The sequence below is a fragment of the Eleginops maclovinus genome, chromosome 1, assembly GCF_036324505.1.
Source record: "Eleginops maclovinus isolate JMC-PN-2008 ecotype Puerto Natales chromosome 1, JC_Emac_rtc_rv5, whole genome shotgun sequence".
Classification (NCBI taxonomy): Eukaryota; Metazoa; Chordata; class Actinopteri; order Perciformes; family Eleginopidae; genus Eleginops; species Eleginops maclovinus.
The window spans coordinates 26513126-26654758 of record NC_086349.1 but is presented as its reverse complement, the minus strand read 5'-3'; the positions used below and the strand labels follow the sequence as shown (position 1 = coordinate 26654758).

The 141633-nt window shown below is 42.8% G+C and overlaps 5 protein-coding genes across 8 annotated transcripts; 2 read left to right on the top strand and 3 right to left on the bottom strand.

Moving 5' to 3' along the window:
* The first annotated feature begins 974 nt into the window (after positions 1–974).
* LOC134868444 (transmembrane and death domain protein 1-like) lies at positions 975–7558 on the top strand. Its single transcript, XM_063889587.1, has 6 exons — positions 975–1072; positions 1819–3229; positions 4503–4694; positions 5588–5707; positions 6438–6590; positions 7206–7558. The coding sequence occupies exons 2-6, from the start codon at positions 3160–3162 to the stop codon at positions 7463–7465; spliced, it is 795 nt and encodes a 264-aa protein (XP_063745657.1). The 5' UTR covers positions 975–1072; positions 1819–3159; the 3' UTR covers positions 7466–7558.
* A 17901-nt stretch (positions 7559–25459) lies between these two features.
* On the bottom strand, positions 25460–33165 carry LOC134869188 (solute carrier family 26 member 9-like). 2 transcript variants are annotated; one of them, XM_063890658.1, is made up of 20 exons: positions 33022–33165; positions 32797–32936; positions 32574–32684; positions 32303–32478; positions 31458–31622; positions 31226–31378; positions 30697–30779; positions 30461–30608; positions 30242–30355; positions 29940–30017; positions 29764–29859; positions 29573–29679; positions 29308–29377; positions 29143–29235; positions 28926–29060; positions 26910–27119; positions 26681–26735; positions 26331–26467; positions 26014–26073; positions 25460–25937 (listed from the first exon to the last, which is right to left on the bottom strand). In XM_063890658.1, the coding sequence occupies exons 1-20, from the start codon at positions 33144–33146 to the stop codon at positions 25920–25922; spliced, it is 2274 nt and encodes a 757-aa protein (XP_063746728.1). In that variant the 5' UTR covers positions 33147–33165; the 3' UTR covers positions 25460–25919. The 2 variants fall into 2 exon arrangements, with proteins under 2 accessions (XP_063746728.1, XP_063746719.1); XM_063890649.1 differs by having other exon boundaries at positions 29573–29859.
* A 2022-nt stretch (positions 33166–35187) lies between these two features.
* Positions 35188–38519, bottom strand: slc48a1a (solute carrier family 48 member 1a). The gene is made up of 3 exons (XM_063890670.1): positions 38099–38519; positions 36970–37137; positions 35188–36724 (listed from the first exon to the last, which is right to left on the bottom strand). Exons 1-3 carry the CDS (start codon positions 38226–38228, stop codon positions 36588–36590), a joined length of 435 nt encoding a protein of 144 aa, XP_063746740.1. The 5' UTR covers positions 38229–38519; the 3' UTR covers positions 35188–36587.
* Positions 38520–40448: 1929 nt separating this feature from the next.
* On the top strand, positions 40449–76344 carry rapgef3 (Rap guanine nucleotide exchange factor (GEF) 3). Of its 3 annotated transcripts, none has more exons than XM_063886889.1 (28): positions 40449–40579; positions 43256–43323; positions 51310–51354; positions 58813–58919; positions 58997–59118; positions 60154–60331; positions 60502–60586; positions 60897–60957; positions 65878–65954; positions 66037–66183; positions 66819–66925; positions 67510–67598; positions 67701–67779; positions 68177–68327; positions 68583–68665; positions 68776–68806; positions 68899–68974; positions 69137–69274; positions 69576–69673; positions 69937–70062; positions 71476–71657; positions 72345–72435; positions 72521–72571; positions 72658–72745; positions 73094–73158; positions 73262–73316; positions 73725–73796; positions 75745–76344. In XM_063886889.1, the coding sequence occupies exons 2-28, from the start codon at positions 43279–43281 to the stop codon at positions 75861–75863; spliced, it is 2568 nt and encodes an 855-aa protein (XP_063742959.1). In that variant the 5' UTR covers positions 40449–40579; positions 43256–43278; the 3' UTR covers positions 75864–76344. The 3 variants fall into 3 exon arrangements, with proteins under 3 accessions (XP_063742959.1, XP_063742967.1, XP_063742950.1); XM_063886897.1 differs by having other exon boundaries at positions 40562–40579; positions 43268–43323; XM_063886880.1 differs by lacking the exons at positions 40449–40579; positions 43256–43323 and adding an exon at positions 45372–45735.
* A 29-nt stretch (positions 76345–76373) lies between these two features.
* Positions 76374–122721, bottom strand: itga5 (integrin, alpha 5 (fibronectin receptor, alpha polypeptide)). Its single transcript, XM_063886869.1, is given in 31 exon segments — positions 76374–80107; positions 80754–80876; positions 81221–81241; positions 81243–81323; positions 82538–82651; positions 85582–85689; positions 86366–86524; positions 87609–87714; positions 87805–87885; positions 87981–88060; positions 89643–89735; positions 89821–89971; positions 92450–92517; positions 95448–95585; positions 95796–95950; positions 96243–96298; positions 98137–98250; positions 98982–99027; positions 99109–99300; positions 99924–100132; positions 100259–100311; positions 101293–101349; positions 101515–101558; positions 101758–101802; positions 102209–102334; positions 102433–102478; positions 102565–102626; positions 103439–103562; positions 104146–104246; positions 109087–109217; positions 122364–122721. Coding segments are annotated over 31 exon segments (3174 nt in total). The 5' UTR covers positions 122570–122721; the 3' UTR covers positions 76374–80023.
* Between the last annotated feature and the right edge of the window lie 18912 nt (positions 122722–141633).

Genomic DNA, 141633 nt, shown 5'->3' with positions numbered 1-141633 from the left:
TATTACTTTTGTTTTATGTCTTACTTTAATGAGTGGGTTAGCTTTTGTGAACTTTCAGATTCATTTGATTTATTATAAATAATATTTGTAATTTAATTTGATGTTATTATTTATTTCATGATAGTTTTATTATGTCTTGACTTTTTCAAGATTTATTATTATTACTTTTGATTTATTAAATTACAGTTCATATATATATATATATAACCTCGTTTTATTTAAATGTGTTATTTTTATTATTATTTCTTTTCTTTTTCTATGTTTTTTTTTATTATTTAGATTTTAATTTAATTTCTACTTCTTTTTTTATTTCATTGGTTATGTTTTCAGTTTGTGTACTTTCTGTCACCCTTCTTGTTTGTAGTGCTATATAAATAGAGTTTCCTTGAGAAAGAACACAGTAATCTGGATAGACTACAGAGAGGACTGAACGATGCTCAGGATTGTGAACAGACGTCTTTATTTTATTTCCTATCTCAGTTGCAGAAGATCATTTAAATATTTTGATGAAAGAGGTTTGAAGGGCTTCAGAGAGTCTGATGAAGAGCGCACTTTACTCTGGAGAGGAAGACAGAAACGAGCAAATTACAGCCGAGCCTCATCAGATAACGAACACCAGACCGGATGAATTTACATGGAACGCCTTTATGTCATTTTATAAGTGCATGCCCCCCCCCCCCCCCCCGCCCCCCCCCCCGCTTGAGTCTCCCATCAAAGCCTTGGAAGATGTTTGTTATGCTCATAAAATATTTTTTAAAAGTGATGATTTTATTAAAACTGTACGCACTTTGAGGAACCTTTACTTTGATTTCTGTGTTTTTATTACTTCCTTTTCTTTATCGCACACGGCAGGGTGTGGCGGGGGGTTTTTACAGCTGAAAAAAAGGGGACGGTTCTCAACTCAGGTGCTCGTATCTGATTGGTCGACCCAGGCCTCTAAAACACTAGCACCTGAATCAGGTAGAGAAAAGAGCCAGAGAGGAGACAGGACACCGAGGCGTCAGTCCTCCTGAAGACGGCTCTCGTTAGATTAGCTTCACAGAATCCTCCAGGAACTAAAGGAGCAGACAAGGTGAGTAATGCATTTAAAGTGTGGTAAGAGGGGGAAGATTTGTCTCTTTACCTGGGGGGTTCATTTATGAAAGATCACCTGGAGAAACTGCATGCTTTTAGGCAGCGTTTGTGGAGGATTCAGGGGATTTTTGGGTGGGGGTTTAGTGAAAAGGTGTATATAAAAGAGGAAGAAGTGTGACTATCTGAGAGCTTCAGGTGTAAGGAGGTGGGGGTGGGGGTTGTGTTCCCCAGGAGCAGGACTCTGAGGCGGGCAGATAGTGGGTGTCTGGTGTCTGGTGGCGATGGTGGTGGTTGGAGAGGGGGGGGGTTGGTGGGATGCATCTCTAAGTAAACTCAGCTCAGGCCTGTGATAACGTGCCAGGATTTCAGCCTGCAGCCATAGAGCAAGGGCAGGGGAGGGGGGGTCGGTACAGGCCTGGTCTCGTTTAGACTTAAAGTGGAGAAAAAGGGAGAGGTCGACTCCTGAAAAACTCCCTCCACCGCACAGAGAACACTTTTGCAAAGACGTGTGCAACAAAACGTGTCTTTCTCTCAGATTTTATTGCTAAATGTAGTCCATTTCTGCAGGTATGGGAGGGTGGGGCTCATCTAATGAGGCTATTTGACTTATTGGTTGATATTAGTTGTGTTTTAGTTACAGTATCCACACTTCTACTCTGTACTTTCTCCAGTTTCCTGTTTGAAAAAGTCAATCAATAGAGCAGAATGATCACTTTATGGTTGTTTGTGTCTTTGTGTTTTCAGGCCCTTTCTGCAAGACTATCCCATGTGTTCTATCCTTCATTCCACCGGAGTCTGTATCTGCATCCAACCAGATTTCAGTGGTGTGAAGTGTAAGAGACATGGGGGACACTGCTGCACAAACAACACTCAGAAGGCATCGAAGGCGAGGCACTAATGACATTTGTTCCACTTTGCATGTTCGAAACTGCACGTGTATTCTCATCAATACTGCAGCCTCTCTGTAATCTGAATAAATATCCCTGACCTCGTGCCCAGTTTTCTTTTTTCTTCACCATCCATTTCTCCGCCCACACCCTCAGCCCCAGAGCTTGGTATTTTTTACATTTTCATTAGCTAACAGTGAGAATTTGAGCCTCCGCCCACACAAACATCCTTTACTGTTTGGCAAATGAAGCTTATTAACAATTTAAAACATGCCCTCGCTGTAGCCCACACAGCGATGGCATCAATCAGGTTTCTCTCTGCATCTCAAGAGGTACATATTGCAATGCACGTCAGAGGGGAACAGCACAACACAGAGGTGCATTTATACCCTTTTACACTTTCTAGCTCCTGAAAAGCTAGCTGCAGTTTATCCAGAAGACCTAAAGTCCAACAATAAAATAAAAACACGTGTGCACAACGAAAATCTGAGGAGACTTTTTAAAACCTATGTAGTCTAAATAAGCAGTTTGTGGACATTTTATAGACTAGAAATACTTCAAACCTTTAACAGAGAGTCAAACCTCCTCATTTTTCTAACGCTTCTCATAATAAAACACACTTTGTTTCCTGATACAGTGGGAAAAGGGTGCTTGACTTGAGTAAAAGTACTAATACTGCATTGTAAAAATATTCCATTTTGAATAAAAGTACTGCATTAAGAATTGTACTTAAGTAAAAGCCTGAGGAGTAAAATGACTTGTTGCCAAAAGTGAAGCAAACAAACGTTACTGGGACATGTCTCCATGCTTTAATGCAGCTCTGCAGCTCCTCTTTTCACCCTCTGTCTGAAACCAGAGCCCAGAGTGCTCTGTTGTGATTGGTCAACCTGTTAGAGACGTCCCGCCCCTTAGCCTATCATGTACAATGTGTCTGAGCGCTAGCCAATGGTGTTACACAATGTTGTCACTATGTTCCGGAAGTAAACAAAGGAGACACATGGAGGGGGAAAGCCAAAAAGCGTGAGAGGGCCCCTTTAATGTGTCCTGCCTGGTGATTGGTTGGTTTAAACAAACACACAGAAGGCTTCTCACCGTCGACAATGCCAAACATTCCATGTGTTTTTTGAGCGTAAACTCCACCAGCGTCATATCCTTCGTTGTTGACGTTCAGCAGCACTGATTTTAAACATCATCTGAAATGAAAGTCTGGGAACTCTGTCTCTTCTTCGTCTTTCTCCAGCTGGGTTCGTCTCGTGGCGAGGACACAGGTGAGAGACTGTTTTTACTAATTACTAGTTACCTGTTCATCTATGCTCACAATGATCAAGTTAAGTAACCTGATTACTTTGTGGTTTCACATGAGCACATCCTACAGTTTAGAAAAGCAGGAGTACAATCTGAGCTGACACAACATGCTCCGTTTTAGTTCAACACACACAGTTAAACTCACACACACTGTTTTCTGAACATATATATCCTACAGAGCCTACAGAGCAGAACAGCTGACAGAGATCCACTCTGATCCCCAGGGTTATGAAAAACAGTCAGAAAAAAATAAGGTGGGATTTTGAAGAAAACTAAATATCGTACATTTAAAAGATAGTTGAGTTTTGGAACTTAAGTCTGAATTAAGAAAAAACTGAGATTTTAAAAACTATTTTGGAACTTTGTAATGACGAAATCTGGGGGAAAAAGTGTGAATTTCGAAAAAGCATTCAGAAATTTAGAAAGTCGAAATTCAGGAAAAGTGATTTCTTTAGGAACAACAGTTTGAATTGGGGATTAATTTTTATTTTGGGATAAAAGTGAGGATTTAGAAACAAATCTTTGAAATATTGAAGAAAAAAAAAAGAGAATTTTGAGGAAAAAGTCAGATATTTTAGGAAAGTGATCATTTAAAAGAAATAACGGAAACTTTTAAAAGTCAACATTTAGAAAAAATCCAGAAATTTGAAAACAAGTCAGATCTTTCAGAAAAGAGGTGATATTTAAAGAAATAGTCGGAAATTAAAATAAAATCGAAATTTATGAAAAAGAGAGAATTTTGAAAGAAATCAAAAGGAAAGAAATGTAAAGTGAGAAAATCCAATTCAGAAGTCGGTGTATAGATTCACACTTCAAGAATTACCCTACAGAGCAGAACAGAGGAGAGTACCATCTGATCCTTTAAGTGTTACTAACGCTGCTATCCTGCTAGTAAGGGAAGAGTTAGCTTACTTTCTGATTACCTGTTGCATGTAATCCATCACTTCCCTGAGTCTGTCCTGCTGAAGGTGAAGTTGCATCAGCAGACAGAAACGCTGATTCTCTGTTTATGATCATTCAGTTTCTGTTCTGAGCAGCTGAGCAGATGACAGCTTCACGCCACACTCTTGCTAATTGAAAGCATGCTGCAGAAGCGCTGTGAAGTGTCAGCTCCGTTAACTGGATTTCACGGTGCACTGATGGTCGTGCCTTCTTGTGACAGTTTACACTATGCTCTGTCCTGTTGGCTCAACTCATCCTAGAGTTTCTACATCACTTGTTGTAATGTGTGATCAGTGGCGGAGGACATCGGTGTCCATCAGCTGCAGCGCTTAGTGGAGATGTTGACGTCTACAGAGTGCGATGATCTCCTGTTCACCCTGTCTCACCCCGAGGAGAACATCTTCCAGCACCTCGAACGCCTCGCACCAGAGAATAATCAACTAGATCTGAAACCTCGAGCCAAGAGAGACGCCTCCTCATCTCAGGGTCAGTACTCCTCCTCATCCACTAAAAAAGCATAATAGGAAGGGATGGAAAGAGCTCTAGAATATCAACAACACTGTGACTGTAGAGACTGACTGGTAGGGATTTACCAGAGGTGGAAGAAGTACCAAAGCTTAGCATCCAAACATACTTTAAGAACCAAAAGTAAAAGTACTTATTATGCAAAATGGCACATTTAAGTACCATACAGTGTATTTTACATCATGATATTGGGATTATTAATGTATTAATGTCTTCATGTCTTTAAAAAGTGACCAAATGTGCAGTTCATCTGATAAGGGGGGAGTTTGTCAAAGTACAGAGCCTGAAAATAGCCAAAATACATTAGAAAAAACACACTTATTTAAAAATAGATGACTTCCTGTTGGGATTACGGTCACGCTCCAATAGACTTACTTCATCATCTTCATGTTATACACATACCCACCAGATTTCAAAGATCTAGGACATTCTTAAATATAGGAGCTGCATCATTGTGCAAACGAAATTTCGGCCAAAAAACTCTGTCTTTTCAGCACATTTCCTGTACGTTATAATAATGAAAAGGTCTTTTACTCCGACTCCATTGCTCGAGCCCTAATGAAGTAAGAAGCCATTTGTCACCAGCTGTCAACAAAGCAAGGTCTAAAGACTTTGTGCTCTCAGTCAGCCATGACATACGACTGCAGCACTTCTACTTTAAGCTGCAACCTGCAGGAGTAACACAGACTCAAACTTCATTAGTAAACTGAGGGAAATGCTCCTGGAGTAGAACCGGAGTCCTGCCTGAGCCCTGTCGGTTCCTCACACATCCTCCTGAGCTGCAGGAGCTTCTTGCAGCAGGCGGTGTGTCAGAAACCTGCCTGTCTGACGGCCATATGCTTTGTGTTTATCAGATCGGGAGGCAGAGTGCCGGGCGGCGCTGACAGACTGGCTGCTGAGGTACGGCGAGCAGACGTACTACGACAGGCTCTCTCGTGCCTTGCAGCACATCGGCAGAACAGACATCGCCATCGGTGAGAGACAAAGACAGAGCCGGGCCTCCTGTAGCTCTGGATAATTTATCTGATACAACAATCCTGTGTGGAGCAGCAAATTAAAATAGTTAGTAGAACAGTGTTGTCTCGGCACGTCCCTCGACGAAACAAAAGTGGAACAAAGCCTCATTTGGGTACGTGTCGGGATACATTTTCAAATTTGGTTTATTTTTGGTCCTCGAGACTCGAACAACAGGCCGTAATTGCTTCATTACTTTGAGATTTGTTTTAATTGGAGCCTCAAAAGTGGCATATTTTTGCACACTGCCAGTCTGTGGCATGTGTTGCAGACCAGCGTGCTCCACGGCTCCACAGCCGAGTGGCGTTTGGAGGGAAGGAGGTGTAAATGATCTGACAGAGGACTCAGTGGAGCTGACACCAGTCGCAGAACAAACCATCTGCTCCTTTCATCAGCAGCTCAAAAAGAAAACAGAAAGAAGGATGAGTTATAAGACATGAGGGTGGCTTTGATGAGAACGGCTGTAGATGCAGCAATTATCATACATTTGATTGCAGTTCTGAAGAGATGTACTCATACGTGGAAACTTGAGTGTTTGATAGTGAACCGGCACGTTGCTCTCCTGCCAGAACTAATTATGTCCAAGGCGACAAAACAACAATTATTTTCAAGGATGAAATGCATACATGTTTAGTATTTGAAGTGACGGAGATGCTCAGCCCTGTGTTTGTGCTTTTTTTTATCCCACAGAAGTTGGGAAGAACATCAACCAGGACAAGGCCTTGAGCCTGAAGCGCTTCGTTGAAGACTATCACAAATATGTCCAGTCTTTAAACCCCCCACAGGAACAATCGGACGCAACGGGACCGAAGAAGAACGGCCAGAGGGTCAGGAAAAGGAAAGGTAATTCATCCTACAACACGGTGATGGAGTCCAAGCAGAAATATCTCCATGTCAAGAGGAGGTTTTTGGGGTTATCACTCTGGAGATAAGGTCTGAATTACAGAGGGTAAAGTGTTCCTCTGAACCCTGAATCTATTACGTGTTTAGATGAGATGCCCGATTAGATTCGCTGGTGGCCTGAGGGCAGGCTTCCAACTCATTACCTCCCAACACTCTCACTGTGCGGAGGAGTATTTCCCAGGACACCTCGGAATTCAAAAATGTAATTATCACCTGTCTGTTTTAATTGTTTGTTCTCCTGGGTGCTTCATTCAAGTTAAGATTCCCACAGTCCTTTGAGATGGTTAGTGTATCCGACCCATAGGGGACGATAGTTTACTAACCTCGAGTTTTTGGGTTTTTTTGGAACAAACCGGTGGAAACTAAACACTGAATGAGCACATTTTTAGGTGACAGACTTTGTGGGCAATACTTGTTTGATGGAAAATGAATTGTTGGTTTAGCTTTTTGATAACATTACATGGGATTCATTCAATATGAGGAAGAAAATTAAGAGAGCAGTAGAGTAATTTTCTCATAGACTTCTATACAATCTTCTTGTTTTGTTTTTGTCAGTGAGGGATCTGACATGGGGTGACCTGGATCTGATTGTGCAACGGGCCCCGGTCTCTGCGTACCAGAAGGGGCCTCTGGATGTGGCTCTGCCCCTCTTGTATGGCATCCTGCTGGGCTTCGGAGGCACCTTCGTCGTGGGTGTCACCGTGCTGCTCATCATCTTACACATCTCACGAAGAAGCCAGAAGAGGCATCACAGCAAGAGCAGTGTTGGAGATTCAAAGCTGAAAGATGCTGGGAGGTCAGACGCTGCAAAATGAGACGCTTCAAAGACTCCAAATGACTCCCAGCATTTGTTCTGTTAAGGTTGGAGACAGTATATAAACAAACAGACTCTCTATTTGTTCTTCTGATGTCTCTTTTATGGAAGATTAGAAAACGCCAAAACCCATTTGTCCACGATGATCAGCCGAGCCAACAACAGAACACTGGATATCGATTCCACCACACCACGACTAATTATGACAAATACAACAAGTATAATGCCATTTCAGATAAAGCCATTATCCACGCTGTGTTCTGTAGGCTGGTAAGCGTTATTGTCTTGCCAGTGGGCCGATGGCTGGTGGTGGTGTGACAGATGCGCTGGAGCCTCACACCAAAGGTTGTTCCGGTGTTACTGTGATAGTGATGCCACTTTCCATTTCCCCTCCAAGTGACGGCAATGTGCCCGTCTGGCATCGAGGAACAACTAATTATCCAGCCTGGCACTCGCTTCCCCCGGAGCCTGCCGGTGCCTCCACAGGCATTCCAAAAGACTAATAACAATGACAATGCGAGCAGACAATGGGGCACTCTTGGTTGTGATGGCAGCTTCTGGCGGCCGACACAAGCCAAATACAAAACACAGAGCTATATTTTTTCCAAAGTGTGAAGCAGCGCGGGGTTGTTAGCAAGCTGAAATATCGTGATATGTGAGATGCCGCAGTTCCAAAAACTGGCATCGCGAACAAAACAGAATGGAGATGTCTGAGTAAGAAGAGTCAAACGAACTTGAGCGAGCTTTAATTAAGGAAGGGTTTGCTCACAGCGAGGCTATTCTGCTGAGCATGTGTCACAGGAGCAGGACGGAAAACACGGTGCTTTCTAGATCTTTCCTCCCCTTCTATCGCTATCCCGACTTTCTTCTTCGTAATTGAACTAATTACTTCATTATACAAGTCTGGCCTAATGTGCTTCAGGAGGCAGACAGCTTGGATTAACGGTGGCACTAAGCAGCAATTACAGACAATTAGTTCATAAATCAACTTTTAAACAAATTACAGTGCCAAGCAGAGGGGCCAGGAGGGCATCACAGATTTCAGCTCTGTCTTTATGGTGACATCAATAATCTGACAGGGTTTTTCTTCTGTATTAATATTATAATATAAGTGCTTCTTATTAAGTGCTTTTAATTCATGCATACTGGATTTTATTTTGCACACATTTAGCAAAAGCCACGACGGCTGCAACAAGCATTACTTCTATAGTTAATCTGCAGCCTGTGCATACAGTTCTTTAAATATTGCAAATAAAGCAACACTTTCCTCAGTACAAGCCTTAAAATAACCACTTAAGTGGACACAACTAAGGAATTACAGATACATTATGAACCATAGACAAAGACAGCAGCAGGTACAACAAGCATTGCTTCTATAGATGGAAACCTGCAGCCGAGGCATACTCTTTATAATTTGCAAACACACCCCCACGTTCCTCAATACACCCTTAAAATAATTAACCACCAAAGAGGAAAACATTTACAGATGATCAACCCTAAACAAAAAGAGCTATGAACACAGGGCCCAGTGCAACGAGCATTACCTCTATAGATTAATATCTGCAGCCTGTGCATACAGCTCTTGAGAAATAAACCATCCTTAAAATAAAATAATGAACCACTTAGGAGGACGAAACTAAGAAATGACAGATACATTATGAACCAAAGACAGAGAGAGCAGCAGGCATCACTGCTATAGATGGAAATCTGCAGCCCGTGCATACTTTATAAATTGCAAATACACCAAAACTTTCCTCAGTGCAAGCCTTAGAATAACCACTTAAGAGGACGAAACTAAGGAATTACAGGTAAACAATGAACCGTAAACAAAGAGCTATGAACACTGCAGCAGGAGCAACAAGCATCACTTCTATGGATGGAAAACAGCAGCCGGTACTTTTTATAAATTGCACACGAAAACAACAAAGGCATTCCCAATTTAATCCTTGAATCATTTAATCAACAAAGAGGATGAAACTCTACACAGAAATGGCCATCAACACACACAGAGCTGTGCACATTGAAGCAGGTGCACCAAGCTCTACTTCTATCGATTAAAACCTGCAGCGTACAAATTTCCTGGAACACACTCTACAGAACAAGCCTCAGAATAATCGAGGAGCTTGGAAATGACAGATAAATGATCAATCCAAAGAGCTATGAGCATTACTTTGAAAGAGTGGCGACATGTTGTGAGTCTTTGTCTTTCTGAGCCCCTCCTCCCAGGTGGCGCAGCAGAACTCTTCCCAACAAAACTTCCTCCGTCCTTCAGCCCCCCCCCCCCCCCTGTTAGCATCCCACTGCTGCTGCCTGTGACAGGTTCACCTGCTGTGGGCTCACCTGTGCTTCTGTAAGCAGTGGAGAGGAAAGCTCTGTATGCCTGAGTGAGTCGCAGGAACAACATGGACCGTGGGGCCCCCGCATCATGCTTTGTGACACTCCTTTAGCATCGCCAGGGTCCCACTGGGAGGCCGCTCTTGAAAACCATAAAACACCTCAAGCCTGCACACTGCATAACTCTAGAAAACACACAACGCTATTTCCCATCCCACAGAGCGATGTGACAGTCTGGCTCTTTGCGATGCTTTTCATTTGCTGGGATCAGAGAGAACGAGCAGCCGTTCATCTGAAGCCATTCTCATGCAAAGGGATGAAGCAATCACAGGCGTCATGGATGAATGGAGAGGGAATCTGACATGAAATTGACATTTAACAGGCGAGGCGAGGCCGTCGTGTGAGGAGACGGTTTCCAGGCATTCTCATGTAAAAAAGTCCTTATATTATTTATTTTGGGTTATCTGGTGGTTTAATCCAGTTTATCAAATCGGACTGTCTGTGGAGGGGCACATCTGCCTCAGCGAAAAGGAGTCAAGTGTATGTCTGGATGGAGCTGTTGATGGACGGGATGTGTGTGTGTCCTTGATGCACCGCGGCCTCCTGGGGGTGCTCAGTGTCACTGAAGGCTTTAACTTCTCCCTGCCTACATCTGCATCTTCATGCTCTGCAGGCCCCACTCAGCCATCACTCTCCCTTTGCTCAATATATATGGATCACCGGGAACAAGATCACGACCGCAGCTCTTGCCTAATCGCCTCGGCTCCGGCACTCACAACTTTGTCTTTCATGGTTTCCCCTGCAGGGAATCTGAGACTTCTTCAAAGTTGTTACAGTTGATCAGAGGAAAGGTGGTTCACACATGAAGCCACAGTGCTATCCTGTGGCCGGGACGGGGCATTACAGGCAGGGAAGACTACAGGCAGACATGGAAGACATTACAGAGTTTTGGTTCAGAAGGGTACTTAAAAAAAAAGTACTTCAAACTACATGCAGTTAGAAATGTACGTGCAATACGACAACAGAGCACAAAGGCATGCAACAATGTCCACTTCTCTCTCCACCGAACAAAAAAACATCTGAAAAAACCAAACAACAAGTACTCAGATCTTGTACTTGAGTAAAGTAGAAGTACTCAGATCTTGTACTTGAGTAAAGTAGAAGTACTCAGATCTTGTACTTGAGTAAAGTAGAAGTACTCAGATCTTGTACTTGAGTAAAGTAGAAGTACTCAGGTCTTGTACTTGAGTAAAGTAGAAGTACTCAGGTCTTGTACTTGAGTAAAGTAGAAGTACTCAGGTCTTGTACTTGAGTAAAGTAGAAGTACTCAGGTATTGTACTTGAGTAAAGTAGAAGTACTCAGGTCTTGTACTTCAGTAAAAGTAGAAGTACTCAGATCTTGTACTTGAGTAAAGTAGAAGTACTCAGATCTTGTACTTGAGTAAAAGTAGAACTACTCAGGTCTTGTACTTGAGTAAAGTAGAAGTACACAGATCTTGTACTTCAGTAAAAGTAGAAGTACTCAGGTCTTGTACTTGAGTAAAGTAGAAGTACTCAGGTCTTGTACTTGAGTAAAGTAGAAGTACTCAGGTCTTGTACTTGAGTAAAGTAGAAGTACTCAGGTCTTGTACTTGAGTAAAGTAGAAGTACTCAGGTATTGTACTTGAGTAAAGTAGAAGTACTCAGGTCTTGTACTTCAGTAAAGTAGAAGTACTCAGATCTTGTACTTGAGTAAAGTAGAAGTACTCAGATCTTGTACTTGAGTAAAAGTAGAAGTACTCAGGTCTTGTACTTGAGTAAAGTAGAAGTACTCAGATCTTGTACTTCAGTAAAAGTAGAAGTACTCAGGTCTTGTACTTGAGTAAAGTAGAAGTACTCAGATCTTGTACTTGAGTAAAGTAGAAGTACTCAGGTCTTGTACTTGAGTAAAGTAGAAGTACTCAGGTCTTGTACTTGAGTAAAGTAGAAGTACTCAGATCTTGTACTTGAGTAAAGTAGAAGTACTCAGGTCTTGTACTTGAGTAAAGTAGAAGTACTCAGATCTTGTACTTCAGTAAAAGTAGAAGTACTCAGGTCTTGTACTTGAGTAAAGTAGAAGTACTCAGGTCTTGTACTTGAGTAAAGTAGAAGTACTCAGATCTTGTACTTGAGTAAAGTAGAAGTACTCAGGTATTGTACTTGAGTAAAGTAGAAGTACTCAGATCTTGTACTTGAGTAAAGTAGAAGTACTCAGGTCTTGTACTTGAGTAAAGTAGAAGTACTCAGATCTTGTACTTGAGTAAAGTAGAAGTACTCAGGTCTTGTACTTGAGTAAAGTAGAAGTACTCAGGTCTTGTACTTGAGTAAAGTAGAAGTACTCAGGTCTTGTACTTGAGTAAAGTAGAAGTACTCAGATCTTGTACTTGAGTAAAGTAGAAGTACTCAGATCTTGTACTTGAGTAAAGTAGAAGTACCAGAGTGTAGGAATACTCTGTCACAGTGAAAGTATTCTAAATGTTCCTCCAGTGAAAGTAGAAAGTACTCTCCTCTAAATGTACTTAAAGTAGTGACAGTAAAAGTAGTCATTGTCTGATTGGTCCATTTCAGAATAATATCTCTGATATGTTTTATAATGATTGATCATTAAAGTGTTCTCAGAGCTGGTAAAGGTGCAGCTAGTTTGAATGGCTTTGTATACTGCAGGGTAGCTGCTGGATTTACTGCAGGTGAACTACAGTCTGATTTAAGGGAGATTATATTTACCATCATTCATCCTAATCTGCCTAGCAACTAAAGGGATTAGTGGAGTAAAAGTACAATGTATCATCAAATGGAAATACTCCAGTAAATTGTAAGTACAGTTCTTGAGTAAATGTACTGATCTGACCATTAAAGTATTACAGTATCGTATCGTAATGTCCTGGGTGCATTTCTGAATGTAGATATGCACCAAAAAGACATTTAAATGGCAAGAGTGAAACAAATACTGCAGGAAACCTGATGACTGCTATCATGACACACTGCAAAAAGGCTGTGTGTGTATCTTCATGCAGCTGAGGAATTCAATCATGCTCTAGTTTAAAAGAGATCATAGATTAATGAATCCCTGGTGAAAGGTGAGTGTAGGTAAACAGAAGTGTGTGTGTTTGAGATTACAGCACAGGTGTGTTTCTCCACTCAAAAGGTGGAAAAAACCAAACCACATTTTTAGTAATAAAGTAAAAACATTGCATTTCAACCCCAGCTATGTTCCCATCTCGCTCCGCCTCTCAGTTTTGTGTTCTGAAACTAATGAGTGTCATTTGCCGAGCCGTACGGAGCCCGCTGGAAAAGCTCATTTGCAAACGTTTGTGTTAATGATTCTGAAATATTTCACCCGTTGGACTCATTTCCTTAATGCTCGTGTGGTTAATGTTCTCCGAGGGCTGCTCTCTGAAATCTGATGGAGTGTCAGCTGTGCAGCTCCTCAAGCCTGCCTTTAAGAGCGTGTCGATGAGTGAAGGGAAGCTGAGGCTGGTTGGAGATTCTCTGAGCAGTTTTTCCTCATGTGCACGAGTCTCATTGTCTCTAAACCTGGACATATTCGGGTGTTCCCCTCCCTGTAGTGTGTTTTTGCGCATGTAAATGCTCTGCAAAGGCTAAAGGAACATAGTGACATCACTGTTTAACACTCACGCTTCAATTGGCTAGCGCTCCAACACATTGTACCTGATCTCTAAGCAGGTGAACAGAGCCGGCCCGCTAACCAATCAGAGCACACTGAGCTCTGGTTTCAGACAGAGGCTGAAAAGAGGGGCTGCAGCACAGGCAGTATGAGAAACATAAAGAGACTCTACATACTGATATACACCTGAACATCAGCAGGAGAGGACTCTTTAAAGTAGAGACACTACATACTGATATACACCTGAACATCAGCAGGAGAGGACTCTTTAAAGTAGAGACTCTACATACTGATATACACCTGAACATCAGCAGGAGAGGACTCTTTAAAGTAGAGACACTACATACTGATATACACCTGAACATCAGCAGGAGAGGACTCTTTAAAGTAGAGACTCTACATACTGATATACACCTGAACATCAGCAGGAGAGGACTCTTTAAAGTAGAGACTCTACATACTGATATACACCTGAACATCAGCAGGAGAGGACTCTTTAAAGTAGAGACTCTACATACTGATATACACCTGAACATCAGCAAGAGAGGACTCTTTAAAGTAGAGACACTACATACTGATATACACCTGAACATCAGCAGGAGAGGACTCTTTAAAGTAGAGACGCTACATACTGATATACACCTGAACATCAGCAGGAGAGGACTCTTTAAAGTAGAGACTCTACATACTGATATACACCTGAACATCAGCAGGAGAGGACTCTTTAAAGTAGAGACACTACATACTGATATACACCTGAACATCAGCAGGAGAGGACTCTTTAAAGTAGAGACTCTACATACTGATATACACCTGAACATCAGCAGGAGAGGACTCTTTAAAGTAGAGACTCTACATACTGATATACACCTGAACATCAGCAGGAGAGGACTCTTTAAAGTAGAGACTCTACATACTGATATACACCTGAACATCAGCAAGAGAGGACTCTTTAAAGTAGAGACACTACATACTGATATACACCTGAACATCAGCAGGAGAGGACTCTTTAAAGTAGAGACACTACATACTGATATACACCTGAACATCAGCCGGAGAGGACTCTTTAAAGTAGAGACTCTACATACTGATATCTCTAATACTGCATCAACGATCTCTCTGTTACGTCCTTCTTGCTCAGTATTAATGAAGTAACTGTGCACCAGATATTAGATTAGCTTTGTGTAACAGCACTCACAACAGCAGAGGCTCGCGCTGCAGAGCTTAATGAGTTCCCTCAGCGTGCAGCACTCTGCGTGTTTTGCATTGTCTTGTCTAATTTCCCCGCTGATGCTGAACGGCTCAGCGAGGAGCAGTTTCTGCAGAATCACACTGAGCGATTTATCTAATAAGAAGACAGGAGGGCAAACACTACCTGCCGCTCGCTCTAATGAGTCGATGGCGTGATAAAAACACATCCCGCTCATATCTGTCCGACACAGATCTGTGGCGTGTTCAGAAGGAAGGTCAAATGTGTTTATCTTGGTGACGCTTTATCTTACTCTGACAGCTTTGCTTTATGATACCGTTAGGACGTTTAAATTAATTCCACAAAACAAATGTTTGAAAAAAGTAGAAATATATTCCTGGCAGGTTTTTCTGTTTGTAGTGGCATAAAGGTCAACACCTTCCAGAAATAATTAACATGTGATTGATTTTTTAATGCAGTAATATCACCGGGAAATGAAAGAAGTCACGTTACAAAAAGAGAACTCACTAAATGGAGAACGGGTCGGTCTTTTATGGAGGCAGACAGGGCCTAAACATTTCCATCAGGACAAACACGCTGCAGCTTCAGAAAGGATGCAGATATAGAAACGCAAATGTTTCAAAACTCATGAAGAAACATTCAGCAGCTTCAGGAAACATGAGCAGCGTTTACTAAAACCAAACACAACGGAGACCAGGGGACACTAAAGAGAGACGCACACAGCTGGAGACCAGGGGACACTAAAGAGAGACGCACATAGCTGGAGACCAGGGGACACTAAAGAGAGACGCACACAGCTGGAGACCAGGGGACACTAAAGAGAGACACACACAGCTGGAGACCAGGGGACACTAAAGAGAGACGCACACAGCTGGAGACCAGGGGACACTAAAGAGGGACGCACGCAGCTGGAGACCAGGGGACACTAAAGAGAGACACACACAGCTGGAGACCAGGGGACACTAAAGAAAGACGCACACAGCTGGAGACCAGGGGACACTAAAGAGAGACACACACAGCACACACGCAAAAAAAGTTGACAAAAAAATAGTTGTCCAGCTTTATGATCCTAAACGTCACCCAGCGCTCCGGTCCCAGCTGTGTGCGTCTCTCTTTAGTAGTCCCCTGGTCTCCGTTGGGTGCGTCTCTGTTTAGTGTCCCCTCGTCTCTGTTGTGTGCGTCCCTCTTTAGTGTCCCCTGGTCTCCAGCTGTGTGCGTCTCTCTTTAGTGTCCCCTGGTCTCCAGCTGTGTGTGTCTCTCTTTAGTGTCCCCTGGTCTCCAGCTGTGTGCGTCACTCTTTAGTGTCCCCTGGTCTCCAGCTGTGTGCGTCTCTCTTTAGTGTCCCCTGGTCTCCAGCTGTGTGCGTCTCTCTTTAGTGTCCCCTGGTCTCCAGCTGTGTGCGTCTCTCTTTAGGGTCCCCTGGTCTCCAGCTGTGTGCGTCTCTCTTTAGTGTCCCCTGGTCTCCAGCTGTGTGCGTCTCTCTTTAGTGTCCCCTGGTCTCCAGCTGTGTGCGTCTCTCTTTAGTGTCCCCTGGTCTCCAGCTGTGTGTGTCTCTCTTTAGGGTCCCCTGGTCTCCAGCTGTGTGCGTCTCTCTTTAGTGTCCCCTGGTCTCCGTAGTGTTTGGAGCTTCTTGCAGCGTTTGCTTTCTGCAAGAGGTTTCTTCCTTTGCTTGTGTTTTTCGCACATTTGTGTTTTTATATCTGCATCCTAATTTTCACTATAAATAATTAAGCATCCTCCAGTCAAACTCAATCATATTTGCCTTAATTAATCACCAGAGAACGGGCCACTGTTGGTGCATTTAATTGCTGCTGAAGTGCTGGAATGAGACAATGTGGGGCATTAATTAACGGCGGGTATCGGCGGTCAGATCTGCCCTCAGTAAACAAACGCTGTCCGAAAACAATATGCTGACACGGCACAATGAAGATTTATGATCCACTGCTGCACACTGCATCGCTAATTAAGCAAAATAGATCCTCCAAACATTAAGAAAACGCATATGCAAAGCACCGTCTGCCATCGCTTGATCAACGTCAGGAAGCTGTTATTTTAAATGCTCTGCAGAAACAGTCTTTTAATACCATTTTATGAAAACGCTCCACATTCAAATATTCTGAAAAGGTCAAATATTTTTCTCTCGTAATAAAAAGCAGCGAGTGCTAAATGACAACCCCCCCTCCTCCTCCCCCCTCCGCCCCGACACCGTGCAATTAGCCTCCATAGTGTGAAACCACCGGGCGTGTAAACAAATTTAATGCGTAAATCTCTCCGTCTTTAATATCGTTAAAGGGACCTTGTTAATTAAAGCATCATGGTCAATGCATGTGCAGGGGGGTGTAAAATTAATTTTATGAGAACTTGCAATTACCCGGGATTGAGAGGCTGGTCGTCTCGTCTGAGGCTGGAAGCAGTTCAGCGTAATCTCAGTTTGACCTCCAGGAAGAATGGAGGAGGAGGATGGCGTGTGGGGGGGGGGGTCTAACTACAGCTACACTGATAATAATAATAAGGGGCAATTATTCTGCACAACAAAGAAGGTCAAATTAAATTAGTAACATAAATGAAAACGGATAGAAAGGTGCAGCTTTGAATGTAATGAGGGCAGATAACAGGTGGTGGCACCACAGAAGAAGAAGACTGTGATGTCATTGGTTTCTGGGCGACAGTTTAGTGATTCATATGTTTCTGTTAGCTCATAATCTGAATTCTCATAAGGGGAATTTCTTTGAACTCCTGTTAACTTCCGGAACATAGTGACATCACTACATAACACTCGCGCTCCTATTGGCTAGTGCTCATTGAACGTGAGAAGGCTAAGGGGCGGGACATCTAGGTGGTTGACCAATCACAACAGAGACTAGCAAGGTAGTGTCAAAAAGTACTTCAAGTAAAAGTATTCATGATACATCATTATTATTGTTATTATTATTGTTATTGTTCTGGACCCTATTCTTTTTTAAGCTGTGGCTTTTATTTTATCGAGTCGCATTTATTTGTTAGTACTTCCGGTCAAACCGGAAGTGGCTATTCAGGAAGTGATTCCAATGCCTACTTAGCTACCTTAACACTAAAAATCATATCTTCCACCATCCTCGTCTTGCTAGCTGTATAATCGCAATGTTTGTAAGTACTGCAGCTTGTTAGGTCCTTAGCTACGCATCAACAGCATTGTTTTGGTTATTGGATGGTCGATTTGTACCACTTTATATGGCACTAGCTATGTTTTCCCTATCTGTTTATTGTCTGTGGAGTGATACAGCAAAGCTCCAACCTTTGTGCACTTAGTTATTGCAATATGTTATATTGTGTATTTGTATTTTTAGTGCATCCAGTTTCGTAACTGATATATATATTTACATTTGTGTTTCAGTTTCACTCTTTGAATTTGAGTAAACATTCATAATCGGCACCCTGCTTCATGGAGTTATTCATTAACAATTAGTTTAGCTGAACTGGATAGTGGGATTGCTGCTCAGATCCACCCAGACCAGTACAGTGAAAAAACAGCATAACATCAAGCTGTAAGAAAGGAACGGCTGGAAAAAAGACCGAAGGACTGTCATACAGGCCCCGAGCAAGCCTCCACGACACCCTCCCCTGACGTCTTAACCTCAGTGAACACACACATCTCGCCTCATCATGGCAGAAGGGGGCTATGCATACACCACAGTGCCTGAAGAACGTTTCCAAGAAGAGGACCACAAGTCAATACGGTCTCGTTCCTCAAAAGCATCACGCAGTTCTTCATCAACCCAGACCGCCATCAAAGCCCGAGCCAAGGCAGAAGCAGGACGCTCCAAGTTTGCCTACGCTCAGAGGGAAATAGAACTCAAAGTAGAGAAGGCCCGCCTCGAACTAGAGAAGGTCCGCCTGGACGCCACCCTAGAGGCTCTACAAACAGAAAAGGAAATGGATGCTGCACTGGTAGAAGCAGAAATACTGGAGTCAGGTTTGATAGACTCAGACCATCAGTCACACCGCAGTAGAGGTTCTAACTCTCTCTCACCCCAGACACGACTCCAGCGTACAGAACACTATGTACAGGACCAACTCAGCCTGAAGTCTAACTCACACAATCCACATGCCTCATCTTATCAGGGGTTACCACTAGTTACGAGCGACATAAAGCAGCCTATTACACCCATGCTTTACTCACCCCTGCCTATGAAAACAGAGGCGCTCTGGCAGAACGATCGAGGGATGGATGGAAGAGGTCGACAGCGACCCCTTGACGATCGCCATGGCAACCAGGGCAGAACGGTCAACCAAAGCAACCCTGACACCTCCATCACCAACGACCTTGCCAGGTATCTCGCACGGAGCCAGTTGGTGACCTCAGGGCTAACCAATTTCGATGACAAACCAGAGAATTTCTGGGGATGGAAGTCCACCTTTTACGGCGCCACCACAGGTCTGGGCCTGTCTGCAGGAGAAGAGCTTGATCTCCTCATCAAATGGCTTGGCAAGGAGTCCTCAGAACAGGCAAGAAGGCTCAAAGCAGTCAACATCAGGCACCCCCAGGTCGGATTGATGATGGCTTGGCAGAGGCTGGAAGAGTACTATGGCTCACCAGAGGCAATTGAAAGGGCTCTGTTTGATAAACTGGAAGACTTTCCGAAGGTGACGTACAAAGACCCTCACAAGCTCCGCGACCTGGGCGATCTGCTCCTAGAACTCGAAGCTGCGAAGATGGACGGCTACTTACCTGGCCTGTCTTACCTAGACACCTCCAGAGGAGTGGCTCCCATCGTCGACAAGCTTCCATTCAATCTCCAGGATAAATGGGCTTCATTTGGGTCCAAATACAAGGAAAAGAACAATGTGGCTTTCCCCCCCTTTACTGTGTTTGCTGACTTCATCCGCAGGGAAGCCAGAGTTAAAACAGATCCCAGCTTCAACCTCCCACCTTCCCGCACAGCAACCGAAAAGAAAGAGAGGTTAGACAGACATACGAAGACAGCCATATCAGTACACAAGACGCAAGTGTCCCCCACAGAGAAACCTGTAAACATCGACCCTGGGAACCACTGCCCCATCCATGACAAAGCCCACCCACTGAGGAAATGTAGAGGCTTCAGGGAGAAGACCCTAGAAGAGCGCAAGCAGTTCCTAAAAGACAATCACATATGTTTCCAGTGCTGCTCCTCCACAGCCCACCTAGCTAGGGACTGCGTCACAGAGGTAGACTGCAAGGAATGCGGCAGCAACCGCCACACCTCAGCACTCCACCCAGGACTAGCTCCCTGGAAGTCCAAGTCGTCTCCCCCCGCTTCAGAGAACGGGGAGGAGGGAGAACAAGCGGACAACCAGGAAGTCACCACCAAGTGCACGGAAGTATGCGGAGATGGAATGAGTCTCAGGGCATGTTCCAAGATCTGCCTCGTCAATGTCTTCCCCGAAGGACGAAGGGAGGAGTCTAGAAGGATGTACGCTATCTTGGACGAGCAAAGCAACCGTTCCTTGGCGACGTCGGAGTTCTTCAGCATCTTCAACGTGGCGTGTAGTCCATCGCCATACACACTCAGGACATGTTCAGGACTCAAGGAGACAGCTGGGAGAAAGGCCCGTGGTTATGTTGTGGAGTCAGCCAACGAGAAGGTCAGTTTCCCTCTCCCCACACTCCTCGAATGCAACCAAATCCCAAACAACCGTTCGGAGATCCCAACCCCCAATGCTGCTCGACACCACGGACACCTGAGACGGATCGCAGATGAGATCCCACCTCTGGTTCCAGATGCACACATACTCCTGTTGCTCGGTAGAGACATTCTGAGAGTACACAAAGTAAGAAGCCAAATAAACGGTCCACATGACGCCCCATTCGCCCAAAAGCTGGACCTTGGATGGGTCGTTGTCGGCGACGTGTGCCTCAGGGGAGCGCACAAGCCGCCCCATGTCGGAACATTCAAAACCTCCATTCTGGAAAGTGGACGGCCCAGTTTCCTCAGCCGATGCAACAGCAAAATCCAGGTGAAAGAGACGTTCGCCCACAACTACCCAGCGTTGGACACCACAGACAGCACACAGACACTCGATGGAGAAAACCTGGGTCAGTCAGTCTTCCTTCACACAGCCAATGACAACAAGCGCGCTCCTTCAATGGATGACCTGAGGTTCCTGCAGATCATGGACGACGAGTATCGACAAGACAAGTCCAAAAGTTGGGTTGCACCTCTTCCTTTCCAGTCCCCACGAAAACGACTGCCCAACAACAGGGAGTACGCCAAAAGCCGTCTCAACTCTCTCCGCCGCACTCTAAGCAAGCAGCCACAGATGAAAGCCCACTACCTAGAGTTTGTCGGGAAGATGCTTACCAACAAGCATGCAGAGATCGCTCCACCTTTACAGGAAGGCCAAGAGTGTTGGTATCTCCCATCATTTGGAGTATATCACCCAAAGAAGCCAGGACAGATCCGTGTGGTGTTTGACTCCAGCGCACCTTACAAAGGAGTCTCTCTCAACGACGTACTCCTCACAGGCCCTGATCTCAACAATACCCTCTTAGGGGTGCTCATGAGATTCCGGAAGGAACCCGTTGCCATCACTGCCGACATTCAGCACATGTTTCACTGCTTCATAGTGCGTGAAGACCACAGGGACTTCCTCCGCTTCCTGTGGTTCCACAACAACGAACCGGACAGTGACATTGTGGATTACAGAATGTGCGTCCATGTCTTCGGCAACAGCCCATCCCCCGCCGTCGCCATTTACGGCCTGAGGAGAGCAGCCAAGGAAGAAGAAAAGAACTTCGGCAGCGACGCAAGAAGGTTCATCGAACGAGAGTTCTACGTAGACGACGCACTAAAGTCCTTCCCTACCGAAGCAGAGGCCATCAGTGTCCTCAGACGTGCTCGAATGATGCTTGCAGAGTCCAACCTCAGGCTGCATAAAATAGCCTCCAATAGACCTGCTGTGCTAGAAGCATTCCCTCCAGAAGATCGTGCCAAGGATATCAAGGATCTCAACCTCCTCACCGATGACCTCCCTCTACAACGCAGCCTCGGAGTGTCCTGGAACATTGCTTCGGACACTTTCACATTCCAGGCCATGGACGACAACAAACCATTCACCCGTAGAGGAGTGTTGTCTACGGTAAACAGCCTGTATGACCCCCTCGGCTTCTTAGCCCCTGTCACAATACAAGGCAGGCTGCTCCTCAGAGACCTCACCAAGCAAGCCGAGGACTGGGACTCACCCCTCCCCGGAAACAGGGAAGCTGAGTGGACCAGGTGGAGAGACTCATTAAAAGACCTACAGGTGCTCCAGATACCCCGCACCTACACATCTTTCTCTCCCTCTAGTACTCTCCTCAAGGAGCTTTGTGTCTTCGCGGACGCCTCTACTACGGCCATCGCAGCAGTTGCTTATCTGAGAGCCACCACTAAAGAGGGACAGACTGAGGTCGGTTTCGTCTTTGGAAAAGCCAAGCTGGCGCCTCAACCAGACCTCTCTATCCCTAGACTGGAATTGTGCGCAGCAGTGCTTGCAGTCGAGATTGCAGAGTTGATCGTGGAAGAGATGGACCTGGAGGTCGACCGTATCACATACTACTCAGACAGCAAGGTAGTCCTTGGGTACATTCACAATCAAGAAAGGCGGTTCTTCGTCTACGTGAACAACAGAGTTCAACGGATACGACAGACCACATCCCCAGACCAATGGAGGCATGTGCCTACCGACCACAACCCAGCTGACCACGGGTCTAGGTCTATCCCAGCGGCCTTATTAAGCAGCACAACATGGCTCTCCGGACCAGCCTTTCTTCGGAATCCATCTCCCCATCCTCTCCAACCCCGAGAGGCATTCAACCTCGTTAACCCCGCTTCCGACTCTGACCTACGCCCCGAGATTGCTGTGAACCTCACCGTAGTCTCTCAACACCTAACAGACCCCACACGCTTTGAGCGTTTCTCAAAGTGGACCTCTCTTACCACCACAGTTGCACGCTTGATCCATATTGCCCATTCCTTCACCCTGCCTGCACAGAAGGGCAGCTGCAGAGGATGGCACATCTGTCCAAGGGGCCCCTCAGAGGAGGAGATGGACAGAGCCAGGATCTTCGTGATGAAGAGTGTCCAGCATGAGCTTTATGCAGAAGAGCTAAAGAGCATAGCCTCCGAACAAAGTCTCCCCCCTCGTAGCAGTCTGTTGAAGCTACACCCTATCATCGACAGCAATGGGCTTCTCAGAGTCGGAGGCCGCATAACTCAGTCTAAGCTAGCAACAGAAGAAACAAATCCCATCATCATCCCGGGCCGCCATCACCTCGCAAACCTGCTTGTGCGTCATCACCATGAGGCTGTGAAGCATCAAGGGAGACACTTTACAGAGGGTGCTGTCAGAGCAGCCGGACTCTGGGTGGTTGGAGCTAAAAGATGCATCAGCAGCATTCTCTTCAAGTGCGTCACCTGCAAGAAGCTTCGTGGGAAGACAGAACACCAGCAAATGGCAGATCTGCCGGCCGAGCGTCTACAAGTAGCCCCTCCATTCACCTATGTCGGTGTGGATGTCTTCGGACCATGGGAGGTTACTTCACGTCGAACCAGAGGAGGACACGCCAACAGCAAAAGATGGGCTGTCATGTTCTCATGTATGTGCACAAGGGCCGTGCACATCGAAGTAATAGAAGCTATGAGTGCCAGCAGTTGCATTAATGCCCTGAGAAGATTCTTCGCCATCAGAGGCCCAGCAAAGCAAATACGCTCAGACCGAGGCACCAACTTCATCGGTGCCTGCCGAGAACTCGAGATGGATAAACCAAGCTCCAGCTCAGAGACCATGGAGAAATATCTTCAGGAGCACAACTGCTCCTGGGTATTCAACCCACCCCACTCATCTCACATGGGGGGCGCATGGGAGCGCATGATTGGCATCGCCCGTCGCATCCTCGACTGCATGCTTCTTCAATGTGGGTCATCGCGTCTCACACACGAAGTCCTGACTACCCTTATGGCTGAGATAACTGCGGTGATGAATGCAAGACCCCTCGTCCCAGTGTCTTCAGACCCGGAGTCTCCTCTCATCCTTACTCCAGCTATGCTCTTGACCCAGAAGACCTGCACTGCCCCTCCTCCCCCAGGTCACTTTGGGGAAGGAGACCTCTTCAAGGAAGAATGGAAACAGGTTCAGAGTCTAGCGGACACCTTTTGGAACAGGTGGCGACGAGAGTATCTCCACACGCTTCAAAGCCGTCGCAAGTGGCAGGAAAAGAAGCCCAACCTCCAAGTAGGAGACATCGTCCTGATGAAGGACAATCAAGCCAAGAGAAACCAGTGGCCTATGGCTATTGTCATGGAGACTCTTCCAAGCCAGGACGGGGTCGTGAGGAAAGTGGACATCAGAGTCGTCAAGGAAGGCACCCAGAGAGTCTTCTCCCGTCCCGTGACCGAAGTGGTCCTCCTCCTTTCTCCACAAGACTAGTACTTTTGGTTTTATCTGGGCTCGTTAGAGACCCCAGGGGGGGGAGTGTTCTGGACCCTATTCTTTTTTAAGCTGTGGCTTTTATTTTATCGAGTCGCATTTATTTGTTAGTACTTCCGGTCAAACCGGAAGTGGCTATTCAGGAAGTGATTCCAATGCCTACTTAGCTACCTTAACACTAAAAATCATATCTTCCACCATCCTCGTCTTGCTAGCTGTATAATCGCAATGTTTGTAAGTACTGCAGCTTGTTAGGTCCTTAGCTACGCATCAACAGCATTGTTTTGGTTATTGGATGGTCGATTTGTACCACTTTATATGGCACTAGCTATGTTTTCCCTATCTGTTTATTGTCTGTGGAGTGATACAGCAAAGCTCCAACCTTTGTGCACTTAGTTATTGCAATATGTTATATTGTGTATTTGTATTTTTAGTGCATCCAGTTTCGTAACTGATATATATATTTACATTTGTGTTTCAGTTTCACTCTTTGAATTTGAGTAAACATTCATAATCGGCACCCTGCTTCATGGAGTTATTCATTAACAATTAGTTTAGCTGAACTGGATAGTGGGATTGCTGCTCAGATCCACCCAGACCAGTACAGTTATTATTGTTATTGTTATTATTATTCTTGTTATTATTATTGTTATTGTTATTATTGTTGTTGTTATTATTATTCATGCATTATCGTGCAAACATCACTGATGTATCTGGGTCACAGTTCTTACTGCTCTGTATCCGGGGAGAGGAGGAAGTGCTAAACATCTCCTGAAGCATGAACATGAAGCTGAAGACTACAACTCCCATGATGCCACGCTGCACAACCGCAATAAAAGCTTTACAGCTGTAGTTTCGCCCCCCCTCCCTCTCCCATGGTGGCTGAAAACTACACATTGTGCTTCTGTCAGAGTTTTCAAAGTGCTGACTCCGTGTTTCCAGTTTGTATTCTGGGGGTTGTCCTCCGCGCGGATGCAGCTGGCTCGCAGCTGGCTCTCTGTTAATTGCAGCAGGTTGGGTTTGACTGCAGTCAGCAGCTTCTCTACACGGATGTTGTGAGGAGTGGGCTCCCCTCATTATCTGCCCTCTTGTGTTCGGGGTTTGTTGTGCTGGTGTGTAGCCCCCCCTCTCAGTGGAGTCCGGTACTGATCACTGTGCTACAGTGGAGGTTTACCAGCTGATCAAAATAACCGGTGATTTAAGGACTTCAGATCATTTATGGACTTTTATCTCAGATTTCTTTATTATCAACACTTTTTTTCTCAAGTTTTGACCTTTAATCAGAATTCAGTTTTCTGACTTTTTGTCATATTTCTACTTATTTCTCACAATTAGATCTATTTTCAGATTTTGACTTTCTCAGGTCATACATTTGTTTGCTGGGGATTAACATGTCCTCTTCTGTTACTGTGAACCATTTCTCAAAGAAAAACACACCATCCTTTCCTGCTCTGAGGTAACATTGCACGACTGCCACACACACACACACACACACTTATTGTGCCACTTCTCACAACAGAAACCAGAATCCGACGGATCAGTTGAACGGATTCAGTTCTCGTCTGCCTACAGCAGGGAAATTGAACCGGGTTCAGGAGTCAGTAGAGGTAAGACCTTGCTGATCCAGGTGGATTCGAGCCTGGCGGTAAACTTGCATATAACGTCTGATGGTTCAATTAGTAGGTCTGATTAATAACAAGAAATCCAATTAGGCTCACTGACGCCACAGTTTACTGTTTTAATTAGAGGATTGATATTCTATACAGAGTATTTCGGCAACAATACACTTTGTCTTCATCACAGTGACATTAAAGACATCTGTTGGCGAGTGTCTTCCGCTCCTCTTCAGTGCTCAAACATCTCCTGTAAAGGTAAATACTATTAGATATAGAGGAAAGCTTTCATGGTGAATTCTTTCAGCTTGTATTTTAGTGCCTACCTGCTCCAGATCCTTCTCCTCATTAAAGTTGGAGGAGAGTTCCTGTTTGGTTTTCTCTGCCTGCAGCAAACACAGAGCATCTTCATATTTAAAGTCAGACAGAAGACGATGCATTTCCTGTACTTCCTTCAGGCACACAGCTCTAATATGCAGCGTGACCTTGGAGTCATTCTGTTTGCTGTGGCTCTTAATGTGTCACAAAGTCCTGTGTGATGTCTCTGTTAACCCTTCGTTGAATCAGAGAATGAACGCTGTGCTAAAACAGGAATTTGGTGCTTCTGAGTCTCTGTTTCACTGACATTAGAACATGTTTTTACCTCCGGGGAGACCCTCCTCTCTGCCGCGCTCTGCTGAGCAAACACAACGGCGTCGTGGACGGAGAGGAAGAGATTACTGTGGGAGATATTCCCGTCATCGAACGCCCCTGCGTTCTCCAGCTCCTCGTACACCTGAGCTGCAAGACAACAGATTCAAACAAAGGATTTCATCTCAGGTGGTATTTAAAAAAACTGAGTATCACCACCGAGTATCTCTCTAGGAAGCCAGCACGTTGTATGATAAGAGTTCATTTAATCTCAGTGTCCTTCAGACATTAACACTTGACTGATTAAAGCTCGGTTTCCTTGCAAACAACTGTGAAATGCTCCTGAGTAAATGTAGGATTTACCTTGGACGTTAGCCAGGTACAGCTTAATGCCCAGCGTCGAGTAGCTGGAGTTCATCTGTGAGGGGAACAAAGAATATCCAGGGTTTCCGTACACTAACACCCAAATATTATATCATAAAAAAGTGCAATACAGGTTGAATATGGATAATAATAATGAACGAAACCTAACATTTAACTCATTATAGCATAGATAATAATAATAATTACAAAATAGCAATCCATTTCTAACCTTTATGAGGGTTTTGATGCCCGTCAGGTCCATGAAGCACACTCCTGCCAGGTCCAGGATCAGGGTGTGGAAGGGGGTGGGCTGCAGCTCCAGGGTGGGGCGGGGTGGCTCTGGCTCCCCGACGCTACCGACTCCAGAGTGGAAGTTCACGTAGCTAGTGGGGGGCTCGCTCGCATCAAAGTCATTCTGCAGCTCCATCTGAGAGATGGTCTGCGTTCAGAGGAGAGAGGTCAGAGGAGAGAGGTCAGAGAGAGGGAGGTAAGAGGAGAGAGGTCAGAGGAGAGAGGAAGGTCAGAGGAGAGAGGTCAGAGGAGAGAAGTCAGAGAGAGGGAGGTAAAAGGAGAAAGGTCAGAGGAGAGAGGAAGGTCAGAGGAGAGAGGAAGGTCAGAGGAGAGAGGTCAGAGAGAGGAGGTCAGAGGAGAGAGGTCAGAGAGAGGGAGGGAGTCAGAGGAGAGGAGGTCAAGAGAGGAGAGGTCAGAAGGAGAGGAGGTCAGAGGAGAGAGGTCAGAGGAGAGAGTCAAGGAGAGAGGGAGGTCAGAGGAGAGAGGTCAGAGGAGAGAGGTCAGAGAGAGGAGGTCAGAGGAGAGAGGGTCAGAGAGAGAGGTCAGAGAGAGAGGTCAGAGGAGAGTGGGAGGTCAGAGGAGAGCGGTCAGAGGAGAGGGAGGTCAGAGGAGAGAGTCAGAGATGAGGTCAGAGAGAGGGAGTCAGAGGAGAGAGGTCAGAGAGAGGGGAGGTCAGAGGAGAGAGGTCAGAGAGAGAGAGGGGTCAAGAGAGAGGGAGGTCAGGAGGAGGAGGTCAGGAGAGGAGGTCAGAGGAAGGGAGGTCAGAGAGAGAGGTCAGAGAGAGGAGGGTCAGAGGAGAGAGGTCAGAGGGGAAGGGTCAAGGAGAGAGGGAGTCAGAGGAGAGAGGTCAGAGAGAGAGGTCAGAGAGAGGGAGGTCAGAGAGAGAGAGGTCAGAGAGAGGGAGGTCAGAGGAGAGAGGTCAGAGGAGAGAGGGAGGTCAGAGAGAGGTCAGAAAGAGGGAGGTCAGAGGAGGGAGGTCAGAGGAGAGAGGTCAGAGAGAGGGAGGTCAGAGGAGAGAGGTCAGAGAGAGGGAGGTCAGAGGAGAGAGGTCAGAAAGAGGGAGGTCAGAGGAGGGAGGTCAGAGGAGAGAGGTCAGAGGAGAGAGGGAGGTCAGAGGAGAGAGGTCAGAGAGAGGGAGGTCAGAGGAGAGAGGGAGGTCAGAGGAGAGAGGGAGGTTCAAAATGTAATTGTAGGTTTTATCCACTCTTTGTTTATTTGATTTTATTTTATTTTATTTGTAAATTATTATTTAAATTGTGTTTATATTTAAATGATATCTCATTTTTTCATTCATTATTTTTATATTATTATTTATTGTGTTGTATTTATTTATGTTTTAATTTGATTTATTTCTTTCATTATTTTGTATTCATTCATATTTATCTCAGAATTCAGATTTCAGATTTTTTGTGACATATTTGGACTATTTCCAAGAATCCTGATTTAACTTTATTTCTCAGAATTCGATTTTTTGATCAGATTTTGAATTTCTTCGTCTGAGGAAGAAATCTGAATCAGTTTTTGGGGGATTCTGACTTTCTCAGGAGTTTCTCTCAGAATTATAAATATTATAAATATATCTTTTTTAATTAGCAATATTATTGGCATTTGTTTATTTGATTTTCATTTTGAATTGTGTTTTCTAGATTTTGTTTAATTACCCTAACCCTTCTTTTTTGATTCCTTATTTTAATATTATATTTATATTCTTTTATTGATGCATGTTATCATTTGATATATTTCTTTCATTTTCTTGTATTTATTAATTGTGTCTGAATTATTATTGTATTTATTTCTTTGCCTTTTTTACCTTCTTCATAATAATCATGTGCAGATAATGCATGAATGTTTTAACCTCTGGACTATGTGTTCAGTTTGTCTGCTGTCTATGAAAAGTGCATTACAAATAAAAACACTTAGTATTATTTGACTTATTATATAACCTTGACCCCACCTGAGACTTCATGGTAACCAGGGAGCTGGGCTTCCTCTTCCTCGCCTCCTTCCTCTCCTCATTCACTTTCCCTTTCTCCTCTTTCTCCAGGAACTTCCTCCTGGCCAGGATCAGTTTTCCAGGATCCAGTCCTGTCTTGAAAGACAAAATAAACATCAACAAAACACCACATAATTCTGACGGACTGAAAGGTGGAGGTCAGGTTTTTTCGCCGTACCTTTTTGACGACTCTCTGACGGAACATTTCAGCGTTTGCAAAGTAGAGCGGGGAGCAATAATTCAATATTTTCACGCCTGTTACTGAAATGACCTGTGGGGTTAATGCAAACATATTAGAAGCATTTCCTCAAACATGATATGCAGCAACATCACATATTCATACCTTGCTGTACACCTTAGGGTTTTTGTAGATGTCTGTATCCATAATCTGGGCCACTGCAGAACCATTACGACTGGGAGGAACAGTGTAGAATAAGGAAAGCATTAATACACACTTCTGCATTTCATTTTAAAAATATGGTGATCAGGTGCAAATGTGCTGAAACGGAGAGATGCACTGCTGCTTCAGAAACGACGCAGATATAGAAACACAAATGTGACAAAACACCTGCAGATGGAGAAACATCTTCAGGATAGAGTTTACTCACAACTGTGTCTTGAAAATGACCACCAGGATGGAGAAGCCCACCCCGACAGCCACTCCGTACGGCAGGCTGAGGAAGAAGGTGGCCAGGAACGACACGACCCACACACACTGCAGGACAAAGAATAGTAAACTTAGCAGAAAACTTGGGAAAGCTGATTGTGCTGCAAGGTTACCTCTGAGGCGCTCACTCACACAGTCCAGTTTGCTCTTCTTCCACAGGTAGTACGGATCAGAGAGCTGCAGCAGCGTGTTCTTCAGGTTCACTGCAATCAAAGCCCCGAGCACCGACTGGGAAACCAAGATGACACCCGTCAGAATGCATGCATTAATCTTTATCTTTCAGTCCTTTTGCTCCTCTGTGCGCGTACCTTTGGAAGAGGCTTCAGGAAGGCTCCCAGGGCGAGCATGGTCACCATTACCACCAGCATCACACACAGACTGGCAAACTGGGAGAGGAGAGACACAGGAGCAGAGGTTAGCAGTCAGTTACAGTCAGTTCAACTACAATCATAAGAAACCCTAGTTTCGCAGTCACCAGGCTTCAACAGTCATTTTTAACGCTTGAAATATGCATTGTTCTGCACGACAAACACTAAGTTGGAATAAGGTCACAGAGTCTGTCACTAAGCACATAAACTTTACACATATTTATAGTTATTATAATTAATACCTGCGATGTCCCCCCTGCACCGTCCACAGCCAGCGTCACAGACAGAGCGCAGCAGATCACATGGATCTTAAAGAAGGAGCCCAGGAAGTTACTGCAGCCCAGAGCCAGCATCTCCTGCTCAACCACACGCACGATGTTTTAAGAAAGGGTCTAAAGACAGGTGCTGCATCCATGACGTTTGATTTCATTTCATTAGTAATGGATGTGCAGTCTTCCCACCTGGTTGGGGTCCACGTCGTATCCGTGCTTTGCAGCCAGAGTGCGTCCCATGGCGAGGTTGATGACGTACCCGACCACAGCGAGGGAGAACGCCGTGCCCAGCATCTCCTCCCACTGACCCACTGTGGGCAGGATGGGCGCCGGGAACCTGCAGAGTGAAGGAAAACAGGAGTTGTGTAAGTCATTAAATAAAAGATGCATCCAGTGATTCTTTAATGTGATGATGGATGCTTCACCCCAGAGGAATTTCTCCCACTATGTCCATGTGGTATTTCTCAGGAAGATGCAGAGGGCCCGAGATGGCCGTGGCCACCACCACCTACAGCGGGACCATGGATCAGAAATCAGAAATCAACAGAGGACGCAGATAAATCAGTAGACTAACGGATTAAATACAGAGGCAAGAGCATGCTGATAACATCGAATACACATCCCTGTTACTCAGACTTTGATCTACTTTTGTCTAGCTTCACAATACAGAAGTGCCAATTTCTGTCTTTTAGAAAAACATTTTATTGAAAATTAAAACTCTGAGAAGAAAAATGTCAAAAATCAGAATTCTGAGAAAAAATGACAAATCAAAAATAAATTCTGATAAATGATTCTAAGTCTGAGGGAAAAAGTCATAATCTGAGTAAAAACTCTAAAACAGAGAAAAATAAAGCAAAATTCTGAGAAAAAAATGAAATCTGAAAAAAAAATCTAAATCTAAGAAGAAAGTCAGGAATTTGAAATCTGAGAAAGAGTCAAATCCAAATGACTCACAATAATGATCTCCATGGGGATGGGGAAGGGCAGCTTGTGGCGGTAGCGAGCGCTCAGCTCCTTCACCGCCATCAGCACGACGCTGCTGACCAACGCAAACACCAGCGAGGCCACGTTGGTGTCAGGAAGACCCCGGAAAATATCCACCAGAGTCTGCAGGGAAGAAGTCCCATAAACGTTCTACCAGAGTGATTCGATGTTGTTTCAGCACAAGATGCTATGAGTCACTCACATAAACGACGGCCAGCGGGCCGCTGTACGGCGGCACTTTGATGCCGAAGATGTACTTGAGCACTGAGATGAGGATCTGCAGGCCTGCAGCCGTCATGAAGCCTCGGATGAAGGACTCGGACAGATAGATGGCGACAAACCCAAACTGCACGAAGCCCAGGCCGATCTGCACAGAGAAGCATTTCATCAAAGGGAATGCAATTTTATTTACCTCATTTTTTAGAATTCAGATTTCTGACTGTTTTCTCACATTTCTTTTTTTTCTAGGAATTGTTTTTAATATATTTGGACTTTTTTCATTTTTCTCAGGATTATTATTACTTTTTTTAATTCCCTTTTTTTCTCAGATTTAGACTTCTTTCAGATTTAGACTTCTTTCTGAGTTTGACTTCTTTCTGAGTTTGACTTCTTTCTGAGTTTGACTTCTTTCTGAGTTTGACTTCTTCCTGAGTTTGACTTTGTTCATTTTTTCTTCGTCATCTGAGAGAAAAAATGCCCCAAAAGCACTTCTGTGTTATGAAGACAGAAAAAACCTCCAGATTTTTTCTAACTAAGAGAGTGAAGCAGATGTTAAAATCTTCCTTTAGTAGAGCACAGGGGGCAGCAGTAGCTCAGTCTGTAGGGGCTTGGGGACTGAAGGGTCGCCGGTAAGAGTGTGTACCGGTAGCTGGAGCCTCTTCATGTGTGTGTGTTTAGTTCCTAACCATGTGTGCTGTGTGTATACAATAACAGAGTGGAAATCTGGAATCCCCCCTGGTGATTAACAAAGGCTCATCCTCTTATCTTGTCCCTTTTTTTATTTCCCATTTAAAGAACCTTCGGTGCAGTGAAGCCTAGTCTCAGTACCTGTATGATGGCAGTCAGGCAGGCCAGGGTTCCAGATATCCCCAGACGGACTTCATTCATCTGCTCCGTGTCCACCACTGTCGCGTTCAGAGTCTCATTGAAGTGACTGAAGTCTGACTCTGGAGCTAGATGCAGACACACCATGCCCACCATGATGCTGAGCACCGCAAACGTACCTGCACAGGAAGTCAAGGCGTCACGGCTGACCTGCAGCTTCATCACTGTCAGGGGTTTAAAACAAGTCTGCAGATAATACATCTCTGTGATTTACCGGGGACCATCTGGTGAGCCGTGCCCATGAAAAAGTACGGGATGAGGGGGAAGAAAGAGGAGTAGAGGCCGTTGACGGGAGGGAGGTTAGCCAGGAGGGCGAACGCCATGCCTGCAGGGAACAGAAACCTTTAGATAACCGTCATAAAAGTCAGGATATTATCAAACGATATAGAGTGGAGACACAGTGCTGAATAAAGGTGTTACTGAGAGGATTTCCTGACCCTGCGGGACCTGGATGGTGCCGGCGCTGACCCCGCTGACCACATCACAGAGCAGGCTCTCCCGCACTTTGTATCTGGGGAGCCAGCTGAGCACAGGCAGGAGTCTGAGCAGCAGAGCCTGCAGCCTGAGCACCGAGCATCTGCAGGAACACACACCTGGAGTTCACTCTGAGTCCCAGCAGCAACACGAGGCCGAGCACAGAGACTGTGATCGTGTTTCTGTACCTGAACAGCTTCTTCACCTTCTCTCCGATGGGGAACTGTCGGCCCTTCTTGTCAAACTCTCGGTCAAAGTCTGGGAGGTTAAAGGCCGGCCTGTCAATCACATAACGAGGGCGGTCCCCGTGCATGGCTGCAGCGAATCAAAATACAGGACTCTTTAAAGTAGATATGCTACATACTGATATACACCTGAACATCAGCAGGAGAGGACTCTTTAAAATAGAGACACTACATACTGATATACACCTGAACATCAGCAGGAGAGGACTCTTTAAAGTAGAGACTCTACATACTGATATACACCTGAACATCAGCAGGAGAGGACTCTTTAAAGTAGAGACTCTACATACTGATATACACCTGAACATCAGCAGGAAAGGACTCTTTAAAGTAGAGACACTACATACTGATATACACCTGAACATCAGCAGGAGAGGACTCTTTAAAGTAGAGACTCTACATACTGATATACACCTGAACATCAGCAGGAGAGGACTCTTTAAAGTAGAGACTCTACATACTGATATACACCTGAACATCAGCAGGAGAGGACTCTTTAAAGTAGAGACTCTACATACTGATATACACCTGAACATCAGCAGGAGAGGACTCTTTAAAGTAGAGACGCTACATACCGATATACACCTGAACATCAGCAGGAGAGGACTCTTTAAAGTAGAGACTCTACATACTGATATACACCTGAACATCAGCAGGAGAGGACTCTTTAAAGTAGAGACACTACATACTGATATACACCTGAACATCAGCAGGAGAGGACTCTTTAAAGTAGAGACTCTACATACTGATATACACCTGAACATCAGCAGGAGAGGACTCTTTAAAGTAGAGACGCTACATACCGATATACACCTGAACATCAGCAGGAGAGGACTCTTTAAAGTAGAGACTCTACATACTGATATACACCTGAACATCAGCAGGAGAGGACTCTTTAAAGTAGAGACTCTACATACTGATATACACCTGAACATCAGCAGGAGAGGACTCTTTAAAGTAGAGACTCTACATACTGATATACACCTGAACATCAGCAGGAGAGGACTCTTTAAAGTAGAGACGCTACATACCGATATACACCTGAACATCAGCAGGAGAGGACTCTTTAAAGTAGAGACTCTACATACTGATATACACCTGAACATCAGCAGGAGAGGACTCTTTAAAGTAGAGACACTACATACTGATATACACCTGAACATCAGCAGGAGAGGACTCTTTAAAGTAGAGACTCTACATACTGATATACACCTGAACATCAGCAGGAGAGGACTCTTTAAAGTAGAGACGCTACATACCGATATACACCTGAACATCAGCAGGAGAGGACTCTTTAAAGTAGAGACTCTACATACTGATATACACCTGAACATCAGCAGGAGAGGACTCTTTAAAGATCTCTAGGACTGAACTCCATTAAGGCACTTCAAGAGCGTTCCCTTTAATCTGACCTTGGAGGATCAACAGGAAAAGGGCACTGCTTTAATATTTGCTCAACAAGCACACAACATCTGAGTCAGAAACTATCTATGAAATATAAATATAAAAACACTTTTAATGGAAAAAGTGAAAGAACTGTTTACCCTTGAATAAAAACAATGATTCATTTGAAAGTAAAAAGTTGTTATCCTAAAATAAATCCCAAATATATGAATATTTTTGTTGGTTATTTTTGGACCACAGCCTCATTAATACCCTCTGGACAAACAAATCGAACCAGAACATAACTTAACATCCTCAATGAGGGCAAGAGTTTACGCAAAAAAGCTTCAAAATATAAAGACAGAGCAGAATAAAAAGACTCCTGTTGAGAATCCAGTAAAGATACTTTCAGCTTTAATTACTGATATTCCTGACGTGCATTTGGTCGAGTATCTTCTTTAACTGCACAAAAGCCAGATGTGTCCTCTAATGACGAGGTCACTGATACATGCAAATGATTTGACCCCCAGATGTGACAAGGTTTCATTTGAATGCACGTTGTTATCAGAAAGTAGAGCACTGTACCTTAATGTGGAAGTCTGCAGGCATTAGGCTCAGGTGTGTGAAATCAACACTTGTTTTATTACTTATCAAGATCTACCTGACACACATACACCTGCAGGGCGGAGCTTAAAAAAGAGACTCGTTTCAGCTCATGCAGCGTAGTTAATTAACAATAAATGCAGCTTTAATGGGTTTACATTTACACGAAGCAACCCGGCATCAACAGAAATACATGTACACGTTTTAAACGCAACAGCTGGAGCTAAAACACATACGAGCAGCTTTACCTTAACAATCAGAACTAAACATTACAAAAAAGAAGGAGGGGACAGGGGTGACCATGTGATTTCTTTTTGTGCAAAACAACGGCATCAATATCAGGACTAAAGTGCAATCATTCATCAGATTCATTTGCAAGAGGAATGTCATGATTTTCCAGAAGAAACACACCCCAAAAAAAAGCCAGTCTCCCCCTGGTGGACAGAGGGTGAAGTACACCACTCCCACAGCAACGCATCCGAGGAAAACATAAAGCTTTGAATACGAGTGCAACTATTCATATTGGTAATTGAAGCTTTAAAAAAATGCTTTCTTTAGTTGCGTCACTGATGAAGGTAAAAGTGTGTGTTCAAAAAGCTAATTTAGGAACATTCGACAGAGCGATCAGCTGAGAGGCTTCAGGTTTTAGTTTAGAGCATTTACTTTCATTTCAACCATTGGATTAAAAGTCTAACAGTGGGGGGATTTAATATTAATTAAGAGAATAAATCAATTAAGGTTTAGTTTAAACCAGGTAACAGGGTCTCTGCACCCTCAAACCAAAATGCAGATTTCCTCTGTAAAATGTTACAGTGATGCCAGGAAACAATCTCTCTGTGGGTCAGAAAGGGTTTACTGAGTCCAGAGATATGGAGATGGGGTCAGATGTCTGGTCAGACGGCAGAGACAGCTTACGGAGAATAAATAGGGGATGGATGTCCGGGGGGTCTGCGGGGGACGAGTGGCAGGCAGCAGGCTGACACTGAGACTGAGTTTTCTGATCCTTTCTTTTACTCTCCTTTTTTCTGGAGAGGAAGTAAAGGAACCAGAGCTCTGGATCTATTTGTTGTTTGAGGTGCGATATATGACTCAGCAGCTTTAAGACAGTATTACTTTCAGCTTCGCTCTGATGCAGGATTTTCACCTGAATGTGGGCGGGGCTTCATTTAGACCGGCGGTTCTTCTAGAAAAAAACCCTGCACTTAATATTCAGATAAATCTGCCTCCATATATTAAAGAGTGAAACAGATCCAGAGAAAACATCTGTCTCTGAAAACTCGTCGGTCCACGTTCATGCCTCAGAAGCGGCTCCAGAGGTTAATCTACATACAGGAATATAACATGTGGGTTATAAAGTAGGAGAACAGGAAACGACACAAACATATTCAGCTCGTTAAGCAAGTGCAACTACTCCGTAAAGTCAGGTGACTTCAATCCGTCCTCTTTGTTCCAGAAGCTCTTCGACCTGTTAATATAAACCTCTCTGAGTCCATGGCAGTCTTTTTTCATATAAATCCTCCGGACTAGAAGTCGCTGAGGATGCTGATGTCTGCAAACTCCTGCCGGTATCTGTAGGAGTACAGGGCGAGGAGGAAGGACCACTTCAGGGTGAGGAAGCTCCAGACGCAGGACAGGTAGAGGCTGCGGGGGTCACTGAGGGCTGGGGGGACACAAAGAAGCACTTGCTTATAATCATGAAGCTGAGTGGGACAGTTTAAGTTCATAAAGAGGCTTCAGTATGCTTTTTACAGGGGTTCCTCTCCCACACATACAGGCTAAGGGGCGGGACATCAATAAGCAGTTGACCAATCACAACAGAGCCAGCCGGCTAACCAATCAGAGCAGAGTACATTGTCAAACCCTCTGCACTGACCATATGTTTTTATAAAGTAGAGAGAGGATTACTTTGCTTCTGAGTGATGGCGAGCGTGAGGAATGTGATGAAGCCGGCGACCGCCAGCATGGAGAAGATCACCCCCACAGCGATGAAGAACTTCAGGCCTTTGAGCCACGTGCGCCAGAAGTCCTGCAGGTACATGACGTGTGTGACGAGACACCAGAACGCCAGAACACCTGTCGACACACACACACACACACACACACACACACAGTTTCAAATCTGGATACGTGTCCAAGTGCGACTTAAAACCTAGCATTTTGACAGGAATCAGAACAAAACTGGCACAATACGGTTAAATATCGCTGTGAAATAAACCGTTTTAATGTATTAATTGTCTTGTTACTTTAATACTTTAATGATTTGGATATATTAGATTAGATTAGATTCAACTTATATATATATATTGAGGCTTCTTCACCCGGGATGTGATTTTTATTCCACTAACCAGAGAAGAGTAAAACATTTTCTTTACATATTTGTACTTCACTCGAGTATTTCTACTTGAAGCTACTCTAATACGTTTCAGAGGCAGATATTGTACTTTCTACTCCACTAGATTTATAAAACACTAGTTATTTTGTACAGAAAACACACGATATGCTGACGATGCAGGACCAATCTAAATTGGCTCCACTTTGACTACACTGAAACGCTCTTAGATGTATAAATACAGGACAAAATACTGTGTACTTTCACTTTTGATTCTTGAAGTACATGATGTAACTGATAACGCCTCTGTACTTTATATTACTGAGATGTTTCATTGTGCATGAGTACTTTTACTTTGTGTACTTAAAGTATATTTTGATAGTAATACATACTTAATACTTGGTATTTAATACTTGTACTCAAGGATCTGAGTACTTCTTTCCACACTGTACCTAACTATTGACTTTAAAGCTCTAATACATCAGGTTAAGACCCCATAAACCACAGTGACTTATATTAATGTATATAATCCAAGAGTATTCAATGTGTTCTTTATATTGTGTATTACAAAGTGATGTCCTTTCTATTGAGAATGTGTATTTCCTTGCTGCTGTGACAAAATAAGTCTTAATTTGGGATGAATACAGTATCTGTGGAAACATTTAAATGGCACTAAAAGGAGAATTGAAATACACGCGAACAGACCTGACAGGCCTCCCATGGCTGCGGTCCACGGCTGTTTGTAGGCGATGTTCCAGACCAGGAAAGCCGACAGTCCAACCAGGGTCCCGAATGTAGCATAAGCTAAGCTAATGTAGATCCTGCTCACTCCCATTGTGAAACACGACTAATGCCAATAAAATGACTAAAAACAGGCGTGAAAAGTTAAAAACCACAGGCTGTTTTTAAGCATCAACAGCTTACCGCCATGTTATGTAACGTTAATATCATAACAACAACATTAGTGTCTCCTAGGTTAGCTAAACGACGCTTAGCAATGTTAGCACGATGGTTTAGTAGGAAAGATAGTTAGTTTGTGTGTAAAGTGCGACACAAACTGCGACTGTTGATATTTGAAGCTAACAGCAGCTAAAGCTAACCAACAGTGTTTATCTGACGTTCAGCCAAAGAGGACTCGCTTTGATCAAGATGATTCCCCCCACGGCGGATAGTCTTGTCTTTTTGCCGCAATATAATCAAGAGGATTACAGATATGGTTTTACTTGTTGGTACATATACTCCATTGTTATATGATACCAGATATATAAAATCGGTTGTCGTTGAGGTGTTAATATATAGCATTTGCTTGTTTTTTTAAATTTATTTAGAAGTTTTCTTCAACCATCAAATAATCCTAAAAAGAGTTGCTATAATTCACTGATGCACTGACCATCTATTTATTTTAGTTTAGACAAACATATTACAGCTAGACTTAGAAACATATTGGCCGATATTAAACGGATCAATCTGTGTAATTGCCGGCCGATAAGTAACAATAAAACAGTTCAGAAATGTTTCTAGGTTTGTGGTTATTTACAGTTTCAAAACATATATAAAAAGGCGTTACATTTCTTGGATTATAATAGTAAGTAAGTACATATACTCCATTTTTATACGATAACGGACATAAACAAGTTTGGCGTTGAGGGAAAATAGGATTTGCTCGGGTTTGTTTTTAACGATTTGACACCAAGTCAGATGTCTCTCTTGTGCAGTCAAAAACATCTTTGACTGAGGGAATCCCCGAGTTGCCAACACAGCGCCTCCAAGCGGAGCAAAGAGGAACTGCAGGAAGAGGACAGTCCCCCCCTCACAGTGAAGCCATTGGATATTTCATACATATATTAACACATCTGTTGCTTGAACTAGTACGGTGCAGATGTTTTTCAAAGTGGTTGGAAAACCATCATTTACTGTCTTTACAGTACACACTAAAACCAATTTACATACACACATTACAGACATGCTGCATTAAAAAAGAAGCACCAAGTACTCAATCATGTGCATATGAAATACTGCATAGAAAGCTTGCCTCAAAATGTGGCTGTAACAAACCATTTTCTGACAACAGAGACAAACAATTTCTCCATAGATGGCTGTGAACGTCTGTTTTGCCACAATGAGAGAACATTGGAGTTTTGCAACCTCAGTATCAGAATACCTTTAGTCGTTCCACAGAGGGGACATTTTCGTTATTACAGCAGAAAGAGCCAAAGACAGCTTAATATTACACCCAACACACCTTTAAATGTAATACCTATTTGAACTATATAACCAATCAGAGCAGACTGGGCTCTGGTTTCAGACAGAGGGTGAAAAGAGGAGCTGCAGCACAGGCAGTATGAGAAACATAAAGAGCTTTCTGAACATTACAGCATGGAGACATGTCCCAGGAGAGACTCTACATACTGATAGGAACCTGAACATCAGGAGAATATGTCCTCTTGTAGGAAATGTAATAACCGTATGCAGCATGAAGCGCCTACAACTGTCTGCACGTAGATATGCAACGCTGTAAATTAATATATAGCCTCGAATTAATGACGCATTCAGGAGCGAAAAGTACATTTCTGTGGTCTATTTGTATAAAACATGTGATGACCTTATTATTATTATTATTATCATGTCTTAGATGTTCATTGTGTTTCTCATGCACAACATGTTGTCTACAAAGGAGCCAAAGCTGTCAGGGAAATGGAGAGCAGTTTCATCTCAATAGAAGCGCAGTTGTGTAAAGAAGCATACATTGGAAATAATGGATCTTCATGAGGAGAGTAAATGTACTGTTTGAGATATATCACAGTTTCCTGAACACACTGCTGTTCCTGTAGCACAACAATTCCCCAATTTGGGATCAATAGAGTATCTATGTATCTAGTTTGAAAGGAAATCGAGCAAACACACATTATGTTTAGACTTTAAATGAGTGTGTCTGTTTTTTTGCAGCAGCGGTGTGAAAAGGATGTCACAGAGGAAACCCACAGCAGCAAAATGAAAGCAAATTAAATCACTGTGCAACACACACACACACACACACACACTGCCCCGGGCCCTGTCTTCACGGCCAATCAGAGAGATACAGGAAGTTGAACCAAGCAGCACTCCCTATAACTCACATCAACAGAATCAAAAGAGCCAAACACTCAGAAAGCGTGGACTCACACGGACTGAAAAACACAACCAGAGGTGAGTTTATTTTGATGCAAAAAACTGACAAATTGTTTGACTTATAATATTTTTTCTAATTAATTTAGTTTCTTAAAACTTCCAGACAAATAGGATAACGTTTGAGTCCCTTTGACAAAACTTTGTGAGCAGTTATTTGAAAAACCAACGCATTTATTTCCTAATTATTTGTAAGATTTTGTTGCCTGTCAGATGTCAGTGAGCGTGTGACGTGCAGCAGCGGAGTTCGCAGACTCTAGTTTTTTTATAAGGTTTAGAAATATGTTTAAAATAATAATACTTATAATTATTTATAACAGCAGATTTCAGATTTTAATTCATTTCTTTATTTGTTTTATTCATGCATTTAATTTTATTATTGATCTTTTTATTGTTCAATGTTTTAATTTATTTAAATAGTTTAAGTAAATTTAAACTATTTATTTACATGTTTGTTTTCTGTATTTTTTTTGTATATTTCAAATATTTATTTATGTTTTTTTTTGTTATTCACAAGTTTAAAAAAAGGTAGGTTTTAGAAGACATGATGGAGACATCCATAAAACATGTCTTTCACTGTCACTGCTAACTGGACAGGGGAGAGGAAGGAAACGGAGTGTGTGTGTGTGTGTGTGTGTGTGTGTGTGTGTGTGTGTGTGTGTGTGTGTGTGTGTGTGTGTGTGTGTGTGTGTGTGTGTGTGTGTGTGTGTGTGTGTGTGTGTGTGTGTGTGTGTGTGTGTGTGTGTGTCTGTACCTCCAGCCTGGCACAACAGATATGTTTGGGCGTGGATTTGTTGCAGGAAATCCCACTCCCATTCCCGGAGGATCTAAATAGAAACACACGAACACACAGATTAAAAAAAGAAAGAAAGAAGGGAGATGAATACTCTCAGAAATGTTGAATAAAACACAGGAAACTAAATAAAAATGATTTAATTCACGTGTTTTTTACTCGATTATTCTGTGGTTTCCATTTAAAAACAGAATCAGTGGAAAAAGATTCTTATTATTTATTGTTAGATGCGTCTCATTTGACCTGAGGTCGCATGAATTTCTCCGTCTCCATCCAGATCCCTGTGGTAAACACCTGGATCTGGATGGAGCGTGCATTTCTTTCAGAAGAAAGAAGAGGCAGTCTGTGTAAGACGTACTACAACAAACTCAACCTGTAATATAAGACGGTGAAACAAAGTCCACTCTGTGCCTTTAATAGTTTAATTATTGGAGCTGCAGACTTTACAAATACACTCGGAGCAGTAGCTGATATTCTGCTGATGGTGTTTCTGTTATTGCAGGTCATATGAAGCCATCGGTTCTGCATTGACACTTTCACACACACTTTAAACTCCCTGCAGAAATCTACTACATATACATATTTTATCCTTTAACTTCTTTAGTTTATACAATAACTTTATTTTAATTTATTATTGGACATTTTAACTTTGTATGTTTCTATAAATATTTGTATTTTAATTCACATTTTTTATCTGTTAATGTAAAATAAACTAAAATAAAAGCAGCGGAGAAAAAAGTACAGAAAAAGTTATGTAGTGAAAGTATAAAGACGCAGAAAATACTAAATAAAATAAAAGTACTTTAAAAATCGTCTTGATTCACAATACTTGAGTGCGTACTAAAAGTTCTTCACACCACTGTGACATGTTGAGTTCAGGGGGTCAGCGTTAATCTCTCCATCTTTTTCATATCTGGAAACCAGACCATCAACAATCCAGTGAGCCGTCACACGAAACATTTACGTTAGTTAAATAAATCCTGAGATAGACGCCAGTGTAGATTCAGGAGGCTGTGTGTGTGTGTGTGTGTGTGTGTGTGTGTGTGTGTGTGTGTGTGTGTGTGTGTGTGTGTGTGTGTGTGTAGCATTTCGCTACTAAAGAAATTAACAGAGAGACAACAGCTCATCTTTATCAGAGGAACCATCGAGGTAACGTTCCCTCAGGAGGTCAGAGGAGGGAAAACTGGATTCCTTTGTTGAGGCATTCGGAGGAGACAGGGAGGACAGACAGACAGGGAGGAGAGACAGACAGACAGAGAGGAGAGACAGAGAGACAGACAGACAGACAGGCAGACAGACAGACAGACAGAGAGGAGAGACAGACAGACAGACAGACAGACAGAGAGGAGAGACGGACAGACAGACAGACAGACAGACAGGAGAGACAGACAGACAGACAGACAGACAGACAGACAGACAGACAGACAGACAGACAGACAGACAGACAGACAGACAGACAGAGAGGAGAGACAGACAGACAGGAGAGACAGACAGACAGACAGACAGACAGACAGACAGACAGACAGACAGGAGAGACAGACAGACAGACAGACAGACAGACAGACAGACAGACAGACAGACAGACAGACAGACAGACAGACAGACAGACAGACAGACAGACAGACAGACAGACCCTCACAGTTAAATAAAATAAATCTGATTATTGTTTCACGTCTGAATCAGGAATGCAAAGTCAGTCAGAGCGGAGCACTCCGTGTTTGTTGTGAAGGGTCAGGCGTTCTCTCTCCTCTGAAGGCTGTTCTGTTCTGTAGTGTGAATCTATACGCCCTGAATTTTGCTTTTATTTGAGAATTTTTTTCTAAATGTCGACTTTTAAAAATGTTCGATTATTTTTTCAGAATTTTCACTTTCTCTTAAAAGATCTGACGTTTACATTTTTACAGATCCTGTTAGAGACATCTCCCTGATGGAGTCCATCTGCTCGCCACTGAGGCGCTGCACACCTGGAGGGGTACACACACACACACACACACACACACACACACACACACACACCCCCCTATTGGCTATCGCTCCAACACATTGTACGTGATAGGCTAAGGGGCGGGACATCTCTAAGCGGTTGACCAATCACAAAAGAGCCCGGCCTGCTAACAAATCCGAGCAGACTGGGCTCTGGTTTCAGACAGAGGGTGAAAGGAGGTGCTGCAGCACAGGCAGTATGAGAAACATAAAGAGCTTTCTGAACATTAAAGCATGGAGACATGTCCCAGGAGAGACTCTACATACGCATTCAGGTAAACGTAAACACCTGTTGGGTTATGAGTCGTGTTATGAGCCTTTATGAATCCAGAACACCTGTCCTCACACAGAGCGTAACACACTCCTGATGAGACGCTGGCGCTGTTCTCTGCCCTTCAACAAGTTCATCTGAGAGTCCTTGTTCCCACAGAGCGCCGCGCTACGGCTGCACAGCCTGATAAGTGTGTGTGTGCAGAGTGTGTGTGTGTGTGTGTGTGCGTGTGTGCGTGTGTGTGTGTGTGTGTGTGTGTGTGTGTGTGTGTGTGTGTGTGTGTGTGTGTGTGTGTGTGTGTGTGTGTGTGTGTGTGTGTGTGTGTGCGTGTGTGTGTGTGTGTGTGCAGACTGCAGGAACATTAGGACTCCTTGAATAACCTTGGGTTAGTGTTGTGACGGTACAGGTGAAATATTGGAGGTGTGCTATGAGGTACACAGGTGTGTGTTCCGGTGAAATACGTACAGCTGTACTGAGGTTGCTCTTTCTTGTACTTCAGTAAAGTAGAAGTACTCAGATCTTGTACTTGAGTAAAGTAGAAGTACTCAGGTCTTGTACTTGAGTAAAGTAGAAGTACTCAGGTCTTGTACTTGAGTAAAAGTAGAAGTACTCAGATCTTGTACTTGAGTAAAGTAGAAGTACTCAGATCTTGTACTTGAGTAAAGTAGAAGTACTCAGGTCTTGTACTTGAGTAAAGTAGAAGTACTCAGGTCTTGTACTTGAGTAAAAGTAGAAGTACTCAGATCTTGTACTTGAGTAAAGTAGAAGTACTCAGATCTTGTACTTGAGTAAAGTAGAAGTACTCAGGTCTTGTACTTGAGTAAAGTAGAAGTACTCAGGTCTTGTACTTGAGTAAAGTAGAAGTACTCAGATCTTGTACTTGAGTAAAGTAGAAGTACTCAGATCTTGTACTTGAGTAAAGTAGAAGTACTCAGGTCTTGTACTTGAGTAAAGTAGAAGTACTCAGGTCTTGTACTTGAGTAAAGTAGAAGTACTCAGATCTTGTACTTGAGTAAAGTAGAAGTACTCAGATCTTGTACTTGAGTAAAGTAGAAGTACTCAGATCTTGTACTTGAGTAAAGTAGAAGTACTCAGATCTTGTACTTGAGTAAAGTAGAAGTACTCAGGTCTTGTACTTGAGTAAAGTAGAAGTACTCAGATATTGTACTTGAGTAAAGTAGAAGTACTCAGATCCTGTACTTGAGTAAAGTAGAAGTACTCAGATCTTGTACTTGAGTAAAGTAGAAGTACTCAGGTCTTGTACTTGAGTAAAGTAGAAGTACTCAGGTCTTGTACTTGAGTAAAGTAGAAGTACTCAGATCTTGTACTTGAGTAAAGTAGAAGTACCAGAGTGTAGGAATACTCTGTCACAGTGAAAGTATTCTAAATGTTCCTCCAGTGAAAGTAGAAAGTACTCTCCTCTAAATGTACTTAAAGTAGTGACAGTAAAAGTAGTCATTGTCTGATTGGTCCATTTCAGAATAATATCTCTGATATGTTTTATAATGATTGATCATTAAAGTGTTCTCAGAGCTGGTAAAGGTGCAGCTAGTTTGAATGCTTTGTATACTGCAGGGTAGCTGCTGGATTTACTGCAGGTGAACTAAATCAGTGAATCTTATACAAACGTCACAGAGTCTGCACCTGTGTCTGCACTCATCATGCATCGATGTCAAGGTAATTAAATCGAACACACACATTAATTAGTGGCTGAGATGCCAGAGGAGTCATGCTAGAGCGCGCACAAGCATCTCGGCAGCGCGCCTGTGTGTGTGTGTATGTGTGTGTGACGGATGGCTGCAGACTGCGCTCCTCCTCACCACAGTGTGTGTGTTTGTGTGAGTGTTTGTGTGTGTGAGGAGGAGGCAGGTCCGGGTCTGAGCTGCAGAGTCCTGCGGGCTTCAGAGGGACATCATGCGGACTCCTGAGCACACTCAGCCCTGAGAGGAACTACTTTTTTCCCTGATGATAATAATAATAATGTCTGGAGCTGCGGAGGATTCTGACGGGGGAAGTAGTTCGTCGCTAGTGTGGCTCTGAGACAAGATGCATCTGTTTCGGACTCACAACTACCGAGTGTTCCCGGACCGATCCGCAGGGGAGAGCCCGACGATCAGAGGCATCAGCTGGGTATGCGGCTCTACTTTACCGCGGAGGGATAACTGAGGCTCTGACAGGGGGTTTGCTGCAGGTGGTGCAGGAAGACGATCAGGGGATTCTTTTCATAACCATTGATTATGTTCATGATCGATTAGTAGGTGGCAGAGGTGGAAGAAGTACTCAGGACATTAACTGAAAAAGTAGTACTACTACAGTGTAAAAAAATAGTAGTAAAATGAAAAGTACTCGTTATGCAGAACGCCACATTAAAGCACCACATATTTTATCATAATTATTGATGCATTAATGTGTTCATCACTTCGTAAAAGTAGGTTATATTTCAACGACAAAACAATACTACTAACCTACAATAATAAGTAATCACTAAAACCCCGATTTGACTTACGTACAGTATTTAATGAATGTACTACCACTGATAGTTGGATGTATAAAATGTCAGAAAAGAGTGAACAATGTTTATTTAAGTTCCTCAGAGTCCAAGATGATGTCTTTAAATGTTTTATCTTGGTCAAAGTCAAAGTATTTTCACTTGAATATGATTTGAAACTGAGAAAAGTTAGAAATCTTCATAACCGAGAGGCTGAAAACCTGGCTCTGTTGTGATTGGTCAACCTGTTAGAGCTATCCCGCCCCTTAGCCTATCACGTACAATGTGTTGGAGCGCTAGCCAATAGGAGCGCAAGTGTTCCAAAGTGATGTCACTATGTTCATGAAGTAAACAAAGGAGTCCCATAGAGGCGTTTTAAGGGGGAGGACATAGGGATTTTAGCCTTTGTAGACCATTTACATGCACTAAAACATATAGAACGAACTACAGGAAAGGGAAAACCCCCTAATAGCTGAATAAGGCCTCTTCAATATGATATAAAACAGAGAAGAGCAGCAAATCGATATCCTTGAGATGCTTTTAAAGACATTTCTGCGAGAAAGTTTGCTTTGAAGATCGATCGATTATCAAAAAAGGTGCAGCTCTACAGTAATAAGACAGTTAATGATCATAGAGACACCTTCTCACTGACTAACACTCCGAAATGTCACTTTCTTTTTGTAAAAGTCTTGAATTAGAAGCTACTGAAAGCTTCTCAAGAGATAACAATCTAAAAGTGTTGGAAAAATGGGCGTTAACTGACTGTCTGCCGGTTTCAAACCCCCTGAAAGAGTTGTTTATATAAAGGGACGATCTCCCTCAGCATAGGAGGAAACTGCATTGGATACATGTTGTGCTGAAACTGTGTAGGAGAGACGTGTGTGTGTGTGTGTGTGTGTGTGTGTGTGTGTGTGTGTGTGTGTGTGTGTGTGTGTGTGTGTGTGTGTGTGTGTGTGTGTGTGTGTGTGTGTGTGTGTGTGTGTGTGTGTGTGTGTGTGTGTCAGAGCAGGTGAAATGTGATTATGTGCACGGGTGTTTAGCTAACCTCACATCCTGTAAACTCCTGCTCAAGTCTCCAAAACAGAAACTTTATTTATATTCCAGGAAAAAACTTTCTCGGACCGGAGCAGATCGCCTATTGTTTCAGCAGACTGGGCGTGGATGTCTATTTCTCAATACACTCAGGTTATAAATAGTGTATTGTGTATTGTTCACTTTTGTAAAGAATGCACACAGTGTCCACAGGTCACAGGAAGTCTCTAAATTTACTTTCAGCAGGGCACACTGCAGCCTGGATGTCATGCTGTCACAGGACAATATCGCCGCAGCTGAAGAGGCGTGGCTCCAATTATAACCTATTATAGTTCAGTAATAACACAACAACCATGTACCGCCAGTTTGACAACTTCTTAATCCCTCGATGAGGCTAACGCGGAGCACATAGTGTTGTACGTCACGTGAGCTGTTTGACTTGTTGCTGCGGCCCCAGGTGTGTGTGCTCAGGTTATCTTACATATGATGAATTACACAAGACATGTCATCGGGCCAATAACAAGATTTATGCAAAGAGTAAAGTTCACAGCATCCTAGGAAACGCCATAAAATGACAAATGCATCGGCTATGTGTGAACCTCTCTCCTCTGGGAACATTGTGTGTACTATAGTGGTAGAAATACAGGATCTCTACTTTAAAGAGTCCTCTCCTGCTGATGTTCAGGTGTATATCAGATCCTGCTGATGTTCAGGTGTATATCAGTATGTAGTGTCTCTACTTTAAAGAGTCCTCTCCTGCTGATGTTCAGGTGTATATCAGTATGTAGAGTCTCTACTTTAAAGAGTCCTCTCCTGCTGATGTTCAGGTGTATATCAGTATGTAGAGTCTCTACTTTAAAGAGTCCTCTCCTGCTGATGTTCAGGTGTATATCAGTATGTAGTGTCTCTACTTTAAAGAGTCCTCTCCTGCTGATGTTCAGGTGTATATCAGTATGTAGCGTCTCTACTTTAAAGAGTCCTCTCCTGCTGATGTTCAGGTGTATATCAGTATGTAGAGTCTCTACTTTAAAGAGTCCTCTCCTGCTGATGTTCAGGTGTATATCAGTATGTATGTTTCTCATACTGCCTGTGCTGCAGCTCCTATTTTCACCCTCTGTCTGAAACCAAAGCCCAGTCTGCTCTGATTGGTTAGCTGGCCGGCTCTGTTGTGATTGGTCAACCACTTAGAGATGTCCCGCCCCCTTAGCCTATCACGTACAATGTGTTGGAGAGCTAGCTAATAGGAGTGCGAGTGTTATGTAGTGATGTCACTATGTTCCTGAAGTAAACAATGGAGTCCAATGGAGGTGTTTCAGGCAGGGGGGAAGAGTGTGAGGGAGAGATTTCAGGGATTTTAGCCTCTGCAGACCATTGACATGCACTACAACACACTACAAGAGAGGGAAATCCACAAAAAGCAAGATGGGACCTTTTTATTTTAGCCATAAAATCAACAACTACAGTATACTGGTATTCAGGCATTTGCTAAATCTCTGACTGATACAGGAAAAACTGAGCTCTATTTTGTGTCACCTTCAGGAGGTGTTGGGCATCATCGTCCTATCCTTGTTGCTCTTTCAGTGCTGAGATATGAGGATTTGGTAGAATGAAACACCTTGCATTCATGAAATATTCCTTATAACATCTGCGTCTGGTACTCAGAGGTTAGACATGTTGTTTTGGTTGCTAGCGCACTTGAGTTATACTCAGTCATGCATATAGAGCAGCACGTCGTTGTGAAACTTTTATCGTGTTTTTCAATCTTTTTCAACTCCATAACAGTCTCTAATGAGTTGTGTTTTCATGAGTCAGTTAAAGCAGTTGGCGCCGTGCCATTCATGTGACCTGTGTGTCTGCAAGCAGCAGATAAAGAGGGTGTCTGCAGAGAGCTGGAGACACTTATCACACAGAGCATCAGAGGGAGGCTTCCTGATCAATACACCCAGCCACTGTATGTGTGGATGGGAGCTATGCACCGTGCATACTTTACATTGTGCACATGTACAGGTTCCCATCCCTTTGAGTACATATTCCTTCATGAAATATGTGGCTGTAAATCAGTTTGACTTCTTTCTGTGAGGGTCAAGACCCAGACTATTACTTTAAAGAGCCATGTGGTCCTATTTTATGTTATTAATCGCTTTAAAATAGGGGATCGTTTGCGTATGAGCCAATGAGTGACACTCATTGGCTTTGGAACGAGATAGAAAGGGATCATAACAAGATAAACAAAGAGGAAATACAAATAAAACCTGGGAATGTTAAGTATTCTGCAGAACCTAGCATAGCGGTACTACTTTGCACAGATTCAAAACGCAGACAAAAGTTACACAATGCTCTGTTTCACATTTCCAACAGGTGATAAAGCGTGAGTGCACATACCTGTTCTCCTCAGATTTCTGCGATACCTCCAGCGCTCCCTCCGTGTGTAGTCCTCTCAGAAAGATCAATAGATCCTCGTTTATGGGCCGGTGCTATCCAAAATACATCCATGGTGCAAGCCGAATGATATATAAAAGGATGCATGACAATGGTCTTTTTTGAAAAGCTTGCAGAAAGCAGCGTTTTTCCTGCAGAGCCGCTCCAAGTTAAATCTACTGTTTTGTAGCAGAGGTTTGGTTTGATGGGTTTGATTGGTTGGCAGCCTTGCCTCGCGGCTGGTGGACAGCGACATGCTTTGGATGCATATTTAGTATCTCCTCAGAAACATGCTTGAGTTTGTATAATTCTGTACTTGACAACACACTGGTAGCCTAAAAAGTGTCTTGTCTGATATTTAGTTAGCAGTTAGCCTCGTTTCCACTTTAGAGAAGCTCGCCGTGAAACCTGGGGTTTGGTTGTGTGCACAGAGATGTTTTATCCCACTTTTCCTTGAAAGTATCGTCTTTTTACTGGTTGTTTTGGAGGATAATCCACACCACAGTTACTGTCTTTCTTTAACCTCTGCCAACCACGAACTGAATGAGCAGCAGCAGGTGCACAGACAGCCAATCAGAGCTCAGAGTGGCAGCAGGAAATCCGACACACCTGGTCTCCAATCAGTGCCTTCAGAAACTTCATCAAAGCGTCTGCCAATCACTGCATGCAGACATTTAAACTGCTCTCTCTGTGATACATATTCAGCATCTGTTTCAGTATTTATTTATTGACCTTACACCAAGAAAGTATAGCAAGTCCTTTGCAGATGTATCATTCAAAGACTTTACGTTATTTAAGGAAAGGCTGGTGTTGTAGTTTTTAAAAAGCCCATAAAAGAAGGAACATTTTCTAATTTGTATATCAGAGTTTATAATTATGTCGGTCAGCAAATATTAATATGTATTAAAATATATAATGTTGTTTTCCTTTGACTTTCCCTTTAACCCTTGATCTGTATGATGTCATTTTAATTAATAACATAAAATAGCATGCCTATTCCTGCTCTTCACACTCACAGCACTTGGCATATTTGTATAAACACTTACCTTACATCCTACAGTAGATAATAATATTGTATAAGTGCAATATTTGCAGGATTTTGCAATATGTGCAATACTATCATGCGGTATAATTGTTCAATCAATCCCTCCACTATCAGGAATCCCAATTCAAATGGTCGCAATTACTTATTTTGTCCTAATCCTGCAGCCGTACATTACACAAATGGTAAATAATGTCATAGCAGTATGTTTAATTAACTTCTAAAGGACTCAATACCTTTTAAACCACACTCTTTATGTAATATTTGCGCATGTGAGGGCTGATGTTGTGCACAGCGTAAGAGAGTGTACTTTCTGTATGTGTAGCAGCCGCTGCATGCATGTAACATTTAAATGGCTCTGTTTACGTGAAAAGGCTAGTCTGTAGTTTAAAGCAACATTATCACCCAAACAAGGCTCCTCTGCTTCCACCCACTTCATCACACACACTCTTAACTCCCACACACACCTAGCTGGAGACAATGGCAACACATCGCAGGCCGAGATAATGTATTTGTGTTGACCTCCATCCAAATGGAAAGAAAATGATTATGCTTTCTATCTGCACGGTGCAACTGGGTACTGACTGATTATTCGGTGCCAGATTATCCTCGGCGAGCGGCGAGTTCCTGCGGAGCGAGAGAAAGAGACCTGCTTTATTTCAGAGGCTTTGGATCTGCAGAAATGTCTCAGTGTTGATAACGTCTCTCTTCCTGTTTCTCCTAGACTCCACTGCCAGAGGCCCTCAATTCAAAGGACACAATGAAGCAGGTGAGCTGCACTTGAACGCATCACATGGGGACGAAGGATTCTGTGGCTGTTTTAAAACTCCTGCAGACACACACTGATTTCTGCAAGTTTAACCCCTGAAACGCACAACGTTTAATTGAAAACAGCATGACAATCTGTTCATTTAGAGTGGTGGAGCAGCGTGGCACCATGGGAGTTGTTTAATGCCAGATCCCAGATGGCAGAGTTTAAGTGGCCTCGCCTCTGAAACAAATGCCTCGATTATTTCTGCAAGTTTTAGCACTTAAACACACAACATTTAAATCAAAACAGCAGTCAAATATTTTAGTTTGGGCTTGTTGTGCAGCGTGGCATCATGGGAGTTGTAGTCTTCAGCTTCTTTTCCTTCGGAGTTGATTGTTCAGGGTGTTTTTTAGGGTCGTCCCCTCTTCTCTGATATAAAAACAGGGAATAAAGTTTCAGTTGGAGGTTAAAAAGAGACGGTACAGAGTGTCTCCCTCTCCGCTGTTCGGCTGCTGCAAACGTTAGCCTAGCTTGTTTCTCTGATAACTTGTTAAGATTTGATTGGAGGCTGAGCTAACCTCAGAAGTTTCCTCCTCTCCAAAACAAACAGAAGCTCTGATGAAAACATTTACATACACCGGGTAAAGCGGTTTCACATTGATAGTCAGTGTTACCGCTACAAGGGGGCTACAAGCTAAAGGCTCACTTTGTTCTCTGCTAACTCTATCTCTGAGTTTAAAAAAAACAAAAAGTGTTAAAATATGGCTTAAAAATGGCAATCAATCATCTTCAGACAAAACTGACTCAAAGAAGATAGAGTTGATTGTTCATTTGTGACTTTAATCTCGGATCATTTCGTTTTGGAAAATAATCCTAATTATCGTTTTCACTTCCCTACAACAGCCCTTATATGCCATCTTATGAAATGCAATAATACCTTGATTTAAATTACATATTTATCTGAAACCTAACCAGATCTTTAGACAACATACTCCAATATTATTGCGAAGCGTCATTTTTATTCAACCTGACCGTTGAAAGCTGGATTTTCTCAGATCTCTGGTCATCAGCGTTGATTATGACGAAGCATCTTATAGTAAGTGAAGTGATTCCTCTGTCATGTTTTATTCAAACCCTCCTTAATCAGATTTGTGAGCCCATCTGTAGCGTTTTAAACTTCCTTTTCTTGACTTCTCTCTGGCTGGCACTGACCTTTAATGGTGCTCTTTAAACATGTTCCCTCTCCTCTCGTGCCTCTCATCGGGACTTGCAGCGCTTGCTTCCTCTCAAAGTGCTGAACTTGTCCTTTTGTTGTTATAATATCCTGCATTACTACTCAAGCAAGCCTTAAAAACACATTCCTCACAGGGCAGGCAGTCACAAGGAGTCTAAAGGGCGCTCAGGGCCCACAGTGGTTAATTGAACCACCCCCCCCCCCCCCCCCCCACACACACACACACACACACACACACACACACACACACACACACACACACACACACACACACACACACACATGCCTTATCTCACTTTCTTCCAGGAGAGGACTTTTAAAAGAGTGACTGACATTGAAAGTAAATCCTGTTAGGGAAGATACAGTTATTTGACTCTTTTACGAGTCATAAAATCATCTTAAAGTCCACATGCAAACAGTTTTCCATATTCAGATTACTTTATTGTCCATTATATTAAAACATAAAATGGAAATCTGTCTTCGGCACTAGCAAGAAAAACAACACACAGCATACAGTTCACACAGAACACATAAAATAACTGCATCTTAAAGTGACAACAGTGAGTGTCTGTCGTTGTTTCTGGACTTAAGTACAACCAAAAAGTCCTGAAATCCAAAACAAACAATGCAAGAAGTTGTCTTTTGCCACGAGAGGTTACAAAAGGAGAAAGAGAGCGGTTGGTTTTTCATTTTTATCCACATCTATTCATATTTATAGACAGTTAAAATAACGTGCAAAAGACTCCAAATGTTGCATACATCTATTTATTATCAACAAAACGACCATTTTGGGGGTTTTCCCTCTCCTGTAGTGTGTGATGTGGGTTTGAATGCATGTAAATGGTCTGCAAAGGCTAAAATCCCCTAATATGAACCTGAAAATCAACATAATATGTCCTCTTCAACCCAACATGAAACAATGCCTGTGCACTGGGGAAAGGAGCTGGAGAGGACAGAGGGTGCCTGCAGGTTCTTTGTTTGGTTGCTCAGCGAGTGTTGTCTCCAGAAACTAAAGGTCTTGTAATGAGCATCATGCGTTCTCATAGCACCGTGCACGATGGATGGTTTTTAATAACCTGTGTTTAGTTTGAATGCAAGACACGCATTTTGTCCTCTTCAGACAGGAGAAGGGAATTCATCTCTTCACAAGCTGCTGGTCTTTGTTCACATTTTGAAATATACGTTTCATTCGTGCAACAAAAGTCGGGCGTTAAAACTGATCTCTGCAGGGAAGAAATGTGTGTTATTAGTCTTTATTTAATGAGAAACATGCATAAAAAGTGGGGAAAAGAAGCGATTATTCAAGAGAGATTGAGCTATGAAGTCATTCTGCTATCAGCAGTCTGTAGGCAGGTAACAATCATGACTCAAAACATTCATTTACATGCAACGCCTTTCCAAAATCTGCACAACACAAGCACACTGCAACACCAGCACATTTATCCAAGCAACCATAAATACATAAATAAATGAAGTTGTATTTTTGCACCAGGTCTGCGCCGGTTTGAAGCTCAAAGCAAATAAATCGTTAATGATATATAGGATGTGCACGGTTAGATCATGTGTTTGTGTTCTTTATGGGACTTTTCCCACACACTCTAGGGCAGGTCAGAGGTGTAAGCTCATATGAACTGCAGCTACAACATCTGAGAAAAATTATGCACAACGACCCCAGATCTGTCACGTGAAAGGAGTGAAAGGGTTTTCTCTGCAGATCACAGCGTTGCATAAATATCCTATTCAACTCAAACACAATTTTCATCTGTAGCTGCTGCTCCTCTCACAACACAGCCCACAAAGGTCACACACGGTGAGAAACACAGAAACGTCTCGCCCACAGAGGACACACACACACACACACACACACACACACACACACACACACACACACACACACACACACACACACACACAGATGAATACCAAAGCACACACTTCTAAAGACTTCAAAAGATTACGACTAACACTTTCATCCAGCACTGAATATCATAGATCATGCGACGCTGTTGTGATGAATACTACGTTCTTGTAACAACAACTGCTGCTAAAGAGAGAAGGGTGTGTGTTTGTGTGTGTGTGTGTGTGTGTGTGACTGGAAAACAAAGCTGGAGGTTAATGAGGACGTTTTCCGCTCATGTTCAGGTGTATATCAGTATGTAGTGTCTCTCCTGGGACATGTCTCCATGCTGTAATGTTCTAAAAGCTCTTTATTTTTCTCATACTGCCTGTGCTGCAGCTCCTCTTTTCACTCTCTGTCTGAAACCAGAGCTCAGTCTGCTCTGATTGGCTAGCTGGCCAGCTCTGCAGAGCAGCTGCACATCATACTGAGTGTTTAATGTAACTTTCCCATCATGAGCTCTTGACTGTAAAATGACCTCAACAGCACAATGCATCGGGTCATAAAATGTGCATTAACTTCCTGTCCACACCTTACAGAGTGCCATACATCACACACACACACACACACACACACACACACACACACACACACACACACACACACACACACACACACACACACACACACACACACACACACACACACACACACAGACTGCTAAGTGTGTGCTTTATTTGGGAAAGGTGTTTGCTCAGTAACCCGACTCGTTTGGAACAATTACCTGCAGGTTAGAGCTGTGAGATGCATGATAAGGTGACCTACAGTCACACAGTCAACAATCAGAACCAGAATAAGGTTTATGGACAAGAGGTCTTTCACTAGCGAGACATTTCATTCATCGTTTGTGCTTTTAATAATCACAATAAGTGGAAATAAAAATAGAGATAATGTACTGCAAGTGCCCTAGATCAAAAACAGAATACTTTATCCCGTTTGCTTCCTTGAAATGAATAATAATAAATATTAAGATAATTTCTATAAACTTAAGGAGTTAAAGTTAGAAATGCAATAAAAAGATCAAATAAAATACAAATATTTTTATTACAAATCATTTTTGCAATAAAAAAATGTAATAATATCTAGTTAGGTTTATTTGAACTTAACAATTTAAATGTCAAATGTGCAGTGACGAATAGAACCAAAAACTAATATTTAAATGAACATATAAGAATGTGCAATAAAAAGATCAAAGAAAACTTTATGATATAAACACAAGAAGAGCGATCAAAATGATCTATATAAACTGTGAAAATGCCCTCTCTCACATTGGTAACAGAAGAATGTGTGTGTCATTAAATTAGTTCTGTTTTTGTTGTTTCTTATTCTTTATTAAATTAAATTCAGTAGAGTAGTTTACCGAAAATCCTGCAAACACATCTGCAGGTTGATAAATCCTTACAGTATTTAATAGATATTCAGTTGTGTCTTATTATGCCTTATATATTTTTCTTATTTTATGAAACTCTCATGCACCATTATGCTTTTCTTAGTGCACTCCTTTTTACGTTTAGTATTTTTTGAAGTTGCAGGAGCCTGAGACCTGAGAGTGCAAACTACCCTGTAGTGATTTTGCATACGAAAAATAAAGCTTTGAAATCTTTAAAGGAGACAAACTGAGCAGAAAACATATGCTCTGTGTATTTTGGATAGGGAAAGCTGAACAATGGTGTGCATACTGTGCAAAAACTATTGATGAATACGAGAGGGGATTAAAGTCTAGACAGAGCGAGTGACGGAGTATCCCTGCCTTTGACTCTCTCTGCCCTCAGTGAAATATGGCTTTTGATATTGTTTTTATTGGCCTGGGTTAGGTAATGGAAAATGGCCTCATCAAGGAAATCAGTTTTGGAGTTGACATGCCTGAGAATGTGGTCCCGGGGGGAAACGGGCCCCTGGGAACCCTGGTGACCTCGAGACAGCAAAACACAGCCGACGCCTCCGGGACATTACTCTGCTCAGGGCTGGGAACAGGAGGCAGATAAATATGCATAGTAAGGATTTTTATTTATCAACCGTTACTAATAGTCACCTGCTTCTCAGGGGGGGGGGGGGGGGGTTCATAACCTGCAGTTTTTAAATGTCCAAATGAGGCGTGATCTTATTAAATATGCGGTAACATTGCATGCATTTCCAGAACAGAAATGGGAACGTTGGATAAATTCTTGTTTCCTTTTGTTGACATATTAGAGTCAAATGGTTTTGCAGAGGGAATGTATTTGTATTACTCCATTACTAAGAAAATACTGCCATAAAAAGTCATTTTTCTGCATATTTTTAGATATAAAGTGTCTGTAAATCCGTGTGTGAATGGTGTATGTGTGTGTGCTAGATCTGCTGAGAGAGGAGGAGAGAAAACGGCCTCAAAAAAAATCGTTGTCTCAAAATGAATAGGGTAAAAGAATTAACTAACAGATATCTCCATGAAACTTCATTACTGAGATTATCACAATTCATTTCTATATTACGCGTTCTCTGAAGTGTTATGTGTTGAATTAAGGATAAATCTGCACACAAACAGACAAAGTTAGTCAAATAAACTCCTGAATGTGGATTCTAGTTTCTATTAGTCTGAAATAAAGACATGTTATAGAAGCAAAACAGCTCAAAGTGCATGGAAATGTTTTAGTCTCACCCCAAAGATGTAAATATTCAATGTTCAATGCATGCATCTAAAGGAAAAGCACTTTGGGCAAAAAGTAGAGCCTGGAGGGAAATCGAAAGAACCAACAGACGACCATCTGAGTCACTCATGGAGTCACAAGACTCTGCAGGAGATGTGAGGAGAGGGAGGAGCACCGTAATAAAAATGTCTGTCCGCTTTTGTCAATCATTCAGACAGAAGACATGATGAGAGGTGGTGTGATCGGAAGCAAACAGAAGCAGAGCGAACTGAAAATAAATGGGACAGCCGCATTTCAGCCAAAAACAAAGCTGGTTACATAATCCTCCTCCCTTCTGCATCAGTGGCTCGTAGGTTTCTGCAGATTTTGGTTTGAGATGTGTGTCAGGAGGGGGGAGAAGAGGAGGATGGGTTGGGGGGGGGGGGTTGAGGGTTGAAACCATTCAGCGAGGGCGGTGAGAAACTGAAAGTTTGTTGCTGTGAGTTGTAGAGGCTGTGAACAGCGAGGTGTGGGAGAGACGTTTAAAACAAATTCTCACCTCCTGCCACACACACACACACACACACACACACACACACACACACACACACACACACACACACACACACACACACACACACACTCTCTCGATCAAACATGGTCTTCTCACAGAGGGGAATTTGCTAAGAAACCACTCACCCACTAGGGTTTTTTTTTTCTGTCTGCTGCCACACAGCCCGTCTGTTCCAGAAAACAAGACCTCCTGTGTGATGTATATTTACCCTGCTTCTTTACGTAAACACACACACACACACACACACACACACACACACACACACACACACACACACACACACACACACACACACACACACACACACACACACACACACACACACACACACACACACACAGTTTCCTTACTACATAAAAGGGGATATTACTTGTATTGAAGCTGAAAATATGTAAAATATTGGCATTGATATGTCTAAGAGTAGCCGTCTGGTCTCCTGTAATAGCGCCATATCCCTTTTGAACATGCGTCAGCTGCCAGATGCTGTCATTAATTGACTTTTATCCACTTTCAAGCCACATTTATTTTAAAAAATTGTGCTTTTTAACTCACAGGATGGAAGATTTTAGTAATGAAATGTCTGGATCTGAAAGTATCAGAGAAACAGGCTGAGCTAACGTTAGCCTTTAGCTTGCAGTATTTTCCTGGGAAACACTGATTTTTAACATAAAATTGCCTCATTCGGTGTTTTACTAGTTAAATACATCAAGTCATTTGATTTAGAGAAGAGCAAAGTGTTTTTGTCTCCTAAAACTCTCTGAATTTAAGGTTAAATGAGAAACAAGATGATAAAATGTTAGCCGTTAGCTCATTGCTCCTCTGTTCACTGGAGAAACACTCATTTTTAACATGAAACTGCTTTACTCAGATCTTTTCCAGGATCTTTTCATAGGTATGTTTGTTTTAAAGAGGAGGCAACTTCTGAGGTTAATTTGGGCCCTAATAAAATCTTCCTACATGCCAGGGTGTAAAATGATAAGAGAAACAGGCTATGCTAACGTTAGCGGTAGCCCTACAGGAGAAAGCAGGGAGAAACTCAGGTTTTTTAACTGCTTATGCACTGTTTTTATTCCTTTATAGACCCCACTAGTGGCAAAAAATGACAGATTGTGCATTTTATGTCAACATAAGACTGTAATAGTTAAATCAATTCTCCTTGTTTGTTTAGTTTCTCTCAGATCGAGTCGTAAAAGCAGCCAGGTCAGTGTACAGCGTTCTGATGGAGAGGAGCTCAAATCTGATCCGAGACAGAAAGCATCACCTCAAAACCTACAGGTACACACACTGCTGGGGTCAGATTAAACAAAGACACAAAGTCACATGCATATTGAAGTTTTAATCTTCTTCCACAGACATTGTTGTTCTGGTAAGGAGCTCGTAGATTGGCTGATGAAACAAAATGAATGTCTGGCGTCCAGGAGTCAGGCAGTGGGGATGTGGCAGGTGCTGCTGGACGAAGGGGTCCTCATTCATGGTGAGACATTAAAAAGCTGAAGTGTTGTATTAATACTAAAGGGTTCCTGATGAGAGAGAGATGTCCACAAACGATGCAAGATGACTATAAAGCAAATACAAATAATAGAATAACAGAAATGCACACTCAAAGAGACTTTATGTTAATACAGAAAGATGCAAGATGAACAAAAATAGATAAAAAACAATCACAAAAAACGTGCTAAACATCTTAAATCGACATAACACCTTGACCAAAAATACAAAGCAATGCAAAATGACCACAAGGAGGCACAAAACGACAAAAAACAAAAACAGAAAAGGACTTAAAACAGCTAAGCTACCAAAAATGACTACAAAAAAATGCAAAAGGAACACAAAGACACATAAAATAGATACATAAACATGTACAAGGAGGTGCAAACGATTAAGAATAGACGTCCAAAGACCAAATAAAGATAATAAACAACTTCAGACGACCAAAACTTTCTGGAAGGAGATGTTAAATGAACACAGAGAGCGTTAGCGTTTCCACAGAGAAGCAAAATGACCACAACATTACTACAAAGAGTTGTAAAAATTGGTTAAAAAAAGCTGCAAAACATCTTTAAAGAGAGGCCAAATCAGTCATGAGTCGCTCTTCTTTAATATATTCAGATATTAATCTCTCAGGCTGAACTTGAGAAATCTTGAAACCTGCTTTTGCAACGACTAGTCGCTCAATCAAGTGTTCGCTGACCGCTTCACGAGACTCTGTTTCCTGCAGGAGAGCGCTTCAATCAGGACGTAAAAACTCCATCATCAAGGGGAGGGATCGCTCCGAATAAATGCATATGAGAGTGTCATTGTCAAACTAAGTCTCCTCAAGGTCAAACTTTTTCTGAACTAATCTGTGTCGGATTATAAATCACATTTCTGTAACCGCTGTTCCTCCAAAGGTCTGACTCACAACTGAATCTAAAGCGACTTAGAGAGACTGAAATTGGTGCAAAAAGGACATAAAACTCCCCCTCCATGTGATGATTTGTGTCTCCTCTGCTCGGTTTCTCGCCTCCAGTGAAACACGAGTTGAACTTCCTGGATAAGGACACGCAGTTCTACCGTTTCCAGGAGTCCGAGTTCAGTCTGCATCACGTCTCGGATGAGAGGGAGGGCGAGGAGGAGCTGCAGGAGGCGCTGTCTCTGCTCGCCCAGCTCGGCCCCGACGCTCTGCTCACCATGATCCTCCGCAAAGGGTCAGACTCTTCAGATATACGGCGATAAAATGCATGAAAACTGATCTTTATGGAGGATTATCTGAGTCCTTTTCAAAGAAGCAGAATCTAATTTACGGCCAAGAAGGTTTGGGATCATATATGACACTTTTAAGATTAAACCTTATGTCTGTATGTCTCTCTGCTTTCAGCCCGAGTCAGAGGAGTGCGGAGGATCTGGAGGTGATCTACGAGGAGCTGCTGCACGTCAAGGCTGCAGCTCACCTCTCCACCTCGGTCAGTCCCATCCTATGATTAAACTATTATATTCTTTTTAGTCCAATAATTGCAAAGCAGTTTCCGGAGCTGATGGTAGTTCTACATTTAATTTGATACAAAAGCTCCATTTTGGATTTGTTTTAGGGGTTCATTTTCTTCATTCATTTGTAAAAAGTGTGGGATTTTAGCCCTTTGCAGACCGTTTACATGCACACAAACCTATAGAACACACTACAGGAAAGGGAGTACTCCTTAAACCATAATAGGACCTCTTTAAAGGAGGAATAAATGCAGTTCAGTCTAATTTCTCCTCTTGTTGTGTCTGTAGGTCCGTAAGGAGCTGGCAGCAGTGCTCGTCTTTGAGTCGCACGCCAAGGCGGGAACAGTGTGTGAGTGTGACTGAGAGATTACACACAGACAAACACACACGTTCATTGTGTTGCACGACAGTCAATAACAATCATCATGTGTTTGGTGTCTAATTCTGATTGTAAAAGTCATGCATACACAGGCCCGTCGCGTTCAGGTAGGCATGGTAGGCAATTGCCTAGGGCCCCCGAGTAGGAGGAGGCCCCCCAAAGACGACAGGTTAAGATTTCTTTTTTTTTTTTTTTTTTTTTTTCAAAATTCAAAGAAAAGTCTGATACAAATGCAACATGAATCAAACAACATGCATACCAATAAGACAGGTCATGTATTCAACAGCAATGACGATTTTAAATAGCTTCATAATAATAAGCAGTCATCTGTATATGAAGGGCTCTGCTGCGACTGCGAGGGCAGCAACAGCGCCTCCCTAGAGCATGCGATGTCCGAAAAGCGCAACGACACATTGTAGTCGAAATACCCCAGCTCGAGGGGGCCCCCCCCTTTCCCATGCATTAGCGCGACAGCGTCAAGTGCAAGTGAAAAGTGAAAAATTAAAATGAAGCGAAATTATCTCTCCGGCAATCAAAAAAAGAAGAAGAAAAGGGAAGAGGAGCAGAAAAGAAAACAAGACACCGGTAAGTAGAATATACACAATCAACATGAAAATTGTGCCAGGCAGGGTATACCATATTTTGCTAGAGTAGCGAGGTTGTAACGACGACTAGCTAGGAACCAGTGGTTTGGCATGCTAGCATGCTAACCAAACTTAAACTGCTACCTTTGACTTCACTATAAGTTCATAACGTTATCAGCTGGCCAAATTGATCAACGATTAATTCCTCTTAATATCCTAAATAAACTTCACATATGTTTTCAGTCGTTAGAGCCTTGAGACAACCAGTGAAATAGTTATTCCTGTAGTAGCTAGCTATTTAATAGGAGATTAACATGGGAGTTTACAATAATTTTGCTAGAATACCATTGGGTTGATTTACTTACTTTATTTACATTTTAACGGTTAACATCCCGGCGCAGATCAGCCACATGAAGAAAACAGCCACTTTAGTGTCAATTAATCCTTTCTAAACCTATTCTGCTGTTTGTTGTTGTTGGTCTCCATGATAGCTGTAAATACCACTGGACCACCGTTAAAAACTGTACCGATAGCTTTGAGCTTTTTCTATGGGACACAGACAGTACACAGACACACACAGACACACCACGGGTGCGGGGGATGGCGCTGTTGCCACTCACAGAATTGATTTCAGGAAAACAGCTCGTCTTAGTGACTGTATTTCTGTTTTCAAACCAGTGAAAACGGGATTATTGTAAGATTTTATTATTATTTTTTTTTTACTTTTTTTTGGTGAAGCAGTGCTTCACCTGTAGTCGTATAGAAACCGCCACTAAACCGCCTAGTAGGAACTGTGTGTAATGCTTTTAATATCTATTTCACCACAATTATCAGACTGTAAAATGATAGGATTTCAAAAGCATTTGAAAAATAACCAAGCTAATCATACAGTACTTATTCTTTCTCCAAGGGGCATTGCTGAAATTTCTTCATCCCGCTCTACCAAGTGTTGTCTCTGGTGCTACTGAAGGTAACGTTCTTTTCTACCTATTATTAGTGCCTTCTATCAACACACTTGATGTTATCAAAATGACTTTACATTTTTCTAATTCAAGTCATAGTTGTGTGTATTCATTCCACTTGCCCACAGAGTCTTCTGGACATTTCAAATATGTGGGACATTCACTAATGTTAATGAATAACTGAGTTGTTGAGATCAATGCATGCAAAATGTGCAATATAAATAAAAAGAATATTATTTATGTATTTATTTATTTTTGCACCAGGGCCATCAACATCGTCTTCGTCACATGTTTATGAGGAGGAGCAAGTGGAAGACAACATTGCGGCGTCCACACCACTTCCCAGCAGTGGTTCAACAGAAGGTGCATTAAGCCGCACAATTTCAACTTATCACCTATCATAGTGACCCAAAGTTATAGCAGCATGTGCTGTGAAAGTGTATTAAAATGACCATTTGCTATAAAGCGTTACACAAGTAGATCACCATACCTTAAGCATTTAGTTGTCGTACTTCACACATGAAACTGTGCCATGAATTAATTTGTAATTACATATTTTTCAGCAGTGCCATCAACTCCATCACGACTTGAGGAGGAGCAAGTGGAAGCATCCACACCACTTCCCAGCAGTGGTTCAACAGAAGGTGCATTAAGCCGCACAATTTCAACTTATCACCTAACACCCATGTGCTATGAAAGTGTATTAAATGACCCTTTCTTTTTAAAGCATTATACAAGTAGATCACCATTCCCTAGTTGCTGTACTTACCACATGGCAATTGTGCTATAAATTAATTTGCAACTATATGTTTTCAACAGTGCCATCAACTCCATCTCCACTTCATGAGGAGGACAAAGAGGAAGATGACATTGACATGGCAGAGACCACCCCACCATCCAGAACTGGGGTACCTGTAGGTATTGCAAGCACCACATTAAGTGATGACCCAGGATGTTGGCCCAGTGTCCTAACAAGCAGTATGCGCTGTGAAATAGTCAAAAAAGGACCTGTGCAAATCATGGACATTGAATTCCCGCAAAACTTAGACAATCCTCCTCGAAGATTCACCAAGGACAGTTACAAAAGAACCATGAAAAATGGTGAGAATATACATCGATCGTGGCTGGTGTATTCCATCCACACAGATGGAGTGTTCTGTTTCCCTTGTACTGTTTTCGGGAAGCGTGAGCGTGACAATGCCTTAACGACCTGTGGCTACGGTGGATGGAAGAACCTTTCCTATCGCCTAAAAAAACACGAGTGCACAAAGGTGCACTGTGACAATGTGAAAAAGTGGCACGACCTTCAGAGGAGACTGCAAACCAGTACACTGATTGATCAAAGACAGATGGAGTTGATGCAACTTGAAGTTGAACACTGGAAAGGCGTGATTCGGAGAGTGATTGCCATAGTTTCCCATCTGGCAGAACGCAACCAGGCTTTGAGAGGAACTACCAGTACCGTGTATGATCGCCACAATGGGAATTTTCTGGCTCAAGTGGAACTCCTAGCACAGTTTGATCCGGTAATGAATGAACACATCAGACGAATACAATGCAAAGAGACAAAGGTGCATTACCTGAGTGGAGTCATTCAGAACGAAATCATTCAGCTGGTCGGAGACAAAATCCTACAGGAGATTGCAAGAAGAGTGCACAAAGCAAAATACTTCTCCGTGATCATGGATTGCACTCCTGACATCAGCCACAAGGAACAACTTTCTGTTGTTCTCAGGATTGTCAACTGTGAAACACCTGTTTCTATTGCTGAGCATTTTTTGGGATTTGTACATGTTGAAGACACAACTGGTAAAGGGCTCAGTGAAATCCTGCTTGACCAGTTGGAGAAGCACAACCTCAGCATTTCAGATTGCCGTGGGCAGTCATACGACAATGGCAGCAATATGATGGGCCACAAACAGGGTGTGCAGGCAAGAATTTTAGAGCTGAACAACAAGGCGCTATGCATCCCATGCAGCAGTCACACACTAAATCTGGTTGTGTCAGATGCTGCCAAGTCTTCAGTGTTGTCCATGTCTTTTTTTGGTATGCTGCAACGACTGTACAACCTTTTCAGTTCCTCTGTGCACCGCTGGGCAATTTTGAAGCAGCATGTGAAGCAGCTCACCCTTAAGCCACTTTCAGGGACGAGATGGGAGGCCCGAATTGACAGTGTGAAGGTAGTGCGGTACCATCTACCTGAAATACTAGACGGACTGTCAGCACTGGAGACATATGCTACAGAGAAGGGGGACTCAGAGACCATGTCCTCAGCAAAAAGCTTACATGGTGAGCTTAAAACATGGTCCTTTCTTCTGTGCACAATAACCTGGTACAACGTTTTGTATCAGGTTAACCATATGAGCAAGCTCCTCCAGAGCCCGGATGTTTCAATGCAAACACTGAAAAAAGAAACCGAGGGAGTGACAGAGTACCTAGAAGATTTCAGGGAAAATGGACTCGCATCAAGCCAAACGGATGCAATGGAGATTGCAGAAGATCTGGAAATTGAGAGGAAATTGCCTGAGAAAAGGCAACGTAAAAAGAAAAGGCAGTTCCTTTACGAGAGTACAGATGAAACCCAATCGACCCCAGAAGAGGCCTTCAGAAGGGACTTCTTCCTGCCTTTGGTTGACACTGCCATCACCAGCCTAAAAGACAGATTTTCCAGACTGGAGGGGGTGTATGCCCTGTACGACTTCCTGTTCAGCATTGATATCATGAGGGCCACAATCAAGACTGGGAAATTGCATGAGAGATGCAGGAAAGTGGAACAAACCCTCCATGATATTGATGCAGACGACTTGGCATTGGAGATCAACTCTGCTGTCCACACCTTTCCAGATGAAGTATCCAGGTGCCCATTTAAAATGCTGGACTACATATACAGTGAGAAGCTGTTGGACCTGTACAGCAATTTAAGCATTGCACTGCGCCTACTTCTGACCCTTCCTGTCTCGGTTGCCTCCGGAGAGAGGAGCTTTTCATCTCTGAAGCGCATAAAGAATTACATGAGGTCAACTATGAGCCAAGAGAGGCTCTCTGGACTGGCACTCATGTCAATTGAGAGTGACGTCCGCAGGTCTTTGGACTTGGAGGGGATTGTGTCTGCATTTGCTGAGGCCAAGGGCCGCAAGCAGCAGTTTCAGTAGGAAATAAAAAAAATAATAAAGGCTACTTTTCAGTGTATGTTTGACCTCTTTTGTGATTAAAACGCACAGAATTGCGGAAATTTTTTTTTTAAAGGCCCCCAACAACTTCTTTGCCTAGGGCCCCCAAAATCCTAGAAACGGGCCTGTGCATACATAATAAAACCCACTGTAAATGTGATTTTGTTGTTGCAGTGTTCAGTCAGGGGGACAAAGGCACGTCTTGGTACATCATCTGGAAGGGCTCAGTGAATGTGATCACACACGGGAAGGTAAATCCATTCCCTGCTGCTAGAATAACCTTTATGATAATAATAATGTACGTCAGTTTAATGTAATGCTGTGTGGTTGCAGGGTCTGGTGACCACTCTCCATGAGGGGGAGGACTTCGGGCAGCTGGCGTTGCTGAACGACGCCCCGCGAGCCGCCACCATCATCCTGAGAGAAGACAACTGCCACTTCCTGCGGGTCGACAAACACGACTTCATTCGCATCCTCAAGGTGAGATCAGTTGATCAGGTCTCGACTGAAGCTGTAGACGTCTCTTTTTATCTATATAATGCACCCGTTGAGGTTCGCCAATAAAGCTTTGAATGTCACTGGTCCTCTGAACAACATTTCCAATATGTTGTTTTTTATAAATTTAAATGAATGAAGTTTTTTTTTTTAAACATAATGAATACAAAACAATTCTTTAAAGAATATAATTTTAAGAAATAAAAAATAAAAATGAACTTCAATAATTTAATAGGTTGGACTTTACAATGCTATAAATGAATCTCAATTTTGGAAATGATAAATAAATGTTGTTTGTTCGAAATATTTACATATTTATGTTTATTTAAATATATTTTTAATTTGGAAAATACATATTTATTTATTTTTGTCAATTTGATAAATTATTATGTCTTTTTTTCCAGATAAATATTTTATTATTTGGGAAATTATTTAAATAATAGTAATTTTCTCTTTTCAATAAATGTGACTTATTCAGTTTTAATGCTTTGCAGTAATTGTAAATGTTTGAATCACACAAATCTGAAACAATCCTACATAATACTCATAATATTGAATAATAATATATGTATCTGCAGCTCTAAGATGCCTCACCATGCATGTGTGTGTTTGTTCTGCAGGATGTGGAGGCGAACACGGTGCGGCTGGAGGAGCACGGGAAGTCGGTCCTGGTGCTGGAGAGGAGCAGCGACTGGGCCGAGACCGGTGGAGCAGCAAACAACAGCAAGTGAGAAACACACACACACACACACACACACACACACACACACACACACACACACACACATTTTCACTCATTCACACACTTGGAGTGGGCATGGGCAGCTCTGTGTGCCAGATAGTTTAAGAGTTATTAATCAGCTGTTATCTAACAGCACTAAGACATGGACTCTAACCCCGCCGTGCTGAATGACTTCTTATCAGTGTTTTAGCAAACATTAAAGTGAATTAAGGTCCACCTGCCGAACATGAACACCTTCTACACAGACATCCTCTCTTGTTTCCACCAAACAACCAGCAGTTATTATCTGAGGATTCTATTATCAACCTATCATTGGACCTGATGCCATTGGTACGGTACAAAAGCGCTACAACAGCCAAAACATTTCCTTCAGGAGATACGCTCTGCAGCTTCAGAAACGATGCAAATATAAAAACACAAATGTACCAAAACACATGCAGATGATGAACGCTGCAATAAAACTTCCAGTTATAAACACACAAACAATGCTCGATGCATACATGCATGCAGATCAATACAAAGGACATACTAATGTTGGGAACTTTAACCTGTGGTTTCTCTCCCTGCAGGTACACAGTGATGTCAGGAACTCCAGAGAAGATCCTGGAGCATCTGCTGGACACGGTGAAGCTGGACTCTAATGGAAATGATGCCATAGGTGAGCCTTCAGGCACCTTAACGGAGGGATTCATTGTGATCCGATAACTTCAGCTAATAGTTAACTGTGTGTTGTTGTTTGTGTGTGTGTGTCTCCCTGCAGACCCCTGTGTCAGCGACTTCCTGCTCACACACAAACTCTTCATGCCATCAAGCCAGCTGTGCCGAGCTCTGCAGCACCAATATCCTCCAAAACAGATTAAAATATATATATTTTAGCCCAACATTAGCCTCCTTTAGCTTAGCGGTGGTGACGTGAAGTGATGTGACCGTGCTTTAGTTCCTTTATAGCCCATCATTAGCCTCCTTTAGCTTAGCGGTGGAGACGTGAAGTCATGTGACCGTGCTGTAGTTCCTTTATAGCCCAACATTAGCCACCTTTAGCTTAGTGGTGGTGACGTGAAGTCATGTGACCGTGCTTTAGTTCCTTTATAGCCCAACATTAGCCTCCTTTAGCTTAGCGGTGGTGACGTGAAGTCATGTGACCGTGCTTTAGTTCCTTTATAGCCCAACATTAGCCAATTTCTTGTAGTAGTCATTGTTTCTGATTGTGTGTTTGCACCTTAACCATCCCTGCACCTATAATGCCAAGCTCTCTGAGGGTTCGGATCAGGAGAGGGCGAACTACGTCCTCACCACCAAGCAGAAGGTGGTGAAACTGATCGGCCAGTGGGTGGCGCTGTATGGACTCCTGTTGAAGGAAGACTCCATCGCTATGGAATCTCTGGAGGTGAGATGTATTCACTGTTACACCATCTATTGCTTTTTGACTCAATGTTCAATCTGGAATTTGGTTAAAGTTGTAAGATAAATACTATCTGATACTACTATACTATCTACTCAGTAAGCACATCTTCTCAAGAACTTCCTACACAATCTGTTTTTATTGCTCTCTGCTGGACATTAGAGAGAATACAGTGGCTTGTTCCTTTAATGAGACATTAATAATGCTGCTTTTCTAATTTATATAAACTTTTGTAAACAGAGGTTGAAGAAGGAGGTGGCCGGAGACTATCGTCTGTCCAGCATGCTGAAAGATCAATTTAGAGACAGGAGGAGAACCAAAGTGTAAATCATCTCTATTGTCTTTATAACATCTTGTATTTAAATTACATTTATAGAGTCATGCATCTTGCAGCCTGCTCTCTAAAAGTGTTTCTCCTCTGACATCTTCACAGATTGGAGAATGGATACCAGTCTCTGAGCAGGGTGAGCTATATCAGAGTTTATATGAATCAGATATACGCATGAATGTCATTTCTCACTTAAATGTCACTGATTTTCCGAGTCACTCTTCACAGATTCAGCAGTTTGATTGGTTCTCAAACTGTGAGGAGCCGGTGGGGAGGTTACAGCCAATTAGAGCACAGGATAAAGGTGAGTAAAAGCTTTTGACCTCCACACGGGGTTTGGAATCATTCCTGCACCACTCACTTTCAAAATGACCATCGGCTCGTGTATTTTTGTTTTAGTTTATTGTAAATCATCATGTATCAGATCATTGCATCCTGACCTGTTTCTCCTGTCCTCTCTCTGCAGTTCTGTACGAGATCTACAGACCGGACTACAGACCGCTCACTCTGATGCTTCCTGTCAATGCGTCGGTACAGGAAGTGATGTCAGCCACCGTCAAACCTGGAGGAGATCACGTCCTCGTCAAAATGAACTCATCGGGAGGTAGGAATAGGCTCCCTGGAAGCATGTGTGCTCATTGTTGATATTTTTATTCTTCTTGTTACTTTATGTTTTTATTCATTCATATTAGATATTAGACATTATAGATTTTCGTGTCCATTTATCTCCATTTGTTTACTGAGTTTTGTCCATTTCTGCTTCAAATCGTTTATTTTCTTCCAATAGGCAAAGATGTTTTGTATTCCTAATGCCCGTTTGTGTATAATTTTTAAGTAAAGCATTCAGAGCTTCACATCATTGCCAATTTCTGCCCTGAAATGAGTTGTCTATATTTCATCCACAGAGAGAGCTCAGTTAAAGCTGGAAGCCTCTGCAGTCTTCACGGCGCTGGGACTCAACGAGCGGCTGTTCATCTGCAGCAGCAGCCAGGTGGATCAGCTGGTGAGGAGAGATGAGCAAGATTTCTGCAGATACATCAGCTTTCAATAAGCCAAATATGTTAACGTGCTGCGAAAAAAGAACAAAAAAAGGGATTTCAGTTGGCAGTGGAAACAGGTGCTTTTTTTTGCCTGTGACGGAAGAATTGCAGACTTAAAACTAAATGACATGTACTGTATTTCTCTACTCCCTTACTGGTGGTTTGAGTCAGTTTCCTGCCTTTGAAGCCATCAAAGGCCCGCTCACATCCCTTTTATTTCTCCCAGACGCCCCTGAAGGAGCAGCAGGGGCCTGAGCGAGGCACCCTGGACGTCCTGGAGCAGATGGGCTCTAAAGATATCGCCTCTGAACTCACCAACTACGACTGGGAGCTGTTCACCGCCATGCACGAGGTAACAGCAGCAGATATGATGTATAAACTCTGACAAACAGGAAACTGCTTATATCAATTCCCATGAACATCAAGGCTCAGCGGACAGGCAGATATTTCCACTTCTGGTGCATCACTTCCTGCATGCTTCACAGGTTTTATAATCATGAAGACACCTTTAGTGTTGTAAAGGGATGACGTATTCTTGTTGGTTAGTTATTTTGGGTTATTGCATAAAATAATACAAAACGTTTATGATACTAAATATGATATGATAGCTAAAGTAAATACTACTGTAGGCCACAAAGGAACTACAGCACAGTCACATGACTTCACGTCTCCACTGCTAAGCTAAAGGCGGCTAATGTTAGGCTATAAAGGAACTACAGCACGGTCACATGACTTCACGTCTCCACCACTAAGCTAAAGGAGGCTAATGTTGGGCTATAAAGGAACTAAAGCACGGTCACATGACTTCACGTCTCCACCGCTAAGCTAAAGGAGGCTAATGTTGGGCTATAAAGGAACTACAGCACGGTCACATGACTTCACGTCTCCACCGCTAAGCTAAAGGAGGCTAATGTTGGGCTATAAAGGAACTACAGCACGGTCACATGACTTCACGTCACCGCCGCTAAGCTAAAGGAGGCTAATGTTGGGCTATGAAGGAACTGCAGCACGGTCACATGACTTCACGTCTCCACCGCTAAGCTAAAGGAGGCTAATGTTGGGCTATAAAGGAACTACAGCACGGTCACATGACTTCACGTCACCACCTCTAAGCTAAAGGAGGCTAATGTTGGGCTATAAAGGAACTACAGCACAGTCACATGACTTCACGTCTCCACCGCTAAGCTAAAGGCGGCTAATGTTAGGCTATAAAGGAACTACAGCACGGTCACATGACTTCACGTCTCCACCGCTAAGCTAAAGGCGGCTAATGTTGGGCTATAAAGGAACTACAGCACGGTCACATGACTTCACGTCACCACCGCTAAGCTAAAGGAGGCTAATGTTGGGCTATAAAGGAACTACAGCACGGTCACATGACTTCACGTCACCACCGCTAAGCTAAAGGAGGCTAATGTTAGGCTATAAAGGAACTACAGCACGGTCACATGACTTCACGTCTCCACCGCTAAGCTAAAGGAGACTAATGTTGGGCTATAAAGGAACTACAGCACGGTCACATGACTTCACGTCACCACCGCTAAGCTAAAGGAGGCTAATGTTGGGCTATAAAGGAACTACAGCACGGTCACATGACTTCACGTCACCACCGCTAAGCTAAAGGAGGCTAATGTAGGGCTATAAAGGAACTACAGCACGGTCACATGACTTCACGTCACCACCGCTAAGCTAAAGGAGGCTAATGTTGGGCTATAAAGGAACTACAGCACGGTCACATGACTTGTTTTTTTTTCTGTCCCTGCAGGTGGAGCTCGTCTACTACATATTCGGACGGCATAAATTCCACGGCTCCATCACGGCCAACCTGGAGCGTTTTGTGCGGCGCTTCAATGAGGTGCAGTACTGGGTGGTGACGGAGCTGTGCCTCTGCGAGGACCTGATGAAGAGAGCCCTGCTGCTCAAGAAGTTCATCAAGATCGCTGCAGTGTAAGCTAGACGCAGCTACATAAAATCCTAAGGGGTTTGATGATGCAAACTGAGGACAACGGAAAGATGTAAAGGAAGGATGTCCGTTCAATTATTTCTGGTAGCTGATGGTAGATAGTAGCTTCCCTAGCACAACACTGCGACAGACCTGTCAATCACAGGGTAGCCTTAAACCCTAAAACATGCACAGCTTTATCATCTATTTTACTCTTAATGAATCTTGCTCTGTTGAAGAGGATTTGAAACTACAGATTGAGACCATAAACTCATCAGGGAAATGATTACTGAGGGAAGAAATCAAGAGAGAAGTAGGCACATTTTCTCATAGACTTCTATACAATCTGAATTATTATACCGCCCTCTGCTGGACATTACAGAGATTGCAGGTTTAGGGTACTTCTGCATTGGCTTCACTTTTTAGAAGTTCAAAAACAGGCACAATTGTTGACATTACCATTAGCATGCCAACGTTAGCATTTAGCTCACAGATCCCCTAGCGTAGAGTCAACTCGTTTACCTGTTTGCATATAACCTTTAATCTTCAAAACCGGCAGAGAACCTCCCTTTGTCGCCTGAAGTATCAATGTGTGTGTGTGTGTGTGTGTGTGTGTGTGTGTGTGTGTGTGTGTGTGTGTGTGTGTGTGTGTGTGTGTGTGTGTGTGTGTGTCTGTGTGTGTGTGTCTCTAGATTAAAGGAGCAGAAGAATCTGAATTCATTCTTCGCTGTGATGTTCGGTTTGAGCAACAGCGCTGTGCACCGGCTTTACAAAACCTGGGAGGTGAGAAACCACTGACTGTAGAGAGATTATGATGATTATATATAATGTGTATGAACTAAAACACATCTCTGTATGTCTAATCCAGAGAATACCCAGCAAGATAAAAAGGATTTACTGCTCCTATGAAAGGTTGATGGTAAGTTACACATCAGTAAACTTTATAAATGTACATTATTTTAATGCTCTAATACGATATAATATCTGTGTTTGTTCTCCTGTCAGGATCCCTCTCGTAACCACCGAGCGTACCGACTGGCTGTGGCTAAACTCAGCCCTCCCTACATCCCCTTCATGCCGCTGCTGCTCAAAGGTGACAGCAAAAGCATGCTTCAAACCTGCTCAATAAAACAAACTAAAACCACTTTTCAAATACAGAAACAAAAGTCTGGAATACTATCCCTGCAAATATAGGAGAGTACTTTATATTTGCAGGGATAGGCATGTTTGTATTAAGAGCCTGCAGTCTGAGGTTCATTTTCAGACGCATAAACCACTTTATAATATATAAAGTGGGGGGATTATCTGCAAAAATCAAATATCATGCATCCCTTTTGTATGAGCACATGACCAGGGACATCTGCTGCAATAACTGTATCAGCTGTCACAGTTTCATAAACAGTAATTAAATGCTTCAGTAAATGTTTATGTCTCTGCACAGACATGACGTTCATCAACGAGGGAAACCCAAACTATGTGGACAAACTGGTCAACTTTGAGAAAGTGGTAAGACTGGAACATGTTGTGTCACGGGGTTCGGTTTCATTATACCTCTCTCAAATGTTGCCATGGTATTATTAACCTCATCCTTTTCCTCCCATCGTCACAGCGCATGATCGCCAAGACGGTGAAGATTGTGCGAGGATGCAGAAGCCAGCCGTACGGTGAGTTAGAGACCGTTTCAGAAACGTTTCAGAAACAAAATCTCTTTAAAAATAACTGGGATTGAGGGGCAAACATTTCCTTCTGGAACTCAAAAATATAGATATACATTTACCAGCTAAGGCCTTTTTATCTGCTCTTGTTAACACACAAGGTGCTGATTATGCATGTGGGCTCATTTTAGACTCATGCATTTAAAACTATTTATGAAGTGTCCAAAAAAAATGTGTTCCCAGAGTTTTTTGTTACTTATTTCACATTTCCTGCACGGCCAGTGGAGCACAACAACCATGCTAACAGTAGAAATAATGTACTACAATTGCACGTGCATGTTAAAGTAAAGAGGTATTTTTCTATGAAGGATGCATGCAGGATATCTCAGAAATCTTAACTTGATGTCTCCTCTGCAGTACCGTCGTCTCCACAGAGGGGCCTCGCAGACCGGATGTTTCTGGAAGGGCCGTCCAATCGCATATCTACATGTGAGCTACAGTATTATTCAGAGCCTCTACATACTGATATACACCTGAACATCAGCAGGAGAGGACTCTTTAAAGTAGAGACACTACATACTGATATACACCTGAGCATCAGCAGGAGAGGACTCTTTAAAGTAGAGACACTACATACTGATATACACCTGAACATCAGCAGGAGAGGACTCTTTAAAGTAGAGACTATACATACTGATATACACCTGAACATCAGCAGGAGAGGACTCTTTAAAGTAGAGACACTACATACTGATATACACCTGAACATCAGCAGGAGAGGACTCTTTAAAGTAGAGACTCTACATACTGATATACACCTGAACATCAGCAGGAGAGGACTCTTTAAAGTAGAGACACTACATACTGATATACACCTGAGCATCAGCAGGAGAGGACTCTTTAAAGTAGAGACTCTACATACTGATATACACCTGAACATCAGCAGGAGAGGACTCTTTAAAGTAGAGACTCTACATACTGATATACACCTGAACATCAGCAGGAGAGGACTCTTTAAAGTAGAGACTCTACATACTGATATACACCTGAACATCAGCAGGAGAGGACTCTTTAAAGTAGAGACTCTACATACTGATATACACCTGAACATCAGCAGGAGAGGACTCTTTAAAGTAGAGACGCTACATACTGATATACACCTGAACATCAGCAGGAGAGGACTCTTTAAAGTAGAGACTCTACATACTGATATACACCTGAACATCAGCAGGAGAGGACTCTTTAAAGTAGAGACACTACATACTGATATACACCTGAACATCAGCAGGAGAGGACTCTTTAAAGTAGAGACACTACATGCTGATATACTCCTGAACATCAGCAGGAGAGGACTCTTTAAAGTAGAGACACTACATACTGATATACACCTGAACATCAGCAGGAGAGGACTCTTTAAAGTAGAGACTCTACATACTGATATACACCTGAACATCAGCAGGAGAGGACTCTTTAAAGTAGAGACTCTACATACTGATATACACCTGAACATCAGCAGGAGAGGACTCTTTAAAGTAGAGACACTACATACTGATATACACCTGAGCATCAGCAGGAGAGGACTCTTTAAAGTAGAGACACTACATACTGATATACACCTGAACATCAGCAGGAGAGGACTCTTTAAAGTAGAGACTCTACATACTGATATACACCTGAACATCAGCAGGAGAGGACTCTTTAAAGTAGAGACACTACATACTGATATACACCTGAACATCAGCAGGAGAGGACTCTTTAAAGTAGAGACTCTACATACTGATATACACCTGAACATCAGCAGGAGAGGACTCTTTAAAGTAGAGACACTACATACTGATATACACCTGAACATCAGCAGGGGAGGACTCTTTAAAGTAGAGACACTACATACTGATATACACCTGAACATCAGCAGGAGAGGACTCTTTAAAGTAGAGACACTACATACTGATATACACCTGAACATCAGCAGGAGAGGACTCTTTAAAGTAGAGACTCTACATACTGATATACACCTGAACATCAGCAGGAGAGGACTCTTTAAAGTAGAGACTCTACATACTGATATACACCTGAACATCAGCAGGAGAGGACTCTTTAAAGTAGAGACACTACATACTGATATACACCTGAACATCAGCAGGAGAGGACTCTTTAAAGTAGAGACACTACATACTGATATACACCTGAACATCAGCAGGAGAGGACTCTTTAAAGTAGAGACTCTACAGACTGATATACACCTGAACATCAGCAGGAGAGGACTCTTTAAAGTAGAGACACTACATACTGATATACACCTGAACATCAGCAGGAGAGGACTCTTTAAAGTAGAGACTCTACATACTGATATACACCTGAACATCAGCAGGAGAGGACTCTTTAAAGCTCTTTAAAGTCTAAAATGATTTCCCCCCTCCTCTTCCTCCTCCTGCAGGCTCAGAATACTCCCTCCCTCTGCGGAGCCCCAGCAACATCCGGCACTACATCCAGAACCTGAAGGTAATCGACAACCAGCGCAGGCTAACGCAGCTCTCCAGAACCATCGAGTGCTAGAGCGCCTGCCTGCAGAAGACTGAAGCAGAAATCTGAACAAAAACTCGAGACTGAAAGACTTCCTGTGGATTGACTTTAATTGAAGGACGTGTGGGGAAGAGCTCTGTGTGCACGGCATCAGGAGGGAACACATTAATAACCTCTCACGATGAACCACAGAGGAGACCATGACGCCAGAGGAACTTGTTTTGATCCAAGAAGCCTCACAGCCGTGCATTGGAAACAAAGCAATACAGGGAGGCACTGTAAAACATCACGACTCTAATGTTCTGTATCCTGCTGTCTGTGGAAGATCCTCGCTGCTGGTTCCACGCGAACAAACCCTGCAGATCTTTGCCATATTCTTCTCACTTTAGGTCAGTTTTTTGTGCACAAAAGCTTCCACAGTAATATATTGAATCGTATCATTTCCTGCAAACACATGACTGACATGCATCTGATTTCATACCATGTTTTTCTAAATAAATTATTTTCTCAGTTACATGTGTGTCAATGAAAGCCTCACAAAGATTTTGTAAAAAGGGAAATATTTTATTAAAAGTACAGGTAAAAAATGGACCAAAAAATGTCCCCTCCCCCCAATATGGGGTGAGAGAAATTCACAACAAATCAGATTCAATTTAAAAACACTCTCCTCGTCAGAAATATGTACAACTTCTTTTTGGGAAGTCCTGGAGAGTGGAAATTGGTTTACAGAAAAATAAGAATTAAAACCCAGTGCCGTTCCTGATGTCACCCCGGAGGAAGCATTGAAAAGATCCCGTCATCTTAAAGTGTTCAATCAGATATGGATGCAAACTGCGGATAATAAAAGGGTGTGATGAGGCAAACATGTGACATATGGTTATTATAATATTGCTGATCTGTGTCCCCGAGTTCAACTCAGAGAAAAAATATCCAGCGATGAAGTGAGAACAAAAACCGAGTGAGAAAGCGAGCGAATACAATAATACGTCACAGAGGATTTAGCGCGCGTGCTCATCACATACTGTGAATTAAAACACGTGAAAAGTCCTGGTTTTATGACGACAAATGAAACAGAAGAAAGCTCTGTAATATTAAAACAAAAGAGTGAATATAAATATTGCACTTTCACACGTTGACTTCCCAGAGCTCAGCTGCTCCTCCGGAGGTAAACCCTTCGCGTTCCTCTGGACCGTAATTCCCCGGATGTTGCACCGCCTCTGTCTTGGTACTTCCGGTTAAAGCATGCTTGCTATTACCTCGCATAGCGTCGCCAGATTTATCCAACTTTACTTTCCAGATAAACAGCTTTGAAAACTTTTGAATGAACTGGTATTACGGTTTTTTTAGGGGAAAAAACGAACCATTTTTATTCCCAATGTGTGATTGGTTCATCCAAAAAGCGTTAATTACAGAATGCACAGCGATGTCTGGAGCTGGGAGGAGCTGCAGCTGCATGGGAGCAATGGTTTTACGATGTCCCTCACTGCTTTTACGTACACTCACCACAGGGGGTTCAATTATAATTCAAATGTAATTATTAGAGCCTCTAATTGGACCATAGATAGATATATCCAAACCACTCACAGAGGATAGAAGCTGTGAAACCATTAGCTGTAAATTACCCCAAATAATGACTTAAACCAGAAGAACCAAGACATTGTTTGAACCAGACGTGGGCAGCATAAGGTGAATTCTCACAGACGTTTCTTTGGATTTACAACGAGGACTGTAAATGTGTTATCTGTGATGCAGTGAAACGAACATCCACTGCCTCATCAGACACAGAGGTGAAGGGATGAGCAGGACTGAGCAGTGGGAAGAGTTTAACAACACGTTATGGAACAAAACGCACACAATTAAACACATTTTACTTCATTCTGTAAAAATCTGATGCATTTTTAAAGAATCTGGTGGAGGAAGAGCCTTTACTGAAGTAGACGTACTATGTTCTTAAAATACTAGAAGTTAGAAGTACAACTGAGCAAAATGAACTTCAGCTTCAATAGTAAAAGTACTCGGCTCTTTTCCCTACATTATACTATTACAGGATATTAAATGAACCTGTTTTACATGCAGGAGTATTGTGCATGAAGTGTGAAGAAAGGCGCCAATTGACTAAGCTCTTACTCTGAAAATACCGAGTATGTTTGCAGCACAGTACTGCATCTTATCTTGAATATATAATAATAATTACTCATAAATGAAGCAAAAACTTGAATATTTTGCCTCCAAAATGTACTAGAGTAGAAGTTTATGCAGCACAAAATGGAAATACTCAAGTACAAGTGTGACTAAACAGGACTTCAGTACAGGACTTGAGTAACATTAACAACCTTCAGCAGTCTTTGCAAAATGTGATGTTTAAATGAAAATGTAATAATGCATGCATTGTGTAAAAACCAACCAAAGTAGAGGTTTTCATTCATAAAGTTATCACACAAATGTTCATTTTTATGCTTTGAAGCATCAATCATACTGACGCAAAATTCATTTGAAGAGAAATTTAGATTTTCTTTTATAGTTTTCGTTCCTAAAAATCAATTTTGGTTGGATATTACATAACGCATGTATTCTTACATATAAATAAAACTACATAACTCCTGCAATGTTTAACATCTACCTAAAAATGCAGCAGATTAATGCTAGTGAAGTCAAACTGTGATCCACGTTGTTGTGTTGTTGCACAATGTGTTGTTGCAAGGGTGCAAACCAATCCATACAAATAACACACATTCATAAATATCCCATTCACACAAATGCATGAAGACACACACACACACACACACACACACACACACACACACACACGTAACCATCAGTATTTACATTTAAGGCACGTCAAAAAATCATGATGCATTTTACTGCTGAGTCCCTGCAGCCTCTGGGGGGGAGCGCTCCTCTTTCTGAGGAATACAGTGTCTCACAGTCACACTGCACGGTGTTGGAAAACCCTCCTTGTGCAACCCTGAAGATCCCGACTTCGCTCTAAGGGCCTGAGTCCACGTAGCACCTTTTTCTGAGCGTTTACATTTTATTTCAATTGATTTCAATGACAACATGACCTTTTTCTGAGCGCTGGGCCTTGTTATGTGCAGCCGCTCTGAGCATTTTGAGTTTGTTTCAGCTTTCAAGATGAAGCGTAGATGATGCCACCGCAGAAATTGGATAAAAAGCTTGATTTTAAACTGTGTTTTCAGATGGAAACTATCATGGGCATATCGACCAGCCGGACATTGAATATGGCTGTCGGTTTTTTGTACTTTTAAATCTGTAGGTGGATCGTACTCCTCGCACTGCAGCTGTCAGACTGAGAGCGGAAGTTCGTTCAGACGAAGTGTGAAAGCAAGCATGTTTTGGATGATGCATTGTCAAGATATCAGTGTCGTTGAAGCAATAAAAAAAGGATCTAGAAGCATTTCTTGATGAGACGCTGGGGGCGGAAAAAGGCGCTATGTGGACACAGACCTTAAAATCTGTCTGCAGGAGCTACAACATCGCTGATTGTCTTCAGTCTGAGACATCGCCTCCGTGCTTCACCTCAGCGTAATTTCCTGCGCATATCCTCTCTTCTTCCTGCTGTGCGCTGCACAACCAGGCTGGTGCAGGCATGGGAGACTGTGAACATGAGCGAGGACTCAAACAAAGTGATCAGTAGGAGCAAAACTCTCAAAGGAAGTTCAGCCAGTCCGTTTTAGGTTTCTCTGGATAAATCAGTAGGTTTCCTTTGAGTGCAAACACATCTCAACGCAGCGCCGCCCTCCAGCCGTCTTCCCCGGCTGCTCATCAATAATCATCATCATAATGTCGACTCTTTCCCCTGAAAACAATCTGATCTTCCATCTGTAAAAACCATGTGTTCAGGAGATACCAGAAGGATACTTCAGGGTCTTGTAATTCACAGCTCCTGCTGCATGTAACCTGTGAGATCATTAGCACCAGAGTAAAAGCATCTCTCTGCAGACTCCTTTCCTGTTGATCAGTCTCAGTGAGAATCAGTTCTTCCGACATAAGTTAAAAAAAGAAGTAAAAACATTCATTTGGCTTTGGAGATCTTTGGGTTTTTCCTGTAGTGCAGCACAGTGGAGTTTCCAGTGGTGTCTCTTTATCTCTTTCTCCGTTTCTTCTGATCCACTCCTCATCGCACGTCTCGTTGCAATCATACGGCCGGATCCTGTGGTTCCTGTGGTTCTGCGTTACGCCTCGGACGCCGCCTGAGGCTTCAGCTGAGCCTTCTCCATCGCCGTGCCGTACGGGAGAGAGCGCTTGAAGAAGCCGAACTGCAGGGAATCAATCATTAAGAAAGCAGACATTAGAAATGACTACAAACACAGTCACTTAAGTAAGAGACAACATATTTTAAGGGGAGACTGTGCAGATAAATACGGTGAAAATGATGTGATCATGAGCTAATTTGCATCCATTTTCAGAACAGAAATGCAAACACTGGATAAAGCCAGATTTAAGATTCTTGTTTCATGTTGTTGACAAAGGTTTTTCCAGAAGAAATCACTCCAGAAATCTGAAAATACTGCCATAAAAACATCATTTCCTGCATGTTGCTTCATGTGAAATGGGATATAAATAATATGCATGCTTTAACATTGTTGTGGTTTGGTCAACTGAGACATAAACAACATTATTGGTTCATAAAATGTCAAAAGAAAGTGAAGAAATTGCAAATCTTTACATCTTTAATGTGTTTAAACTGTCCAACCCACAGTCTGAATCTTAAGTATATTTATTTCCCTTTAAAAAATGAAAACCTGCAAGAGAAGCATCATGTAACGCTAACTTTTGGTGAATCTAGGAGAAATCTACAGACACAAACAGACAAGGACAGTCAGATAAACTCCAGAACGTGGAGGTTTCTTTCCTTTAGTCTGAAAGTTATGCATGCTTTGTCTCGTCTGGTTCGGCACTGACCTTGTATAGGACGTAGATGAGCAGAGCCAGCAGCAGTAAACCTGCTAATATAGCCAGGATGATGATCCACAGAGGAACCGAGTTCTCTATGTCCGGCTTATTCCACACCAGAGGGGTCACCACCTGAGGACACATCGCAGGTTATCAGTTTAACTCAACGAGAGCTGCAGCAACTGAGGATTAATGTCCGACAAAATGTGAGAAAATAGTGGAAAACGACCCTCCTAGTTTCTCAAAGTCCAAGGTGATGTCAGTCCAAAGATCACAAATATTCACTTTTCTATGACATTAATTAAGATGAAACACTCTTATTATGTTTCTGTCAGAGCAGCACGCAAACAATGCTTTGCACGTGAATAGAAAATGAAATAAAATAAACAGTAAAGATGTCAACAGTAGGAATGTATGTATATCCACATCTGTGAATACATCTGACTGTAATCTGCAATTAAAGATGTTTTAAATACCTTTTTGTGTCCGCTGGGGGAGTGCTTTGGGGGCGATGGCGTACGGCATCTTCTCCACGCTGTATTGGGCCAGACACTCCAGCACGTAGTGTTTGTACGCTCTCTGAAAAGAGGAGAGATGATGTGAAAAAATGCAATCCAGCCGTTAGACACTGGGAGGCGACAGAGACTAGATCTCCATCAGCTCTTCTATGGGAAGCTGTGGTAGCTGATAACTGATTATGTTCCTGCTCACGCCATGTTCCTCAGCATGCAGGGGTCAGGAGTTTGTTCAGAGGCATGCAGAGAGGAGAAATGTAAACATGTAGAAAGTGCAGTCTGCAGATTCTTAGATAGCAGCTGTTCCCGTTCGTCAGCACAACATATGTGAGACTGTGCAGACCTCTGAGCTACAGTTAACTCTCCATGCTTCATTTTTATGAGCAAAGGTTAGAAAATACCACATTTTACTGATCTATTTTCTACGTCTGATCCAAACTGTCCACTTTTCACGACTTAAGAACAGCAACATCTTTATAAAATCCTTAATCTATGAATAAGTAGAACCGGGTACATTTTTATAAATTCAAAGTCTGTGAAAATGAGAAAACTTTAAACAGATTTAAAACACTTTTATTGTTTTCTAAAGCTCTTAATGGTCTTTTGCATAGCTATTTATCAGACTGCTTAGAACCTACTAACCCTTTAGGACCCTCAGGACTTGTAGTACCATCCTTTTAATTATAATGTATTCATATTTCTATTATACCTAAAGTGAAAACCAACTGAGGCGTCTTTTAGTTATTATTTCATTGTTTTAAATATACATATATTTTTTATAATACTTATTTTATTTTATTAGTATTTTGATTTTAATTCATTACTTTTTTATTGTTGTTTTATCATTTTTTGTTTTACTTCATTATTTTTTAGTTTTTAGTTATTTACCTTTTTCACTACCTTTTTTGTTGGTGGGTGTGTGTTGGTGTGTAGGTGTGTAGGTGTGTTGCTGGGTGTGTGTGTTGGTGTGTTGGTGGGTGTGTGTGTAGGCGTGTAGGCGTGTTGGTGTGTGTGTGTGTAGGTGTGTTGGTGGGTGTGTGTAGGTGTGTAGGTGTGTTGGTGTGGGTGTGTGTAGGTGTGTTGGTGTGTTGGTGGGTGGGTGTGTGTTGGTGTGTAGGTGTGTAGGTGTGTTGGTGGGTGTGTGTGTTGGTATGTTGGTGGGTGTGTGTAGGTGTGCTGGTGTGTTGGTGTGTGTGTGTGTAGGTGTGTTGGTGAGTGTGTGTAGGTGTGTAGGTGTGCAGTAAATGAGAGTGAGAGGCGAGGGTCTCGGTGACTGACCTCGGTGAACGTCTCGGCCCAGACTCGGGAGCGCACTTTGAGGATGGCGGTGGTTCCTTTCTCCAGAAGACCCACAGTGCATTGCAGCGCCCAGCACTCCGTGTTCGAGCAGGACTACAGAAACACAGAGGGGGGGGGGGGCATTTTATCACAAACCACAAACATAAACAAAAATAAACACAATAATAAAATGAGATTAAAATAAGAAAGAATAAAACCAGAATGGAAATACCAAATAAAAAACAATTCAAAAAGAATAAACTGTTAAAAAAATGGAATAAATAAGAATAGGAAAAATAAATAAAAATAAGAACACAATTATTTAATACAATCAGGAAGAAAAATAAGAATAAACTAATGTTAAAGTAGGACAATAAAAGCCAAACTTAAAGGTGGCTCTTAAAGTATGATCGTCTTTGCTGTCCTCACAATAACACAGGATGTATGTGAAATTGGACACCCTGAGGTTAAGAATAGAGACACAACTGAGAATGCATTTCACTAACACAAATAACCTCAAACTTATCGAACCCAAAACATTGGTTTAAAATCTAAGCTATAGAGTGTCTGAGCACCAACGGATTAATTAAAAGCCCAATTAGTTCAGTTTGGATCCTTTTTTGTCCACAAAAGCTGAACGGACAGAAGTGAAATCTGGCAGGACAGATCTGGTGAGGAGGAATCAGAGCCATGTTAACGCTGCCGGTCCAATAAAGAAAACAAAGAGCCCAATGTTATGACACTACTCCACGCCTGCTTTGAATTAGACCAGAGGAATGTCATGTGACTGTAAAAATGCAGCGTGCACCGCTCTGCACATTACCACCAAAACACTCCCAGTTTTCCTCGTACACACTTTTAATTAGCGCCTCATAATGCAGCGTTAGCAGCATGCACTCTGGGTTTGAGAGGATATAGAACTGAGCTTTGCCATCGCAGTATGAGAGGGTTGTAGCAGGAGTGCATGGCTCTCCTTATTTGCAGAGTTTCCTAAGACTCCGTCAGACAGACTTAAGCTGGGGATTCAGACGGACAGCGAGTGTATCCTTCCACTTCCCTCCCGCAGGACCTCCGTGGCCCCCGGCTCTGTGAAAAATGACATGAGCGTGGAGCGGAGCCAAAGATGCCTCAGACCCCGGGGCCCACGTTTCCTCTCTGGAGGGATTAAGTGGTCAAGATCTGGAGCTGTTCCCACAGCTTCGTGCAACAACTGGCCTCAGCTGCTGCACACTGTACATGCTGTATCTGCTCATACTGCAGTTTTCAGTGGGATGCACATTTCATAATGAAGTCTGCAGATGCATGATACTAAGTTGTTGATAAATGCATTTTGGTGCAGTTTCTGTGCAAGAGTTTGCAGAAGCAGCCAATCAGAGGAGCTTAAATACAATTAGATTTTATCTAAATCTAAATAAAACTATTAGTACAAACTATGATGACTATATGATGAGATGCAACCCAGTATTTTAACATTAAAGAGGCCCTTTTATGCTTGAATAAAATAAGCATAAAATAATACAAATTAAATACTAATAATTAAAAATAATAATAACAAAAATATTAATTAAAATAAGAATAGAAATAAGAATAGAACAAAAGGAGGAATAAAAATAAGAACTAAAATATTGAATAAATAGAAAATTATATCAGACTAAACTAAGATTAAAGGGCTGGGGTTTGCCCCCTCCTGTTTTAGTGCATGTAAATGGTCTGCAAATGGTAGAATCCCTGAGTTTCCTCCAGAGGGAGTTTCTCTCCCAGTATTTTAGGCAAAAGTATTTCTAGTTTTACTGAAACAAAGGACAGAGAAGCCACCTGCAGCTTGAAAGGGGGTCTAAAGGATTACTCACAACACCAATAGCCTAAAATTACAGAGCAGTCAGCGAAGACAGAAAGCCCCCCCCCCCCTCAAGCTCAACTACTACTAAAGGCTCTTTAATGTTAATCACCCCAGCCTGACCTCCAACCCCCGCCTCCTTTTAACGACATCATAACCTAATTATCCAATCCCAGGAGCCTCATGAAGGAGCAGCGTCCCCGAAATAGATCCAGACCCGACCTGCACACTTCATATATTGTTGAACCTTCAGCTGCGTTACCGACACACACACACACACACACACACACACACACACGTTATTTAAACCACATAACAACGTTAGGCTTCAGCTGTAAACTCACGCTGCTCATTTTCTCACTTTCAACTCACAGATTATATTAAACCTCACCTTTTGGACTCATGATAAAGTTCATCCATGTGTGAAATACTGAAGAAAGGGACAACTCCCTTAAATTAAATGTACAAATGAGGTGGTTTTTTGCAAATATGCATCCATTGGCGTTTCATGTTGTTGATTCTTTAGAGGCAAAGGTTTTTGCAGAGGGAGTCTCTTCCATAAATCTGAAAATACTACCATAAAAAGTCATTTTCTGCATGTTTGTAGTCATAAAATGTGTAGAACTGAGTGTGTGAATGGTGTAAAAAGCTGCAGAATATAAGGAAAGCGGTGTGTGTAAGTGCTATTTAAGTTAATGCTGAGGGAGGAGGAGAATACGTTTGAAGTGGAAGATTTTAGAGGAGAAAAGTTGTATTCATCTGACAGGAAGTCGTATTTTTTTAGGCCAAAAAAAAGGTTCAAATATCATAAAAACAGGTTATTAATCAAATAGTAAGTGTTATTAATATTTAGAGGAGAAAAACTGAGATTTTAGAGAGTGAAAGCTCTTCTGGAGGCCTGTAAAGATGTGGTAGACACTAGAGTTGAACAGGGTAACATATTTAGATATCACTCTCAAACTTCCCCACTTCATTACCGACATTAACACAATTACTGTTTGCATTACAAGTTTTCTGAAGTGTTATGTTTCAATATGCAAATGAGGCGTTATGTGATGCTAATATGGTGAATTTAGGAGAAATCTGCAGACGCGAACTGACAAAAGTAATGAAATAAACTCCTGAATGTGGATTGTTGATATTTATTTTCCACTAGTCTGAAAGAAGACAGAATGATAAACTGATTCATGCATTTAAACTTTCTTACCAGGTTGGTTAAATGAGCGAGTTGGTTCCTGTTGGCGTCCCTCCTCTCGACGTGGTGCTCCGGTGCCTTCAGGGCCAGGATAGGAGGTTCTGTGGAAGTGCGCTGGAGCTGAGGGACAACAAACACACACACACACACACACACACACACACACACACACATGTTAGCACAACACACACTGTGACCTCAGCAGGCAGAAGAACACACCCCCCTCTCTGTCAATACAAAGTTAGCATGACCCCCGAGGCTTCTGGTCATTAATCAGAAGCATGTGAGCTGCATGGAAAAAAAGCAGCGCACTTAGAAAATTCACCAGGGAGGAAAAAGAAAAGCAAGACAGATGATCTTTCAAAACATACGTCAAGCTTCAGGATGTAAACACAAACAAAATGCCCCCGGCTAATGGAAAGGGGCGTGGCCTTTTCTGAGTGATTTCTGGGTGAGGTGGTGCATCAAACGTCTCTGAGGAAGAAAAGGGGTTAGAGCTGCGACTTCAAAGTGGGGGTGGGGTGAGTGGAGAAGGGTGTGGACCAACCAGTAAGGAATCATGCAGACCGGTGGTGATTGACCTCTTGTGACCCCTGAGAGGTGGGCATCAGTGTTTAAACCCGGGGGAAACCCATGCAAACTATAACCCAGAAGTATATTAAGAAGAACGTGAATCAAAAACTGCAGGGATGTTTCTGTGTCCCTAAAGGCAGCATCTCCCTGGCACAAAAAGTCAATGGCATCTACGAGGATTCAACATGCTCCTCATATCTCATCGTGCACGAGACACACTCACCTTGAGGCGTTGGTGGTTCATGTTCCGGTCGGCGGTGCAGTTGATGGGGCCCTCGGTGGAGAAGCTGAGCGGGTACAGCAGCGTCTGGCCCTGCAGCCGGAGCGGGCAGCGCAGCTCCAGCAGGGTGTGGCTGATCCGGCTCGGCCCGTTGTTCACCAGCTGCAGGAAGGGAGGAAATTACCGGGAACGTTCAGTATGTGGAACTTCAAAAGAGAGTTTCATAATCTAGATGGAGCTGAGAGGCTGCAACAGATGTTTTCCCATGATGACATTTACATATTTCACAAACGTTCTTAATGTTTAAAAGTTTTTAGCGCTATTAAACGAACATTATTTAATTTTGAAGGCAGTTAGGATTCCTCCAGTGTTCATGGTTCTCATCTGATATAAAGCAGTAAAAACACTTCATAAAGTTTCAGTTTGAGGTTGAAAAAAAGGCAGTTGCTAACGTTAGCTCAGCTTTGATAACTTCATCCCATCACTGACATCCTTTCTCTGGTGTTTGGTAAAATTGAGGCTTAAAACCAGATATAAAGTGAGTTTGTGACTTTTTCTTGCAGCTATAACTATAGGGAGGCTCAAAGGATAAAAGAGGCCATGACAGGAGACCAAAGGAAACCACAGTGGGACATATTACGGAGACAAAATGAGGGAATATGTTCTCTGAAATGAAAGTGGTAAATATGTCAGAGAGGAATAAGGGTTTGTGTATAAAAAACCCATAGATTTGTCCAGTTAAAAGCACCAGCATGTAAAAGGTGTATTGTAAAAATGTGGATTTATAAGGCCATGACAGGAGACCAGAGGAAGACATTTAAGAGGGGGGGGGGTTAAAGGAACACTCTGATAATCTCTGATTTGACTTGTGAATAAACAATAGGGGCCTTGGCTATAAAAGCAGCTTCTTTCAGAGTCTTTTCTCCTTCATTTTTGACTTCAGTCTCACAGAATTTCAGAGTTCTCTCATAAATTTGATTTTTGGGGGGGAATTGTGCCTCCTTAAATCTCGTATGTATGAGTTTTTCGTTCGAATGACCTCCCTCCCAAGACATATGTTGACCCTGAAACACATCATTACCTTGATTTAAGTTACACAGTTATCTGAAACATCTGGGATGAATAAAGTACACATTTTTCCATATTCTTACGAGTAAAAGTTAACTATAACTCCTTTAAATCTCGCAAAAGTCATAGAACATAAGCATTAATCAAAGTTAATTTTAAAGAAATAAACACATTGTACCTCGTAGATGTGCTCCACTGGCGGCCCCACGTCCTGCTCCACCTCGTAGTTCTTGGTCAGCTTCCAGTTGACCGGCGGGAAGAAGATCTTATCTGGCCGAGACACGCTAAAAAAGAGAAAGTGTGGATGTGAGAAAAAGCGTGGGAAGACACTCAATGAAGAGCTGAGAGTTGAAATGAGGTAACGCTGGACTCACCCCTGCAGAATGACGTCGGCCTGAACCACCACCTCCAGTTTATACGGAACAACCTCACTGTGGGAGTTATTCTCATTTTTACTGTGGAAAGAAGAGAGACATAATGTTTTTATTCTAATACCGCTGCACCAGAATACACACATGATACACAGATATTTAAAGTGTGTGTGTTGTACCTGCGGATCTGCATCTCAAACTGAACCGTTTTGTGTGTGTCCTTCAGCCGTGGCACCGTGAAGCGCAGACCTGCCCACAGCTGCAGAGAGGGAAAACAGATATATTAATAATAGTTTAAACAAACATTAGCCTCCTTTAGCTTAGCGGTGGTGACGTGAAGTCATGTGACCATTCTGTAGTTCCTTTATAGCCCAACATTAGCCGCCTTTAGCTTAGCGGTGGTGACGTGAAGTCATGTGACCGTGCTGTAGTTCCTTTATAGCCCAACATTAGCCTCCTTTAGCTTAGCGGTGGGGACGTGAAGTCATGTGACCGTGCTGTAGTTCCTTTATAGCCCAACATTAGCCTCCTTTAGCTTAGCGGTGGTGACGTGAAGTCATGTGACCGTGCTGTAGTTCCTTTATAGCCCAACATTAGCCTCCTTTAGCTTAGCGGTGGGGACTCGAAGTCATGTGACCGTGCTGTAGGTGCTTTATAGCCCAACATTAGCCGCCTTTAGCTTAGCGGTGGGGACGTGAAGTCATGTGACCGTGCTGTAGTTCCTTTATAGCCCAACATTAGCCTCCTTTAGCTTAGCGGTGGGAACGTGAAGTCATGTGACCGTGCTGTAGTTCCTTTATAGCCCAACATTAGCCACCTTTAGCTTAGCGGTGGTGACGTGAAGTCATGTGACCGTGCTGTAGGTGCTTTATAGCCCAACATTAGCCTCCTTTAGCTTAGCGGTGGTGACGTGAAGTCATGTGACCGTGCTGTAGTTCCTTTATAGCCCAACATTAGCTTTTTACTTTTTTAAAATATATTTCTTTGCCGCTTTTAGCACCATAATCATAATGGAGAGAAGGCAGAAACTCGACAACTCAAACCAAAACTATCTAGATGAATAAACAGCAGTAGCCTACAGCTCTGAGATATTCTAGATTTTCTGGGTGGTAAACTATTCCCTTTAAGGCTCCTCTCAGCCATTCCTCCCCTCTCTTCTGCACTCATCATCTGATTCATGTGTGATTTTCTTGGGTGTGTCAGTGAACTCCTCATGTACCCAGCAGACAGATGCAGGACACGTGGGCAGCTTTAAAATGTGGCTTGCCCTTTCTAAAAACTATAATTTCAGATCCATTTGTTCTCCTCACAGTCTTGCACATTAAGTCTCTGCATCTGCCTTTATACGAGCTAACATCTCAGAGTGATTTGAGGCTGTTTCTACACCACAAATTGTTTTGAAATGTGTGTCTCTCTCCCAGTTAGCAGGTGTTTGACGGTCTTCCCCAGCAGAACTATTAAATGCATGCCAGCTCGTGTGATCCATCATAAACGGGTCTGAGTCTGTACTTCCTGTCACAACATTTCCTGTGTTCTTCACACCCAACCTGCGGACGACAGGCAGCTTTTTTCCTACGAAGAGCAGGAAACCATTATGTTGTGTCAACACAGTGTCCGACACTAGGGGGGGTCATAGGTCACACATGACCCACGCCCAAGCCCAATGAGGGGGGGGGGGGCATGCAAAGGTGATAGTGCTACACTATGTGTGTGTGCAGAAGAAGAGCTTGTTAGCGTCAGCTGTTAGCGGCTAGCAACAGGGCTAACAAGTAGCTAACAGAGGTAGCAATAGGCTACATCAGGCCTTGTTTGGAAGTGTGACTGGTAAAAAATAAACTTACACTGGTGCCAGACTTCATGGGGTTTCCCAGATCACAGCTCAGGTACCGGGTCTGGTTCTCCGTCTCATAGCTGCAGGTCAGCTGGGTCAGGCTCTGAGGAATGTGACAGATGTGTCAAACCACAGCTCCAGATAATCAATAAGTTACATTCCTATGACCATAATCATCTTGCAGTCACCTCATTATTCCTGGCGATGCCGCTGTAGTCGGCCTCGGGGGGCAGCACCACGTACAACTCCGCCTCGTACGCACCCCCCTCGCCCTCGTTCCTGGCGTTGAACGTCAAGGTCAGCGAGTTGTCATCCCCCAGGTACACCTCCTTCCTGTTCCTGAGGACACGACGCAGAGAAACAAAGGTTAACACTAATAAGGTCAACGGTCAGGTGACATGGTGTCAGAGCAGCTCAGGAAAATAAACATGGAGGGGGGGAATGCTTTGTTTGTGTTTGCTGGCAGTAGAGCGGGCACATGACTGCTTTCAATTAAGCTAATCGATCTTGAGGTTTTTGTGCTGAAAGGGCAATAAATGGCTGTTTCTTTAATTAAAAATAATGCGTTTTCCAGCTTGACGATTAGAATTAATGCCTCGTGATGAATGGAAAACATTCCCAGCATGCAGTGGTGGGAAAGTACTGCGATGATTAACAGTATAATGGGCCTACTGAACATACTGAGTTTCAAGTAAAAGTACTTATCATGGCCCATTTCAGAATCATATATAATGGAAATGTTGAATTATAATCACTGTGGAACAAGTGCGCTTCTATTGGCTAGCGCTGCAACTCATTGTACGTGATAGGCTAAGGGGCGGGACATCTCTAAGCTAACCGATCAGAGGAGACTCAGCTCTGGTTTCAGACAGATGGTGAAAAGAGGTAGGCAGTATGAGAAAAATAAAGAGCTTTTTGAACATTAAAGTACGGAGACATGACACAAACTACAAAAAAAGGAACCTGAAAAGGATCATATTAGGGCCCCTGGCACTTTGCACCCTCGCCAACACGGTAATAAAGTCATGCATGCTTAATAACACTGTAAGACTGTAAAACACCTCCACTCTGCCTTTGCTATTTTCACTCCCTGCACAGCTTTGAAACAATGAGAACATTTCACCAACACACAGATGCTTTTAATTACAGCCGCTGTGAAGCAGGGGAAGATTTCTGCAGCTGATCCAGTGACGACTCAACACCCCCCACCCCCCCGTCGGATTCTTACTGGCATTGCACTTTTCAAACCAAACAAAGGCTCAAAATTAGAAAACACCACAAAACCTTAAAGCTTCCCTGGGAGACCCGCAGTGGAACAGTTTATGAGTTCTTTGGCAGAACAAGAGAACATTTCAGCCGTATTCTGTCTGAAATTCCTCTAAATCAACCCTGCTAATTCACAACAGAGCGGACAAAAACTATTATTCCAAATTGCACCAATCACACTTTCTGCAGTGGATGGAGCTCGCAGCAGGTTGTTCCATATGTGATGCATTTAAAAAATGGAGGCAGATGGTAGATAAATATAGGAATTTGAAATCAAAATGACAGAGCGGAGAAGGGAGTATCAGGGAGGCTGTTTCTTTGTGAGGAAAATGCTAACAGATTTGTTGTAAGTAAAGTGAATAAGGCAGCTGGCGAGGCGGGACACTCCCTTCATCTCTCCTGTATTTCCTCCCAATGTTTTTGTCAAAGCACCTGTAGAGCTACTTCCTGTTCTCAGAGGGCGATGGAGCCGCTGCAGCACTGAAGCTATTAGCAGCCTCGCTCTGGTATGCTAACGTAAACAAAGCAGGGGAACAACACAAACAGCTGTATTTACACTTTAGACCTCGATCCAAGGTGAGGAGTTCACTGACCCTGCTCACAGTGTTATCCCTCTAATATATTTCCAGGAATGCATTCACTACGGGATTTCTCAGGATTATATAACTAAAGCATGGCTGGATAAATAATAGGGGCCCCCAGGGGGAACAGGGGCGCAGGTTGAGGGCCCCCCGGTCTTCAATTGAAGTTTCACTCAAAGACACACCAGCAGAGACTCCTTCCCAATATCCATTCATCCTTTCCTTCTTGCTTCCCTTAATTACTTCATCACTACATCTCTCCCTCCCTCAATCCCTTCATCGCTTCCTTCCTCCGTCCCTTTGTCCCTTCATCCCTCCCTCCCTCAATCCCTTCATCGCTTCCTCCCTACATCCCTTTGACCCTTCACTCTTCCCTTCCTTTATCCCAACATCCTTTTATCCAAACATCCCTTCTTTGCTGCAGCCATTCCTCCATACATCTCTATATCAATGTCCCTCCCTTCCTACATACCTTCGACCATTTACCCTTTCCTCCCTTCATCCCTTCCTCTCTCCCTACATCCCTTTGACCCTTCATCCCTCCATTCCTTCATCCCTACGATCCTTCATCCCTTCCTCCCTACATCACATCATCTCTATTTCCATTTATCCTTTCCTCCCTTCATTTCTTCCTTCCTCCCTGCACCCTTTCGTTGCTTCCTCCCTTCTTTCCTACATCCCTTTAACCCTTCATGCCTTCCTGTCTTAATGCATTGATCCCTTCCTACCTACATCACATCATCTCTATATCCTTTTATCCTTTCCTTCCTTCATCTGTCCCTCTGTCCCTACATCCCTTTGACCCTTCATCCCTTCATCCACGACTACAAAAAGACACAAAACAACAACAGAAAGACGCTAAACAACTATATCTCTTGCCCCTTTGTAAGATAAATGTTGGGCCCTTTGCATGTCTGTACCCAGGGGAACATTGTCTCATAACGGCCTTGAAGGAAATGAAAAGACTCACCCCTGAACAGCCAGCTTCAGGTCAGGAACGCAGATGTTGTCCTCGCCACAGTCCAGCAGGATCTGAGCCTGCACGATGCACAATGGGGAGGATAGGGGAAAAAAGCAAGTTTAACGGGGTGATGATCACACTTTTACACGTGAAGAGAATTAGGCACACAGGATAAATCACGGATGTGTTTATGGGAGACAACAGGAAGAGAGAGGCAAGATGCAACATGTGGTATGACTAATGCATTCCCCCCCACACACACACACACACACACCTGCACAGCACAACACGTCATCAGACATCATTGTTGTGTGTGAGTGTGAGGTCACTGTGCACATGTGCTTTCTGTTTCAGCGTCTAAGGTAACGCTGAGCGGAGGATCAGGGGGCTGCAGCCAGAGGTAGAAGAAGTACTCGGAAATAAGTAAAAGTAGCAATACATTAATGTCAAATACAGTTTTTCATTCTTAATTAAAAGTGCAGAAGTATTATGAAGAGAAAATATACTTAAAGTATGAAAAGTAAAAGTAGTAAATCTGCAGAAAAATGTCCTCCATATCTGATATTTTACTATATATGTTTCACATTATTAGATGTTAGAATTGTTGCATGAAGCAGTATTTTACTGTTGTACACATGCAATGCTTTTAATATATTATACAAGTCGTACTTTTTGTACCTGATGCATTGTGTCAAAGGTCTATCACAGTATTTACTAAATGTAGTGGAGTAAAAGTATTAAGCACCATTATCCACTGTCTGTATACTATTTATTACAATTGTATTTAAGTTACATATGCCTAAACCCTTTACCTTTTATGTGCATGCTCTAAATCTGCACCTTCTGCAAAGACATGTATTGATATTTATACATTACATACTCTACTACTCTTTGCACTCTCTGGTTGGATGCAACTTGCACTTGAGTGAATGTACTTTATTGCTCTCCCCCCCTGGCTGCAGCTCTCCGCCCCACATCACAGCACCCTGAGGTGAACCATGACTTCACCACATACTGCGCCACCCTGCGACCACATCATCACATGGAGAGGGCGGGGCTTCCCTGAGACATGAGATATCTCTGAGGACCTCGAGCAGATTACAGCAACCGCCGAACGTGTGGCATCGGCGGGGAGAGTGGTGTGATGATGCTCCCTGACGAGGAGGATAATAAATAGAAATGGAGGAGGAGATTAGAGGGAGTGGAAATCCACCCCCCCCTTGTCATTACACCATACAGGGGCTCTAATTATGGACACCGTAGTAACCGCCACATGTGCACGCTGGATCTGTTTATCTGTCGGGCGGGAGAGTGACGACCGAACGCCCCTCGCTGAGACTCAACAACTGTGACCTCAGCGAGTGACAGAATGAGGACAAGCAGAGGAAATCACATCCTGGCACACTGAGTCCATCAGAGGCTCAGGATGGATTTAACTGAGGATTTCACATTTTGGGATTTAAAAAGAAGTTTCTACCCTGTAGTTTATGCACACCTGAGGATAGGATGAAGTAAACACAGATGATGCTATAATATCTAACTGACAGCGCTATCGTTTACAACAAAGACTCCTCTGAGTCTTCTTCGTCTTCTTCCGAGACTCTTCTTTGAGACTCTTCAACGTATTCTTCCGAGACATTTCTACCGAGGCTCTTTTTCCGAGACTCTTCTTCATCTACTTTAGAGGCTCTTCTTCTAAGACTCTTCTTCTTTCAAGAATCTTCCCAGACTATTCATCGTCTTCTTCTGAAAAATTTCCACATCAGCAGTACCGTATCTTGCTCTCTGAGTGTGTAGACGCTGTGCTAGTTAAGGAAAGACATTTGGCTTTGTATTATTGAATAACTTATCGTGCATCCCTTTTAAATTTCCACCCAGATGTTATTATTAAGAACAAAGAGGCCATTGATTCTGAATTTCAGTCGTGTCCAAGTTTCTTAAGAGGTGACAACAGCTCTGATCCTTTCCTGTTCTCTCTGCGTTTGAGATCTGAGAGTGATAGTAATTAATAGATTCATCATAACGCCTGAGCTGCCCTCCTGAAACATGTGGGAGATGTTAAGATGACAGAGGGGTCGTAACACATCAACCGTCTCTCATTCTCACTCTCACAGCTCGAAGAGAGTAGGGGAACTTGGCAGTAAAGCGTCGCCACGACTGCAGAGCACATGTGGAAATCAAACGGGCATGGTGTGTTGTGATCAAGGCCCCGGATCATAGTCGCCCTTCGTGTGTTTACACGCTGTTACATTAACACAGTGCAGGAGAGATTAATGAAATATGTTGGCAGGCTGATACGTCTCGAAAGCTAGAACACATAAACACAGATACGGGTTGGCAGATTCAGGCTGATTTTGAGCTCGTCTCAAGGTCAGCGTTCAACCACATCTGTTGGAGCAGATTTTGAAAGGTATCAATGACAGAGCGCAGTCCTGATCCAACAAGATAGATGATAGAGAAAGAGAGAAGGGGGGGGTAAAGACTAACGCTGATTGCCGTTTCCCAAAAGCTGAACATATGGTGCACGCTTGCCCACAGCCTGAGCCAGCTCCGCTCACTGCCAGAGGAAAAACCTGCTGCCAGATTTCAACCAGATGGGCATAATGCCTGCCGGTGCCCCACCCTGAAATATCTGCACACCCTCCGTCTGCAGCCCTGGGACAAACGTAGGTACTGTTAGACCGAGCAGGGACGGGGAAACACTCCACTGTTCTGATGCATCATATTTTCAGCTTTCCAAACTCTAGAGTTGTTTCCATTTCTGCTCTTTTATCAGGACATGGTTTGCAGATTTAGCTCAGAGAGAAAGCATCAAAGCTTTCTCAGGAACATCTCTTCATTTTTACAGAAAAGTTGTCAAGTATTCCCAATACTCGAAAGGCTCAAGAGGAAGTCAGTTTCTGAGCCAAATCTGAAGTCTTGTAACTCATGGCTCAAGTCCTCCTCTCTAGTGTTGGTTATCCGTGTTGGAAAGAGGATTAAAGACGTGTACAGAACACGGAAGTACCTTCTGCACGATGACGTTGGTGGTCTGATAGTTGAGGATGGGCCGCAGACCGTGGGAGTCCGCCGCCGCTTTCGGATCCAAGCTGAAGTTCAAGGCCACGTAAATGGAGGAGAGTTTATCCCGGAAGTCTTTCTCGTCCTGGAATAAAACAACACATACCAGGGTTTTACTCGCATGCAATTTGAGCAAAAAGTCAGGATCTGTTGTTTAAAACCTTTGCAGCGCGATCGGAAATAACTACCACAGAAAAAACCTGCTTTCATTCACATTTATCCCCAGTATTTATAACGTTTGCACACGATATAATCATTCATGATGGTTTTTTTACGAGTAATAATGAATGCATACTCTTAGGTAGATCTTGGTGTTGTGGCACTCTCGCTCGCCATGCCGCACCCTCACACTCTTGTGGAGAAAAGGCTGGGAGTCCAGGAACAGAGCCCGCCTCACGGCCCCTTTCTGCTTGTGCTTATTGCTGTCCAGCTGCACTTCCACCTGGAAATCTGCAACACAAATGAGCATTCATGGCGTGATGAATGTGTTTGAGCCACGTAATGACAGGTTTTAACTCTGCAGAACACAATGTAGTCTATGTAGGTTTAATATAATGGCGCTTGTATATAAAGGAGGGAGTAATTACAGATAATAACGAGGAGAACAGAGGAGGTTTGAACACTGAAGCTATATGATATTTTGCAGGCTGCACCTCTACAGAAGGTTGGGGATCTAAAACATCTCTATTATTTGACAGTTTCCTTGTTTGTAATGAAGTGCAGATGTGGAGGATTGGCTCACCTAGATGGTCTGGTAGGTGCTTCCCCTCTGCAGATATGCAGAAACTCAGGTTGACGCTGCGTTGGACAGAAGGAAAATGATGAGAGAGGCACATCCACTCGTGGCAGAGAGTCAGAACACTTACTGAACACACACAGGAAACCTCACTTGCCCTCACTTGTTCTCCCACTGCCTCTCACGGCCCCCACATTACAAGGCACGGGACGTGATGGGAAAACATCGTTTCCCATCACGATATGAAGATAAAATTCCAAATAACGGAGACACACTTTCACCAGCCGGGGCTGATGAATTGGAGCGTCTCCGTTTCTACGCTCAAGGAATAGCGAGAGTTAAGAAGGGTGAAATTGGGGGGGGGCTCAGGTTTCAATGCTGACCAGTGGACGGCTGTCTGAGTAAGTCTGCAGATCGCTCTCCCATGACATCAGCTGCACAACATGCCGCTGCAAACACAAAACCCCCAACCCTCCAGAGATAGAGGAAGCACTCAGACCCTTTACTTAAGGAGAAGTAGAGTTAAATACTCTGTTACAAGAAAAACTCCTGAAGTAAAAATGCAAGTATCAGCATCAAAACATTAGCCGCCTTTAGCTTAGCAGAGGTGACGAGAAGTCATGTGACCGTGCTGTAGTTCCTTTATGTTTATAGCCCAACATTAGCCTCCTTTAGCTTAACGGTGGTGACGTGAAGTCATGTGACCGTGCTGTAGTTCCTTTATAGCCCAACATTATCCTCCTTTAGCTTAGCGGTGGTGACGTGAGGTCATGTGACCGTGCTGTAGTTCCTTTATAGCCCAACATTATCCTCCTTTAGCTTAGCGGTGGTGACGTGAAGTCATGTGACCGTGCTGTAGTTCATTTATAGCCCAACATTAGCCGCCTTTAGCTTAACGGTGGTGACGTGAAGTCATGTGACCGTGCTGTAGTTTCTTTATAGCCCAACATTAGCCGCCTTTAGCTTAGCGGTGGTGAAGTGAAGTCATGTGACCGTGCTGTAGTTCCTTTATAGCCCAACATTAGCCTCCTTTAGCTTATAAATAAATGTAGTGGAGTGAAAAGTACAATATTTGCTCCCAAATGTGTGTTTAGTAGAAGTATAAAGTAGGATAACACTCCAATAAAGTAGCCTACCTAAAAGTTGTAGCTCAACACACAGTACTTGAGTTAAGGTACTTAATGCACTTACTACTAAACCCACACATGAGTCGCAGAGCGAAAACAGGACGAAGTGAGAAGAAAAACCCCGGAAAGGTGAAAAATGAGACCGAAAGAGTGAGCACAAGGCCTTCCCTGCAGGAGTAATGAGTTCATGTGTAAGCTCCTGTTTCTGAGTCTACGTGTCCTGATGTTTCCCAGCTGTGTTCCCCCCACCAAACAATATCTCATTGAAAGCAACAGCAGAGAGAAACCCCTCCCCGTCCATTATCCCCCTGTGCTCTCCTTTCACCCCCACAAAAAACCCTCCTCATCACCAGGCAACGTAGTGTAATCAAGACACATGTGTATACAAGAGTTTCCTTTATGGATTCAGGATCTGGAAAATGAAGGGGGGGGGAGGGTCTCCGTGTCAAGCAGCGAGCAACCCTCGTCTGTTTCCTTCTTTGCGCATAAATAGAAAAAAGTGCCAACAATGCTGCTATTCAGCATGTTATTCCTGCTGCTGCACACACTGGAGGCATTTTGTAAGTAGGTCAGATAAGAGCAGCCCCCCCCCCCCCCCCAGGTATAAAAATGAATACCCTGACTGCTGATGAGAAGGTTATTTCTTATCAGGACTTCCTGTCACTCTTTATGCATGTAAAGGAAGAGGGGGAAGCCCGTCGTTTGGGTGAAACAAACAGCAGCAGCAGCAGAACTGATGCTGAGTCACAGGAAGCTGAGTGCTGGACTCTCACCAGGAAGCGAGAACGCTGCTGTTTCCGGTCGTGACGAAGCAGTTCTTCTCCTCCGGGTTTATCATGGTGGGGGAAACGGTCAGAGAGGCGCTGGTGTTCACGATGGGGCGGGATCTAAAACAGACAGACCTGGATTAAGGACCCTATCATTGCATTACACATTGGCAGGAAAAACGTGACATTTAGGTGACTGTGTTTAAACGCCTGTCAAGAGATAAGGAGTCTGTGAAACTGACAGTTAGCTTAGCTTAGCACAATGAATGAAAACAGGGGGAAACTGCTAGCATTCCTACTGTAGCTTAGTGTAGTCGTGTATTGATTCTCTCGCCAGATTAAGACCTTTAATAAGTGTTAAATGTCTGTCATGATATCAGATGTTCATTTTATCAAAAGTGTCTTAAGACTTTTTAAAGGAAAAGCCTGACATTTAGATGATGCTTAAACGCCTGCTAAGAGGTAAGGTGTCTGTAAATAGGAAAGTTAGCTTAGCTTAGCATAATGAATGGAAACAAAGGGAAACCGGTAGCATGGCTCAGTCAAAACATAGAAAAGAGCTGCCTATGAGCAACTTTTAAACCTTTACCTTACACATATATGGTGGTTTTATGTACGCTATTACCACAGCGAAAATAAGCAGGATCTTAATGTAATATCTGTACAAGAGACACAAATGTGTCATAAATGATGTGCAGATTAAAGACCCTATCATCAATAATAACTACGACTTTGTTTTAAAGAAAAAGCCTGGAGGTGAAGGTGGACAAACAAAATATGTAAAAATATAGCAATGGTTATTATCAATACCAGCATAAATACCACACTGTTTATATTTCAAAAGAACATACCTGTAGAGAACGGCCTTATTGACACCAAAGGCACCGACGATGAGATCTGAGGAGATAAAGGACCAGAGTTAGGAAACAGAAAACCAGTGTAATGATGGTCCTGCTTACTGGTAGAAGTCTTCCCCACCTGGGTATCCGTTCATGTCCATGTCTTTATCTCCTCGGAGGGAGAACCCGAAGCTGGCAGGAACCGATCCTGCAGCCCACTGACCCGAGATCACCTGAGAGGGTTTCTCCCGCAGACCCTCCGAGAACCCGTTAAAGATGTAGACCACTCCCTGCTGGTCCTCCCCGCCGAACGGGCAGCTGATAGCCACGTCTGCAAGAGGACAACGAGAGGAACAATATTAGAAATATATCTTGATGGGGCTTTAGCTGCTTGTATTAAATCTCTTTTGTGGCTTTAAAATCAGAACAGGTAGATTTTTTATATTTAATGGATCTTTTCTGTGTTTTTTTAAAAGCCAAGCCCCCACCTTTTGTTTTTAGACAAATATATTCATTGAATTTGAGTATTTCCAGCAACAGACAAATACGAAAAGGTATATTACCCCTCAAGAAAGAACAATATATAACCAACACAAAAATCAATATATTTTATCTTTAATTTTGTGTAAATATAAATATGTTTGACTTGTTTTATTTTATACTTATTTGAACGTCAACATTTTTTATTTTAATTGTACTTTTTCAATACATTTTTAAATCTATTTATTATTTATATATATATACATATTTTATTATATTTAATTGTGTTTTTATTGCACATTTTTATGTTAATTTTCTATGTATATACAAATGTTATTATTATTATTGTATACATGTTGTTATAAAATGGAGCAACTCTGACAAAACCCAAAAGATAAATAAGTTTTACCAGATTTATTTCTTCATTTCCAAAAACTAAACCATGATGCGAAATCATTTCACCTAAGTTCTTACCATTAAAGCCGTCCTGGTTCAGATCTCCCAAAGGTGCGATAGTGCTGCCGAACCTCCCCATCACCTGGGAGCCGGTCAGGTGAGGCAGCATGAGCTCCAGCTGCAGGGCTTCTGTCTGCAGGTAAACATAGACCCGGCCCATTTCCTCCAGACGGCCATCGGAGCCGCGCAGCATGAACATGGGAGCACCGACCAGCAGGTCAATCAAACTGAGGACAGAGAGAAATCACACAAACTCATTCAGACACTCAGACGCCCGTAATGAGAGGTTGGTGCCGTCCAATCGAGACACCGCCAGATAATCATCTGAGGATCGAGAGGAACAGAGGACTCACCCGTCACTGTTGAGGTCTGTTGTTGCCACTGTGTACCCAAAATATGATCCGATCTGTGAAGAAAAGGGAATCCACGACTTTAATCATCGAACCTCTAACCATCAAAGACATTAAAGAGGCCCTTTTCTGCTGTTAGGGGTGTTCCCTTTTCTGTACTCTGTTATATTGGATTTAGTGCATGCAAACGGTCTGCAGGGGCTAAAATCTCTGTTGTACGTGATAGGCTAAGAGGCGGGACATCTCTAAGCGGTTGACCAATCACAACAGCTAACCAATGAGAGCAGACTGGGCTCTGGTTTCAGACAGAGGGTGAAAAGAGGTGCTGCAGCACAGGCAGTATGAGAAACATAAAGAGCTGTCTGAACATTAAAGCATGGAGACAGTAGAGGCACAAAATACACATATGAACCTTGAAATGAATATGACCCATTTAACTGCAGGAATATCTGGCTAGATAATCCTGAGAACCATTACAAAAATCAGAGCTATGCTGACGATATTCAGAAGGGTATTTCTCCTGATTCTCCTGGCATTAGATAATACAAAACAATCATGCTACTACAATCTTGCTTTCTGCATTACTACAAAAAGAAAACGCTCGAGGAAACAAAACATGCAGGCCTGATGGATTTCACAGCTTGCAGGCTTTTCTGTTCCAGGTCAGTTTAACTTTCTGACTCGCTCTGTCATGAACCTTGAGTTTAAAAAGGCCCACTGATTGTAAGGGCAAGTCTGAATTGCAAATTCACTCGTGATTATATTTATTCAGCTGAGTCAATCATCACTGTTTAAACGAGCTCCGAGTCTGTTGTATTCCCAGAACCATTTGCACAAATTGCCACTGCACTTTCCCCCCCTGAATAACTGAGATTTACTGCAAACCACGGAACAGACCCAGATCGAGTAAAGGAAATTTGACTCGACAAATGAAGAGCTCTGATGAGGAGTCGAGTCTTGAAAACACAACACTCAAAATATACGGCCACGTAGGTGAGTCTATGAAGTAGTCTTTCTGTCTGGTAGGAGCGACTCACCTGCTCGCCTGTGAAGTTCATGATGGTCTTCAGATCGGTACCGTTCAGAATTGACACCTGCAACACAGAAGCCACACATGGTCTTTTTTAACAGGCTATTATATAAACACCGTCTCTGGTCAGGAATTCACTCCAATAATAAGTCTAACTGAACACTGGAGGCTGTTTTCCTGCCTCTTTATTGATCCATCTGAAATGAGAGCAATGATTAATCTTTCTCACCGATCCGTAAAGCTTGAGTCCTTTTGGAACGCCGGCCACAAAATCTGAGAGAGATGAAGCAAAGATTTAGCAGATAAAACACCACATGGAGCTCAGAAACCGTGTAAAATATTCTACTTTATGTTCACGTCAGCGGGAATATTTACTCTGCTGTGTGCCAGCAGTTTTTGCATTTTGATTCCAGCACGCTTCATATAACTTTGGCCATGTGCGTGCATTCCCAATTTAATTTGATTGGCTTACCTTCCACCTGATCACCGCTGAATTCCCCAACAGCGATAGAGTAGCCTGAGGACCAGAAAACAATGTCAGACAACATTTCTGACTTTTTTCCTACATTTCTGACTTTTGCTTAACATTTTAAATGTTTATCAAATTTCCAACATTCTCAAAATTCTGACCTTTTTTTCAAAATCAGACTTTTTTCAACATTTTGACTTTTCTAAAAATTCTGACTTTTTTCTCAGAATTTTCCCCAAAATTCTGACTAATCTCTAAACTTTTGGTCAGATTTAATAGAAAAATCAAAAACACATAACCCGGCACCGCAGCATTAATTGCCATAGAGATGAAGCGACGATAACCACCTAGTTATTACCGAAAACTCTGGCGTCGTCAACATACATCCATAACCTTCTAATCTGGCTTTGCAGAACCCCCTCAGGTATCATAGGGTTAAAGGAGCCTCTCTTACCTTGGTAGCTGTCATCGTGCTCGGCCTTCACCTGTCTGGTCTGCATCTGGCCCTCCACAGACTGCATGAAGTACCCGGGGTAGTACGCTTTGATAATGTCCTCCTTAGCAGCAGAGATCACCTGACCTAGAAATATCACAAATACAGAGAAATAAAATGTAACTTGGCAGGACATTTTGAGGCTTTACAGATTTCCACGTGGTTTATTGGTATTTCCTACGTACCCTGCCAGAAGTAGCTGCCGGGCCCTCCTAATACCACTTTGCCATCCTGAAAGACAAAACCGTACAATTACTAAACTGGAAGAGGAAAATGATTATCCCAGGAACTTCAGTAACAGGAATAGGAGTTGTTACCGTGGTGAAGTCTGCACTGAAGCCCCCCTGACAGTAACCCTGTCCCACCGCGTCACTGATCTCTGCAACAGAACAATATATAACATTTACTACATCCATATTTATCTTTTGCAAGACAACCCGAGTTCTACATTTTCACTTTGTCTAATGCTTTCCATTTCCAGTCAGCTGGGTCTACACGGTCCATGCAAGGAAAGAAAACATGAAAAAAGGAGAGAAATATTAATAAATAAAATGATTTAAAAATGGGAAAAAAACAGACACTAAATAAATAAAAATAAGAATAAACAATAATAATAACAGAAAAATAATAATAATAAACAATAATAATAATAAAATAAAAATAATAATACAACTAAATGCATGTAATAAATAACAGTGTAAAACATGCACGCTTATGAAATGATACACTTAAAAGCAAAAAGACAGAAACTACTCAGTGTTTCTCTCCAAGCAAATTGAATCACATGTTGCAGATCGGGGAGTTATTTTAGACTCTGATCTAAATGTAATCAGCCACTTTAACTGGGTCACAGAAACCTTCTTTTATGTTTCATCTGGAAAACATGTGCAATATTAGACGTGCAACTCCTTTCTTAACTTGAACTCTTAACTCTTATTGACTAGACATTTAATTTCTTCCTTTTATCACTTCCAGAATACAGTGACTATTTAACACTCGCGCTTCTATTGGCTAGCGCTCCAAACTCACTGTACATGATAGGCTAAGGGGCGGGACAGCTGAGAAAACAGGACAACATCAGAAAGACAAAGACATGTCTTAGTGTCCCAGGAAATAAATACTAATATCAACCTGAACATGAGCAGAATGTGTCCTCTTTAAGATGTATCAGTGAGGAAAAGGGACAGTTACCTGTGCGGCAGGGAGCAAATTCCACAAATTTGGTGAAGTTATGCACCGAGAGGTAGCAGGTTCCTGTGGCGTCAGACCGGGGGTAATCTTTCTCAGTCCTCCAGGAGTAGAGAGGGGCACAGCTCTGGGGGGGAGGAGGGGGGAGGGAGGAGATGTGGTGATGAATTGGGTGAACTTTAATGTGGGAGATGTTTTTCCAGTTGCAACATCACACTGCTGAACTCGGGAGGAGACCCCGGCTGAGGTCAGCGGTACATCTGGATCACGGTAACACCGTAACTTAACCCCGGTCACCTCAGAGCAAACCAGAGGCGGCTCCACTTTGAAGTATCAGGGGGGGCACTAAACATCTCTTTACGGTGGGTGAGGTGAGAACTGCACCGCAATGACAACAACCTAATGGAGGCTAATCTGTGGGACAAATTCCGAATAAAGAAGTGATAAATCATGCTTTGGAAAACACTTCAGTCTTTTTCCCATGGTGCAAATTCCCATGTTTGTTGATGAACACAAACACAACATCCATCAGCGAAACAGATTACCTGACCTCTTCCTTTCGTCTGATTATTCTTTCTTTATAATATTTATAGGAGACAGGTTTCCCACTGAGAGCCCCAATTACAACAGCAGGTAGTTTTTCTGCAGAGCCGAAACGTAACTCCTTCCCCTCCCATCCCCCACAATCCTCTCTGAAAGGGTCTCCTTACCAGGATGGTGTCGCCGTGAGAACGCACAGTGGCACCGAACCACTGGTGGGACTTGAAATCCACCTGATGCTCCGTGTTGTTCAGCAACACGGTGCGATCACCTGGGGAAAAAACACAAGAAAGAGACACTTAGTGATATGATGATGATGTTTTCTGCACAGCGCTTGAGTAAATGTACTTCCGACACTGGACTTTGTGTGGTATGCCTTCAGGAGATCCTCGCTTTCCTTTAGCTTAACCTCTCTGACCCCTCGCTCTGTTCGACCACCTGGCCGCTAACGCTGATCTCCCACTGCAGCACTCGGACGGCAGCAGGTGACATGACAGATGGTGCCAGGAGTCAGATTTTAAAAACTACTTTATTGGAAGACAGACGGTACATCTGTGCCGCGACCGACGGAGAGTGAAATGCAAACAAATCGATTAGGCAGGGAAGTCACGTCAGCATCACGCAGCTCACACACACCGAGGGCTTCAGAGTACGCAGTGACATCTGTGAGCGGAGTGCAAATGTGAGGTCAAGAGCATCTGAGACTCTTCTACTTAACCCTCACCATTCCTCAAACTGAAACGCAACCTCCACTAAAAACCTGCATTCTCTCTAAAACACAGCCAGGTCAGATTGGTATAAGTCCAGGAAGAAGTGAGCCTGCTTCTCACTTGATTTATTACCTCAGATTGTATAGAAGTCTACGAGAAAATGTTCCTACTAGTCCACAAACCAATGGGGGACGTCACGGTGCCCATGAAAAGGGAGCTAGGAAATGTCCTCAAAATGTCATCCAAGTTCTTCCCTTTGATTCATTTCCCAGACTTACGTCCCCTTTCAACGGTCAAGCGACATGCATATCAGAAAGAGCATAGACTGAGGGCTGGTGCTGCCAGAGATCATGACCTGAGTGCATGTGAGGAGGTCCGGCTGTGCCTCAGGCCTCCCCTTTTATCCCCGTCCTCCCTCGCCTCTCCTCCCGGCAGCCTGGCGCTCGATGCTCCATGTGGAAACAGAGAAGAGATCCAAGCAAAACACACTCTCTCCAGCCCGGCTTCCTCTCAGCAACCCCTCACTCATCTCTGTTTACACACACACACACTTTTCTGCCTCTTTCTCTGTTTTCATATCCAACATTATCTCCATCTTACTATCATTTTTCTCCCACTATCTCGCCCTGGTTGCCATTAATACAAAGCGCTATCGCTCCTTTGCTTTCAGTGAAGTGCAGCTCCCCCCTCACTAGTGATGTTTAGCAGCAGTTTATTAATAACAAAACTGCGTCTCTGCTTATTCTCCAACACTGTGGTTTCCTGCTAACGGCATTCATCATCAGCCGGATACAGTGTGGTCAGAAGTGTGAAAGTAGGTGCTTTTTCTAAATGGTTGCATGCCCTCAAACTGCTCCTTATTAGCATGTTGCTTTACCTAATCCACCTTAGCCGCATGGTCTCTCTCTTACAGCGTACTCTTTCCTTATATTTTCATAACTCAGGGGTCCTTGTTTGGATAAGGTTAATGTAAAGCCACCAGGGGAAGGTAGGAGCTGCAGCCCTGAACCTATTCTAGACTTTACCCAGAGGAACTGTGTGAAACAGTCATTGTGAAAGGACATTTAATGGACGGACAGACCCAAGAACTACCGTGATATCGTAATGAAACAAGCATCCGGTAAGAGGTTAGGGTTCCTCTGAGGATGTCAACAATAATATTGTTTCCTGAAAAAAACTCTGAAACTTTAGAGAAGATGTTGTTTGTAACCTATTAAACTGGCTGCTTCTCCACCTTTAATCTTGTCAATATTTGCACAGAACTTGCATCACATGAAGACCTATAAATAAGTCTCTCGGGACCATTGTCTAAACCCAAGAGCAAGTCTGCCATAGCGTGATTCGTTTTCCATGTAATCTGTAAGTTAACGCACTTCTTCTTCTGGCATCGCTGCAGATTTGGGACACCTGCCATTACATTTGCTGTAACTGCAGTGCTTCTTTAGCTGTAATTCTTATTCCTCTGCCACTACCTAAACATAACTGACCGGAACATCTGAACCTCCTGTAGTGTAGAGCAGATTCTCAGGACTTTATATCCAAGGTTCATATGAGAAAACAGCTCGAGTCCACCACAAGAAGCTGCGGTAAGTCCTTGTGTAACTCATACTACACAACTTTGATCTGGCCATGAGAACGAGAGGAAGCACACCAGAGGTTCGGCCTTCAGAAGCTCTCACATGGCAGCATTCGTTCTAGCATTAGTTCTGTGTCACCATAACAGGCGATGAGACGCTCTGATTGTGTCTCCACTGAGCCCTCCAGAGGGCAGATGGAGGGACGGGACACAGCAACATGTCATGTGCCCAGCGGACCCCTGGGAGGCGGGTTAGAGCGGCTGCTGATGGGACATGGTGCCTGGGCTCTCCGGGGAGCAGCAGTGCATTGTGGGGGTCTTACTCTCGCCTTTGAACTGTGTGTGCGATGACAGCCATTAGTGGGCTTGTGTGTGTGTGTGTGTGTGTGTGTGTGTGTGTGTGTGTGTGTGTGTGTGTGTGTGTGTGTGGGGTGGAAGACAAATGGCCAAATTCACTCATCACATCAGCTGCTCCTGGGGGACAGCAGGAGGGGGACACGGCTCTGGTTTCCTCCCTGCCTCCCTCCCATCCTGTATGTGCCCTCCTCACACCCACCCTCTTATCTCAATGCGAGAGGAAGTGGATGGGGGGGTTTCGAGCCACTTTGACCCAATTAGTGAGTCTAATTAAGAGGGTTTGTGGGTCAGAGCTCAAACTCACCGACAGACCTCTGACCGCACTTTATGGTCAAAACAAACGATGTACCGATACTGGAGGAGACAGCAATCCTTTAAGGGGTGGGGGTTCATAAAGCAGATTTCACCGGCAGAAAAGAAGAGTCATTGTCTTTGTTGTATTGCAATATCTTGACAAGACCAAAGCTAGGTTACCACCAAAAATGCAGGGAATGAGTCCTCAAACAGGTGGAGATTATCCTGCTGAACAAAACGAGTCAAGCATCATAACAACGATCCAAAATGACCTGGAAAAAACCATCGGACCAGCGAGATGCTGCCTTCAGGGGTCAACGTTAGTCATCCCTACCCCTCTCTATGGGGAACCCAACAATAATATTGTTTTCCAATAAAAATAAAAAATTCAGAACTTCAGACAAGTTAGAATTGAATTATGGACAGAATTTTGCCAAAAATTGATTCAGGAAATTCTATCTATAGCTTGTGAAGCACCTTGAGATGACGCTGTGTTTAAAGAGTGCTATAGAAATTAAATGCATTATCATTATCTATCAGGGCAGAGGCAAAGTGATCAGACAAATTCAAGGAAACCAAGAGTCTCGGTTGTTTTTAACCAAATAATCTGGTTAAAAAACAACTAACTCTCGTGGCTTAAGACGTGACATATTTACAGCTTTCAGCCTGATTCAAAGTCTCATAAAAGAGGTCTTAGGGCTTGTCAATTATTTTTAAATGCTGGTTGACGTTTTAATGTGACTTGCATGAACCCCAACTTAAGTTAGATCCAACTTTCTGCAGTTAAAAAGCCAAACAGTCCCCAGTTTCTACAGTCGAACCAGAGCTATTGTGTGGCTGGCTACGCTCTCTTCTCTTGGGAACAATTGATAAAAGATGTCGCTGGCTATAATAGACACTCAGCGTTAATCATTCCAGAAACCGTCCGACTCTCTCTTTAGTATCAGAGCTGGCACAGAAACCCGTCACAGCTACAGTAAACGAACTGCAGCCGGGAAAGTCTCCACGTTAACAGCTGTTTGGCCACATTTGCATGCAGATGTCCTTGTACCGAGTGAATGCACAGAGTCCGTCCCGGTCCAGATGTTGGACCCGGCTCCGATGAGATCCTTCAAAAAAATGGCCTTGAAGGACGCTCTCTGATGGCCCCTCACTGCGAGGCCTTGCACATGACATCACTCTGCGTGGCACCGAGCCAGCGCCGTTCATGTTGCAAAGAAAACAGTGCAGCAAAGAAAAGGTACCGGAGCAGCGGGGTCCAATAAAAGGAGCGTTGTTAAAAGCAGGCTTGTGAAACACTCAGTGGAACATTTCTCCCTATTGTGCATTTCAGGACAGCTTTGATTTCTCAGGAAAGAAGCCAAGAGTATCGCTGCCTCTATACGTGTGATTCATGCGGTTAAACCTGAAAGCTTGCAGTCTTTTTGTACCTGAAATGATTCTTTTCTTCTTGGTGCATTGTGTGAAACAGGCTCTGACAACACACTGAAACCCGAGTCTATTCATTACACATCCTCCTCGTGTTGTCCCAAACCACTTCACTTAACTTCGACTCAACTGGAGTCTTGTTATCCGGTGTCTGCTTCACCTTTTAATACAAACAGGACCTTTCTTTGTTTTGTTTATTGGTGTTTATCCCTTTCTCTCCACGGCCTGCAGGACGGAAAGGGATCCTTCTAGGAACCTCGTCAACACCCCCCGTTATCCTGTTCATCCCCCAAAGACAGGGACACAAACAGGAAAATGGATCGCCCTGCAGCCACCAACAGGTCAGTGGAGGATGGAGGGGGTGTGGGGGGGTTGCTGACGCCTGATCCTGACCTGCTGCTGACTGCATGAGTGGAGAGGAAACGCTTCGATGGGTCCACAAGTGCAGCAAAGCTCAGCTATTTTTGGAGAGTTCAAACACTGTCTCCAGTTTCTCAACCGCTACACAAACCAGGACGTCGCATGCAACCGTTGCACAATTAAAATGATGGTACTGCATTTATCTTCCAAGCACAAGAGGTTTTTAGTAAACGCTGCATGTGTTTTTGTCTAATTATTGAAGAGGTTTCCTCCCTTGCATGTGTTTTGGCACATTTGTGTTTTTATATTTGCATCGTTTCGGAAGCTGCAGAGCGATTCTCCTGATGGAAATGTTTTGGGGTCTATGAAGCACGTTAGCAACTCACCTTCCGTATCAAAGTCGATGGAGTGGCAGTCCGATTGGCTGAGGCTCCAGGGACAGTAGAAGACTGACCCTCCCTCGGTGACGTTGAACTGCGTCGTGTTGGCCTTCGGCGCTCCGATCACCACGCTCGCACTGCAACAGACACACACAACAGAGACGAGTTTAACCAAACCGCAGGGTGCATATTAACCCGAGTTCCTCCACCAGCGAGGCCCGTAGCCTGGCCTTCATTAAGAAATGCATACCAGACCTCCCAGCAGACGCTTTAAACACGTTGCACGTTTGGCTCTGACTCACAAGCAAAACATTTTAACAGGTTGCAGCAATGCTTTACATAATCCCATACAAGCAGACAGGCTGCTGCTGCGACACATGTGATGCACACACACACACACACACACACACACACACACACACACACACACACACACACACGCATCCCTGTGGGGCAGATTGAAGAGGAAAACACGAAAGCAGACGGGCTAAGTGGAGTCACACTCTTTGTTTCTTCAGCTGTGGCACTAAAGCTGCGTCCTTGAAGCTACACTGTACGCCTGCAGGAAACACAGCAGACCTCTTCGCATGATTCAGTACAGGTGAGCCTTCAGACATGAAAGCTGAGGAGGAAGAAATGATGGAGAAAACAAAGATATTAGAATGCTGTAAACTCGCTGGATAATGGGTTTTAAGTACCCATGACTTCACTGTGAACCCACTTGACCCGACCAGCGTCAGACTCAGTCGCTGGCACTGATGTGGGTTAGAGAGTTAAGAGACCCTGAGACCAGACGCTGTCTCTGGGGGCTCAGAAACAGGAAGAGCACACCCTTTCCTGGCCTACATCTTCCAGTAATGCATGAACGTTTAAACGTAGCATCCTGCACCTAAGGGGAACTTCTCCAGTCTTGGATAATTAATCCCAATTAACCCATTTATTACCTCAGAGGAAGAAATGCAGAAAGTTATGGGGAAAGAAACTGAAAGAGAAGAGCGCCAGAGAACGTTGGTGGTCGGCTTTCAAATCATTTCATCTTCCATGGGTTTGGAAAACACACACGATAATACAAAGGGAGACCAGAGAGGAAGTTTGGTATTTCAGCGGTGCTGCGGTCCTAATACCTCAGACGAGATCTACAAATGTGGAGCAGAAAGTCCTGGTTTGTGTTGGACGAGAGGAGCAGAAACAAACTAGTCTGAAAAGAAGCTTTTTCTGACTACAAATGCAGCTGCAGGAGTTTCCCCAGCAGAGGAGCAGGTCTCCACCTGTACAGTAATGTGATTCACAGAGGGGCTTCCTGCAGGGATCCTCTCTGTGATTCAATAAGGAGGATTTCCCTCTCTGACTCAAACCTCTCACACAGATATGAAGGCAGTCGGTCAATATTGAACACGAGCTGTGCTGAACGAGAACGGCCACCATTTGCATTTTAAGCATCATCTCGTAGTCCTGCAGAGGGGTTTTAAAGGAAGACGCTAACACATTTACTGAATGATTATGTGTGGTTTGGTTTTTGCTTCTCCAGAGGGCAATAAGTCAAAGATGGAGTACTATTTTTTAGAGGGGGATTTTAAGACTAATGTTGATGGTTTAGATTTTTGTATTAATGCCATGCTAAATGAAAGAGAAAAGAAAAAGTTTAAAAATAAATACAAATAAAAGTTTAAAAATAAATACAAATAAAAGTTTAAAAATAAATACAAATAAAAGTTTAAAAATAAATACAAATAAAAGTTTAAAAATAAATACAAATAAAAGTTTAAAAATAAATACAAATAAAAGTTAAAAAATAAATACAAATAAAAGTTAAAAAATAAATACAAATAAAAGTTTTAAAATAAATACAAATAAAAGGTAAAAATAACAAAAAAATGAAAGTAAAATAACTATATTAAAATAAAACTAAAAAGGTAAAATATGTTTAAAAAAATAAATAAAAAAAGGTACAAAATAAATAAACGTAACCGTGATTTAGTGAAATACTGAAAGTTCAACTTTATTATTGACATTCAAAATCTTTCCTCTGACTTTGACTGTAATACCTGGCTCTAATACTCTTCAGTAAATCCTTTGAGGAATAATCTGAAGGAGATAGCTGGAGGAACATGACGCACCGCAGCATCTTTAGCTTGATCTGATCTGAGTCCAGTTGTCTATGGCAGCTTTTCAAAGGGGAACAAATCCAGGAAACAACATAACAAGCAGATTGAGGTTTAATCAGCGAGCTGGCGGTCACACAGATGTGCAGACACACCAACAGAGTGATGAGATCTGAAAGTGCTGTAAATGAGGAAGAATGAGCATTTAATGGGTCTTTATCTGCCAAGGATCAGCGGGCATTTCTCCGCCCTCAGCCTTATCAGTCTCAAAAGGTGACGCGTTAGCATCATTAGCATTTAATGAAGCTGCAGACTGCTGAGAGCTGCATTACTGAAGGCTTTGTGGAGGAAGGTGGAGTTCACTGTGACGATGGCTATGCTAATATTGGTGTTTAGTTTGGAGGACGAGTGATGCTCCGCTGAAGACACACACTCTGTGGACGAAGTGAGAGGAGACAAAAGGCTGTGCACATTTAGTGAAGGGATTAAAAGCATCAGGCTATAAAGGAACTACAGCACGGTCACATGACTTCACGTCCCCACCGCTAAGCTAAAGGAGGCTAATGTTGGGCTATAAAGGAACTACAGCACGGTCACATGACTTCAGGTCACCACCGCTAAGCTAAAGGAGGCTAATGTTGGGCTATAAAGGAACTACAGCACGGTCACATGACTTCACGTCACCACCGCTAAGCTAAAGGCGGCTAATGTTGGGCTATAAAGGAACTACAGCACGGTCACATGACTTCACGTCACCACCGCTAAGCTAAAGGAGGCTAATGTTGGGCTATAAAGGAACTACAGCACGGTCACATGACTTCACGTCACCACCGCTAAGCTAAAGGCGGCTAATGTTGGGCTATAAAGGAACTACAGCACGGTCACATGACTTCACGTCTCCACCGCTAAGCTAAAGGCGGCTAATGTTGGGCTATAAAGGAACTACAGCACGGTCACATGACTTCACGTCTCCACCGCTAAGCTAAAGGAGGCTAATGTTGGGCTATAAAGGAACTACAGCACGGTCACATGACTTCACGTCACCACCGCTAAGCTAAAGGCGGCTAATGTTGGGCTATAAAGGAACTACAGCACGGTCACATGACTTCACGTCTCCACCGCTAAGCTAAAGGCGGCTAATGTTGGGCTATAAAGGAACTACAGCACGGTCACATGACTTCACGTCACCACCGCTAAGCTAATTCCTTTTCCTCATTTCTAAATATGTTCCAGCTTCTGAATTCTGAACTGATATTTAAATGTTTGTTTGACAGTATAATGTGGAGCAAAAAGCAAACCCATTTCACAACAGAGACACTTGAGCAATGTGTTAGCGGAGGATGGAAAGCATCCACCATGTCTAGCACAGTTAACCCCACCAGCTGCCTCACAGCAGCCACTAACAACCTCCACCCCCCCCACCACCAAATCACAATTAAGCATTAATTAAACTACTGTAAGTGACCCGGCTGCATGGGAGGAATGCGTAAACAGCCTCACTGTAACCGAGGAGACTCATTGAGCAATCAAGAGGAAAAATATAAAATGTCCCACCTCACCACAATTGGCCGACTGTAACCGCTGCTTTATGTGGGGTTGAGAAATTAGGGGTGATGCAGAGTGCTGGAACTCGCTGATGTGACATTATCCGTGCCTAATGCGCTTTATGATGAGGTTACAGAGGGAGGTTGTCAGAGGGCAAATTCCTCCAAACATTACCCCCTCCTTCATTCCACATTTAATTGTGTTCCACCCAGCTGCAGAAGCTGATGTCACTTGAACAGCATTATAAGCGCTTTAAGCTAAAAGAGTGGTGGCGGGGGGGGGGGAATCACATTTGTTCAGCTGGCTGCGTCACCAACTGCAGCCATAAACCGTGGCAGCGAGGGGGCAAATGGTGGAAGAGGAGGAAAAGTTGTAGCCTGCAAACCAAAGCGACGCTGAAGTAGAGCATGCACAGAGACCTGGTTTACTCCGAGCTATCAACACCTGATTAAACACTCAAGTGGTTCCATATCAGCGAAGAGACCTGACCTTCAGAGGAGAAATACAACAAACAGGGCTAGGAACTACTGGGATAAACTCCTTCAGACACAGTAAATCATCTGAAAGGGTTCTAACCAACAATATTAGACAGAAAAAAGGCAGTAACGTGGTGGGAAAAGTCAAAAACAACAAGTCAACCAAGACAACTAAGACAAAACAAAAATACCATGAAGAAAGAATATCAAGTATCAAGTCAGTCTTTATTTTTGAGTTTCAGGTCTTTAAAGAGGACATATTATGCTTCCTCTGGAGGAAACAAAGGGATTTTAGCCTTTGAAGACCATTTACATTCACACAAACCTATAAAAGATCAACGATGGGGTACTATTTTTTTGGGGGGGGGGGCGGATTTTAAGAATAATGTTGAACATTTTATAAAAAGGTTAATATTTTAGTATTAATGCCTGGCAAAATAAAAAATATAATTAAAGTAAAAAATAAATACAAATAAAAATGTTTAAAAAATAATAATAGAAATGTAGAAAATTAAAATGTAAAAAAAAGAAGAATAAAATCAAGTAAAAGGTAAAAAATTAATAAACCTAAACCTGATAAAAATCACTCAAAAAATAATTTGATTATTTGTGTTCAGAGGGTAAAATAAAAAGGTTGATAACAAATAATTGTGAAATTTGTGAAAACGTCATTTCAAGTTTGAAGTTGAGATATTTAAAAATGGGATAAACTCATTCAACATTGAGTTTCAGGTCCTTAAAGAGGACATATTATGCTTCCTCTGGAGGAAACAAAGGGATTCTAGCCTTTGCAGACCATTTACATGCACACAAACCTATAGAACACACTAAAGGAAAGGGAAACCCCAAAGAAAACATATTAAGGCCCCTTTAAAAGCATTGCTTGAGTCTGCGGCTAAAGATGCGTTTTAGTTATTGTTATTTATTCCTGCCACTCAATTGGATGCCACTTCCAACAAAGAGATCTGGGGAATTTAATTTTGACTGGGAAGGAAAAACACTTCCATTAGTTGAGTCAGGTTTAAGAGGTAGATTTTGTGGGAATATTCAACCAATGGCACGAGAGGAAACTATGACTAGCTCTCTAAAATAGATTTGTACATCTTGGAATAAATGTGTTTTATTTTTAGTGTTTGTTTTCATTGGGAATTATGAAATGTGGGTAAGGAATACTAGTCATTATAATAAGGGATTTGTTTTGTATCTTTGGCTCTTCTGAAATGGAAGCAGCCACTGGATGCTGTCACTTCTACAAAGAGGGATCAGGGGTATTGAATTTTGACTTCCTGGAAATTAACTTTAGTGGTTGATTTTGTTGGAATATTAAAAACCAGTAGAAATAAAATCACACAATAAGGCATATGTATGACTTAAAGGATGCATGTCCATGAGTAACTATATCTAGCTTTCTAAAATAGATTTATTTTGACGTTGTGAATCCATTCAGTCCCTCAGAAGATCTATTCTCACATGAACCCCCCCAGCCCCAGCCCCAGCCCCAGCCCCAGCCCCAGCCCCAGCCCAGCCCCAGCCCCAGCCCCAGCCCACGGTGAAATCCCTGACATATTGTGGAAACATCTCTGCAGAATCACTTCATCAGCATAATGAAGTGATACCTGGATCAATGGGGAGCGGACGCTTCGGCTGACATGCTGAACAAATTAATGAGTAACTGCATGATGTCATCCCGGAGCAATATTGACTTTTCGGAGCGAGCGAGCGAGATCAGCTGACAGCACGGAGGATGACGGACGGCGGCTCGCAGACCACATGGAGCCGGTCAGAGCCAAGGCCAGACAGAAGCTAGACGTCTCCACACACCACACACACACACACACACACACACACACACACACACACACACACACACACACACACACACACACACACACACACACACACACACACACACACACACACACACACACACACACACACACACACACACACACACACACACACACACACACACACACACACACACACACACACACACACTCCTGTAGATGATGAGAGTAGCAGTGCATGCTGGGATGGCGTGTGCTGACTTCAGAGAGTCTCCACATTTAGATTTAACGGTGCTGTGAGAGGCAGATAAAAGCGTTGCATTTTTCACGCTGTGTTCAACACCAGTGGAAAATACTTTTACTCGAGGATTGAACTTTAAATGTGTGCATTTTTTTTTACTTTTATGAGTTTTTCCATTTAATGCAACAAGAGGCCCTATTGGGGTTTCTATAGGTTTTGGTGCATGTAAATGGTCTGCAAAGGCTAAAATCACTAGTTAAACTAAAGCTTAGCTATTTTTTCCCAGATTTGTGCAGCCCTACTTTCCATACCTTTCCAAATTGTGGCTTTTAATTACTTGGTGGTGATTCTCCAACTTGTCAACCAACTAAACAGGAAGACGATGCATAATCCCAAAAGTAAGAGGAAGAAACCACAGGGAATTAAAAAAACGTTATTAGAGGGGCCTGATCATTAAAAAGCAAACATGTTTCAGCCAACGTTGGTCTTTGTCGGGCAGAATTATCCCTTTAAGGGCTTTTTAATGATTAAGCCGTTATAATAAGAGCTCTTTAATATTATTTTCCTCGTGGTTAGTGCCTGCAACGCCTGCCAGTTTATTCCCCAGTTATTAAATGCATCCACCACACCCTCCATGTCTGGTTCAGTATGCAAAGCAACCACTTATCTTTCTTTCCTAAATACACTTTTTAAGTTTTGCATCAGCTGGAAAATGCACTCCCACAAAAACATTTCCTCTGAATCCTCTGAGGGATAAGAGTATTGGGCGACAGGTGGCCGGCGAATCAGAAGAGCTGCTGCAGCCAAACAATGCTTTTATCCTCACTCCGGGAAAAACTTGCAACTTATAGTTTGAACAGATAGATTTTACGCTACTGTGCAGCTGCTGGACGTCACTAAGAACACACATCAGCAACCCATAATATCCTATAGAGCTTCAACTAACTATTGCTTTTATTATTGATTACTGATTTGGTGTCCATAGTCTGACTCAATGTCTCTAAATCTCCAAAGATATTCACATTAATATGATATAAATCAAAGAAAAGCAGCGAATCTCCAGGCTGGAAACGGCTTTTTCTGACATTTTTGCAATAAAATCAATTCAAAACTAACCTGAAATCCAGCGATTCCGCCCATTTACTCATCGATTACCTGACTATTCCATGCAGCTCTATCCTGGCCCCCCTCCCCTATCCCTCGCCTCTCTGTGGCTGTATTACATTATCATTATGAAGACCTGATGGGTGTTAATGTGTGAAAACCAGCAGCTGCCCTGCATGAAACCACCAAGCATGCGTGACGAGGGAAACATTTAAAACATCCCAACACATTTCACATCAACATGAGTTATGGTGGACTCCTTCACAGTGTTGGGGGGTAACGAGCTTCAAAGTCCTCTGTAACAGCAGGAATTACATTGCAGTTATTAAGCATGAAATGATCTTCTTACTTTCTTTAAGGTCTTCAACCATCTGCATAAAATAAATCAAACGTCTCTTTTCTCTTGCGCTACACACTCGAGTGCATGGATGAGGAGAGACAGAAGGAAGTCTCACAGCAGAGATAAACAGGCTGGTTGCAGCGCATCGTGCAGGGAAAGTCATCAAATTCCACGCTGGAATCGCCATCTTTCCCAAACAAATTGAGCAAGATACAGGTACTGGGCGGGCACCATCAGACAGGGACACTTTGCACGCTACCTGGACCAGAGTTCTGACTGAAACTGAGCAGAAGCAGAGGTCTGTGTTCAGTACTGTCCTGATCAGAGTAAGGAGGTGTGCTGATCTGAGTTTAACGAGGTTCAACTTCATAGTGGTATTTGATTCACGGTGCATCTCAGGTAATGTGAGTCCAAAAGTAAAGTAACTAGTACTCTAACTAGTAATGCATTGCTTTTTTTGAGTCACTACCCTAACCTAGCACTGCTCCCTCATACCAAACTGTCCCCCCCACCCCCCCTCTTCACCAGTCGTCCTGCAGGAGTCTAACAGCGGCTGCTTCACACCTCTGCACAATGAACCACCTCCCCAGGGGTCTCTCACCTCCACAGAGAGGCTGTTGTATTAAACATCTTGGGGGGGGGGCAGCTGTTGAAACACTCTGTCTGTGCCCCCCCACAACCCCAACATACATTCAAACACACACACACACACACACACACACAGTGGGGAGCAGAGGCGATGTCCTTGGCTTCTACTTTAGTTTATTCTCTGTTTTTCTTTTCTTTGTGTTTTTTAAATACTTTATTTATTTATGATTTTTTAAAATTCTTTTATATTTGATTATGTTTAACTCAAACCTGTTAAGTTCTGCTGCAATCTGATAAAAATAAAGTATATTTAATTCAATCTTAAATCATTCTAAACTCACATCCTCTATGTTTTATCCTGGTATTTTAAAAGCCTTTATTTTTCTTATTTATATTTACATTTATTTTTGCATTATATTTGTAACTGTAAATGAAGTATCCTATGTTTACATTTATTCGTATTTATTATTCTATAGAAATGTTCCATAGATATTCCATTAAATGTATTTCTAGTTTTTAAAATAGATGTATTTTGGTATATTTTCTACACCTTAATTCCTCCCAATGTGTTTATTTATGCATCATTTTACACCAAATTAAAGAATTCCTTTCGATTGATATATACTTTATTTAACTATACACTATTTTGTTACAGAATGCAGCAGTGTGTTCAGACATTAAAATACAAATATTATAGAATTACTAAGACAAATGTAAAAATATATATTATATGAAATTTAAACAATATGAAATATTAAGGATTATTAAAATGTTTTTGAAAAAGTCCAAAATGCTGCAGTTAGTAGCAGGAATATATGCCTATTAGTCCCGCTGCAGGGATAGCAAGCAATAATAAAGCGTTACTCGTTGAATATCGAGACGGAAAGCACACATTATTAATAAATGAGTTCACCACCATGGCTCAAAATGAGTAGCAGTAATCTAAGGAAAGGGACATATCTAGGTGTTGGGGCAATATAAAGATGTGTGTTTTAATCAGTAAACCTGCTTCTGATTCCCCAGCAGGAGAGGTGATGCTGATTTAAATTTGGGACGATTAGCTCATTGCTATTTAAAGCACAGCCGTTATCAGGTTACCATGTGAATCACTTTGTGCCCCGGGGTTAAAACCGAGCTGCAGTCAGAGATTAAATCTGACGTCTGAGTCACAACGACCCTGACCGACGACTCACTCCCACCCGGAGCAGACCTGACGTCCTCTGGGCTTTTTTTTCCCCGAGGTGACAGCGGGGGTCTTTAAACGCCCCGTCAGCCTCAACTCTGACATCTTTTTCCAGTCACACAGGACTCATTATTTAAAGCCCCCCTTTCACCAGCAGACCGGAGCAAAAGCTAGACGTTATGTTGGAGACCTTTACAGACACTGGCCTGATTATCATAGGTGCTCACAGAGAGAAAAATCCTCACAAGGCCAGTAAATTAAAACAGAAGTGAGTCATGGTGCTTAAATGGAAAACAGTAAACATTTTCACAAAGAGCCTCATTGTCTGCCCCCTTAAAGACCTTGGCAGCTAAAATATACACGTGTGATTTAAAACAAAGCAACACCGACTGGACTCAGAGAAAACACACGGCTTTTAGTGGCCAAAAGAGACCCGAGTCCAAAGTCAATATTACTCTAACCCTGTGAGAGTGGGTAAACTTCAGGAGGCTGACCTACATGGACAGAGTGACCCCCCTGCCATGTGTCGTCATGGCCAAAGAATCCCTAAATGCACCGACACTGAAACACAAGCAGACACTGGAACACATCATCCATCTCCAGCATGCACCAGGATCTGTGTGCAGCTTTCCTTCTCTGCAGGCCGGGTCTGTTATTATTTACAGCCCCGACCTCTTGACTCCCTCTATCTGCAGGATGATCCCCTCCCGTATCACCGCCTGGCACCGCAGAGAGCACTGAGTTCAAAGATGTTTGGGTGGGAGATGTTCCTGGACTCACTGAGTTTATGTGAGGTGCTCTTTGGCTTGATTTTAAGTCTTAATATGAGCAATCATGTGTGTGAAAAGAAGCGGACTGCAGGTGGGCTAAAGCTACATCCTAATCACGCTAACACAACGCTAGCAAAGCATCCTATGGGCATGGAGTCCTATCATGCACCACAGATCATTTAAAACATATCAAATCATCTAAAAAAGGTGGTTGACCCGAAGAATAAGGAACATTTGAGTCTGGATTTGACTAATGTTGTGATTAAAGCGAGCCATTACATCAATTATTGGACAGCTTTCTGACAACGTTAGCTATGGCTAGCAAGTGAAAGCAGTGTCGATCATACCCTAGCCAGACCGAAAAACTCTAAACCTTTGTCTGCAAGAAGCTAAATGTAGTGCAGGACTTAAGTACAATATCTCCGTCTGGGATGTAGAGGAGTTTAAGTATAAAGAAGAAGGAAATTATAACATACAAGTAGCTTGAAATTGTACTTAAGTGAAGGTTTCTTTGGACCACACACACTTGAACATATATGGGGCTCACTTCCTGTGTGTATCTGTCCCCAGGCGTTCTTCCACGGTGGCCGTCTGTCCAAACTTAACTTCATTACGCCGGGCCGAGGGGCAGGACAGAGCCACAGTTATAATAACCTCATTGTCAAGTTGATGGTCAAACTGGGAGAGAGTGATGCCTTGTGTTCATGGAGCTGTCAGAGTGGTTTATGGGAGAAGAATCCCTGCCTTGTCTCTGGTTCTACAACCAAGACTAGGAGACTAACAGGGATTCAAGTCTTTGCAGACCTCTAAAACACACAACAGGAGAGGGACTACTCCAGCAGATGATGGACAACTTGTTTTTAAAGTGGGAAGAGAAGCTCATCCTTTCCTTTCAACCCTCACCCGCTACTCCCCCTCTGACTTTGGGTGATGATGTTGATGTGATGGAAAAACAACAGATAGCATTTCACTGATATATGTTGTCAGGAACGAGGAATGAAAGTTAACAGATGCTCGTGGTTTGGAGATAAAGCGATGAGTCATGCATTTAATCTCGCTTGTGTCGTTTGACTTCAAGTGCATGTCGAGGTGGAAGTTAAAGAAGCAATTATAGAAATCCTGCATTCTGTTTCTGACTTAAAGAGGCCCTATTACACTTGTTTTGGGTTTTCCCTCTCCTGTAGTGTGTTGTATAGGTTTTGGTGCATGTAAATGGTCTGCAAAGGCTAAAATCCCTGTGTTGCCTACAGACTGAGTTTCTCTTCAACCCTGCTCCATTGGACTCCTTTGTTTGCATAGGTGACATCACCATGTAACACTCACGCTTGTATTGGCTAGCGCTGCAACACATTGTACGTGATAGGCTAAGGGGCGGGACATCTCTCAGTGGTTGACCAATCACAAAAAGCCAGCCAGCTAATGAGCAATGAGAGCAGACTGGGCCCGGGTTTCAGGCGGTATGAGAATAATAAAGAGCTTGTTGAACATTAAAGCATGGAGACATGTCCCAGTAGAGGCTAAATACTGATATGAACCTAAAGAAAGAGTAGAATATGTCCTCGTTAAGTAACAAAGCATCTGAATATAGATACAAAGTGCCATATTTGCTTCCAAAATCTACTACAAACTCTCACTGAAGTGCAGTAAATGTACTTTATTGCATTACCCTGCTGTAAATTACAGGGCACTGAGGCGTACGGGGCTTTAACATCATTCCTGTTCCGCACATTATCTCACCGCCTCCCCCCACCCCCCCCCCACGAGCACGGAGAAAAGTTCAGATTAAGTCATCAGAAAGATGACGTGAGCTTGTGTCTCACACTTAGTGAGCCGAGGAGAAGATGATGGTGGGGGGAGAGGCTAGACAGTGGGGGGAGAATTAAAAATCCCTGCAGAATGACATCATCATCATCAGCAGAGGAGGAAGAAGAGGGGCTCATGGATTCATAATTCATACCTCCGTCCTGAAGTGAATCCCCTGCTTCCCAGGCATGGTTTAAAGAAGACAGGGTCAGGGGGAGATGTAAGGGGAGGGTGGGGGAGAGAGAGACTCTGTCTGCCGGCCCGGGAAGTGGGGAGGAGAAACAGGGAAACCAGAGCTGCTGCTCGGCACAAAGCCTTCTCTGAAATCCCAGCATGCTCGCTGGTGGAGCTGTGCAGACACAGACTCAGCCAGGAAGTCTGAGAGAAATATCCCTTCTCCTGATGACCAACAGAGCAGGAGCCAGCCCTCTGCAGAGGGGGAGAGTAACGGAGTACTACTACTGGAGTATATGAGAGGGGGAATATTGTACTTTTTACTCCACTACATTACTATGCTGACTATGCAGTACTAAATACTTCTAATCCACACGTACATCACATTGACAAACCACACTACAAAATTGCTCTTACAAGTAAAAAGGGAGTCATTTTTGCATATATTTGGCTAACAATAACCCTTTATTTCATATTTGTGTACGTTAAGTACATTTTAAAACACGGCTTTTAGTTGTAATGGAGTACTTTGAGGGCGTAGTATTTGTACTTTAGGTAAAGGATCCGTCTTCCAGCACTGATCCTCTGCATGTGTAGCAGAAATGCAGCTTTCTCTGCCTCTGATATAAACTCTACATGCTCCTCAGACTCTGTTATTTTCTCCTCACAGAGTATTAGACCACAGGCATGTATGCATCAGTTTAAGTTGCTTTAAAAAATGCCAGAAATCTCAGATGGAGGAATGTGAGACAATCAGAGCAGCTGGGTGTCACATCCCCACCGAGCATCCCAGAGCAGAGAGACTGCAGTTAGGAGGCTTTTCAGGTTAGGAGGTCAGAAATAAATGTCATTTTGGAGGGCAGCAGGATCAAAAAGGGTTGGGGTTTTATGATGAAAGAGCCACTCTTTTATATTAATGTTTGAGTCATTTAGCACAATGCAATTTCCTGGGTTTATTGAATTACAGTGAGCTGTGAGCCCACTGAGGCACCAAAGCTGATTTAAAGTCAAACAACATCCCACACATGATTCCCGTTTGGAAAAACCCTTAAACAGGGGAAATGTTTGGCGAACACGTTGGAAAAACCTACTGTGTTCACTTTCTCCTAAATGTTAGAGAGACTTGTTGCTTCAAAAAGTGTCATTTGTCTGTGTTTTAGAGACACTCACCTGGCAGAATCAGCCAAATAAAAGTCCACAGAGTATCCGAAGTAGCTCCCATTTGGTCCGGTGTACACAGCCGGGTTCTCCACATCCAGGTTGAACGCCTCCCCAGGCCGGGAAACAGTGAGCAGCAGCCCGCAGAAAGACAGCAGGCAGCGGGCGAGCATGGCTCCAGTCCCCGGCGTCTTTACGCGGAACCGCTCCAAGCGCATTTTTTAAAAAGAATTAATCCACGAAAGTTGGGTTTTGAAAACGGGGGAAAGTGTCCAAGAGTTGAGTCCGCAGATGGAGCCTGGAAACAGAGGTGTATTTGGGGCTAAAAGTGCATCCCTGTGAGTCTCAGCGTGGTGGTGCGTGCGTCCTCAATGCTCTGCGCGTTAACCTCCTCTCTCTCCTCCTCAGCTGAAGGGAGTTCCCACAGCCTGAGAGCAGGAGGAGGAGTCTGTGATTCCCTAAATGAGGAGGAGGACACTTCTCATCCACTGACATGTCTCTGAGAACATGTTTACCCTGTGGTTTAAATGTGGTGAGGATTATTAACCAGAGGAACAATGCATCCAAATCCTGCTTTCGATTTGATCTGACTTTTATCTCATGTGGCTGTAGCTGCTGTGAAAGTCAATGACAGATAGCTCTTAATCTCTGCAGGCTGTCACTGAATTGCATGATTTATGAACTCCTTGTACTGGCACTAACTTTCAATAATACATCTTATTTTTATCCTGGTTGTGAAACAGAATCAAACTTCGTAATTTATCCCAGAAGATAGGAGGTTTTGTGACAGAAGGAAATAAATAGAATATAAATAAATAAAATAAAAACATAAGAAAGTAAATTAAAGAATGAATATGCAATAACATTTAAAATAAAATTAGGATATTTACTTTTAGGTTAAATAAACCACGTACAAATCTGAATAAAAACATAGAGATTTAATTAAGAATGTGCAATAAAACAACTAAAACAAGTTAAGATATTTAGTTAAACACAAGAAGTTAAAGTAAAATAAATATATACAATAAAATGTGAATAAAAACATTAAAAACTAAACAAGAAATTAAAGAAAAAATATAAATAAAAAGATTAAATTAAAATGTTTATATAAACATGAAATGAAAGTAAAATTATGCAATAGAATTATTTTTTAAATTAAGATATTCATTCAAGCATAAGAAGTTAAGACTTATCCAAGACAGATACAAATATTAAATAAAACACAATAAATATATTTGTTTGTTAAAAGTTACATTTCAAATTAAAAGTAAAAAGTCTAATAAAAACTTAAAATAGAATACAAACATTTATATAACTAACCAGTCTTTATCACACCTCTTGCCTCTTTATTTAATGTAAGCCTTCTTATTTCATATCATCATTTATTCAGACAGTTTTCCCTCCGTGGGACAAAAACAGATGTAGGATTTGATTTATTCTGTTTGGATATTTTGCTCCAGCTCCTTTAATGTTTCCAGGAACTAAAACCAGGAATATAATCAGCCACTGGTTTTAAAAACTCCCAAATAAACATTTCCCATAATAAACCCAGGACGTATTTTCACAGCTCACACACCCTTGCTTACCGAGTGTGTGATGCACATGTATTTCTGTCTAATTACAGCGTCAGGATCTGATTCGGGCGACTCGTGTGGGAAGGTTTCTGGAGGACTCGCAGCGACTCCTCTCTGGGATGAGACCTTTAATAAAGATCTGAATTAGGGCCTGTTGGTTTAGCTGATTCTCCTGAAGCCTCGGGGATGAACCGGGGGCCAGAAGTGGCAGCAGCAACATGAACTCTGCTCGTATTTATAACTGAAGTCTGACCGTAGACCGATGGGGGTAATCCACAGAGTCTGGGTGGGGGTAGGTGTGGGGGGGGGGGGGGGAGATCACAGCTGTTGGGGCCACTTGATGGTTCAGAGCTCTAATCCTGAAAGGGGTCTCACTCCTCACTCTGTTTTAAGGACCTGAGCAGAATTCAAGGAGTGGTTGACAGAAAGGCAGATTATATCGGGAGTCCAGACTTTCCCTCCCAAGTCACGTCTTGGTTTATAGAGAGCCCGTCATGTGCTGTAGAGTCACCTGAAACCATGGGACTGCAGAAGTCCTGGATATCCTAAGGAAGAGACAAGAGAAAACAGAGGAGGTTATTTCTCAATGTTCCAAGTAGTGGTCGCTTAGACTCGACTTCATACAGACACCGATATATGAGTCACTATTTCTCTGTGGAGATGTTTTCTACCAAAAGTGAGGAGGACTTCAGAGAGTCAACGAATCACACATACAGACAGGAGAATATTCAAAACTTTACTCACAAAAGTACATTCTATAACTCAAAGGTAACCAGTGAGTAGAAAGGTTAAACGTGCTGAAAATTAAAGTGCATTTAAATCATCAAGTCTGTAGGAAATAAAAGCACGGAGGGCGTTTTCTAAGTCTGCAGAGGAGACCTTCGTTATTGAAGCAGGACTGCTTTGCTTTTTAGTATCTCAGGAAAATGGAGAATGAAATGTCAAAAACACTTATTAACTCATTAAAATAGAACAGAAACTGAAGTGCAGATTGTCTAGAAAAGGTTAGAAATAGGGGAAAGTGTCCATTCCAAATCCAAGTTAGAACCACTTCCCCAAAGTGGCTTTACATTTGAAAGGTTAGTAACTTTGACATAATATATCACAACGGAAAGCATCATTTATTGACATTTCTGCATGTAACAAAGACTTTATAATGAGTAAATTACCCAAATAGATGACAATTTTGCTGCAGATCAACTTATCTGTGCAGCTCTACAGAAAAGTCACCCATACCACTTTGATTTTGGTTTCTAGATAGTTCCATGACCTAATGTATGATGTGAGTTAAAGGGTAAATACTGTGGGTACAGATAATGCTGCTATCAGCCTTCAGCCATTGTCTGTAGTGTGTGTCTGATTGAATGCCACACACAATCATTTGTTTGGCATCGTAAAGGATCAGGATTCGCTGTGAGATAGGAGAGAGATATTCTGCAGCATTTTAACCTACAGTGTGTGTGTGTGTGTTGTGTGTTCAGCATATTTTCTGTGGGTTCTGAGTAACTGAACTGAACAGTATTTTCCGTCTGCCTCCAACTGTGATTTCATAAAATAAAAAAAGGGGTGTGGTTTCTTTTTTTTTATTCCAATGCCTCTGCTTTGACATCATCATCTGGCAGCTATGGAAACAGATCTGAAGCAAAAACACTTAAAGAACATTTCACAACGCTCCGCACAGCCGGACAACTCTTTAAATTTAGACCTGACACTTTGGCACTCCTGCAAGGCCATGCACACACACACACACACACACACACACACACACACACACACACACACACACACACACACACACACACACACACACACACACACACACACACACACACATACATTAACTCTCCTCTTTCCTGGAGCTGAGCATATGTTTTCCGATACAGCCGGACAATTATTAATAGCACCAGCAGAAAGCCACTATCTGCCGATCATACGCAGATATGAAGGTGTGAGCTCTGCTTCTCTTTATGTGGCCGTTAAACAGAAGTTAATACACTAGAAAGGACACGGCGTCATTCGTCAGCTGTCAGTAATGCTATTCAGAGTGAAAGAGGAACTTTATTTCAAACGTAGACATCTTGGCGTCTCAAAAGAGCCATGTACAGGTTTCACCCTGCTTTTGGTCTTAATGCTAAGCAGTGCCGGCGCTAAGGGGGGGCATTCGAGGGCCGTGCCCCCCCTAGCGGTCATTGATGCCCCTCCTACCAGCTGTGAAGCATATTCTCGATCTGTCACAATCGACTATAATTGACGCTGAGTTCGAAGTTGCTAAAGAGTTTTTAATGTCACAAAAGCAAGCAAGCCCCCCCCCCCCCGCCAATGACCCAATGCCCCTCCAGCAGATCTGCTCTGGCGCCGACTCTGATGCTAAGCTAAGCTAACCACCAGCTACTTTATGCTACACAAATAGATTAAAAAAACAAGTAAATTACACGGAAAGTTCACGAGCAAGCGGTCCGATACCACCTCTTATAGGCGGACCAGTGTCCGGTTGTTTAGTTCACATCAGAGGTCTCGAACTGCGTTCACACCCAAACCCAAACCTCACCAAGGGGTTCGATTCAACCGTACTAAACAAGGCTGGCGTGAACAAGACCTTAGTTTAATATGCAACAGTTATCTTCTCATCTTCCATCTTAAAACCATTTAACGGTTAATCTTAGAGAATTGATTCAGTCAATATTTAAAGACATGCACTTCCAGCCTTCATACTTAAGTTATGTTGCGTTTTCCACCGGAGGCCAAGCACATCATTTGCACGCCGATTACATATCAAGTCATTGCAACGACACGGATAAAGGAACAATCGAATGACGCAGCCTCGCTTCATTACAGGAATCCGTCTGACACGAATCAGTGAAACCAATCAGCAGGGAGAATCTCCGCCTGTTGTCACTGAAATTGTGGGGTCAGAAAACCAAAACAAACCATCAGCTGTTGGCTCGGGGCGACGGCACACAGAGCCCTGAAAGACCTCATAATTGTTCAGAAACTGGACAGAAATCAGAGTTATAAATGTGTTTCAAGCCTCAAAAAGAAGGGATCCTGCAGACTGTAGTTGAACTGATCTGAGGAAGCCTGTTGTTGGTTTGCTAACCTCAATGGGTTCAATGCACGACTGAACATGTTGCCTACTGTTTTCTACTCTTCCATATCTGAAGGACAGGTCAACCTGAAGGGAGACACTGTGAAAATGGCTGTCTTCTTGTGGTGAAAATTGTGGTGATGGAATCCTGGTTGTCACAAGATGAAGCTTTTTAAAACAAGCCTTAAAAAGCAAATCCTAAAATGTCAAACTACTCCTTTAAATCTTCAACATAAACGTTGTTTGTGACTCTGATTAGGAAGACAATCACTACCTCTATCGTCCACTTTTGAATCCTAATTCCCAGAGCCTTATCTAATTTCTCTTTGTGGTACAAACAGTGATTCTCGGGGGGATCTGACCCCCCTGATGGCTGCCATTAGCCAACTGTTAGTGTTTTAAGTCTCAGAACAAACACTGTTTTACCACTCAGGAACAGACGGCACACAAAGAGCACAACAGGCAACTTGATAGTCCGCACACACAGCGGTGGACAGGAGGACTTCTCTCTGTTTGTTCCTGCAGGCCGTTCCTCGAGTGCATCCGTCCAGGGATTAGGTACGACAACGTTTTGGAAAAAGAAACCAATAATTGTTTAAAACTTTGGAGAATATTTAGGCACACTTGCAACGAATACCCTACTACGAATATAACCCTAATTATATACACTTTCTAAGTTTATAAAGTGAATCCTACATTTTGTGTATTTCTTACATATTCGGTTACTTTGAAAAGCCCTTAAGTTAATGAAAAATGCAATGTATGTGATAAACCTTCATTTATTTGTGACTTTTGTAAATTAATTAAAATCTAGAATATCTCAGAATTCTGAGAAAAAAATAAAATCTCGGTATTCCAGTTTAATTTTGGGAATTCTGACTTTAATCTGGGAATTCTGACTTTAATCTGGGAATTCTGACTTTAATTTGGGAATTAAGACTTTATTTTGGGAATTCTGACTTTATTTTGGGAATTCTGAATTTAATCTTTGACTTCAGACTTTAATTTGGGAATTCTGACTTTATTTTTGGAATTTAATCTTTGACTTCAGACTTTAATTTGGGAATTCTGACTTTATTTGGGAATTCTGACTTTATTTTGGGAATTCTGACTTTTTTCGCAACAATCTTACTTTAATCTCAGAACTAAAAAGGAGCGGCCCTTACCCTCTTCTGTATTTCATTTCATTTATTTATCAGCGGTAAAAAGTCTTAGAGCGGGAAGGTAACGATGGCGGAACAGAGGGCTGTAGTGTTGTGGAAATCCTGTACAGTAAGTCTTTGAGAAGAATGAGCTACTGTGAGATTCCAACCTGCTCCTGATGTAAACGAGTGTTTCAAACCCACTGAGCCAACTTTCCTTCCTCCTCTCCGTCTCTCTTTAACTGTAGAAATGCCGTGATACACATCTAACAGGCAGGAAATTCCTCCAATGTAAAAGCCTTCCTGTTTCCTACTCTTTGCTTCTTCGTTACACACACACTAACACACACTCTGCTCTCTGTAACATTCCCTATGTCCAGGAAGGGAAGGGAGTTGAGTCTGGCTTTCTGGATGACAGATTTGTCGCGAAGGAGTGGACGTCCTGAGAGTTCGGACTGTCTTTTGTTTTCAACACAAGCTCTTAGCAACGTCCGGCAGAATGAATCATGTGATTGTTTTAGACGGAGGAATCACCCCGGAGGCTCCTTAGAAGGCAGCGTCACCACCCCCCTGGCCTCCGCCCTTCTGCATTATTGTTTCCTCTGGCAAGCTTAACTGTCAATCCAGAGAAATTGAGACAACGTGTGTGGGGAGCGAGGGGATCCGAACACTGTCCATTGTTTAGTGGGCTTGTTAAAGCAGCCACAAAACGACTGAAAATGAGCAGTTGTGTTTTTATGTACATCTGCTAATCAGTCCGAGGGAGCAGGGCTGTAAAGTAGCAGCAGGCTGCAAGCTGCTGGGGGGGGGGAAAGACCCTGCTACCAGCCTCCGTTTACATGCAATAACACCAGCTTCATGCAGGGTTTAGTCTCTGTCCCTGAACTTGTTTGCTTGACTCTTTAAGAGGCGGTGTAAAACACTTGACATCCTTTAAACGGGAGGTCACTGAGGCAGAGTGGCTGGGCCGAGGAACCACAGAGCTTTTCACACGTGCACTCCAACCCTACAGTTATTATATGACGTTAGCCGGAGGAGATGTGTGTGAGAAGGCAATATCATCCAGTAGAGAGGCTGTGTAAAGTCCAACTGAGCCCAGGTGTGAAAAAGAGGCGCTCATTAAGAAGAAGAAGCAGAAGAAGAAGAAGAAGAAGAAGAAGAAGAAGAAGAAGAAGAAGAAGAAGAAGAAGAAGAGGCAGTCTTCCAGCAGTGGCTCAGTCAGTAGGGGCTTGAACTGGGAATCGTAGGGTCGCCGGTTCAAGTCCCCGAACAGACTTGAAATATGGAAGGTGGACTGCTACTTGGAGAGGTCCCAGTTCACCTCCTAGGCCCTGCTGTGGTGTCCTTGAGCAAGGCACCGGACACCTCCAATCCCCCCTCCCCATTGCTCCCCGGGCGCTGCACAATAGCTGCCCACTGCTCCTAGTACTAGGATGGGTTAAATGCAGAGGACCAATTTCACTGTGTGTGCTCTGCTGTGTGCATGTATGTGACATAAAGAGGGTTTCATCCTCCAGTTCTATCTTCTTTGAAGAAGCAGAAGCAGAAGAAGCAGAAGAAGAAGATATCATATATCTGATTCTGAAACAAAGGACAGATAAATATGAGTATTTTGTGAAGGTTTGAAATCAACATGAACTTCTAAAAGGACTAGGGCTTTTGATGAAACCAAATTAAAAACAGAAGCAACGGTGAAACATGAAGGAGAAGGATCACAGCATCTGTAGGTTACATAACGCAAGAAGAACACAGAAACTGATGAGTTGTGAAAACTCAAAGAGGAAATGTTTGACATTGAACGAGACGTGTGCTGCATTCAGGTCCCGAGTTCAGGGTGTCATACTTTATTTGAACGGCCTATTTGTCTCACAGAGTGATGGCGCACCCCCCGATCCCCTTCTGTGTTCGGCTGTCGAGGCGGGCGTGCTGCTGGGACGCCACCGGGCCTCGGACTGAAGGAATGTGGCCGTAAAATGGACCGGAGGGGGGTACCGCGGGAGAGGGCCGTGAATCAACGTGATCACTGGAGAGCCTGGGGGTATTGTTTCACACACACACACACACACACACACACACACACACACACACACACACACACACACACACACACACACACACACACACACACACACACACACACACACACACTTATAACCATTCACACATTCCCTCCAATTTACTGCAGTTCCCACACCCACTCCCCCTCAGCCGTGTTTGACACAATGCATATGGAAACACCCGGCTTCCCATGGTAAAAACAAACTGCGCTGAAAGTGAAGATAGATAAAGATAGATGCTGTTTCTTCTTATATTTAAGACATAAACATTTTCTTTCTGGATATTTTTACAGCCTCGTGTTATTGTATTCTAAAGCAACCGCCCCGCTGCTGCTTTAAGCATGTTTGTATTAGATGGGGTGATTAAAGAGGCAGCTCCTCTCTCATGGTAATGAATGGCTGATGGCACCAGTAGACACAATACCATCACAGGGACTTTCAACACTTCATCGGCTGAAGGGGCGACTTCCTGCACCGACGGAGACACTCCTGCAGATTGATGGGGAACAGCAATGAGGGCAGGAAAACAAAGGCCTGCCATCATGTCTCCTGCTCGCAGTGTGACTGGAGGACGAAAAGCAGCGTTTACTATCGCTGTGTTTCATCTACATTGATGGGTGGAACACTCCTATGGTGTCCTGAATGATTCTCGTTAATAATTTGAACTTCTTTCCTGTGGTGGAGGCTTAACATTTATCATTACCGTGTATTTTTTCAGTGCAGGATCCTTCAACACAGTTTGGAGGGGGCTTTTGATTAAAGCTGCAGTTTTAGATGTGAACATGAGTCTACACATTAACTAGCAAAGCCACCATCTACCCTTTGAGCCACATATCGACATCAACACACCAATCACACATGCTAATGTTTAGCAGGCACAATGTTCACCCTCTTTGCTGTCATAGCTTAGCGTGTTAGCATGCTAATGTTTCCTAATACGCATTTAAGTGCAGCTAAGGCTTATCTTAATGTCATTGTTTTATTTGTATAATGACAACAGCAGCCTTTCTGTGAGGCTCTTACATCAACATGCTAATATGCTAGCAATAACACATGCTAATGTTTAGCAGGAACAACTTTCACCCTGTGAACCATCTTAGCTTTGCATGTTAGCGTGCTAACTTATTAGCATTTAAAGCAAATTGCAGTTGAGGCTGATGCAAGTGTCATTAGTTTAGCAGATATTTGATAACTAACAACACTTTCTGAAAGTATTTCTCTGTCTTAACATATTTAGACACTAGTTAATGCTTTAAATTACAGGAAAACTAAATGAATTGCAACAAAATGACCAGGTTTTAAATAAACGTTTGCTATGTTAAAAATAAAATGAAGTGAACATTTACTTTTGGTTTTAAACAAACAGCGGGCCAGAAGGAAAACATGATTATCAACCCTTAACTCCGGGACATATTTGTGATACTTGAACAACAACCATAATATTGAAATGAAATGCGGTTGAGTCTTTATTTAGGAAAGCAGACTGAACCAAAGCAATGGAACGTTGTTTTTTCATTCAGCAATAATAATTAGCCATTTGCCGATGAGCTTCTGTTGGTTTCAGAGAGAGTTTGTGTTATTTTTGGAACAATGGCTGTTTGTTTATTGGGATAAAAGACTTTCAGTCCAATGGGACATTTTCCAAGGTTTCGGAAAATTGGCAGTGGGAACAAATGCATGGCACCGATTGGACTCGGACAACAAATGGAAACCAAAACACTTCCGATACGGGAATTTTATTGACAGATTCTCCATTCCAATGTATGTCTGTTTATAGAGGTAATGATTTAAATACGTGTTGGACTGACCACATTGTTTTATATTTTAAATTGTGTTTAGTGTCTCAAACATCTGGAATGAACAAAAACATAGACAGAGCGTTGCTTAAAATACAATTAAGCATCAAACCCACATTTAAAAACCATTGACATACAGAAAGAGGAAGGGAGAACATTTGATTGTATTTTATGAATTAGTGAACAAACGTCCAAGTATTCAACATCGCCGTCCCTGGAGTCGAGCAGCTAAAAATATTAAAGATATTAAAATATTACCACCACTTGTTGACTTAAAACTCTCCATTATCCACCCACCCCCCCCCCCCCCCTTCCCCCTCCCCCTCCCCCCTCCCCCTCCCCCTCCCCCTCCCTCTATCTCTAGCCTGGCTACTTCCTGATGCATTGTGGGTAACTTCCTGTCCCGACTGTACTTAGCTGATGAACAACACAGCGGAGGTCTCATTCCTCATGTCTCACATTCTGTAAACACAAAAAAACAATGTTAGGGGGTGAGTCACGATGCCCGTTAAAATGTCCCCCCCCCCCTCCCAGATACTCTCCCAGTAATCTGCTCCTCCTTATAAGTCGATGTTGATGTGAATGCTGTGCAGACCACCGAGGTGTCACACCGTCTCGCAGCCTTATATAGAAGCCGTCAGAGGTTCCTGATCGGTGCATTCGTTATATCGGTTAGTGTGAAGCAACATGGGGAGGGTCTGCTGTCATCCCACTGCTGATGCACCACAGCACAGAGGGGTCGCAGCCCTCATGCTGACCCTTCATTTATGCTGCTGAGAGCCAGAAGACAAAAAGGTTTTCATATTTAGATTTATTTTTACAAGTAATTGGGATATAAGAAACAAATCGGAAAAAAATAAATGTATTTTGATAAAAATTAGACATTAGTTTGATCACATTTCTTTAATATTGAAAATTGGAAACATATATAAATCTAATTTTAAACACCTTCAGGGTTTGGTAAAGCAGCTCAGAGCCTTCATTTCTCTTCCAGAGACACAGAAGAAAAAAGGTTTAAATATTTAGATTTATTTTTTAAATAATTGGGAACATATCACAAAATGTTTCAAACACTTTTGTTTTATTTTGATAAGAAATTGGACATAACTCTGATTTTTACTGTAAACCAACCTTTTATAAATGTTGAAAATTTGAAACAAATATAGAATGAGTTTTAAAAGAAACTCAAACCCTTCATTAAGCTTTCTGAGCCCCAGGAAAACATATTTACATTTATTTTGAATTCACTGGGATAGAAGAAACAAATCAAAAAAATGTCTCAATCATAAAAGACATGGGTCTACTGGATAGTCACTTCTTAAACTTTAAGACAAACAATATATCTTTAAATAATCTTTTAAATAACATCATGAGAATGCACATTAGAAGTCAAGTACACTGCATGCATGTTGTTTGCAATAAAGGACTCGGTGTCATGTCCCCCACAGAGGACAAGAATTATTTTCCGGCCTCTCAGGAGGATATTTGAGGAAGGGTCCCAGACTATTCAGGGCGACCAGAGGTCCTGGGAAATGATTGGCGGGGTAATATCAGCTTGATGGTGAGGGTTGAGATTAATGAAGACTATTCATGTGCGCTTCCTGGGTCGGGTTTCATCCCAAACAAACCAAAAGCATGCACACAAGCAAACAAGCTGCTCGAGGTCAGCGGCATTATTATGGTGTGTTCCTAAACTAACCCTGATGCATCATAGGATCAAGTGGTAAAATATACAAAAGAGGATCTCCACCTGTTCTCCACATTTATTTGTTCAATTATAGCGTGGTGAAGGGATGTCGTATTTCTGTGTCAGACCCTGAAGGCAGCCTCTTTCTGGTTCCCTACACTCAAACCAATGGGACTGCTCCATGTGTTTTTGGATTATTGCAGAAAATAATATCCGCCAAACACACGTTTATGATACTTACACATTTAGTTCAGCAGGATAATCTTCACATATTAACATCACTTCATGATTTCTGGAGTAAAAAGCTAACGTTGGGCTATAAAGGAACTACAGCACGGTCACATGACTTCACGTCACCACCGCTAAGCTAAAGTTGGCTAATGTTGGGCTGTAAAGGAACTACAGCATGGTCACATGACTTCACGTCCCCACCGCTAAGCTAAAGGCGGCTAATGTTGGGCTATAAAGGAACTACAGCACGGTCACATGACTTCACCTCACCACCGCTAAGCTAAAGGCGGCTAATGTTGGGCTATAAAGGAACTACAGCACGGTCACATGACTTCACGTCACCACCGCTAAGCTAAAGGCGGCTAATGTTGGGCTATAAAGGAACTACAGCACGGTCACATGACTTCACCTCACCACCGCTAAGCTAAAGGCGGCTAATGTTGGGCTATAAAGGAACTACAGCACGGTCACATGACTTCACGTCACCACCGCTAAGCTAAAGGCGGCTAATGTTGGCCAATAAAGGAACTACAGCACGGTCACATGACTTCACGTCACCACTGCTAAGCTAAAGGCGGCTAATGTTGGGCGTGATGATGTTTAGTTGTCTCATTTGGACACTTGTTAGCAACCACAGTTTTTAAATCCACCAGTGGATTTACTGATGTATTTTATGTCGTAGAGCATTCAGATCTCTTCAGCTTGTGTTAACCACAGACCTTATCTCAGGCTAACAACCAAAAACACATTCAGAAAACCACTGACTTCGAGGGACAGGAAATATTAAAATGCTGAGTCATGTCGAAGTTCAGGACTCATTCTTGCACCAAATCATACGTTTCGATCATTGAACACTTCACTTAAAATGTTCGTTTGAATCCAAACATCAGAAACTGGTTAACTGGGGAAAAAAAATCCAGCCAGGTATTTTTATTGCTGCTGCATGTAGCTCTGGAACGTCTCCATGGAAAAACTTTTAGTGGGCCTTTCTGCATTTGGGACACTCGTTAATACTAAATCTGCTCCACTTGTACCACTGCTCTCCTGGCTGTTAGGAATTCAGTTTCAAACAGCCAGCTAAAAATAGCTTTAGTCCTTTTGCATTTTACTTCACTCCGCACTGGAACGTTTATCCAAACCCTTGAGTCCCCTCCACCACAGATACCCCTTTTCCACCGAGGCAGTTCCAGGACCAGAGCTGGTGCCCAATATCAAAGCAGTTGTTTGTTTCTACTGCAGTGGCTCCGGCTTTCTGCCCCAGAAATTGGTTGAACTAATGCACTGAACTTTTGTACCGTCCAAACCAGGAACCAAGAGTTGCATAAATCAGTGAAAGTAAAGAGTAGTTGAAGAAGCAGTAGCACCGATCTCGCACAGTGGCTACAACATGATCACACTTATATATAAATGTTGCAGGAAAAAAAGCTAATAATTGTATAATTTCTGGATATCTCAAGAAAAAGACAGGAGACAGGAGCGTCCGATTTCAAATATTTACTCAACAAATCCAATCTCTTATATATTGCATTACCTGACATTACACCAGTATTGACCCTGTTCTTTTGACAGTATGTCTCCCAGTTCTTTTATTTAGGTTATACGATCACACTTCGTTATCTTGCTCTGCAGTAACCATGTTTCTGCAGTTCTTGAAATACAAACGGTGTACATTCTCCAGAGTCCACAGACTCATAAATGATGCTGCTCCAAAAGCAAGTAATACAGTAACAAAAACAAGGTGTTTTCGCTTGTAATAAGTACAGAAATCTGCCAATAGAACAACCTCAAATCACTCAACCACTCAATTCAAGATATAAGACATACTTTCATATACTGTCAAACTAATCCAGGCCTTTACGTGTGACACATTATTTCTTACGACCACATTTGATCAGACAATCTGTTTGCAAAAATGCCAAAATTCAGCCCAGTTTCTGATCTGCAACGTGAAGTTATTTGAAACGCATTCTCCCATTAAACAAGCCAAACATAATACGTACACTATTCAGTTTGTCGGCTCTAAATGCTCTTATTGATTAGTCGGATTAGCTCTGGTGGCTATGCTAACATCATCCATGTAATACAAAACTTCCCGTCATACAATCCTTGATTTACGGTGCATATATTGTCAATTATAACAGAAGAATTTACATTTGTGGGGAATAATGCATCAGGGGACGAGTCCAAATACTTCACGTGATGGAAGGAAACCATAGGGTCAACGCTGATGGAGAATAAGCGGCGTTCCAGTGCAGGGGTCGGCTTTTTCTGAACCATATCGTGGCACATTAATAGCCGTGTCTAACAGTAGAAAGTTGGAGAAGTCATGCTTGCAATTAAATCTGCTTCAACCCTTGGCTGGGAACAAAACCGGCCCCAAGTACAGAAGTAGAAAGGAACTGGTTTCAGTGGGGAATGTGTGACGCCCGGCCTTCGAGAGTTTGGGAACTCCTGGCATTTCTTTATCTGAGAAACACATGCTGCATTATGAGGAGAGTGCCATGCTGTACGGAGCACAAACAATCCCCGTCTTCCTGCGTTTGTGTCGAGGAATGTTGGGTTCTTTAAAAAGGACAAGAGGCGCATTAAGTCTGCTTCACGTCACGTCGTTCGGCAGAAATGTGTTGACGTCTCTCTGTGACGAATGCTGCATTATTCCAGCGATCGGAAAAACATGACAATCACACCCCGCCACTTTAATCCAGCCTTTCAGTCATTATGCTGCAATTATGCATTATGGTAATGGCACTGACAAAATGCATTTCCCTGGCCACAGATAATGTAACAGTGGACCACCTACACATCGGAGCAGTGGGGTCTTCCCTGTGGGGGCAGAAGAGAGATTTAACCCCACTGAAACATTTAGACGAACACCCAGGTGGTAAACAGGAAAGCATTATCTGTTGCCAGCAGCTAACATCACATAAAACTACCTACTGACTAATGAGTACAGTTACAAAACATATGCAGGAAATTTCCCACCACTAATTTACGTACGCCTGGGAAAAACATGGGAATACTTAAAACCTGCAATAACCGATTTACGGGTTTTACAGCGATAATGAAATCTGAGCTACTGGAGTCGTCCACCTGATGGATGCACGTCAAATCATATCAGTTTAATGTTATTTTGCAAATTTAAAAAGATAATCAGACAGAGAGAAAACCAAAAAGATATCAAATGCATGTGCAGCTAATGAAGAAACACACTATAGGCTGATAACAATAAAAAACTCCCCAAAAATATGTAAATAATAATGCAATTGAATTTTAAAAATGGATGGGTTCTTGTTCTGATACACAAACTTAAACACATCATAAGTGTATCATAAATGTGCAGTTTCAAGTCAAAATGAATATTCTGTATATTAAAAATGTCAGCGTTACCGGCTCTTTTGATACCGTCTCTTTCTCTGCACTTATAACTCTCTGAATGTACCTTTATATGTAACGTTATGTTCCATTCCTTGCACACTTACTGTAAATAACATCATGCTTTGTATTGTGTGAACTGAAAAGTTGGCCCTTCAATAGTCTTGTATTCGTCAGACGTTTCTATTTTAGAAAGTTTTTATTCTGCTCGTTTGATTTCTAAATGCCTTGCTTTGTTTTTTGCTACTGCGACACATTTTTTTCTCACAATTTGGAATCAATAAAGTACATCTTATCTTACCCGCAACTGTGGCTGGGGGGGATAAGGGTTAGGGTCAATCTTTGAACCTCAAGGTTGTCGGTTCGATCCCAGCCCGCGCTGCCAACATGTGGATTTAGCCTTGGGAAAGACACTGAACCCTGAGGTGCTCCCGATGGCCAAATGTGGAGGCAGCAGCTGGGTGGAGGCCATAGACTGTATATATAAAGGTGGAGGCACATCGCTCAGCTGAGTCGTGCACGTTGGTGACTTGGCGATTGAGACCTCTATGTGTGTGTGTGTGTGTGTGTGTGTGTGTGTGTGTGTGTGTGTGTGTGTGTGTGTGTGTGTGTGTGTGTGTGTGTGTGTGTGTGTGTGTGTGTGTGTGTGTGTGTGTGTGTGAGGTTCCCTAGAGCAAGTGTTGCTGCTCTGCATGGATGAGGTGTGAATGACTCGTAGTAGCTTTAAGGGGTCCAGAAGAGCTGTATAAGTACAACAAATGTTCGCTTATAATGTTACTTTACCACTGCGTACTGAACTGTTTTACTTCATTGTTAATATTCTCTTGGGTACCTGACTTCTTATTTAATATGCAAGTCTATTCTTTTTCTTGTAGCCTTTCATCTGAGTGAACGGCTTCCTGATTCTGACAGTAATACACACTTTCATAAGAAAGAAAACTAATAAATAGAAGAGTTTAAAAGACACACATCTTCCTCAGAGCCTCACTACATTACACACTTTTGAAAAAATGAAATTTCTGAGACTCATTTCATCCAAGAAGCTGGATGATTCATTTCCAGTACCTGGAGACCAAGTGTGTCACACTGAGGGACTCTGACCATTCATGGTAATAATACCTGTCTCACACTCACAGTGCTGAGGAAAATAAACAGCATCCCATAATGTTTGTGAGCTGATTCACTCTTCTAATGAACCCCTCAGAGAGGCTTAGCTGCTGACTCAAACGCTCTTCAGACCGTGACTCTAAATAAGGCAGCGTCTCTCCGTTAGCATCAGAGGCTAACAGGACTCTGTGTCCCTGCTGACCTGATATGTTTCTAAACAGGGGTGGAGAACAAGTACTGCACTTAAGAACTGTTTGAGATACTTGTTCTTTGCTTACGTGTTGTATTCTCATGCCATTTTTAACTTTTACTCCACTACATTATAAAGGGAAACATTGCTATTCTAACATCTGTAGTTACTTTACAGATTCAGATTTTTGTATTCAACACAAAGGATTTAAAAAAGATTCTGATTATGAGAGCTACTTTATAGTTTGTATTAACCATTTTCACTTAAAATAAATAGGTTTCAGCTTCTAAAATGTGAAGATTTGCTGCTTTTTCCTTTCAAAATTGACACTCTGGGCTCTGGGTAATTAAGAAACAAATCAAATGATATATCTACTAGTAAAACCATTACAGGGGAAATGTATATTTGTATATAAATTATTCTTCCTGTTCTACTAACATCCTTATACTTAAGTACAGTAACTCTATGGGTATTTATACACCTTAAGTGGTTTCTTATTTATTTGTATACGGACAAAACAAACTGCTCTGTGAGGCTGTACTTTATGCTAACATGCTAACAATGGCACATGTTAGCATATTAGCTTACCATGTTAGCATATTAGCTTACCATGTTAGCATTTGCTCACTAGCACAAAACACAGTGGGTGGTGATGTGACTTTACTTTCTTCACGTCACTAAAATCCTGTTTCTGAATAACTAAGGAAAACACATATTGTCCTGAGTCCGGCGTCCAGCGACCCTAAACCTCTGATTAGAGACGTGTGATACCTCAAAACCAACCTGAATCTAGCATCACCCTTGCAATGCGATCAATAATGCAGTTTGGTTGTATTGTGTTTTATTTTTAGGACACCGTGCTGCACAACAACAGTTGTGTGTCTAAATTGACCGTGCATTCTCACTACTCACCACTTACTGTCCCGGCTTATGACCCGACTTCGGACTGAAGAGGATCCTCTGTTCCAACAAACACATGACTTGCAAGATAGTAAATGTGATTTATATAAAAAATGACGCAGCTAAAAGGAGGTTAAAGTCTGCTGGTCTAGGAAAAGAGATTCACAAAATAATGATGATGAATCATATGATGTGAAGTCCTCACGTCCCTAATTACACTTCCTCCCCCTCTATTCCCATATCAGAAACTTTATATTAAAAATCACACTGTGACACCATCTCTAACCCTTCACATTTTCACGCTGCTGGCCACATTTCAGCGTGCAGTCAGAGGATGGTTGTCTGTAGCATGTGGTTGTGGTTATGTTGCTTTATCCCTTAAGCCAAATCATTGACATGTCAAGAAGAAGAAGAGGACGTTTTTCCACATTATTTCCTCACTTTATAAGGACTAATCTCTCTTAAGTGCAATGCTGGCTGCCTGTTATCAGTCAGCATGTTGAGTGTCGGCAGAGAAATCTCAGATATGTGAACCCACTCCTATCTCAGAGTGTCTTATCTGCCCAGTTCTCTGTGTATGTTTCTATGGCGCAATTAGCTTCTTCCTTTCTTTGGGTGTCGTGCTACCGTTAGTTAGCTAGCTACGTTAATGTTAGCGGTACCAAGTCATTGCAGACTGCTCGATTAAACCAATTAAACAACAGTGGCTTCTTTTCAGAAACAACACATGAATGACTTTTATTGATTTGTACGTTGTTTACCAAACTAACTGTAATCATCGTGGGTCGCTTATCTTCCGCTACGTAGCCGTGATGGCGGTCATTGAATGAAAGAATTGTGCATTTTTGGACCACTATAAGAGCACAGTCTGGTACTCATAGTGCATTTGGTCATACACTATATAGAAAAAGTATTGAGACACCTACACATCACACCTTCAGGAGCTTTTATGACATCCAACCCCAAATTCTTAGGCCTTAAAATGAAGTTGGTCGCCCCTTTGAAGCCATTGCAGCTCCTTCTTTTTGGGAAGGCCTTCTACAAGATGTTGGAGTGAGTCTGTGGGAATTTTTGCCCAATCATCCAGAAGAGCATCTGTGAGGTCAGACCCTGATGTTGGACGAGAGGGCCTGGCTCACAATCGCAGTTCATCCCAAAGCCGTTCTGTGGGGTTGAGGTCAGGGCTCTGTGCGGGCTAGTTCTTCCACACCAAGCTCAACCAGCCAGGCCCTTATGGACCTTGCTGGAGCAGGAAAGGGAAAGCATACAATTGTCCAGAATGACTTATGATGAACCATTAAGGCTCCCCTTCACTGGAACTAAGGGGCCTAAACCAAACCCACAGAAACAACCCCCGTATACCCGATAGTGTCCCAATACTTGTGTCTTTATAGTGTACTCCACATTGGGATGCAGTCAAAACAACAACTCAGTCAGGAAGAAGCGTGAATTGAGACACAACTTCTGCTTTATTTGGGAGTTGTTGAGACATTGAGGCAGAAATCTGTCTTGCTTTTGTACTTACTTTCTCTCTACAGGAGCTGTAATGCACAAGGTTTTCTCCCCTCCCCTCCCCTCCTGCGTCACAACTGCAGAGTTTCCCTCTGGTTTTGCCTCTCCTGGTGTGTCTGGTTTCTATTAGCGTGTTGGCTGCAGCCTCAGCGTTGTGCAGAGGTACGGGAGCTGTTGTGGCACAAGTTTCCCTTTAACAACATGCACCCCCCACCACCACCCTCCCCTCCCTTACTCTGACTCACACACATAAGCAGAACATGCAGCTTCCCCCCCACACTGTCACACCCCTGCAGCCTAGGAACAACCTGGAACATTTGAGTAAACTAGTGTGTGTTCATACAACAGTTTCCATGGATAACATGAAGGGAGGGGCAGAGGGAGGGGGGGGTTCTCCCTTGAGAAACTGCTGTCATTGTGGGCGCGTCTTCTGGACTCTTTCGCTCATCAGCATCTGGCCCCGTTTCTCTCTGAAGAAATGCCGTGTTTTTACCCCATGTGAATATGAACGAAAGTGACTTCGGCCTGGGAGGGAAACACGGGGAGAGGGGAGGATCAGAGGAAGCGTTGGAGAAGTACGCGGTGAGGAAAATTATCTTCTGCATTCGGAAATAATGACATGGATCTGG

Coding starts and splice junctions, on each gene's coding strand:
- LOC134868444 (XM_063889587.1), top strand. CDS start 3,160: ATGAAAGTCTGGGAACTCTGTCTCTTCTTCGTCTTTCTCCAGCTGGGT. Junction 4,695..5,587: donor AGACGCCTCCTCATCTCAGG/GTCAGTACTCCT, acceptor TGTGTTTATCAG/ATCGGGAGGCAGAGTGCCGG. Junction 5,708..6,437: donor CAGAACAGACATCGCCATCG/GTGAGAGACAAA, acceptor TTTATCCCACAG/AAGTTGGGAAGAACATCAAC.
- rapgef3 (XM_063886880.1), top strand. CDS start 45,652: ATGCATCTGTTTCGGACTCACAACTACCGAGTGTTCCCGGACCGATCC. Junction 60,587..60,896: donor CAGCTCACCTCTCCACCTCG/GTCAGTCCCATC, acceptor TTGTGTCTGTAG/GTCCGTAAGGAGCTGGCAGC. Junction 72,746..73,093: donor CATGCCGCTGCTGCTCAAAG/GTGACAGCAAAA, acceptor GTCTCTGCACAG/ACATGACGTTCATCAACGAG.
- slc48a1a (XM_063890670.1), bottom strand. CDS start 38,228: ATGGGAGTGAGCAGGATCTACATTAGCTTAGCTTATGCTACATTCGGG. Junction 37,138..38,098: donor AGCCATGGGAGGCCTGTCAG/GTCTGTTCGCGT, acceptor GTGTGTCGACAG/GTGTTCTGGCGTTCTGGTGT. Junction 36,725..36,969: donor CGCCATCACTCAGAAGCAAA/GTAATCCTCTCT, acceptor GTGTCCCCCCAG/CCCTCAGTGACCCCCGCAGC.
- LOC134869188 (XM_063890649.1), bottom strand. CDS start 33,146: ATGCACGGGGACCGCCCTCGTTATGTGATTGACAGGCCGGCCTTTAAC. Junction 30,780..31,225: donor TCCCCATGGAGATCATTATT/GTGAGTCATTTG, acceptor GTCCCGCTGTAG/GTGGTGGTGGCCACGGCCAT. Junction 29,236..29,307: donor ACCCTAAGGTGTACAGCAAG/GTATGAATATGT, acceptor TTAACCCCACAG/GTCATTTCAGTAACAGGCGT.